General features: G+C 40.4%; 6 protein-coding genes and 1 long non-coding RNA gene across 12 annotated transcripts in view; 5 read left to right on the forward strand and 2 right to left on the reverse strand.

Moving 5' to 3' along the window:
* Positions 1 to 513: 513 nt before the first annotated feature.
* LOC146510385 (tubulin-specific chaperone cofactor E-like protein) lies at positions 514 to 17,624 on the forward strand. 3 transcript variants are annotated; one of them, XM_085175206.1, is made up of 9 exons: positions 514 to 632; positions 1,670 to 1,739; positions 5,092 to 5,237; positions 5,393 to 5,532; positions 6,952 to 7,133; positions 8,920 to 9,176; positions 9,295 to 9,421; positions 9,517 to 9,633; positions 14,541 to 17,624. In XM_085175206.1, the coding sequence occupies exons 3-9, from the start codon at positions 5,102 to 5,104 to the stop codon at positions 14,881 to 14,883; spliced, it is 1,302 nt and encodes a 433-aa protein (XP_085031332.1). In that variant the 5' UTR covers positions 514 to 632; positions 1,670 to 1,739; positions 5,092 to 5,101; the 3' UTR covers positions 14,884 to 17,624. The 3 variants fall into 3 exon arrangements, with proteins under 3 accessions (XP_085031332.1, XP_085031334.1, XP_085031333.1); XM_085175208.1 differs by having other exon boundaries at positions 582 to 632; positions 1,673 to 1,739; XM_085175207.1 differs by lacking the exon at positions 514 to 632 and adding an exon at positions 673 to 722.
* Positions 17,625 to 27,010: 9,386 nt separating this feature from the next.
* Positions 27,011 to 62,233, forward strand: tecta (tectorin alpha). The gene is made up of 23 exons (XM_085173702.1): positions 27,011 to 27,124; positions 27,212 to 27,351; positions 27,451 to 27,738; positions 29,247 to 29,384; positions 29,494 to 29,659; positions 29,769 to 30,181; positions 30,304 to 30,874; positions 30,970 to 31,580; positions 33,732 to 34,302; positions 36,367 to 36,995; positions 37,587 to 38,244; positions 39,490 to 39,689; positions 39,929 to 40,309; positions 44,472 to 44,758; positions 45,049 to 45,329; positions 45,631 to 45,741; positions 45,882 to 46,084; positions 50,550 to 50,713; positions 50,803 to 51,051; positions 52,248 to 52,410; positions 52,497 to 52,581; positions 52,701 to 52,820; positions 53,856 to 62,233. The coding sequence occupies exons 1-23, from the start codon at positions 27,037 to 27,039 to the stop codon at positions 53,957 to 53,959; spliced, it is 6,621 nt and encodes a 2,206-aa protein (XP_085029828.1). The 5' UTR covers positions 27,011 to 27,036; the 3' UTR covers positions 53,960 to 62,233.
* Positions 31,398 to 33,787, reverse strand: LOC146510387 (uncharacterized). Its single transcript, XR_014876294.1, has 3 exons — positions 32,633 to 33,787; positions 32,013 to 32,070; positions 31,398 to 31,500 (listed from the first exon to the last, which is right to left on the reverse strand). It is a non-coding gene; the product is annotated as an uncharacterized LOC146510387 (long non-coding RNA).
* A 4,115-nt stretch (positions 62,234 to 66,348) lies between the features above and the next one.
* On the forward strand, positions 66,349 to 77,048 carry usp2b (ubiquitin specific peptidase 2b). The gene is made up of 12 exons (XM_085175194.1): positions 66,349 to 66,699; positions 70,967 to 71,014; positions 71,108 to 71,231; positions 71,323 to 71,434; positions 71,515 to 71,625; positions 71,922 to 71,986; positions 72,088 to 72,191; positions 72,358 to 72,438; positions 72,539 to 72,617; positions 72,905 to 73,012; positions 73,103 to 73,223; positions 73,476 to 77,048. The coding sequence occupies exons 1-12, from the start codon at positions 66,514 to 66,516 to the stop codon at positions 73,579 to 73,581; spliced, it is 1,245 nt and encodes a 414-aa protein (XP_085031320.1). The 5' UTR covers positions 66,349 to 66,513; the 3' UTR covers positions 73,582 to 77,048.
* A 3,331-nt stretch (positions 77,049 to 80,379) lies between these two features.
* LOC146510389 (uncharacterized) lies at positions 80,380 to 86,987 on the reverse strand. 2 transcript variants are annotated; one of them, XM_085175196.1, is made up of 4 exons: positions 85,934 to 86,987; positions 85,316 to 85,419; positions 84,218 to 84,457; positions 80,380 to 83,817 (listed from the first exon to the last, which is right to left on the reverse strand). In XM_085175196.1, exons 2-4 carry the CDS (start codon positions 85,359 to 85,361, stop codon positions 83,774 to 83,776), a joined length of 330 nt encoding a protein of 109 aa, XP_085031322.1. In that variant the 5' UTR covers positions 85,362 to 85,419; positions 85,934 to 86,987; the 3' UTR covers positions 80,380 to 83,773. The 2 variants fall into 2 exon arrangements, with proteins under 2 accessions (XP_085031322.1, XP_085031321.1); XM_085175195.1 differs by having other exon boundaries at positions 86,680 to 86,986.
* Positions 86,988 to 95,033: 8,046 nt separating this feature from the next.
* tlcd3a (TLC domain containing 3A) lies at positions 95,034 to 136,779 on the forward strand. 2 transcript variants are annotated; one of them, XR_014876347.1, is made up of 6 exons: positions 95,034 to 95,396; positions 107,244 to 107,330; positions 112,483 to 112,702; positions 121,581 to 121,676; positions 128,348 to 130,333; positions 130,384 to 136,779. XR_014876347.1 is itself a non-coding variant. In XM_085173925.1 (5 exons), the coding sequence occupies exons 1-5, from the start codon at positions 95,266 to 95,268 to the stop codon at positions 128,660 to 128,662; spliced, it is 849 nt and encodes a 282-aa protein (XP_085030051.1). In that variant the 5' UTR covers positions 95,034 to 95,265; the 3' UTR covers positions 128,663 to 136,779. The 2 variants fall into 2 exon arrangements, 1 of the variants encoding a protein (XP_085030051.1); XM_085173925.1 differs by having other exon boundaries at positions 128,348 to 136,779.
* Positions 136,780 to 137,245: 466 nt separating this feature from the next.
* The window catches only part of LOC146510391 (uncharacterized), an 18,140-nt gene continuing 11,616 nt past the window's right edge, over positions 137,246 to 143,769 (forward strand). The window contains exons 1-2 of one of the 2 annotated variants that reach the window (XM_085173923.1): positions 137,246 to 138,287; positions 138,394 to 139,195. In XM_085173923.1, coding sequence (XP_085030049.1) covers positions 138,713 to 139,195 — 483 coding nt within the window. In that variant the 5' untranslated portion in view covers positions 137,246 to 138,287; positions 138,394 to 138,712. The remainder of the gene's footprint in view (positions 138,288 to 138,393; positions 139,196 to 143,769) is intronic. The other variant, XM_085173922.1, reaches the window with a different exon arrangement.

A 143,769-nucleotide genomic window follows, 5' to 3' on the forward strand; every position in this document is an offset into this window, starting at 1 on the left:
ATTTTCGCCCACCCTTCTTTGCAGAATTGTTTTAATTCAGCTACACTGGAGATTTTTCAAGCTTCAAATGTTAAATGTCATCTCAATGCATCTTAAAAGGATTTAAGTGCAGACTTTGATTAGGCCAGGTTCGTCGGTGTTTCAACTTTTTCCATTTGTGAATAATGGCTCTCACAGTGTCTTGATGCATGCTGAGTCATCCAGATAAGTAAATCCCCAAAAGTTGATTCTGTTCATCTAGATGAACAGAATCAACTTTTGGGGCTCTCAAAGTGGTTCACTGGCTGTAGCCTATAGGCTTTCTTGATTCAACAAGGTCGGGCTATAACCAACCGTGGGAGTAATTGAACTCAGCTTTTAAAAAACTACATTTCAAAAATTGTCCGTTAAAGTAACCAGCTACAAAAAAATCGTAAAAAAAGACTCGCTAAAAATAAATAATAATAATAATAATAATAATAAGTTAATACTTAGCATGTATTCTTAGCTCCTTTCCGTTTTAAAGAAAAGACGAGAGGAAAAAAACAGACATTTAAACTACGTAACTTCCGGTAGAGTGGGCGTGGTTTAAGCTGTCAACTAACCGAAGAACAACAAAAACAACCCGACCGCAGAGGGGGGTTCTGCCAAAGGTGAGTTCTGCACTCTCAAAAATGTACCGTATCAGGTGCCAAATGGAGCACGCGCAGTGACCTGTGTGGCTAAGTTTGGAGGCCCAGATAGTGAGTTTGTTCCAACACTCAAAGAAATGTTTTTACAGATTTGAATTTACAGCCAACGTGTTGCACGCTTAGGTAGGCAGTAGTGTCGTTGGCTCGTGCTGTGCTAAAATGTTCAATCACACCAGGTTGCACTGTTACAATCTCAGCTTCCAGTTTATTATCCTTAAGCTAGCGACATCATACAGCTAGGCCTCCGTCTGAGCAGTCAGCCCCCCACCCTAGAAACGACGCTCGTTATCTGACTGTAACACCGTTTCCCCGGACCCTGTTAAAAATATATCTGTTTAAAATAGCTTCGCGTATCAGCAACTGTGTGCAAGGTTTACAGTAAGACTTTTGACCTTCTTATGACTCTTTGTGGGTTGACGTTCAATTCGGGTAGCATTAATCCATTTCGTTGTTTGTTATTTTCTGAAAAACGTCATCTTTATTGACAGTTTGGTAGCATTGCAGGTTGAACTTCACCGCTATGAGCAGTAGCGAGCAGCTGATAATGTTTAACTTTTTATATATTACAAAATCTAACTTCCTGCCCATTGTGTACGCCGAATTGAGCAAATGGTGCTGAAGAAACATTTGAAACAAAAAGATTCCAGAAAAAAGTAACAAATTATAACAGGGGTTTAAAAGTGTGTGTTTAAACTGTACAAAACAATGACCTTAGGTTAGTCATGACATATGTCCATTAGAAGTTTTTCATTTCAGTGAATGGCTTCAGGGCTTTGCTGCTCCCCAGTTATACCACATAAACAGTTGTTTTCGTCTCAAGCACCCAACTGTCAGCTTACCTTTCCTTTCTTTGTCACATAAATGCAAGTTTCACCACCTTTGATGTGGTGTCAACTCTGTCTTTCTTTGCATTTTTTTTTCACATATTCTGGTTTTTTTATGGCTGCAAGCTTAAAAATAAGTTTTCCCTGCTTATGTTTCTCGTCATTTTCTCACAGCAGGGACCGAGGCATGTGATCTGATGTGGTGTTGAAAACAATCTTTCCTTTGGTCTCTGCTACATCAGAGGTAAGAATCAGGTGGGATCTGTGTAATGAGAAACGATCTATGACAGAAACATCAGACAGAGTCCGGATGAAACACTCAGTCTTTTGACAAACACACTTCAGGTGGGCTCAGTTTAAGATGATCAGACTCCGTTTGTCTGAAACTGATAGGGCTGATCGGGGTTAAAGTAAGGCTGTTGAGTGCAAGGTGGACAGGCAGGGTCGAGAATGTATGTTATTGTGATGTATGATTACCAGTTATTGAGCCTGCCTGGAGGGGTTTTTTGTCTATGGATTTTAAACCAATCCACACATTGAAAAAGCTACATTTTCTCTGGATTGAGTTAAACAGTTACTCATCAGATTAATCATTTTACAGCAAAAATGGCAACAGAAATTGTAATCATAGCAGAAAATGGGTTTTAGTAGGAACAGGTGGCTTCGCTGACAGCTGTGCACCTGCTCTCCTCAGTGCTGCTATGCCTCTCACGTTTCAGCTGTCTGTGACTTGTAGGTTATTCTGTGATGTTCGTGGGTTATTTTTAGACCTTTTTTTTATCTTTTAACACGTGCACAGAAAAATGTAAAACATAGACAAGAAGTGTCAGCCAGCAGGAGGAGCAGGACTAAAGTTTGAGGTGGTTAAAGTGGAAGTCAGTGGTAGCACATTTGTGTCCCTTTGTTTAGCACTTTGAATGAAGGACAACCCAACACTATGGGGAAAATGCCATGCACAGGCACTGGTTGGCCTTAACGGGATTTGGAGCAATCACAAGTGATTAATCAATGTTCATACCCCGAGTAATCCTGTCTTCTGAAACTTTCAGTTTATACTTATGTGTTAAATCTACACCATAGGTATGTCATAATTATATACCCTTATGAAACTCTGTTGTAACTACATTTCGGCGTGGTGTCAGCCACTTGTCTACAGGCTCTGCAAAGATTCAAGAAATCTAATTTGAGCTTTCGAATCACATGCAATTACAAAGTAGAACTGATTTGTTTATTCAATATGAACAGCAATTAGTGATTGATCTGTGAACTTGTCAGTAAAGTGCTTACTGAGGTGGGACAATGACTGTGGAACCACTGCTATCGCCCCCTGGTGACCATTTAAAAGACAACAGGCTTAAAGCACGTCCACCAAGCATAGGCAATTTTCCCCAAGGGTCCACATGAGAAACTGGGAGTGCTGTGGAAGGCGGCACCAATTAGCTGAACTCAGTATTTCATTTCATTTCTTTCTGAACTTATCGGTGAAACCTTGCACAACATTTTCAGATTCTCATGTGAACTTGTGGAGAAAATGAATTGCCCACCACTGCACATGGCCTTCCTGTTAGCTACAGGCCACTAATACCTATAGGTAAGGGGTGGGGAACTCCCACAACTGATTTAAATAGCTAAATTACCTCCTGAATATGTCTTGAAGTTCTCCAGAGGCCTGGCAATGAACTAATCATTGGATTCGGGTGTGCTGACCCAGGGTGATATCTAAAACTTGCAGGACACCGGCCCTTGAGGCTGTTATAGGTGATAGAAAGGTGATTTTTTTTTTTGTGTACAAAATACTTGAAACCCTAAAATGCTTCAGGGAAGCTGCCACTATAGTTCTAATAGTTTTGTTGGTGGAACTAGTTCACCTGGTTCCACTGTTGTCATGTTTCTAAAAATTCTCACTCAATTTGTTTTGCATATGTGGGCTTTGAATGACAAATGTCCAGAGTAGAGGGCGCTTTCTGCTTCTCCAGCTTCTTTCACAAATGCAGTTTCAGATGTCAGCTTAGACCTTTCCTGTAGGTAAATTATTTAATCCACATGGTCACTCTGAGCTGTGTATAAGGAGCATTTTCATAGTGCCGAAGATTTTTTGGACAGTCACTGTGAGAGATGAGCTGTGCTGTGCTTTGAGTACATTGCACCAAAAGTATGTTTGTTTGTGGAGAATGTCAGCATAGGTGAAAACAGAAGCAGATGCTAACAAATGAAAAGCTTATCCCAATGGCTTTCTTTATTTATACAGGACTTTTATCAACAGCTACAAAATCTGCAAAAAAAAAAGTAATAAAAAGAAAAATGAAATAGAAACAAATTGAGGGGAAAAAAGAAGAAAATCTGGAAAAGTAGACTCTTGGAGGTGACTGTGCCCATAAAACACTGTGTGAGATTAGAACTTTAGAATTAGATCACCACGCCTGCTTTTTTTTTTTTTTTTTTTTACAATTTTGACACTTAAAGACCTGAAACTTCAGTAGGGTCACATATGTTTTGGGAGGAAACTTGATTTTCATACACATTGTTGATAAACAGTGTAAAATATCTCCAGCTTTATCCTTTAACCCTTTAAAGCCGGTCGGAATGGGCATGCTCCGTTTTGCATAACTATTTTTAAATCCCTGTAGAACTGGAACCACGTAAGCTAGCGCAATTTCTTTTTTGCATATGAAACCGGAGGAGTTGTACTTACATCTTATGCCATCAGCTTGTCCTAGGTCGCGGTTTCCTTCTACATATAGCTTTGCAAAAATTGCATAAAAAGCGCTTGCAGCAACAAAAACATAATATCCCAGAAACACGCTTTCCCGATCCGATCAGCTGTTCGTAACACTTCCCACATTGAAACAGACACCAGCGCGAACGATCGCATGTCCGCCATTTCCTGCCTGAAACCGGAAGTGACGTCATTTTCGCGGAAAATGTAGTTTTTTTTTATTTGTAGGCCTTAAAAGCCTATACTGGTGTTTTTATAAGTCATGTTTGACGTTATGTTGTTCTGAATAGTTTCTGGGATGCTTAGAACTCAAATTGCACTGCTTAAAATAGTTTATTTTGATGCACATGCTGTTTTCTTTGCAAATTTGCATCATAGGATTGTTTTTCGTTTTTCCTGCAGTATATAAAAATTGGTGTATCTCAAAAATAAAACTATGAAGACACTCAAAATAAATTTCCTGTTGTTGTAAACTATTTTTTGCAAGTTTTTTGTATTTAAAGTTTTGAGGGATAAACTTCTTAAATTTCTCCAAGTAGAAATATATGTTAAAAAAAAAAAAAAAAAAGATTTTCAATTTTTTTGTAGTTTATTGCACTTTTTTGCAATTTATGTAGTTACTATGGACTTAATGCATACATATTATTAAAATATGGGCTATAACAGTTGTATTGATGTATAGCAACTTGAAATGCTCCCAAAAATGGCACTACAGCATGTAAAAATATAAAGTAAGCTCTGGCGGACTTGATTCTATGGTAGGTCTTAAAGGGTTAAAAGACATATGTAACAGCACTGAACTGTCCTGATGTAATTGTCATATTTTCACAGCATATCTTAAAAGCGTCTTTTTTTTCCCTTTGGTCTGATACCTGTTCAGGACTTGAACCATGGAGTCCTCTGATGAAGATGAGGTGCGCACCTTTGTTCAAGTCCTCAGTGAGAAGTATAACCCTGAGAATTTCCCCTATGGCCAAGGCGTAGGAGTGGTTGTTCTGCCCAGGCCCCCAGGATCCCCTGTCAAAGGTGAGAGATGATAGAGCGAGCTATTTCAGGGCTGTGATGATGCCACGTGAGCAGTGTATCACTTGTGATAAGTTCAGCCCGGCATATCTGCCTCTTTATTTGGAGTGTTGAGCTCTGAATGAGGGTCTGAACTGACTCGAGTTTCCTGTTTGCAGATCGCCTCTTCTTGCCCAGCGCACTGGTTCTGAACGACAGTGGAATCAGTAAAGCCGGCGACAGGCAAGACATCGCTGCTTCCTGCGCCCACGTGGTAGAGCTCGACCTGTCCCACAATCAGCTGAATGACTGGGGAGAGGTGGGTGTCTTGGAGTTTTATTTTAACTTAATAAGGTTTTTCATAAAAGCAGAGCCATTTGGCTTTTGTTCAAGACAATTTAGTTGGAGTGCTGTCTGTATGCTACCATGTCAGCAGTTAAAAGGGCCTAAATGGACACTAGTACATGCTAGTCACAGGTTCATAAGATTAAGGTCTTTGTTTTGATGGTTATTTTGGTGTATTAAAAAAACGAATACAACACATACAGATAAAAACAAAAATAGAAGTTAATCTCTCTTTATTGATAGTAAAGATGCAAGCCTGGGATGTCAAACTCCTTTTACATTGTGGGCCACAAACAACCCACTTTGGTCTTGAGCGGGCTGAACCAGTAAAACTTCCCTTTCTGTCAGTAATAAGACGTTTAACCACACTTTATTACTTTGGCATTGCATGAATGGCCGTGGGGGAGGTGTTTATCAGGAGGAAAAGCTATACTTAATACAGTTGAAAGTCCAAAAATGTATGCCCTCCTTCTCATTTTCCAAAGCCAGTTGGCCAGTTTGGAGTCTTTGCCGGGTCGATTGTGCCTCTATCTCTAAGCTAAGTTGTACACAAGTACAGGATGTCATTTGAGAGTTGTTATTTTTGTGTTTGTAAGTTAACTGGAAAGCATGTAGATTTTTAGATGGTTATTCACTGATTCCATCTAGCCTCCATTCATCATCATTCTTTTCTTTTTGTTTGTTTGCATATGTACTGTTAATAATTAAGTTCTTAAGGTTGGGTTGTGCTGCATTGTCATTTAGCCGTGACTACGAAACAAAGGCCCCTTAAAAAAGTTGCACAGCCCTTGTTATCCCCCTCTCACAGTGCTGTTTGTTATTCAGCCGAGTGATACCGTGATGAGGGCTGTAGGCACAGTTCCCGTCTGCTGTGCCAGCTGGAACACCTGGTACCTCTCAGGTTAACTGGAGTACTCATTTATTAATAAGCAGGGTTGGATACATTTTTTTTGTATGAACCAATAAATACATACACCACATATTCATTTAATATAATAATCTCTCCTTCTGTCATTCACATGGGTTTAGCATTAAGTATTTTATTTGCCATCTAGAAGCCAAAGGTGCTAGCTCACCAGATGCTACTGATGTGGATTAATTATCAGCTTTTTAAACAGAATGAAGGAAAGTGTGAACACGGTACAGAAACACTTTAAAAATATGCCTGTTCAAGACTATCTATGGGTTATATTTAAAGATGGATGACTTGGAACTTACCTAGAATTTAAACCGCTGTATCGCATCATACAGCTTATTTATGTGTACTAGAGTTACCTAGCTAATCAACAAGCTCTGAAAATAATGGTTTTCAAAGTAAAAGTGTTTTGAAAAGCTCTGTAACTTGTTTCTTCTTTTTCTTTGTTCTGTGTCCTGATGCTCCTGGTTTTGCCAGATCGGCACCATCGTTTCCAGCATCCCACACCTGGACTTCCTCAATCTGAGCATGAACCCGCTAAGCGGCGTGCAGCTGGAGCCGAACATGGCAGAGGTTTTTTCCAGGGTCCGACGACTGGTCCTCATTAACACACAAGTCAGCTGGGACACTGTTCACACACTCACGCAGCACACACCAGAGTAAGTGACAAAGCATGGAACTACTACTTGCTTCCATGGGAGGTATGAGAATAAGTAGCAGCCAGTTGCTAATGGGACACATTTAACTGATCATAAGCAAATGTGAGCACCTCTGAAAAAGCAGACATTTTGGTAGCTTACTGCTAAGGGGATGTCTGAGCAAAATCACTCCAGACTGAGCAATACTCAGAGAAACTGATAAAAGCCCAAGAGCTACATCTCAGACTCTACAGCCCTCAATTAGTGTGTAAAATTGGAAAGTTTGTGACAACACCATTTTTTTTTTAAACTGAACTTGTTAGTAAGGGTTTCTTGGCTTCTTCACTCTAAAACAAACATGGCAGGAATGTTTAGATTTGCTGAAGTTGACAAAACTACAACAGAATGACTGAAAAAGAAAACAATGAAGATGTTTCAAAGGAGTCAAAGTCCAGAACTCAACCAAGCTGTGTTGGGAGATGTGTATTAAAGAATGCCCACAGACCTCAATGTTGTAAAGAAGAGTGCACCAGTAGTCCTCCAGTGATGTGAGCGATGACTCTTAAAAACAATTACCTCACATAATTGTTGCTAATGTGGCTCTACAAGCTACTAAGTCATACTGAATCACTTAGTTTTTTGTGCCACTCTGACCACTCAAAACATTAGCGAGCAGATTAGTGATGCGTTCCTTCTTTATCTTGAGCACACAGATGTACTCAGACTCAACAGGAATTCCAGGAAGTCATGCCCCACCTTGCCATGTTTAGGGAGGTTGGGTTGACGCATGAGGAGTAATGGTTGGTTGGTTTAGCCACAAAAGAAGAAATCTTTTCAATTTTCGTCAACAAGCCAGGGCTGTGCCAGATCCAGTCAGCAGGAGCCTTGTTATCATGGCTCTGAATAGGTAGATGTCTTCAACGTCCTCCAATGTGAGTGTTGCCAGGCTCGTTCCACTGAAAGACTGTCGTGTATCCAGCAGCAACGATCAGGCTCCCCCGCGCCCAGGTTTCTCATCGAGAGGGTGTCAATAGTGTTTAAAATAATTCAGTCCAATTTTATTTATATAAATCCAAATCACAACAACAACAGTCACCTCAAGGCGCTTTAGATTTTAGAGACCAGTTGATCAAATCCATAATTCCTTGATGTTGTGTTTTTAGAGAAACAGACAGAAGAGAGTCTCTGAGAGTTAGACGGGACTAGACAAAGACAAGAGAAGCCAAGCAGGAAGATAAGGGAGGGAGAGGAGACAGGAGAAGATGCGGCCGCCTCCGCTGAGAGCAAAGGGAGAGAAATATATATAGAAATCTTATAAAATAAAATTCTTTAGTTTTCAGAATCAGGTTTTGGTTATATTGTAACTTTAGGACCTGGTCCTTCAGAAGCCTTTTACTCCTTCTATCCTCATAAATGGAGCCAAGGCACCATAAATATGAGGCATTAAGAGAAAAAAAATCGTGACTGCACTAGTTTCTAAACCCTGATTACTTCCCTGCACACACATTTTTACTTTATGTTGATTCCTCTCATACAAATCCATTTGCTTTACTATTTAACAGCATTTAATTAAAACCACATCACTTGGCAGCTTAGAGAAATAATTTGCCATGTACTCAGGGCTTTTTAGTGTCTTTAGCTGTAAACAGGGTAGAGAACTCAGGACATATGGTGACAATTGGAAACACGATAACAGCTGCCTTATTCTTTTGAAGAATCAAAAGCACCTTAATGCATATTACACAGATTGTACAAAGAATCTTTGATGTCCTCAAAAATGCCAGTTTCCTTGCACCTCATCTTCCAGGCTGGAGGAGCTCTTCCTGTGTCTGAACGGCTACAACAGCGTGTCAGAATCTCAGACGCCATGCCCGTCGCTACGCCTGCTGCAGATTACAGATAACCAGCTGCAGGACTGGGCAGAAGTGAGGAAGTTTGGGCTGCTGTACCCCAATTTGAGCACACTGGTGCTGGCCAATAACAGCGTGGACTCTGTGGGAGACACCAAGGAGACACTGGAGCACCTCTTCCCCAACCTGCGTAGCATCAACCTCAACAATTCAGGTCGGAGTCCTAAAAGTCTTTTAATCTGTGTGTATTCAGTGCAAGGTGTGAACAAATAGCCCTATAACTCATTATGTTTATTATTATTAGTATTATTGTTGTTGTTGTTGTTATTCAGGTCTTAGTAAATGGATCGACATTGAAAGGCTGAATTTCTTTCCCAAACTGGTGGAGGTCAAAGCAAAGGGAATCCCTTTACTGCAGTCTTACAGCACCGAGGAGAGACGTAGCCTCCTTTTAGCACAGTAAGTCTGAAGCTGTGTGCTCGTTTGTTCAGTAACTTCATCATCGAAATACTCATTGAGCACTTTTAACACCCGACTGCTGCACCTGCCCTCAGGCTGCCCTCCGTAATGGTGCTGAACGGGGGTGCCGTGTCTAATGGTGAGAGAGAGGATGCTGAGAGGTTCTTCATCAGATACTACCAGGACTGTCCAGAGCAAGAGCGTCCCGAGAGGTGGAGCATCATCCACACATACATTTTTCATTGCACACATAATCATAGTGAATAAGTTTACTCATGGATAATAATAATAATTCAAAGCTGCGGCTGACTGCTGACACTGTAGTATATGCAGTGGTGCTGATGGCCAGCTAAGCTGCGTGGGTAGAAGTTGGCGTTAGGCAACTGTGTGAATTTATCGTTAAATAAAATTAGCCATTAGCTTTATTTCTTCTTTTTTACTTTTTGAGTGATTTTTTGGGATCATTTACGTTTGTTAACTTAGTGATCTGCATCCTAAAACTAGGTAGAAAATTAACATGTAACTAAATTTCAAAGGCACACACTCTCCAGGTGGAAAGGATCATTTGTAGCCAGTGTTTTGAGAAACAGTCCTACTTTGGCAAATCGTCCTACCCATATTATAATTTGACGGCGACTTGTGACTAATACAAACCCTAACCATAACCATAAGAAATATTCACAATGGGTTAAAAAAAATGATGTAAATTTGGGGTTTGTATTAGGCGTATGCGCAGAAACAACGGGTGGGATGGTTCGTGAGGTAGGATAGATTCCCAGAACGCCGGTTCTCATTTCGTGGCCATATTTCAGCAACAGGTTTTGTACAAAAAAAGTCTAAAACTCAGAGATATTCAGTTAAACAATCTTCTTCTTTCAGATGTTTCCTTTAGGGGTCATCACCATCTAACCCTATCCCTAGCGTCCTCCTCTGCATGTGCTTCTTCACTATATCGATGAACTTTCTGTGAGGTCTTCCTCTCTTCCTCCTCCCTGGCAGCTCAATATTTAGCATCATTTGTCCAATGTATCCACTCTCTCTTCTCTCCCAAACTATCTGAGCCTCGCCTCTCTAACTTTATCTCCAAATTGCTGAACTTGAGCTGTCCCTCAGACATCCTCGTTTTTAATCATTTCCATTTTCATCACTGCCAGTGAAAACCTGAGCATCTTCAGCTCGGCCTCCTGTCTTTTTGTCAGTGCTACTGTCTCCAAGCCATACATTATAGCAGCTCTTAAAACCATCTTAAAATCCTGTCCCTTTCACTCCTGTCACAAATCATCCCTGACACTCGCCTCCACCTTACTCCACCCTGATTGCACTTTGTTTTTCACATCTCTTGTGCACTGTCTTGCTTTAGATGGTTGAGCCTGGTTCTGCCAGAGGTTTTTTTCCTGTTAAAAGGGAGTTTTTCCTCCCCACTGTCGCCAAAGTGCTTGCTCATAGTGTGTAATATGATTGTTGGGGTTTTCTCTGTGTTATTATAGGAACTTTACCTTACGATTTTAAGCTTTTAGTTGACTGTTGTTGTAATTTGGTGCTATATAAATAAAACTGAACTGAATTGAATGTAGCTGAGTTTAAACCATTGGGAAGAAGAATCAGTGTTGGTCAGATTTTACTGAAGTTTTTATCAAAGTCACATTTATCGATTTGTGGGCAGTAACCCTTGAGCGGTGATGGATCGTGAGCCTGATGAGCTACTACAGCACTGACATCCTTTGGCTTGAGAAAATAGCTAACATGATAAATTAAAAAATATATTGTGTAGCATTATGTTGATCAATAAATTGTTGTTGTTGGGGTTTTTTTTCAGCTCTAAAATTTACATCAGATTGTTTTCATCAACTTTATTACAACATTCAAATGAGACATTTAGAGTAAAATTCATATTGAAAGTCTTCACTAAATACCTTAAATATGGAGCACAAGGTGCCAGCACTGGCTTTCAATTAGAAAGCTAAGCGGCATTTACGTTTGCATTATATTCATATGGGAACACCTGCTAACTCATAATATTAGCAACTAATCTCCATCCCTGTCCTCAGTTTGGGTCCAGCACACTATATGTTTTTTTTGCGGGGGGAGGTTGGAAGCCTTCCTCGGGGGGGGGCTCGCAGGGGTGAAATAATTCACCAACTGCATTCCACTTAACCTCAGCAGAATGTTGGGGAGGGATTTCTGGAGGAAGGTGTAGTCCCTGACTGGGGGAAACTAACCTTTGGGAGACAATGCCACCACTCTCTCCCTGCTCAATGAGTCCTTTGTGCTGGGAATTCTCTGATTGGGAAAACTGATACACCAGGTAGCAGGTTGTTTTTTTTATGTATACACCTACTCTGTCAACCTGAAGCCTTAATTTGAGAAATTTGATTTGTTTTCTGATGTCACATGAGCTGTCACAGCTCTCCTGGCTATAAATTATTTTATTAACTGTGGCAGAACTTGTTTGTCCATCAGGAGCAGTTAATAGTTATTTTATTTCTATGTGAAACACATTCATCGCCATCTAAAAACTTCATTTTCTTTGTGTTCAGCTTCATCACTCTGATTTTATTTTCTTCCATCAAGCGTTGCGTTTGCGGTGTTGGTTTGGGAGGGGTTCGGTGTAGGTCCAGGGTCGGGTATAACCGTGACTGTGCATGTGCATGCGGGTGTTATCGGGGTGTCAGACACACTCAGTAGGCAGTGAGCGCACAGCTATCCCCTTTCCTTTCGGATGAGGCTGCGGCCTCGCTACCCCGAGAGATCAGAGCTCTGCAGGTGGGTCACAGCCTCTCAAGTGAACACATCTGACACAGCCTGGCTTTGAGTAACTATAAACGTGTTCTCAAACCATAAACTGGACTAACTGAGATGGATACACCCCAACAATTCCTTGAAAAAAATGGGAAAGGGAAGAAAACAGCAGTGGACAGGAAGGATTAGTGGCGAGAAAGAGTAGAGGCAAGGGTTAAAAAAGAAACCAGAGAGTCGGCGTATCCGGTGAAGTTAGTGGGTCTAAACAGAGCCACAGTCTCAGGGAAAGACATGGGAAAATTTACATTTTAACTTTTTGAGGTGCTCATACGTTCAAGTAAATAACTGGAGAAATGGGAGAATGAGTCGATGAAATGCCAAAACAGGAGAGCTCAGCTACATGGTGTCTCTTGGCTTCACAGTCTTGTAATTTCCTCCGCAGGAATCAAAGAATGCCAAAATGACAGTTGGAATGTCGGCTTCTTATCACCTGCAGCATTGTTTGCCCCATTATACCATGCTTACCACCTTAAATGAAGCCTCTTTGGTAAATGGCTTCTCTTAGAATGGCACTTTGTGCACTGTGGCCTTAGTGGAGAATTCCCAGGGTGGACTGCAAGTTTGGCCAGAAAATCCCAGGGCCAGGGCAGCGGCTTTGTGGAGGAGTTTTGGGGAGGGAAGTGAAATTGCTTTGATTGGCCCAGCTGTTACAGTAGCTTTGAAAGCACAGGCCTTTTCTCCTGGATTTTATTTAATCGTTCCTGGGGCCTTATCTTGAACACGCATTCCCCTGAGATGGCTGAGAGCTTTCTCACGGCAAGCAAGTGGCAGACAACTCGGTGTTTCTCTGCCTCTTAAACACTCATAGCTTGTTTCCATAACCCTGTGTTTAAAGTCTTTTTAAAAAAATCTGAAACATCTTAAATATACTTGCTGTTTCTATTTCACACCTGTACTTCATCTAAGAAGGAAAAAAAGAGGATGTATAACCTGTGAGTCTGAAAAGTGAAGCCAGTGTTGAACAGCCTTTTACCTGCATTCTTCATAACAGCCAGCAAAGGGCGCAAAGAGAAGTCTTGTCCCATACAAGTCTATAAGAAGATTGCCCTGCTTTTAACTTGATTCATGACCTCATGAAGCATTTTCACAATGACTTTATCATCTCTGTCTTTAGTTTTAAGTGTTATTTTGTACAGCTTGTTGTTAAATTTCTAGATTTTGATTCCATTTAGAGTAAATCAGTGCTAAAACACAGTGTGATTGTGACTGATCATCGTTTTCCATCAGAGGGCAGGGTGGAGCTGTAGACCAAGCTGCTCTTTTAATGTCGAAATGAAGCCTTTGAAACAGGAGTCTACATCCTATCATTGGTACAGGGTGTATGTTATTTACCATAGCAACAATGAGGGGGGGAGAAGGCAAAGAGACACTGTGGTCTACCTTTAAAACGCCATTATGTGTTATCATGATTATTTTTTATTATTTTCCATATATTCGTAGAATAACATGCAGACATGTCTGACAAACTCATTTTTCAGTAAGTTTTGGCAAATATTCAAAAATTATATGTATATAATGAGCTAGTTAGCGGTTAGCATACCCTGGAAAATCCTCCTTTCTGAAACTTAGAATGGGTGCATTTATAAAGGGGTCTTAATGTTTTATTCAGAAAGACCTGAACTGAGTGGATGAATTTGGCAGGAAAGTGTTTCTAGAGGCCAAGCCTGAGGGCTGTTTTCCCATAGACTCGTATAGTACCAGTCTGTTTGCAGTCATAGATATCACTATTGATATCACTAATCAAATTCTGGTCTTTTTTATTTAATTTATAGTCAGAACATAATCTGACCTCCATCCAACCCCAACTACCAGGTGTGCGCTGCTAGTTTGAGCTAAATGCCTCCTCGTAGTCGGATGTGCTTTGCATCCTAGGATGCGGCAGAAGACCATACACATGCAGAGAGCTAAAACTGTAGCAGCTAGCTGTGGAATAAACCAAGGGTCCAGAAGACAGCATGTCCCTTCATTGGCCAAATGCCTGCTCTGCCATGGTTTGTGGTGATGCATTTTTGGTTGACTTGGAGTTTTCTCTCTGTAAAAAGAAACAAAGCCATGAGTAAAAGCCACAAGTTTACAAATTCATCAGCTGATTAAGACTAAAGAAACTAGAGGTGTTAAAACACCCTGAGATACTTTGCAAGGGCCTCACTTTTCAGAGACTGCAATCACTGCCATGTCTGAGAAACACCATACTTTGTGTGGTGGATTTCAAGTGTATGTCTTGTAGGAGTTTGTGTGTCTTTGCTGTATGCTGTATCTGATGTCATTCAGTTGAGCTGATAACAAATAAAAAAATAACACGAGCTCTGCTTTGTTGCAGGTACCGTATCCTCGTGTCCAAATATGGCCACCTGGCTCCACTGGCTGAGGTAGACCTGAGACCCCGCCTCACCATGGTGGTTGTTCGCTGGGGTGACAGGGTGGAGACAGTCAGCCTCCGTCTGGAGCAAACAGTGGGTGACCTAAAAAAACACCTTAAGGGTCTGCTGCAGCTGCCCAATGGGATGAGGCTCTTCTACATCGACCGAGAGATGTGTTCAATATTTGGACCCGAGGAGCTGAAGTGCGGCACCCGGGCCCTGCATTCCTACGGCATTCGAGACGGGGACGAGATCCTGGTAGTGCCCAGAGACAAAAGCCGCTGCAGCTCCTCGGGTCTTTGAGTCGGGGGGTTCTCCACTTTTGGATGACTTGGATTGGAGGAATTGTAGAAATGATAAATTACTGGATATTAAGCTTTTGACTTGAACCCTTTTTTTAGATATCAAAAACAGGGTGGGTGTTTTTGATGGTAAAGAGGTTTGCTGTCCAAAATCTTGATCACATTTATGCAATAGTACATTTGCACATAGTTGTTTGATATTTACAAAGACTTGAATGCAAGTCGCACATTTCTGTGCTTCACGTGGCTTGAGTTACAAGTGCAGTTTACATCTTATTGATGAAGCATAAAGATCAAAAAGTTCTAGGACTGCTCCCTTAATGGCCAAAAAACCATACCTGACTCGAATTTTGGCTGTCCTCCCCTTCAGGGTCTTCCACATGTGCACCTCTGGATAAATATCAGTGTTGTTATAACCACTTCCACTTGTTCCTTTGTTTGCTGGATATCTTTTGCAGTCAAAACAGCAGTCATTCAGCTTGAATTAAATTTTTTGGAAAACAATGGAAATTGCAGGAAGGCAGAGCTGGTAGACTTAAGATCCATGTGCCATGCATATGTCATATGCGTTACAATCCAGGTCCTTCCCCTTGAATATTGTCCATCAAGACATTATAGTAGATCTCATGGTCTTTAATAGTGGACTGGCTGACCTTGGAGGATGCCAAGAACGTGTGGGCATCCTCCTCTCTGCTATTTTTACCTGATGTTGAACTTTTAGGCTTGAAAACTGGACTGTTTGTTGAAAAACTGTTTGTTTAAGCAAGTCCAAGGAAAGGCAAGTGCAGGTGGTAAGAGCGGGCACATCCAAAGAAAGCCACCACGCTAACGTGATCGGGATAGGCACAAGAACACAACCTCGAAGGGGAGTTCAGCCAAATTTATATCTGGTGTGTTTTTAGATTTTTTGGGGCTGCAGAACATTAAGATCATACTTCCCTTCATACAACTGTTTTTAATTATTTTTTTTTAAATTGCTTCCCTTATTATGAATTAAATGCATAAATTGCACACCAATTTCAAAACTAAAATCACCTTATAATTAAAGCATTTGAAGGGTTAAAACAGACCTTTTTGATATTTCTGCACCAAACTGAGAACAAATTAATGATTGCAACTAATCAGGCTGGCATGGTCTTGATTTTTTTGTAGTGCCAAGGTTTTGTAAATTAGGTACCATCCATATTTGCACTGCATTAAAAAAAAAAGACGTTTTATTTACATTTTCATGATGATGACAGCCTCAAAGCGCTTTTCTAACCATTATTTAAGCGGAGAAGATTTTGTTTTGTTTTGATTTCCTGCAGGAAGAGTGTGTAGATAAGCAGCACATGTAATTCCCTACTTCTTCTTGGTGCCCAGCTTAGACTTTTACCACGCGATTGTAGTGAAATATCCCGGAATAACCTGCAAGCTGATGCATAAATGCCATGTGTTGGGTGTAACGTGCACGCGCGCACACACACTTGGATACCTCTCAGTCGAGACGCCCTGGCAGAAAGACGAGACATGTCTGAGGTGAGCTCGGGTCTGGGACAGAGAAAAGAAGGAGTGTTGATGCTCAAGTTACCGCAGGTCTTCTGGCTGTCCTGCGCATGAATGGAGCGGCAAGAGCAGCTGAGAAGCGCTGAGGCTCACTCTGTATGGTAACCACACACCAGCTGCTGTGTCACGGACACTTCCGCTGGATTTAAGTTGGAACAGGTTCACCAAACAGCTTCTTGGCCCTCACCGGTCCACCCGAGTCTCTCTCCTTTACATTTCCATCTCACAGACACCCAAACTTGTAGTTTGCGCTGTTTCGCAGGTCCTGGTGTTGTGAGCTTTCAGCAGGAATTTTTCAACCTATCTTATCGCCTGAACATTTATTTTACTTTAGCTGACGAGACTTTGGCTGTTGGTGTCTGCTGTGTTTTACCAGCTGGAGCATTACAGATGTAGTCACTTAAACTATGTGTCATAACAATAATGGTGCATTTTTTTCACGTGTTCGTTGGTAGCAAGTGAAGTTATTTGGAGTTAAGTCATTGTTGCTGTGGTTCTTTCTCTAATTTAGGCTCTAATTAGAGCTCCCAGGTCAAAATGCTTCTCTTGAGCGTCCGCAAATAAAGTGTTTTGTTGTGCTTATGCAAGCATGTGAACATGTGCTGGGGTGCACTTGTCCTGCGGCAGGCTCACAGTGCCATCTGGACTTACAGATTTTCTTTGTGTAGTAGATGACTGGAGATCTCTTTGTTTTATTGACTTTTATTAATCTGTATTATGATGAGTGGGCTGTTGAGAAGTGCTGGGATAAGTATGAGGGGTTTGTTTTGTTTTTTTGGATCATTGTGAGGTTGGTTTGCACAGTCTCATATGTCTTTGTTTCTTTCAGCATTTCATCATATGCAAGATGTGTCATTTCAGGGAAACAATGTTGTTTTATGGGCATTTGTAATTTTGACATTTCTAAAATATTAACTGCGCCTGTCACCTTTATATCTATCCTTCAGTAATACCAAAACAGAGTTTATTTACAGATTTTAAAAAGTTTAAAAAAAGGAGATGATCTAAAGTTCACTTTGCCTTGTGCTGGTTAGAGTGTGTGGTGTTTAATTTATATTTCATTTGCTCTCTGTATTGCTTTTCTTCCGTGCACTTTTAATTCTCGTTTGCATTACTGCAATCTTTCTATACCTGTACTGTATAATGGTGCTTTAACTTCTCTTAAATAAAAAAATAAATACTGATTGTTCCAGCTAATTGCAGTGTTATTTTTTTCATAATAATTCTGCAATAATAGTCAATGCCTATAGTGTGTGGGGAGATTTTTTGTGTTTAGTTTTTTGTTTTTATCTAATTCGGGACATTAAATGACCCCACACAACTGTTCATTATCCAGTTCATATGGACACTATAGCAAACATACACAAATCAGCTGTAGGAAACATTTCTAGCATGAAAAAATACCACAATGAGGTCATGAATGAGTTCATCTGTCACTTTAAGACCCATACAGGGAGGCCTCAGTTGATTGGTGGATTCAAACCTTCTTGCTGTGGGTTGATGTGACAGAGTTTCTTTTTTTGTTTTGTCATTTATTTGACAATTCAGTCTGTTTTTCCCAGAATGTCCCCATTTTATTTGGCTTTTTTTGTATTTAAATATACATTTTTTTTAAATGTAGAACATGTCTTTATGAAGTTATCAGTTTTTCATTATGAATTTGACTTTTGGGAGCAACTGGCCTCTTTTTATTATTATTATTAATTTGCCTTTTTTTTATCATGTTTTCCTGTCTAGTGAGTTTAGTTTTTTCTTCTTTAATTTGCCCCTTTTTATATTTTTTGTCATAAATTTGCCCGTTTTGATCTTGAATACTGCTATTTTTTTCTCATGAACTTGGTGGTTTTTTTGTCGTATGTTTGCAAACCTGCACAGCCACTTTATTCTTTTCACTTTCAGTGTCCCAAAACGTTGTGGTCTGTTACATCTGGACAGCAGACAAATTGTTTGGGTAAGTCTTCTTGTGATGTGTGCTAGCTGTGTGAGCTAATGCTCAAGTCTGTCTTTTAATACCCACTGCCATTTAACTGCCGCTGGTAAGACTATTTGATGAGCCTATATTGCTATTCATTATCTCAAAAAGTACAAATGGACTTGTCATTCCAACTGTTGCAAAAAGCTACTGGTTAGTATAAAAACTAACCAGTAAGCCAAATAATAAGCCAAATAAAATGGGGACATTCTAGGAAAAACAGACTTAATTGTCAAATAAATGACAAAACAAAAAAAGAAAATCTGTTACATCAACCCACAGCAAGAAGGTTTGAATCCACCAATCAACTGAGGTCTTCCTGTATGGGTCTTAAAGTGACAGATGAACTCATTCATGACCTCATTGTGGTATTTTTTCATGCTAGAAATGTTTGAAAAAACTATCAGATATTCAGATTAGTTTAATAATATGAACCGGCCTCTTTACATGTTGACATTTCACCGTCCTGATTGAAAGACAAGGCATGGAGTGGGCACACTGCTCGTGTTACAAGCTAAAGGGACACGAGATCAGCGTGCACAGCTCTGTTTCTTAAAGCTTGGCCCTGGAGAAGATCGGAGGAATCCTGCAGACCTTCTCTTTATCGCTGGAGTGTTTCAGTCGAGCTGCAAAAAGTCCATTCCATACGTGTCAGGCGGTGTTGTATTTCTGGGGCATTCCCTCTTAATTTCCTCCTCGTCTTTTTCCAACACCATGGCACTAATCCTGTGTAGGATATCTCTGCCAACCTCCTCAGCACATTGTCAGCATGAAGAACAACTTGTCAATGGCTGGGATCCAAGGAGGCATTTGGTCCTGTAGTTAGAAAGCTGTATTTTCTTTTTATTCCCTTCGAGATTATTTTTTCTTATACTTTTTGTCTGCATTTCTCAACTCATTGGCTGTACTGACCTTTGGCAGCCATGTTTATTATCACATTTCTTGGTGTCTTAAGATCTTCATAGGGTCACAACTTCAAATGTCTTGACAATAATTACATGGCAATACCTCACATGAACATAATTAGGGATGAATCCCAGCAACTTGGGTTGTCCCGATGACGTTTCCAGTGTCACCCTAAGGCTAGTATCTCCACGACAACATCATGCTTTGAGCTGCCTTCGTCAAGCCACGGGGTTATTGCTTATAAGAGAAAAGTCTTGATATTAACAGGATAGACTGCAATTATATTTAGTTTAGTTAGCTTAATTTTTACAAGTATTCATCCTACTGATGGAAACCCTTGAATTGACTGGCTTCTAGCCATACGCTATGAAAGATGGTTGTTTGGTTAGTGTATTTATGCTCTTTCAAACCATTTTCATACACGACAGATGGAAGGATTTGTCTGAGAAACCATGGGATACTGCATGCTAACATCATAAGTTAGCATACTTTCAATCACATGGTAAAGTATACCCTGCAGAACAAGCAAGCAAGCAACTGGACATCGTATCGTATGCAGGATGTCCAGTTGAGGCTCCTAGTGTAGCCTCACTGCTCCATCGTCAGCATGTATGTGAGCGTTTAGGATCCATGGGGTGTTTTGTTCTGTTCTGTCCTGCTTGAGGAACCTAAAACAGCTTACATCAAAAATTGACTCTATACGTTTAGATTGATCTAAATCGATCCTGATGCACAATTGTTACAACATCAACATTGTTATTAAAACCTTGTCACTTGAACCGCTGCTTTCAACGCTATTCTTCTCATAACGTAGCATTACATACACCCTCCACCCCCACATGCACTTATAAATGTAAGAATATTTAAATATTTATGGCCTTTTAAAATTTTTGTTATCTCTATTTTTTATCTTGGTAATTTTAAAACTTCTATTACCTTAGGCTAAGTGAATTGTTTAATCTCGTCAAACAAATTTTATTGTAATGGGGTTCTAAATGGGAATCAACCAATCAACCCATTGGATATTGAATTCCTGGATAGGATTGAACAGGGATTCTGTAAACCAACACAAAGCAATAGTTAGCAAGTTTTCAATTAGTGTTGCATGAACAAATGTCATCTGCAATTTAACTTTGCAGATGCACCATCCTGAGAATATGAACGTACTTGAAGTTGGAAGATTGTTGCAGTGCATCCATCCCACAAAGCACTTTGTTGTGTAAACAGGACCTGGCTGTGCAGTTGGTACTCTGATCTACCCTTGATCTGCCCCATTGCATTATGAAGTGGGGCTAAGGGCAGGAAGGCTAAACAGGGCCTATTGTTTGGTAGGATGAAGGAGTCATTGGGGTAAGAAGGTTTGGGTTACTGGAAGGAGGTCCACCATTGTGAATGGAAAGAAGGGAGAGGAGGGCAGGGCAGAGCCAACTGCTGGGCATAAGGGGTTGAATTAAAGTGGCCCGCACCAAGGATTAGGTGACTGCTAAACAGAGCTCAGTGGGTATCCAGTCCAGGACCTTTTTATGTGAAGGTCAGGCTTGATGGATTCTCCAAAAACTTGTGATGCTAGATACTTTGACCTGTTCCCACACAATGCCCTCCTGATGATAGAAACCTTTGACCTTCCTTATGTCTCATAACCAACTTTAAGCAAGGAAAAAATTTATTTTATGCATGTTGGGGATCCTTAGTTGAATTTCTAACCTGGTACTGGGGAACTCTCCAAGAGATTTGATAGGAGCTGCCAAGTGCTTGTCCGCCAACAAACACTTAAAGGAATAGATTAACAGCCCTTGAGTTTGAACAATGACGAGTCATTCTCAAAGAGGCATGATTGTTGAGTGTGCTGTTGATGGAAAACTCCAAATTATATGCTGACATGAGTAAAAATAGTTCTTCAGATCCACCCAGCTTTCTTTTAAGTAGTTTCAACCAGTGGCATTTAACCTCTCACCATCTGTAAGCACTAGTGTTACCAAAAGGATGCATGGATGATGTTACAACAGCTTCAGTGTCCAACATTTAAGAAAGTTTCTATATCACTAGGAAATCTGTAGGTAAGGTTGAAAGATGCTTTGATTTTATATATAATACAAATGGTTTAAAACATTTTAATGATGTTAGTGTGTACATACACTGTAAAGGTACTTTCATTTCCCCATTCCTTTTATTTTGACTGGTCAGTAACAGTTTTAATCCCTAAGTGAAATAAATTGATAAAGCTCCAGTCGTACAGACCTGGAGGCAAGTTAACCAAAACTGGTTGCTAATGAAAAATATGTATTATTTAACACAGAATACCCACTTGCAACTGCTTTGGTGGCTTTCATATTGTTGCAGTTGACCATAGTTTGCATATAACATGCCAACTTGTCTGCAAACACTTGCCATCTACTCTCCAAGTGGTGGGGGTCTGGGTGGGGGTTTCTCAAAAATTAACTGCACTTTTACTTTGTCTTCATCTCTGATTTCACCACCACTCAGAGAAATTTTGCGAAGAAGTTGGTGGTCTTACTATAGCTTCCAAGTTACTCACATGCTTCACAGTGTAAAACTGTGAATACAGGTTTTTTGTATTAAGCATGCCTCAGTGTGCCAGTACATTCTCATTTTAATCATTTTCTATGTCTTTAGATTAAGTTAAGATGCATGCTCTCCTTCTCTCTACCCTCTTGCTTAGTGCTGTTGCCTCTATCTATTGTATCTATCAAATCATTAACTCTCTGCACTCCATCAGCACTAACCTCAATGTTTAACTGCTTCTGCAGCTTTGATTTATTATGTATTAGTTGAGTTGGGTTCAACCTGCAGTTTCGTTGTGTTTTTTTTTTTAGTTGATTTGATTTGAGTTGAGTCATTCAGTTAAATTTTATGGCTTGGGCTAAGGTGTGTTTCCAGTCTTCACATCTGTAATTTGTGCTCAGATTAATGAATGCAATTATTTTTTGAATAATTAAACTTTCTTTGAAGAGCAGGGGGTTTGCCCATGTTGGCATCTTTATGGTACGGGTTCCTCTAACTTTTTTGAGGACTTTCTGGTTCAGGGTCTGAAATCAGGACCTGTCACAAAACAGCAAAAAACTCACAGATCATGTGTGATATAAAAAAAAATGACCCATTCTGTCAAATTACATTTAGAAAATCTAAACAATTTAAACTGTATTCTGGTCTCAGATCTATGGAAGCCCGTTTCCGCCACTAAAGCAAAAAAAAAAAAAAGGATCCATAACTCGAAATTTTGAGTTATTTTCTCAAAATTTCGAGTTATGGATCCTTTTTTTTTTTTTCACTTATTTTCTCCAAATTTTGACTTATTTTCTCAAAATTTCGACTTATTAACTCGAAATTTCGACTTACTTTTCTCAACATTTGGAGTTAATAACTCAAAATTTCGAGTTAGTGCTGCCAATCAGTAATGTACGTGAATGACATCATTTCCTTGTTACCCGGAAGCTGAAGCCCTCAGGTACAAATGCTACAGCTAAGCTACCGGTATTACATCCAGTCATGAATGCACAGATTGCTGAGTATTTTCAGCGTGGTTTCAAAAATGATGAAATCCTTGTGTTATTAGCTGAATCACATGGCGTTACTATCAGCAAACGTACTTGCGAAAGCACCAATTTGTTGCAATCCGGTTTTGAGTGTGCGTTACTCTGCGCCATATGCTTCCAGGTAACAGGAAAGTGACCTCATTCACGTAGATTACTGATTGGCAGACCTAACTCGAAATTTCGAGTTTTTAACTTGAAATTTGGAGAAAAGTAACTCAAAATTTCAAGTTATGTTTCTCCAAATTTCAAGTTATGTTTCTCCAAATTTCAAGTTACGTTTCTCGAAATTTTGAGTTAATAAGTTGAAATTTCGAGTTAATAAGTCGGAATTTCAAGAAAATAACCTAAAATTTTGAGTTATGGATACTTGGGTTTTTTTTGTTTTTTTTAGTGGCAGAAATGGGCTTCCGTACAGACCTGTATGCTCGCAGTTGGCCCAAATATAATACCCTAATGTGCTCTATGGCACACTTGGCCCCTTTAACAAGCATAATTACATTGAGGCCGTGTGACACGACCACCCTCGTATACAAAGGAAAAAGGGAAAAACAAGCGTTATCTGTAGTGCAAGCACAAGAAATCGGGCCATCTAGGTCTTTCCAATTTCTCCATCTACGACATTTCCCAAAACACAAACCCTTGGTCAGGAAGCTCCCTCAGCCCACTAGGTCACCTGTAACTGCTGACTTTTTTTTGTCCCTCTTTGTATGACATTCTCTTTCACAGCTCGCTTAAGAGTATGTGACCATTTACACAACAAGACGTGGGAGGTATAAAAGAAGCCTCCGCAGAGAGTCTCAGTGCTGCTTAATGGGAGCCCGGGGCCTGCCCTCAGTCCTGAAGCCTTTCACACATCTTGCTCCCTGCCTCTCCAGTTACTTCCACTGTCCTCCGGCAACAAAGACCCAACTGACTGCCCTCTCCTTCCCAGACCCTATCAGCATGGATCCACCTGAGATTTCCCCTCAGTATCTCTCCAGCATCTATGGAAATGAAGTGTCTTGTATAACCCTGTAAATGAGGCTGTACCTAATTAAAAAAGGGGGCTACAGAGTACCCAAAGTGACTGATGTTAATTCTGTAATTCTAGCTACCGCCGAGCTAAAGAGCTAGGTCTCAGACTGTGTGTGTGCTTCTGGTTTTGGTCCATAAACGCCCCCAGAGTGAGACTGTACTCCTTTGGTGAGTCTGTGTGCTCGGGTGCTCTGAGATTTAACTGTACTGAGTGAACTCTGGTAAGGCTCTAACCACAAACGAGTCCTGATCCAAAGACGACCTTCTTTTACACTTTCAGCACAAAAAACAGTCAAAACGAGAGAAACATTTTAAACTGCTGCTTCAGGTGGTGAAGGACACATTATCATTCAACCCACCCTCCAAAAACCCCCCATAAAAGCCACAGTGTTTCCCACCAAATCGTCCACCACAGACACATTTTATCATCAATTGGCACTTTGCTGCTGTTGATGACCGATCCTGCCCAAAGAGGCTTGCATTCATCCCATGAGAGCCTCTCTTTGTACACAACATTCCTCTTCTGTGGTATTTAAAACATGTCTCCAGACAGTAATTCTCTTTTGTTTTTCCACCTCTGACTTCCCCTCTCACCTTCTTGCTCTTCTTACTCTGTTTCCAGTTTCTCCCTCTCTCTCCCCCGGATTCCTCCGCTGGCCCTCCTCTCAAGTCCCCTCTCCTCCGCACCCACCCCCTGTCCCCAAACACTGATCTCAGATTAACGTGAACACTATCCCAGGTAAAGTTTGCACCTGCTTCTTTAGGCAAAGCTCCTTCCACTGATTCTCACTGATTCCCAGTTTAGGTGAGAACAAAAAAAACTCTAGCTCGCTGTTGGTTCTGCCGGTAATTCCTGCGGAGCTGGACGCGGACAAGAAGCGCTCTTCCATCAGGACATCCAGCTGCTCTTCATCACTTCGACTGCCTCTCTTTACTTCCTCCATCACTCCCTGGATGGGATACTGCTCTGTGGAGATTGCCACTAGACTAGTAAGGTGCTAGATGTTCATCTCCTGAAGGCAGGTGAGTCCATCATTTTTGTCCTTCACTCTATTTCAGTATTTTCTGAATTTATAACCTGACTGTGGTTATAACAACAAAGCTGTACTGTTTTAAATCAGCATGTTTTCATGCTGCAAATACAGACTATACCTGTATGTCACAGGAGTTATTTGGGGGGGTGAGTGCAAAAAAATAACACTTTCTATCTAAAATTGTTGGGATCATGTGTTTTCTTCTGGTGTTGATTCCAGTATTGGATTCACGTTAAAGGGTTGCAAACTTCATGAGTAAAAATGCCTGTTTTTCCCTTTATTTCCCCCCCTAAAACAACCTTAAACTCTCAAATGTAATTCTTGATTTTGACATTGCTTTATTTTCCACTTTTGGAACTGAGTACAAAAAAGCCCCTAAAAAACTGTGAGTTACATTTTGTTCACTGTTTGATCTTGACAATCATATCTATCTAAAAATCTTTATATTAATCCTCATTGAGTGAATTAACTTCTAATGTTTCTTTAATGCAACATGATTGGTCTCTTTTTGAGTGTGACCCCAGAGATAAAGAGATAAACACTCTTTAGTGTCGTGTTCGGGCTTTATCTTAATTGCCACCTCAAAAGCCACTAAAAGGACTTAATGCCAGTCAGTTGGTGAGTCACAAGAGTGAAAAGAGCAATTGTGGTTAATCTTTCTGTTAACAATGTATGATGAGAGGCTGATGACATTACAGCAGACCTCTCTCAGCAGTGCCCACTAACCTTGGCACACCTGAATACGATTTAATGTCCGCCTGAGCAGAATTCACACATTAGAGAGATTTGGGAGACGTCTCGAATTGGCCTTGCATTCGTTGTGTATCGGTTACGTGCAGAAGGTGCTGGGGCGGATTCACATAAAGATTCCCAGATCATACTAAGGTCTATTTATTGCATTAAAAATGAAAAATAACAGTTTTCTTAATTTTTGGTCGATAGCGCAGAGATGCTCCAGATTTACTTTCGTGCCATGTTGGTCGACTAGCTTTTCATAGCTTTCATTCATTCACGTATAATGAAATAAAACCATATCTTTTCATTTTAAATTATATGGTTTATAAATATTTGTATAAATGCTTCAATAAATGCACCTATATATGTCAAAACTGCTAGCCTGCAGCTACAGTGAACACTGTTTTATAAACTGAACTACCCGATGAAATATGCAAACTTTTAAACTATTTACTAGTGCCCAAACCAAGTTACTTGGAGTGGTATTAACCTCGTTTATCCATGAAGTCATTTAAATCCTATGTTTAAAACGAAACAGACACATCACTGTTAACAGTAAATTACCAAAGGGCTTACAGGGATTAGATTGTTCTTTATTAGGTGGTCATTAGAAGTAAGTAGAAGGTAAAAAGTTTTTAATGAAGCATGAAAGCTGTGCAGTTGTACCGAACGCTGGCTGGGCTATTGAAGTCTATTGAAGCCTGTGATATCTAGAGGGAACCAATTTTAGCTGTACCACTATCTAATTGATTGCTGAAATATACAGTCAGTACCTTCTTTTTGGAGTTTCATTCTAGTTTATTTAACAATTAAGATTAAATGCTATACAATGATTGTAGACTGCCAACTTGGCTGTACATCTGATTTTGCCAACAGGAAACTTGCCAAACCAGGCCCCTAAGGGCTACTCCAAGGACCTTAGCAATTCAAACCTGCTCACTTAAAGCCATTAGTGCCCCAGCGTTTATGCTCCTCTCCCTTCAGCCAACAAGACATGGATAGGTCCCAAACAGAAGTGGTAATGAGGTCCTAAGCAGCCTCGCGGCTTCAGACAGAGAGACTGTGGAGCAGAGCCGACCGGTCCTGTCAGCTGCCGGGAACTCAGGCACAGAGAGGCCTGTGGTCCACTGTTGAGGCTCACATGGGACTTTAAGGCAAATGTGATCCTGACACATTGTTCTGGCATGCATAATAGGGCCTTTTCAGGGCTCCTCATGGGAGCCCTGGGAGCCTGATTTTAAAGAAGTAACGTGACGTTGGTTCGTTGGTTCTACCTCTTCACTTCTTTTGTCTCACAGCCTTGCTTATGGGAAGTTGTCCTATGACTCATGACTTCCTGCGTTTCCATTAGCTTTAAGGAAAATGCAGCACAGATTAAGTAACACCACTTTAAAATGTGTCTCTGCTTTTTTGACAGAATGGTCAGGCCAGGCTGTCCAGTCATTCTGCTCCATATCTTCAGCATCTTTGCACACACAAGAGGTATAAGACATGCAAATATTGAGCTAGCATACCATTCTCTTCCTCAACTCTTACAATTTGATGAGCTCTTGTACATTATTTTTCAAGGTAACACTCAGGATACGCTGTATCCATATGGACCTGGCCATAGGGATCTAGAGACTCCAAAGATGGACGATGGAAGTTCTCCTGAAATTACTTTGCTCATCCCCTTTATTTTCTTCAATATCCCTTACCGCTCTATCTATGTAAGCCCTGAACTCCACAGTCCTTAAATCAATTTCTTTAAAGCTAACTAATGCTGCACCATGAAACTGAAATAAAAATCCTCTTCTTTCCTCTCACAGGTCAACAACAATGGTGTAATCTCCTTCAACGTGCAGGTTAGCCAGTTCACACCAGAGGGTTTTCCCCTGAGTGACAGCAGGTCATTTATTGCTCCACTCTGGGCAGATGTGCACAATGGCATCCGCGGAGACGTGTACTACCGGGAGACCACCGAGCCAGAAATTCTCGAAAGGGCAACACAAGATGTCCGGAAGTATTTCAAAAACATGCCCACCTTCACTGCCACATGGGTCTTTATTGCAACATGGCACCAAGTCACTTTCTATGGAGGAAGCCAGACAACTCCGGTAAAGTTTTAACTCTGGCATAGTTTGAATTCTGGTCATTCACTTCCACCAGTATGTGGATAGGAACTGGCTGATCAAAAGGGAAAAATATGCCCCACGTGCATCTGCTTCATCTTCATCTGCTGTATTTCTCATGTGTACACAGACTTTGGTACTGTATATAAATGTGTGAGCCTCAATAATTGCCACCTGGTTGCCATATATGATTCAAACACACTCATTATAAGAACTAACATGCCATTCAGACATAATGCTATACACGTGTGTTTGAGGATATTTTATGGTCCCTATGCAATTTTCTTTACCATCCCAAAGAAAATGAGGAAGATAAAATAATGTAAATACGTTAGGTTAAGTGTTATTTGTAGCTATATTGTATTTTTTTGTTAGATGCATGTAGTTTACTTAGCTTAGCTTGCTATATTTTACTTTAGACTTCTCAAATCTAGCCAACATCTCTTTCTGGACAAGTAAACAGTTATTTTGCAATTTAAATGTAATTAATGTGTTTTGGGTGGTTTAGCTGCAGAGTGAATTACTAATTCGAAAGCTTACAATTCATCCCCAGCTCACCAAACATGTCTGTAGGATCCATAGCAACGGCCATGAAGTGGCAGACCACGTAAAGTTACAGAGCAGTGTCACAAACTGTGTAACAATCGCCAACGCTCTGATGACTCAGTAAATGCAGAGCTTCAAATCGCCATTAACATCAGCACAAAAACTGTCACTGGGAACTTCATTCAGTGGATGAGCAGCTCCTGTTTGTGTGTTGGTGATCCACTACTTTAGTCCATATAGTATATGTGCAAAAGGGGCTCATGCAATAAAACCTGCACCACTCAATAATGTTTTTAACCAGCCAACATTGCCTTTTTCTATCACATGAATGGGTTTTTGTATAGATAACACATTAATACAAATTGAATTATGAGGCAGGAGCAAAAGTTAAACAAAACCTTTTCAGGTTTATTTATTAATAGTTTATCAGTTTAACTACAAAGCAACTCACTACATTCTTCTATTTGTGTGGCAGAAAGCTATCCATGATTAACCCACCAAGTTGAAAATCTACTCGTTTTTGGCAGTTAGTGGGTAGTTATTTCAGACCCTGTGTGTGTCTGTGTGTATGTGAAGCAAAACGACTGCTGTGTGTATGAATGGTTGAAAGTAGCTTGTTGTGTCAAGCTATGTTAATGGTTAATAAGGTTAGATAAGTGCCATATGAGAGATCACTTTTTAGAGAAACGCATAAGAAAATATCCAGGAAGTTTTCAACTGTTTCAGTTTGTAACAAGGTGGGCAATTCTCATCACTGTACAGAGCAACATAATTTTAAAATGACGCTAAATCAGGAACAGGTTTTTTGTATTGAAGTTTCCTGTCTATTTTGTGGATGTTAATTACATGGAAAAAAAAAAAGATTTTCATCCATTATACATTTGTTTAGTGTACATTCACTTTTCTTCTTTCTTAAAATCTTTTTAATCTTGTTGTTTGATTTAAAGGTGAACACGTTCCAAACTGTACTCATCTCAGATGGCGTGGCATCCTTCAGTATGTTCAACTACGGCGAAATCACATGGAGCACAGGAACAGCCAGTGGTGGAGATCCATTAACAGGATTGGGCGGTACAACAGCTCAGGTATTCTCACTGTGCCTCCTAATTTCATAAGGACAATAAGGCTTTTCGTATACAGAAATGATCCTCTGGACATTCAATCTGATATGCCTCACAACTCTCCCCTTTTCAGTCAGGTTTTAATGGTGGAGATATTGGCCATTTCTTCAACCTGCCGGGATCGCGGTCAAATGATGTAGTGAACATTGAACAAACAACTAATGTAAATATTCCTGGGCGCTGGTTCTTCCGTGTAGACACTGAGCTGATTAATCCTGCCAATGGCTGCAGCTACAATGGCAAGTCAAACATCAAACACTGATAATGTGCATGCAGGCTGACTCTTTGCAAAGAATTCTTCACTAAAATGAGTCCGTGAAATGCTACTTTGTTCTACATCCTTTCCAGGCCGTTACTACAGACGGGGAGAGATCTTTTGGCTGTCTGACAGATGCTCACAGCGGTGTCGCTGCCTCGACATCAATAATGAGGTGCAGTGTCAAGAGGCTCCGTGTGGGCAGCTTGAAACCTGTGAGCAGCTGGAAGGAGCCTTTTACTGCCAGCCCACTCGCACCAGCACTTGCGTGGTATTCGGAGACCCCCACTATCACACCTTCGATGGCTTCCTCTATCACTTCCAGGGGACCTGCTCCTACCTGCTGGCTCGGCCCTGCTGGGAGGTAGCAGGGCTGCCCTTCTTCAGTGTGGAGGCCAAAAACGAGAACCGTGGAGCTGCCTCTGTTTCCTGGCTTAGAGACGTCACAGTGGAGGTGTATGGTCACCGAGTTACGCTGCCAAAAGGAAGTTTTGGAACAGTCCAGGTGAGAATCTATGGATACAGAAGGTAAGCACATAGCTGCTTTCCTCCTGGATACATTGTCCAGATATTGGTTAATGATTTCTATCTGTTCCCTTACCAAAACATCCTTTTTTCTCTCTTTAGGTGGATGGCTTGGTGAAGACTTTACCAGTCCAACTCCAGCTTGGTGCTGTCAGGGTGTACCAATCTGGGGTTGCCATTGCTTTAGAAACTGATTTTGGACTCTTGGTAACTTACGATGGCCAACATTACGCATCCATCTCCCTACCCAGCTCCTACTTCAACAACACTTGTGGCCTTTGCGGCAACTATAATGATGACCCTGCCGATGATCCTGTACTACCTGATGGCACTCTGGCAGAAAGCGTAGTGGAGCTGGGAGGCAGCTGGAGAGCAGAGGACACAGACTGGAGGTGTACAGATGGATGTGCACAGAACTGCAGCATGTGTGACCCTCTTGTAGAAGCTTTCTACTTTCGGCCTGACTACTGTGGGTTAATTAACAAAACTGATGGACCATTCAGGGACTGCAGAGCTGTTGTGGATCCTACAGCCTTTGTGTACAGCTGCGTTTATGATATGTGCAGCAACAAGGATAACATCACTACTCTATGCCAGGCCATCCAGGCCTATGCTCTGGCTTGTCAGGCCCTTGGTGTCACAATACGACCTTGGAGATCTCGCACCTTCTGTGGTGAGATTCAGTTTGCTTAATGCTAAATTTGACATGAAAGCACTTATCTGCCATATGAAATCAGAATTAATTTCTTCTCCGTTATTGTTTCTTAGATTGGTCTTGTCCAGACTTCAGCCAGTATCAAGTGTGCACAAGCGCCTGTCCAGCTTCCTGCTCAGACCTCACCGCTCCCTTGTACTGTGCTCATCCTTGCACTGAGGGCTGCCAGTGTGACCCAGGCTATGTTCTCAGTGGCAGCCGCTGTGTACAGCGTGAAGACTGTGGCTGTGAGCATAATGGCCTCTATTACCCTCTTAATGCGACTTTCTGGGTAGGTCCCAGCGGTGAAGAAGGAGAATGTACCCTCCGGTGTACCTGTGGGCCTGCTGGGGAAGTTTCTTGTTTCAATGAGTCCTGTAAGGAGGGTGAGGTGTGTAAGGCAGAGGTTGGCCTGCTGGGTTGCTACCCTCGAAGAGAAGGGGTTTGCTCAGTCACCCAAAACTCAGTGACATCCTCCTTCGATGGCACCTTCCTGTCGTTCCCAGATGACAGCTCTTATTACTTACTGAAGCTGTGCGCTCCAGTGCCAGCCAATGGCTCGATGGTGGAGGTGAAGCTAGGTCGGCGGTTGGTCAACAAAGGGCCTGCTTGGAAAAGACCTGTGGTAGTTACACTAGCTAACTTGGAGGCACAGATGGGAGGGTTGGATTTTGATACAGTCAAGGTTAGTATTTCTTCATGAAAAGTAAAAATCTTGTAGGGTTTTTTTTTTTTTGACAACTAGGAAAATAGCAGAGTGGAGACTTCTGCACTGCCGCAAGTATATGAACAGATTTGCTTTTATTGAAACTGAAAACGCTGGAATTGTGATTTAGGTAGAGGTCTAAGCTGAAAAAAACTAATTCAAACCCAAGCATAAGCAGTAGCAATAGAAATAAACAGCAAAAATAAATGCATTAATTATTTTTATCAGCCAGCAATGGTCATCCGGTAAACAAATGAACACAACCACAGTGGGACTACAAGCCAGTCAAGCCTACATCTACTATGAGTCCCATATCTGGAAAAATAGGAAACGTAGCAACAGAAAGAGGGTCCTGGAATAAAATCTGTACCAAATCAAAAATGCGGATCACAAAGAATGCCATTTTCTTACCAGATTGGCCAGGTCCAGTGCTCCAGTTGCCAGCAGAGTGGTGGTGGAAACTGTGCTACTGTTGGCCAAAGACAAAGGAAAAAGATTTGTGGATATAATGAAGGAGGATATATATGCATGAGGTTGTTTTGACAGATTAATAAACTAGAGATGAGGTGAGATGGCAGCAGATAATCCACTGCAAAGACCCCTAAAAGGAGCAGCTAAAAGAGGAAGAAGTCGTAGTGTTAACAAATGGGTTGTTAAAAGAGGTTGTATGTGGCTAACAGTTAAAGCTGTTTGGAAAATGAATAAGTTGTCTGAAGTGCTTGGGAAATGGTTGCATTAGCAATGTAAACTATTAGCTAACACTATGAATGAACAAATTAATTGCTAAAATGGCTATCTGCAAATTAAAAAAACAACGCACCAATATTTTAACTAAAGGAATACTAGCTAGCTAGCTAGCTAGCTAGCTAAAATGAACTGGAAGTTGTTAGGTAAAAGAAATAGATAAAAGGCCTCCATTATCTTACGACTGAGAAAACTTTGTTTTAGCATATTATATTAATGCTTACAGAACAATAAAATTGTTGAAGAATTCTTTAAATAACAGAAATAGGAAAAAAAGATGCTCTTACTATCTGTGCACAGAGGTTTTCTGGAAATTCTGATCCAGGGAGCTGATTGGTCACCAGGCAGTGAATTCATATCTTCTGATTTTCTGATCTCTAATCTCAAACATAATCTGCCCCCAAGTAGGTTATGTCTTCAACTTTAGTCACAAAATCTTGCTTCATAGTACACATCTCTGCTGTCTGTGTTGCTCAAAAATGTTAGTTTATTAGCCTATTCAAACCTAAAAATGGAAAAATGTATCTAACTTTAGCATCTGTTGACACAATAGTTATATATTTATTTTTAAAACTGTAATGCCAAAAAGACAATTGAACTTAAATCAGAAAGGTTCCAGTGATAAAGACCTCCATACTCATAAAACACAATAATCACAACTGCAAATACTGACCTTGATTTCAAAGGAAAAAAATTAAAAACTTAACAAGAGGGTTTTTTTTTTTTAAATAAATGGACCAGACTTACTAACAGTTAAATTTAAAACAAAAATGCCTGACAGCTTTATGAAGCGCAAAACATCTGAACTCATAACAAATGACTTAACAGTGAAACTGTGACTGTTTGTCACAGTTGTAAAAACTAGTTTAGAATTTACCGTTATGTCAAGAATAAAGTTGCTGTTGTGCCACATTAATAAACAAGAGAGCAGCTCTCTTTCTTTGGAGGTGTAATCGTTGGACGCTATGAAACTGCAGAAATTTAATAAACTCAAACAGCCAGAAGCAAAGAACACAACTATGTTTGCAGTCCACAATCTCTCTCCAGTCATTAGAGAGCCTCATTAAAAGAAAAAAAAATGTTTGAGCTGAACAAGGCTGATGTTAAGACTTAAAAATGATCTCAGCATATCATCATTTTTGTTTGCTTTTAATCACCTGTAATAGGCTTGAGATTTGTTTGAGGCAATATGAGAGTGTGACCATAAAAGCATGTCTCAGACATTAGAAGTCTGAAAACTGCCATCTGATTTTGGCATTTATTAAACTAACTAGCTCACATAAATGCACTTTGGAACATGAACGGTTTTTTAATGAAGGCCTTCTTGAGTCCAATGAAAATGAGGCTTGGAACCACCTGAATATATTTCACTTTTTTATTTTGCAGGTGAATGGTGAACTAGTGTTGCTCCCATACGTCCATCCAATGGAGACAATGATGATCTACAGAGCGCCGGGCAATGCAACAGTGGTGGAGTCCCGTGGTCTGCTTCGTGTCCACTACACACATCAAGGATTCCTCAATATCTCCCTTTCAACCCTCTTCTACAATGTTACTTGTGGTCTTTGTGGTGTTTTCAATAGCAATGCAACCGATGACCTTCGCCTACCCAATGGACGCCAGGCAGAGTCAATCGAACAGTTCACAGACGGCTGGCGCTCCATTGCTGATGATATTACCTGCAACGGTGACTGCGACGACCTGTATCGCATGTGCACAGACTTACGTCTTTATCAGAGCCCTTGGATGTGCGGCAATATCAACGACCCCGGGAATAGTTCCTTTCTTGCGTGTCACTCAGTGGTTAACCCCTCGCCATTCTTCAGGAACTGTTTGTATAACATGTGCGTGAGGGAAGGGAACCGCTCAGCCCTGTGTTCTTCGCTGCAGGCTTACGCCACCGCCTGTCAGGATGCTCAAGTAGGACTTGCTTCATGGAGGAGCACCACCAACTGTCGTGAGTAACCGTTTTGGCTATTACATCTATATAAAAGATGGACCATTACGTCAACCATTGGCTAGTGAGGGCCTGTTGTCAGGTCTCAAACTGAGCATTTTCCCTGGCGAGCTTGTTGTTTTGAAAGGCCATGTTACAAACAGCGGGAAATGACTGTAAAATCAAGGCTTCCCCTAAACTATACACTGCATCATCTTCCATTTTTAGGCTAACAGGGACCATAAACTTAGTCCAGATGACTTCATAGCAGCAGCTGAGGCCATAAACATATAAAAGTGATTACTTAAGGCACAAATGAAGGGCACTGAAGGAAATTTTTCTATAGATTTTCACACAGCTGGATTTCTTGTTGAAATCAGAGCAGTCACCTTTTGCTGGTCATTAGAAAGATCAGCAAGTTGTCGATTATCAAACTTTTCTCTGTAGATCCAAAACAGAGATGCATAGACGGACTAAATCTAATAATTAAGTAATTAAAGTTTATTTATAAAGGCTTTTCACAGACAAGCAGTCAAAAGATGTAATCAAAATAAATAAACACTGGGATGAAGCATAATAGAAAAGCAATAGCAATACAAAATCAAGTTAAGATCGCTTTTTAAAGAAGTCCACAGAGTCAGCTAATTGCAGTTGGGCTGGGAGACTGTTCCAAAGTCTTGGTGTCACAGATTGCAAGGTCTTTAATGCTATGGTCTTTAGTGTCTATAGTAAAAATCTGGTATAAATAACCTGCAGTGTGTCCAGACTATTTACCCCCAAACACATAAAAATGAATTCTAAAGTCTTCTAGGACTTTGCCAAAACTCCGCAAGAAATAGGCATTACTAGCTAGCGGCCAAGCTTCTTATTAATCCATAATAGATCAGGGAATCTGAAGAATATCTCAGCTGCCATAGGACATGGAGCAGGGTACACCCTGGACAGGTCACCAGTCCTTCGCAGGACTGAGAGAGAGAGACAGCTATGCACACTTACTTTGAAACCTAGGGCCAATTTACAATCACCAATTAACCCAATGTGCACGTGTTTGTGAGAGACAGCCAGTAAATTCAACACGGAAAAGCTCCAAGCTGCATTAGAAACCAGGACCCTTTTTTGCTGTGAAACGACAGTGCTAACTACTGCACCACTGTTCCACCCGTTTGTTGTTTAAAAAACGAATTTAAAAAGTTAAATTCATATTTTTTTAAACAACAAAGGCTGATCATGACTTTAAAAAAGTATTAAAAAAGAGAAAAAGGCTAAAAACCAAAAATAAACACAGTAAAAACATAGTCTTGCTGATGGGCTCTGAGTTATCAGAGCACAACAATGTATAATGTGTCTTGAAAACACATTTAACCCTCCTGTTTATTGTAAGTTATTATTGAGTTTTACCTCCAGCACTGTTGAAAACTTTGTTCCAGTAACAATAATAATAATGCGACTGGGTATTTTCATATATTTTGCATGAGAATTCTAAAAGTGGATTGTCCCAAAAGGAAAAACTCCCTTTTAACAGGAAGAAACCTCCAGCAGAACCAGACTCGGAGAGGGGCGGCAATCTGGTTGGGGTGAGGGATGGGAGGCAGAATAAAATATACGCTGTGGAGAGCCAGAGATTATTAATAACTAATGATTAAATGCAGAGTGGTGTATAAACACGAAGAGAGCGAAACGAAGTGCGTGAAGATGAAAAACACTCAGTGCATCATGGGAAGCGTCCATGAGCCGCGGTCTACTGCAGTATAACTAAGCAAGGGTTGAGGGACACCTGATTCAGCTCAAACTATAAGTTTTCTTTAAAAAAATCCCAACAATAACTTAACCTAATATTTAAATATTTAATTTCCTCTGTAGCAATGGTCTCTAGATTCTTTCTATCATCTCACTTGTTTGGAGCTGTTGTTTTATCTTGTCAGAAGGAAAGTAAAACTGGAACCAGTTACAGTGATTTTGTATTGTGACTGTGATACACAGTGTATTTTGTACTACACATACAGAGGATAACATAAAAACACATGTAAGATATTTGACTGAACGTTGGCTTAAGTCTTGCTCTCCCCGACCTTCACTCTTCTTCAGCTCTTCCCTGTCCAGAGAACAGTCACTTTGATGAGTGCACCAGCGCCTGCCCTTTGACCTGTGCCAACTTGGACGAACCCGAAGAGCCGTGCCCCCTGCCTTGTCAGGAGGGGTGTCAGTGCGAAGACGGCTTTGCGCTGCGGGATGGCCTGTGCGTGGCGCGCAGAGATTGTGGCTGCATCTACCACAGGCGTCAGCTGGCCACCAACCAGACTTTCTGGACAGACTGGGAGTGCCAGGAGCGCTGCTACTGCAATGGCTCTGACAACGCCGTATACTGTCAGCTCGCGCCGTGTCACCCTGAGGAGTACTGCCAGGAGAATGACGGCCTGTATTTCTGCCAGCCGCGCTCTGAGGCTTTGTGTGTGGCAGCTGGCTATGGACATTTTTTGCCATTTGGCGGAGTGCCGTTCGAGCTGCAGAGCTCTTGCACTCTCAGGATGGTCACCACCAGATGTGGGAGGGGGAACATGGCGCACGTACCCATCACCAGAACTTTTCCTCCATTTAAACTGGCGGTTCGTAACGAGGACAGAGACACGAGCCAAGCAATTTGGGTGAGGGGCTTTGTGCTGGAGGTTTACGAGTATGAAATTGAAGCATCTCGAAGCTACAGAAACACTGTCACGGTAAGCATTAGGTTGATATACGAGAATGTCTGTGCAATGAGGTAATCTTCAACAGACTTTATTTTTTTGCATGCCCTGTGAAGGTCGAAGTTATTGCATTTGTGAGGACATGTTATTTCTAATCAAGCCGATAGAATAACCAGGCAGAGGGTGAATTCCTCTTTGATTGGCTTAAGGTGGATCTAATTTCAATGGGCATCTTTTATCGGGCTGGATTTGGCTCAGACGAAACCTCGACCCTGAGCGACATTTGGACCAGGTTCACAAAGCGACTAAAAGATCTGAGGAGCAACATAGATGACACATCCACCCACACACTCGCTCACACACCCTTCTTTCTTTAATTTTCTCCGTTTCGCTCTCGCTCTGACAATTATACTGAGAGGAATTCACAGACACTCTTTCAGTCAGTCTTAATAGTAGCTGTTCACCACCTGGGCTTCCCCACATACTTGGAAAATATACAAGTCATTTAGATTAGAGACTTGAACTTCTGTTTCTAGAAGTTGCTCCTGTATGAATAATTTTATGTTAGTTGGGATTTTATATTAAATCTTTAACCAGTTTTACATGATTTCTCTCTTCACTCAGGTGAATAAGGAGCGACTGTACCTTCCCCTGAAGCTGGGCCCAGGAAAGGTCAACATCTTCACCTTTGGCATGCACCTCATTTTGGAGACAGACTTTGGCCTGAAGGTGGCCTTTGACTGGAACACTCTCCTGCTCTTGACTTTACCCCGCGACCTCTACAACTCCACCTGTGGCCTTTGCCAGGGCGTGCCTCTGTCCCCACCCACTCTTTCCACTACCGACTGGGGCATGACCTGGGCGGAGAGGGACACCTTCTGCCAGGTGGGCTGCGGTGATTCCTGCCCGCGCTGTGGCCTCGGAGAGAAAAGCTCCCTAAACGACACCCCTCTCATGGTGGCTGATGCCAACATGAACGCTGGGAGCGACGATGAAGCAAATGGAGTCAGCACTGGCATACGTTTCCACATCGGTGACGGGCTCTATGTGTTTGTGGAGCCCGAGGCAGTGAGGCTGTGTGGGTTACTTGTTGACCGGGGAGGCGTGTTTGCACGGTGTCACAGCAAGGTGGCGCCAGCGTTCTTTTATCAAAGCTGCCTCCAGGACACCTGCTTGGATCAGGGAGCTCAGGATACGATCTGTAACTGGCTGCAGATCTATGCCAGCACCTGTCAGACCCAGGGGGTGCATGTCACCGACTGGAGGAGCGACACACCGTGTGGTGAGGAGATGTTTTTGTAGAGTTTTTCCCAATGTGTTATCACAAGATGTATTCTCCTTCTTAAAGTCACAGGCACCTTTTTAAGTTTCAGGTTTGTGTGCACCATTACTGGAGAGAATCTATCATTAAAATTAAGGCCAGTTTAAATGAATAATATTTACACGGACGTAGCTAGAAACCAGTGCCCTATGAGCAGCACTTGGAGACAGTGGGGATAAAAAAAAATGAGAGAAAAAATTTAATAATAGCATATGAATGTGTGATGGCTGTAAGCTGGGAAGTAGAGGTGAAGTGCATCATGGGAGTTCCTCCAGCCAGCCTGAGTCTGAGAATCTGGGAACCTACAGGCTATTATGCTGACTTAGCTGGTATAACCACCAGATAAAATCCAAATAAAAAAGGTAAAACTTTGTCAGCAGATAATAGATATCTGATGCATTTCAGCATGTACCATCCCTGTTTTGCTCCCCACATAGATTGTTTATCTGCATGCAAGGGAAGCTTGCAAATGGACACCAGAAAACTTGTAGCACCAAAACCTTTTTTTCTTGCCTGCAGAGATTAATTGCAGAAGAAGTAAGGAATGGTTTACACTCACCTGATCCAATCCTAACTATTAAGTTAAGTTTAAAGAGAGTTTCTGCTCCATGAATCCAGACTTGGAGCTGGTTCCAGAAGCCTGGTAGCTGAAGCATCTGCCTCTAGGAAAAATAGACTGTGTGTTGTGAAGAAGCGACAGCGTGTCATCATTAATGGCTGTTTTAATCAAAGAAAGTAGCTCATCTGAAAAATATCAGAGAGATATGTAGATAATTACCAGAAATGCACCCACCCACCTTATGCAGGTTTAAGATAAAATCATTAAAACCACAAATTGTAATTTTTAAGTTGTGTTTGTATATATATTCTATAAGGAAATGAGCTACATCATCATAATTATTGCATTTAAAACTGCATTTATATGGAATAGGTCCTTATTTTGGATGTTTTCTCTAAGCAGGGATTAACCAGGTTTGAAGTCCACCTCAACTTTCTTACACTCCGAAATAATAAATAATATAATAATATGGATAAAATATATTTTACCCAAAGGGCCAAACAACTGCTGCACATCTGCATGAGCTCTTGACATGGCCACCTGTTTCTTACCCCTAAACACTAAAGATTTATTAACACCACAAACATTTTCAGAGTGGAGTTAGTGCCACTGTTAGCTAATATCTTTGCCAACCTGCCTGCTCCCAGTCCAGAGCTGTCCACCTAACAGCCATTACTCCAGTTGCATGTCAGTTTGCCCGCCCCAGTGTGCACCAGCCCGCGGCCAGAGGGACTGCAGCCAGGACTGCGTGGAGGGCTGCCAGTGCGACCAGGGCTACGTGCTCAACGGCAAGAGCTGCATCCTTTCTCAGAACTGTGGCTGCTATACCGATGGCACATACTATGAGGTCAGTCTCCCACCAAGCTGTGTGTGCATGAATATATTATAAATGTTTAAATGTCTGGGTTATTTTGTGCAGTAGAAATATAGAAAGTATATAGAAAACATTAAACTAGACCTTTCTGGATCTATCAGTAAGTGCAACCATTAAGCTCTTAAAGTCCAAAATAAGTTGGAAGTTGCATGTAACCTTGGTTAAAACACTATTTGCAAATATAAAATCTTAAGAGTTTTTCTTTATTTTAGCCCAAGCAGCTTTTTTGGAACGCCGACTGCACCAAACGCTGCCAGTGCATCGGACGAAACCTGATTCAGTGCAATCCAAGGCGATGCAAGGCAGAGGAGGAGTGCACCCTCCGGTACGGGGTTCGGGGCTGCTTTGCCCGCCGCTCCCAGCACTGCGTGGCATCAGGCGGCGGAGTGTTCAGGACATTCGACGGGGCATCGCTGCGACTGCCGGCCTCGTGCTCCTTCGTCCTGTCCACAAACTGTCACAAGCTGCCCGACCTCTCTTTCCAGCTCATTGCCAACTTTGATAAATGGAGCACGCCCAACCTCACCACCATCTCGCATGTCTACCTGTATATAAATGAGGAGAATATACTCATCTCTGGCAGCACTGTCAAGGTAAGAGGCTAGGTGAAGTAACGCTAAAGATAAGCATAAAGAGAGGCCACACACTGTGTAGCTGTCTAACTCTGTGACTTTGACACGTGCACGTTTATCCCAGGATTACTTGAATCATGTTTCTTATGGTTTCTCTTCTTAAATGTAACAAGTTGTTTGAGTGAAACAATATTGAAGATAAGTTGTATTGGAAATGAGTATAATGGATATATTCTGCAAAGAATGTGAAATATACCAGGTAGGAGAAAAAGAGGGAAGAGAAGATTTGTGGATGCAGTGAAGGAGGACATGCATGTTGGTGTGACAGTGGAGGATGCAAGGGATAGGGTGAGATGATCAGCTGTGCCGACTTCCTAAAGGAAGTAGCCAAAAAGAAGAAAATCATTTACTTTAGTTTTTAGTAAACTTCCTCTGTAGCTTAGTGTCCTGGGTTGTTGGTTGTTGCTAGGCAGCCAGGTTCTGAGGAAAAAATAACCAGTTTTTGCAACTTTGCCCTAAGAAAGCTACTTTCAGCTACGTGCTTATTCATAAGCAGTCGTCACAGATCCAAAGGGGATTTGTTTATCTCTCCAGGATCGAACTGGGGATCGTTTACTTGTTAACTGAACGAGTAAATAACTACACGATGGAGCCACTTTGCACTGACTGTTGCTGTTGGACAAGTTTGTTTTACTTTTTTCCATATTTGACATTAATTTCTGTATCTTTTCTTTTTTTCATCAGTGTCGTGATCTGAGAAGATGATTTTAAAGCATTATCGGTCATTACCTGTGTTTCTGAATCATTGTATAACATTAAATATATAAAATCATGGGATGCCACTTTATTCAAACTGGTGTTTCAACCAGTTAAATGTTAAATGTTATTTATGTTTTGTTTTTTTCTTCTCTGTGGTCACATTTAGAGATCAAACTCTCCCACCCTTTCTGTGCACCTTTGGTGCCGACCAAATCAGCATGCCTAGATTACCTTCGTTACCAAGACGACACTGTGACCAAAAAAAGAAAAATATGATTATGGGATAATTGTACATGTTGAAACATAGTCAAAGATAGTTGTAACAGGTTATTAACTTTACACAGAAATATGCAGCCAACAACTTGGCCACATTATGGAGTGGCTGTAGCTCAGGCGGTAGAGCAGGTCAAGGTTGGTGGTTCGATTCCTGGCTTCCTCTAGTCTGCATGCCAAATATCGTTGGGCAAGATATTAACCCCATGTTGTGTATGAATGTTACATAGGCACTAACAAAAGTTCTTGTGTGATTGGGTGAATGAATTAGTTGTATAAAGCACTTTGAGTGCTCAGATAGAGTAGAAAAGCACTCTATAAGAACCAGTCCATTTACCATTAGAGACCATAAAGTGACTAAAACCATCACACTATGAAATGGACACTCTATATACCGAGGTTATTTTTTTTGCTTTTCATTTGCACCACTGCTTCTTCCTCTTTTAATCCTGCTTTAATAGAAAAATTGCCTCCCTCAGGAGATTTCTCCTTTTTGTTTATGTGATCGAGTTACTTTGTACTGGCCATATGGCTGCGGTCAAAGGCGCTTTAATCAACCTCAACAAACAGATTGGATTCAAGTCTCTCTTTCTTTCCCAAATACTTGAAAAAGTTCCTGCAGCCCAATTTACCAATTACCTTGGCACTAATAGCCTATTATATCTCCTCCAGCTCTGGACTTAGGCCATGTCAGTCAGCTGTAAGTGCAGTCACAGAGGTAGCTAATGACTGATTGCTTTAAACTGCAGCTCCCACTGAGTCTTAATCCTGCCTGATTTGAGTGCGCCAACATTAACATTCATTAATTTTATCGACTGCCTTAAGAAGCATGTTGGCGTTAGTTCTAATGCCCCGAAGAGGCTCAGTCACAATCTTTGCTTCGGACTGTCTCTGTTCTTTTGTTTTATCCTAACAGCCAATCTTTGTATAAGAATGAAATCAGCTTATACCAATGACAGCCCAATTTTGTTTCCCACTCATAGGTGATCATGTTTAAGCTTCAATGTCAGTAACATGGCAATGTATTTATGTTAATATAACATATATAATGAGAAAAACATGGGGAATGTACATCTTTGATTGTCTTGCAGAGGTTTTAAAACGCTGCCACATGGTGTTACCACTACTCATGCTATTATATACTCATTTTCACACATGCAGCCCTAAACTACAGGAAACAAAGTTTTCTTAAACTACCTGGGCTATATCTTTTAACTTCTTACTCAGATATTCTATCTTAAGGTTTGCAAGCCCCATACTTAAAAAAACAAAACAAAACATGCTTAACATGAGCTGTTAGTTGTAAAGCTAATATTATATAAATGATTTAGAAATTATCAAAAAATGCATTACTTGCATTTGGCTTCTTAGAGATGCTGTCTTTAGGACATAATGGATATCAGTTAGTGCTGACAATACATTTTACCCAGCATTACCCCTCCTAAATCCCCAAATGTAAGCAGAAAAGGCATCTAAGTAGGAGTGCCTCCTGGATTTAAAATGGTTTAGTTTGAGGTGCTCTGTAGTTCAACAGTCCTTCAATATGTTTAATTTTTAACTGTATAAACAGAAATATTTCAGTCTTTACTATCACACTTTTAGACCAGCTAGTTCAGAAATAACAAGGAGTTTGAACTCTTTGTAGTCTAAGTGACCACAAACATGGGTGACACTGCTTTGCTTTAATCTTCCAACCCACTTTCGATCAAATGGAACAGTTGTCCCTTTATTTCTGTCCTTTCAAAATAAATTGATAAAAATATGTACCAGAGAGGCAACAACAAGACAACCCCCGAGAAAGGAAATGGTTTCACAGGCGTTGGTCACAGACCACAGCTTTCTGCTTATCCTTCCTGATCTTTTCTCTAGTTTTGCTTTTAGCTGGTGTCCTTTTTCCCTGCTGGTAGCATGAGATAGCACGTGTTTCGCATTTAGTTGTACGCCGCTGCAAGAAGGTTGTTGTTGTGTCTCCAAACATGATCTCGAGGGTGTGGAGGAGATACCAGGAGATGGGTTGTTACACAAGCTAGACAAGGCCACAGGAGTACATCCACCCAGAAGCAGGGCTGGCATTTGCTCCGTTGTGCAATGAGGAGCGTGACAGTGGAAGTATCTAACAAAATAACCTCCAGCATGTTTCTGGCACTTGTTCCATGAGGGTGGCCTGACACTCTAGTGGCACCTTTGCTAATGGAAGTTACAAATATAACTATAGTTCTGGGAATTCACAGATAACTGCCAATGGCAGGGACCTACGTAGATGGGTCTCCTCGTGATCTGCGCAGGTCTGGAAATAAAATCGCGTGCATGATGAGGCGTGTATACTATAAATACTACGTGGTAGCTTACATCTGGTCTCTGGGAATCTTCTCACACTGAGACGTTTTTAGCCGTCAGCAGGTCTGACAGTCATCCTGGAATTCAGAGAATCATAGTTACCTTTGTAACTTCTGCTCTGATTCATTCCCCCCTGTCTGCCAGTGGGAGTAAACAATGCAGATGACTTGTACCAGTACTGTCACAAGGAACAACTTCCAGGTCAGCCAGCAGCAGAACAGCTGAAGCTAATGTGGGCTCTGAGGCCACATTAAGCTAGAAGAACCTAGCAAATGTGAAAGACGCTGCCCAGGATGCCACTGTTCACCAAGTAAAACACCACTCATTGCCACCCAGTGTGGCCACACCACTGATACAGTGGCAACTAACACCAGAATGGACCAGTGTATTTGCTGCTATATGCACCTGTTTTACTGAGTTCCTCCTGTTCTTCCCATTATAACATATAGAGAGCTGCTCTAATCATCTGTATGGATGCCTTCCATACTGCACTGGAACCATGAAATTATTCATTAAATTTGACAACAAATGTATTAAATAGTGAAACAATTAAATGTGTCATTAAATATATACAATAGGAATTAAAAAAAAATTTTTAAAGTTTAAATGAAATAAATTAAATGTATGTATTTCGTTAATTAGTTAATTCCAATTTAAATTTATTAACACATTTTATTAATTATTTAATGATGTATTTATTTAACACATTTTAGCACTCTAGGCCCTCCGTAGCCTTAATGCTGGTTACTTAAATAAAAATTTCTTGTGTCCCAAGTCAAAAATCTACATGTGTCTGCCTCTCCTGTCCTCACAGGTTAATGGCACACCAGTATCCGTACCATTTGTAACAGGGCTGATGACGCGCCTGTCCACATCTGAGGGTTTCATTGTCATCGACACACCCCAGGACATCCAGGTTCGCTACAACCACTTTAACACCCTGAGCATCACAATGGGCCAGCGGCTCCAGAACAAGGTGTGCGGCCTTTGTGGGAATTTCAATGGGGACCCCAATGATGACTACATCACCTCAAGGGGCAAGCCGGCTGTCAGCGCCCTGGAGCTGGCACAGAGCTGGAAGACCAACGGCATGCAGAACAGGTAGATGAGGCTCACAGATGGGGAGGAATTTACGTTCTTGTAAAAACCTTTGGCTGTTATCCCCAAAATATAAAAGGAAAAGTTAAGGTTACTTAATCCATAAGCCATGCGTCTGCAAGCATGTGCATGTCTTAAACCCTGGATATTAACTGGCTGTTGCTCGAACATATCACTTGTGCAAATCATTTATACAGATAATAGCAAACGGAGCAATTCTAACAGGGCATTTGCTCCTTCTTTGCTCGTGTCCTAATACCTTTGACAGTTGGATTTTGGTCTTTCTCCTCTAGTTGTGATGAGACCCAGTACGTGGCTTTGGCTCAGTCCTGCGACAACTCGGCCATCCTGGCTCTGCAGAGTGAAGATGCCTGTCAGAAGCTCACCCAGCTCAAAGGCTTCTTCCAGCCATGCCACGGCCTGCTGGATCCCCGTCCTTTCTACCAGTCCTGCTACCTGGATGGCTGCTACAATCATCGCAAGGCTCAGGTCTGTGGATCACTGGCCGCCTATGCAGAAGCCTGCCGGTCCATGGGCACCCTCACGACCAAGTGGATCACCCAAGAGAACTGCTGTAAGGGCACCGTGAACTTCTCTCAGACTCAATGCCCACGGTGGAAATAAACACAACTTTACACAAATATAAACCAGCGCTAATGCTGAATTTACCAGACGTATTTATTGATTCACACATTATGAGCTTAGTTTGCTAAGATTTCCAGATTGCCTTCCATCAAGACCACTGTGTTACTACAGTGAGACGTGAAATGTAAATTTGTTTGACTGCTTTGTCAGTATTAGATACATGCATGTTCTTAAAAACTTTGTGCCTTCATCTGTGTGACAGTTAACATTGTGTGTGGACCTGTCTTTAGCAGAATGGATCTATGACCCCTGTGCAGGAGAGATCTGCACAAACTTCACCTGTGAGCTGGAGAATGGAGGCGATCTGTGTGGCTGTCCGGAGTTACCCACCAACACTGAAGGTGAGTGCTTCATCCAGCTGCAATCACTCAGTTTTAAATATCTGACACTCTGTGTTACTTGATTCGCCATACATTTTAAAAGCTATTAAAAAATATTTTTTTAATTTAATCATGACTATGGTGATGTTGATGTTTGTTAGGCGAGGATGACATCATCCAAGCGGAGGTGACCTGTAAGCATGCTCAGATGCAGGTTTCCATCTCCAAGTGTAAGCTCTTCCAGCTGGGCTTTGAACGGGAAGATGTCCGGATCAACGACGAGCACTGCGCTGGCATTGAGGGAGAGGACTTCATCTTCTTCCACATTAACAACACTAAGGGACACTGCGGTTCAATTGTACAGGTCAGTTTGCATTCGTTTGTGTTCCAGCGTGTTGGTCATCACTTTCAAAATGTGATAAAGCTCCTCGCATCTCAGTTTGGATACTTTTAGACACTAAAATGTTGTCGTCAACACGATCTACCAGGGGTCTCAAACTCCAGTCCTCGAGGGCCGGTGTCCTGAAACTTTTCCATGTGTCACTGTTACAACACACCTGAATGCAATTAGTAGTTCATTAGCAAGACACTATAGAACTTGACTGCATGCTGAGGTGGCAATTCAGCCATTTGATTCATGTTACAGCAGCTCATGAGTGAATGAAAATGGTGCAATAAAACTTTACTTTACTAAAACTGTACTTTTAGAAGTAAATTTTTCCAAACACTTACTGTATTTTCCGGACTATAAGGCGCACTTAAAATCCTTTAATTTTCTCAAATTAAAGGATTATAAGTGCGCCTTATAATCCGGTGCACCGTATGTATGAATTCTGGTTGTGCTTACCAGTGTTGGGACTAACGCGTTATTAAGTAACGCGTTACAGTAACTACGTTATTATTGTGGTAACGAGCACGGTAACTAGTTATTATGCCAAAATCAGGAACGCGTTAGTCGTTACTGGGATTTAGATAGGGTCGTTACTCGTTACTTCGTGTGGCGGCTATCGCGGAGCTTCCACAGATTCTGTAACATTAGCAAGTGGTGGAGGCCAGCGGGTGGATGAGGGAAAGGGGACGCAGAAGGAAAAGAGACCTGAGGCGGCCGCCGGTCCAAGTGTGAACTGAACTACAGGTAAGAAGTTATGACCTGCAGTCTATCTGGGTCAGATATAAACCAAGTTTAGGTGGAGTTTATTTTCGTTATTCTGACTTTTTCCGTACTGCGTACTAGCTAGCATGACGGAGTTTCTATACAGCTGGGTGGGTGCTATGAAGTTAATGTTGAACTTTATTTTGTTCATAAGTTATTAGAGTTGCCAACCGTCCCGTCTGGTATTCAGAGAAAATATTACGCGTTTCTTATTGAGGTGAAAAAGAACAGTTTGTCCCGTAATTCAGCTACAATGAAAAAGACACAAAGCTGGAGTTATTCTGTGTCTTTGCTGCACAGCTGCCTCTTCTTCTTTCATTCTCCCCCCTCCCTCCCCCGTTTCTACTTCAATCATGAAAACTGATCAACGATCAGCTGATCGGCTCTCTTGTTTGTTTATCGCCCACTTTGCGCCAGAAAGAGGAAACCAGCCGATGTCACGTTAAACAACAGCAGCACGTTTAAGCTTGATCAGCTGTTGTTAGAATTTATTTAATATTAATTTCTAGTATCAGCTGATTTTTGCTGGAGCCACAGCTGCAAAAAAGCTGCTGGTCATGATGTCGGTTTGGTTATCTGGTGAGAGGGAAACATGAAGATGAAACCAGGAGATGTCCTTACTGAATCATCAGAGCTGAACAGGTGATGGAGAAACAGGTTTACCTTTTAGGTGACATGAATGAGTTGAAGGGAAGTTATGAACTGTTTCTGAGAGACAGATAACCCCAGGATCCTTGTCTAAGTAGCTGACAGCTGGTAACTGTGCAGGTGCGGATCTAGCAAAGTTTTGCCAGGGGGGCCAAGTAGGGCATTAACAGGGAGAGGTGGGCACAAAGAAATACTTTTCTTTCTTATTCTCATTTAAAATGTCTAGCTTTTAAAAAGTAATTATCTGAATCTTACAACAAACGATTGATAGATTGATGCATATATACCATCAAAAGAGTGAACATCACTGTCACAACAGCGTTTGTTTTCATTCAAAGGCTTTGTTGCGGCTCCTCCAACCTATGGCCGCGGCAGGCTAAACATGAGGACACAGATGACGCGCAACAATGAACACATAAAATACACTTCTGTACCTTTTGCTCCTTTTATTCCACATGCAACTGTCCCATATACAAATCAGTGCCTGGGATTAACTTATTAAACAAATGCACAGATATAATACATCAAAATAATTCAAGCTGCGCTCAAGCTGCGCTCAAGTTGCGGTCAACAGAAAGTTCTGCCTCATGCTCACCCTACCTTTCTGCTCATCAACAACAGGTGCTGTGAACAGGTGAGTGCAACCACATTTATTATCTACCACACCCATGAGACATGCCCCACACCCGTGCACCAATACAGTGAGTCCATTTAAACCAACCCACATAATCAAAAAAGGAACAACTCATATGGCTCCTACAGGCTTTATGATTTTTCCTATAATGGTGGGCCGGTCTCTAGTCAAAATGCCCGGGCCGATTTTTTGTCCCAGTCCAGCCCTGTATGCAGCTCATCTGCAGTCTAGTGTTACCTAAATCTTCCTATTTAGAAGGCAGAATTTCCGAGTTCTGAGTACAATCAAAGCACCACGACTGCAGTTTTCATGTTGGATGTAAAAGGTGCACATGACGCTGTGACGTAGGCTAGAATCATGGCAGCAGTCAATGACGGTCCAGGCGTGGGATTTCTCTCGTGGAAATATGCACATTATCTTTTCCTTTCTATTGGTAGGTGGCACAGTGCACTTGTGGCAAATAAGCAAGCTAGAAGACTGGCAAAGTTATGGAAGCAACACATTAACAAGAGAATTCTGAGTAAAACCAGTTACTTTCCCTAGTAACTAGTTACTTTGAAAGTAACGAGTAACTTGAAGTAACTGAGTTACTTTTGATAGAAGTAACTAGTAATGTAACTAAGTTACTATTTTAAAGTAACTTACCCAACACTGGTGCTTACTGATCTTGAACCGATTTTATGTGGTACACGGCGCTCAAAAATCTGTCAAAAAATGTTTTACTATGACTTTGGTAAGCTACGAAGCTGCACCGCTTGATGGTGTCGGAGCATTACAGCTACCGTAGTCAGGAGCCTCGCGGAGTAATCTGGGTCCAAAACTCCATCCGCTTCAGGTCCAAAGTCAAACGAACACTGCAGCATCACTGAGAGTTAAAAACTGTCTAAATTCTTTCATCTTTAATAAAATGATAAGAGCTGCTGCTTTACCAGGTGTAACAATTAAGTTTAATGTCCAGACATCCATGAAAACAGAATGTATTAAATTTAACAGAGTTAGAAGTTAGCAGGAAGTTAGCTCGCTAGTTTCCACCTAAACATAATATAGCATGTTCTGACTGCGAGATTTCTAAAAAAAAAAATGCAAATGTACAGCTCTGCTATCACTTCCAACTTAAATGAAGACAGAAAACTAAACAGCAGTGACTTTTGTGGGGTTGCTACATGGTGGCTAGCGACACAGCTATGTTAGCATAATATAAACACAGTGAAGCTAGAGGATGAATGCTAACTTTTTCCACTCGCTAAAAGTTAATGGGAGAGTTCCCAATGGTTAGGGACAAATGCAATCACATGGCAGGATGCTGTAAACAGACCAAACTTCAGTCAGGAGAACAACTGAGATAATCCATCCACAATACGAGGTTAGTCATTAATATATTGCAACAACACGGGAATAGAGCAGCTGCAAGAGAATTCAGCTATAGTGAATCAATGGTACGGAAGTGGAGACAGGAAGAAGAATGAGTTGAGTAAAGTTTGATTATCTGACTGTTTAGTTTCACTTAATGCGCCTCATAATCCGGTGCGCCTTATGGTCAGAAAAATACGGTACTTAAATTTAGTTGATTAGGGTTAGGGGTTGACATTTCAGCATGCAGTTAAGTTCTATATTCTTGCTAATGACCTACTAATTTTATTCAGGTGTGTTGCACCAGGGACACATGGAAAAGTTTCAGGACACTGACCCTCGAGGACTGGAGTTTGAGACCCCTGGTCTACACTATCTTGGAAGCGACACTTGCAGCATTTTAACTGAAACTGCCACAACACGTGCCAATGAATAATTTTGCCACTGCTCGCTGGCTGGCTAGGTGGCACTGGCACAGACAACCTGCCCCCTTCCTATTGGCTGAAAATTGTTTGGTAGACCCGCCCCTTCGATTGTCTACCCCTGCTCATCAGTGTAAAAGATCTTATGCACTCCAAATTTGATGTCCACTTGTGAGAAGATTGGCAACTCATGAATGTGTTCCTCATGTGAATAATCTTTTTCACTTTAAAGTGATCAACAGGGTCTTATGACTTCCTCAGATTTATGTTGCTTCTTTATATTTATTGCTGATGTCTTTCCTCCATCGCATTAACACACCTGAATGTTGCAAACCAGAAAACTGTACAAAATTTCTGCTTTTATAGACGTGCGTTAGCAGCTCCTGGCTCTTAAATCCTCATAATTCTGGCTAATTCCGGCTAATGTTTTTGATGAATAAATTATTATTTAATAATTTAATTGTTATTATTATTAAATGATTAGTTTTTATGATGTCTTCTGTCTGTATGCTGTTTTACATTTTTTTGTATGGGTGAAATCAAAAGCAGCAGCTAGGATAATTTGTTCCTTTAATGTAGAAATTTGAAATTATGAGTCACCTACGCTTTATTTCTCTTACAGTCCAACGGCACACACATCATGTATAAAAACACTGTGTGGATAGAAAGTGTGAACAACACTGGGAACATCATCACCAGAGACAAGACCATCAACGTGGAGTTTTCCTGCGCCTATGAGCTGGACCTGAAGATCTCACTGGAGACTGTCCTCAAACCCATGCTCAGGTCAGGCAGCAGAACACAAATATGCACCAACAAGTGCGGCACAACGGCTGACCGCTTGGATAGTCATTTCTTTTTCCTTTTTTCTCCAGCGTCATTAACCTGACCCTACCGACTCAGGAAGGAAACTTCATTACCAAGATGGCTCTGTATAAAAACTCCTCGTACCGCCATCCATACAGAGAGGGGGAGGTGGTGCTCAGCACTCGAGACATCCTGTACGTAGGCGTCTTTGTGGAAGGAGCGGATGAAAACCAGCTCATCCTTATAGTGAATATGTGCTGGGCCACGCCGTCGCGCTACAGCAGTGATCGACTCCGCTACATCATCATTGAGAGAGGGTGAGGTTTATTTAGTCCTGGACCAAAAATGCTCAAAAGAGAGGTGGGAAAAAAAAGATTTTATTTCATGTCTTAAACTCAACAGTTTTTCTTTGGCCTTCTTTTTCTCTTTATGTAATCCAAGATGAAGTTGAGGTGTGATTGGTGTAAACTATGTAGCTCTTTATGAAGCATATGGGTTCACTACAGTCTGCTGCTTTACAGTCTGATCCACACATTTTGAGAAAAAGAACATGAAGTTATAGATACAGTCACTGTGCATGCCCTTTGCATGCCCTCACTGTGCCGGCAGTGTCTCCGGGTACTTCCTCAACAGGCCACGCCACGGCATGTTAGTTAAATTGGTTTTTCTAAATTTACGTGAGGTAGATAACGTGCTTGAGATGTTTAGAATAAAGCACTATGAATGTCATGGCCCAAAGGTTTTGCATTATTTTTCAATTCCTTCTTTATTGTTGTAACTTTTGGGTTCCTGTTTAATCTATTACTGTTTTATTATTGTATTAGTAAGTGTTGTTTCTAGTGATATTATTATAATTATTATTATACAATTGTTAAGTCTTTGATCCCTACTTTTACTATATAGTAATTCTAGTCCATAGTCCTGTCCAAGTCTTCTAAACTCGGTGATTAGTATTTGTCTTTTGTTCACGTCCTGCTTCATTTTTAAGGCTGAGTGTCTGTTTATGCCCTGCATTACTTTTACTTCCTTCCCCTCTTTTTTGTATTAATAACTTTGTCTTTCTTTCCCCTTGAATTAGTTCATCCAGGTTTAGCATGTCCTCTAAACCCTCCCTGCGTCAGTTATGGTTGTTGTTCCTTTCCTACTTTAGTTTTGCATCTTTCCTGTATGACTTTTCACCTGTTTCCAAGAAACACTACTTCCATGACTATTTATACACACTCAAGAGTTATCTCCTTAGTCATGTATGTGTATAAATAGTCCTGCGCTCTACTTTGTCTTCATTGTGTCATCTATCTGGTCCTGCGGGTACTTCTTAGTTATGCACGCATGCTCGGGTCTTTCTCATGCCTTTGCATTTGTGATCAGTGTTTGGACTCCCTTTTAAGACTTTGTTTAGTTTAGATGTTGACATTATCCATATTAAAAGCTCACCTTTTGTTGACCGTTCTGCCTCCCAAGTCCCACAACCACCTTCTTGACTACAGCACATTTAATATCTTGCATATTCTAGGTGCCCAAACATTAAGGACAATACCATTGGCATGGCAGAGAACGGCGTATCACTCACCTGCCGCTTTCACGTCACCGTCTTCAAGTTCATCGGGGATTACGATGAAGTCCACCTGCACTGTGACGTTTCTCTGTGCGACTCAGAGACGAACGCCTGCAAAGTGGTGAGTAAATCGAGAAGAGCAATAAAAATCAGAAAGCGTCCCGCTGTGTGTTTGGGTGTTGACGTATCAATGAACTGTGTGTGCAGAACTGTCCACATAAGAGAAGAATGTACTCAGAGGACAGTGACCATAAAGAGCACATACTGTCTGTTGGACCCATAAGAAGAAGAGGTGAGCATAGTTTTAGATAGAAAATAGCTTATTGGGTAAAGTACACACTTTAGAGTTTATTGTTTAAGTAATCTATGGAAAAACAAAAAGCCGTAGGTTAGCGTTTGATGTGTTTTCAGAGTCTGACTGGTGTGAGGAGAACAATGGAGGCTGTGAGCAAATCTGCACCAGTAAGGCCGCTGGGCCCATCTGCAGCTGTGTGACTGGGATGCTGCAAAGAGATGGGAAGAGCTGCCGGGGTAAGGACAACAAAAACACACATATGCATTCTACAAATACCTAATTTTAAGGTTTTTTTCCCGCCTTATTGAATCATAGCATGACCTAAACCGCGGCAATATCAGCCCCAGAAAAACAGAAACTACACATGAGGGTCACCAAGCAGGTTTTGCATGTTTCTCAATAGTTTACAGTTTCCATCATGTTTCACACAATTGGAGTGATTGAAGCAAAGCTAATAAAGTTTAAGTCTTGTAGATACAGCCACTAGACACCTTGTAAGTACCAGATTAGACTCCTTTATGCCTTCAGAACTGCTTTTATCCATGATGTCAATCTCCACCTCAATGTGCTCCACTGGACTGAGATCTGGCGAATGTGGAGGCCCTTTGAATACAGAGAACTCACGTGCCGTGTCCCTTTATAACCACAGTGCCCGTGGTCAAAAAGGAACGGCATGGTCAGCAGCAAACGGTGCCAAGAATATGTCCCTTCTTCTCTGAATTCTGGCATCATCAAGGTTTTTCCAGCTAGAGAAATGCCACTCACTGGAAATTGTATCTTTTTCAGACTGTTTCTCTGTAAACTCTAGAACTGCTTGTGTGGGAAAATCCCAGCTTATCAGCAGTCTCTGAATAATCAGACCAGTCTGGCACCAACAACCATACCCTGTTCAGTCACTTCAGTCACCTTTTATCCCCATTCTGATGCTCACTTTAAACTTCAGCAGGTTGTTTGATTCATGTCTGCATGGCTAATAATGAGTTCCTGCCGTGTGATTAAATAATTAGACATTTGCATTAATGAGCAGTTGAACGGTGCAACTAAAAAAGCGGGCACGTTTCTGTGCATTAAATCATAAAATTTAGGGCGTTTAACTTAATTATTAGTTAATAGATTGGTTCATATGAATTCCATATATTTATAACTCTTGTAGCTTTTGCATGTTGCACACAAACTAAACTGGTAATTTGTAAAAACCAGTAGCATTAAGACAGTATTTCCACCACATGCACATTTCACAAATGTTGTCACACTCCCTTCTTTTTTTCCAGCCGTGAGCTCAAGCAGTGACATCACACCTGCGATTCCTCTGCTGAGCGTCAGCGCTGCGATCTCCGTGCTCCTGGCTCACCTTCACACTCTTCTCCTCTCCTAACGCTCTGTGAGCTAAGAGAAGGCAATAAATGACAAAGATCAAACACACAAAAAGACTTGAATATGCACAAAGTATCATCATTGATTAGCCAGTAGATCAGCTGTGTTTCAGCCAGAAAGTCAAGACAGAATATACTGTACACAGACTAATTTTTGTCTCCACGTTTCATTGATAAAAGGTAAGTCAGTTTTCTAGATACATGGACAGTCAGTCAGTTTCACTGCTTTATTGTGTTTTTCTTCATCCCCATCTGCTCCCTTATTTACATTTATCAGGACTCCCACTGTTTATCACTCACCTAAAGCCACTATGTGTAGATGTTTTCATGTGATTATAACATATTTTTACAAATTTCTCTATAGGAAATTAACATATTATGCATGCTACCACCAGATGGTGCCAAAGAAAGTAATTTTCCAATCCTAGACATACAAACTTGAAGGTACAACAGCTAAAATCACACAGTGATGTTTATGGAAAGACAATGGCTAAATTAAAAAGAAACAGTAATATAACTGATTAGTTAAAAAAGGCATAATTGTAAATCATCAGGGAATGTGAAATGTGATCCCACCTGTTTGTATTTATACCTGATATTATTCTACAGTCACACTAAGGAAAGCAGTGGCTGGAGATCATGACTGTGTGCAATGAACTTGCGAATTTTTTGCCATTGAAATTGTTGCTTCAAAGACAGGATCGGGTCTATGACCTCTTAGTCAGATGCCATCTTTAAAATGACCTTAGCGTAACAATAAGACGACGTCAGTCTGCTATCGTTCAATTGAATGCACTCAAACTGGCAACTGCATTCAGTCTGTTTGTGATAATATAGTGATTATGAATCAATCTGCTGCAAATCACATTCAAATCAAACTTATATTAATCAGAAATTCCCACTAACTACACTCCACCATAAACGGTGACGTAGCTGCCGCTTATAACCAGAATACAACTAGTTGATTACAGCGTGCTAGCAATTTGTCTGTGTTTGCAAACTTTTACCAATCTGTCTGAGAGTGATCGGTTGCTTGGAGACAGGTTGCCTCCCACCAGGCAATGTTTGCAACTACCTTGCAATAGAAAAAAAAACTATATGTTTGCACTAAGTACTTGCAAGTAAAAAGTAAAAAAAGCAACAAAACACAGCAGTAATCAGGCAACCATCAGTTTTGACTGTTTTTACTCCAGTGTGAACTATTCATAAATCCCATTCTGTCCAAACTGTGATCAGATCTTAATGAGTAGGTGGGGTGCAACAACTAGAAACCCTCATGATTGTGATTTAATTGATTTACAGAGCCATCAAAATGTAAACATCAAACTATTTTATTATTAATTTATGAATAAATGACATTTAAATAACTGTAAATTTCCTGTTTCTCAGTGGAGAGGTTTATTAAAGTTACCTTTTATATTTTAAACTTATAATCAGATGAAACAAAAAAGTAAAATAGAAACTTTTAATTTGAATATATATATTTTTAATTAAATTACATTTTAAAACCAAGCAGTTAATAGTTATTGTGCTGACTTGACGTCATTCAGGGGTCACGAGGTCACATATTCATGACATTTGGATCGAAATGGGAAAGAAGCTTGTTTATAAGTACCATAAACTATAAATAAAAGATGGGCATGGCAAAGTCCAGTCTTTGAAACCTTGAACTGAGGATTTGCTGCCTTGGTGTGGTGAGACTGGGTGTGAGGACTGAAGGGTGCAGCTGACCGAAAAACCAAATGTGCTTTATGTTCGTGGGCTCGCTAATCCCGTGTTGGGCCTGACCTAAAGCATACCCTGGTCTGACAACCATGCAGAAACAGTAGCCCCTTCCTGACGCTTAAGCTTAAACTCCCTGGGCTTCACTTTTATACTCAGCCTGAGGTTGGCGCTATTCTGCTACTCATGTGATCGTGTACTTTCATTTAGTATTTTGAGAGTCTCCCCAAAAGTATGATGCTGTTTTATGGACTTTACAGCTCAGGTGTGACTTTTTGATGAGAAGCTTAAGAGAGGAAGAAGAGCTGATGTTACTGTATGTAACATTTAAACATGCTGTTTCTTAAAAAAAATGGCAAAACTGTACAGATTTCATTAAGAAACTGGCAACTGAGCATCTGCAGATCTGTGTCAGAGTGCAAACCTTTACCCAGAAACGAGCGATCAAACTTTATCTTATATAATTGCTTCCTAACTGTACGGTTTATTGCTCTGAACCAATAAAACCTACAGCAGGTTATGGTTGAAAAGGAGGTTAGGGATTATCTAAGAAGAAAACTGTGTGAAAGGGTGATGCATTGTGAAGTGAAGTATTTATGTGTGAAGTATCTGTTTAAAATGTTAATCAGCCACAACATTAAAACCACCCGCCTGATGTTGTGCACAGATCTGACTCGCTGCACCTCAGGGGGCGCCCTCTAGTGCCTGGCAATGGGACTTTGACTCCTTTGGCGTCTGTATGCTTTCGAGTGGGGCCACTACCGTGGATTAGAACCGCAGTCTGTCCTAAACCTTAAAAAGTTGCTTTGTTGCCTAAATTTAACCAAACTGCAATTGACGGTTAATTTTTTCTTAAAGAAACCCAAAGTTTCCCATCAAAAAATTGCATTTTAACTAGTTGATCAATATTTTTCACTTCACCTGCGTGAGTGGTTTTGATGATGTTGCTTTACTGGTGTAATTTTTTACCTTTTTATGTTAGTACCCAGGATGAGGGGGACAGGGGATGAGTTTAGCTGTGCCATTAAAAACCCAATTTTTGTGTCATTTCTGAACTAATTAGTTTCGGTCTCCTCGTGCCTTTCAGTGTACTTTCTAACACTCATTGCATGAATTCAGTTTGAGGAGTGGAGCAGGTGTCGGATGGTTTATCTGCAGCTCACAGTCAGCTGCTTTTAAAGGTTTAAATGTCAATAAACGTCAACCACACATCTTACAGATCCTTCAAAGTTCTTCCGAACTCTGACACTTTGGTGCAGTTACACAAAATAAAAAGCAAACAGAGTAGTTGTTGCCTTTTGTGTACAAATGTACAGTCCTGGTCAGTTTGGTGGTTTGTGTCATCGCTGACCTTTTTAAATAATCGGTATCTTTTTTGTGTGTGTTGTTTAAAACTAAGTGACTAAAAAGGTGTTTTATTCTTTGAGAGCAGCACCACCCTGCTATAAATAAATGAAGACGTTCTCAAAGTCAGTGTGAGTCACGCATTATTTCATCCAGAACATGCAGCCCTGCGAGAGAGGTCGGGGTTGCGAAGCAGAGCTCTTCATTTGCTGGTCAGAGGCGACACTTACTCATAAACACAGCATTAAAATGTCACTTGTCACCTGAAGAAAAAAAATTGAAAGGCTACATCTTTGGTTGTGTTTCACTGTAAAGTTATTCCTGACGCTGAGTAAACATCCACTCCAAGCTGCTGTCTCCTAGCAACAAGCTCCAGCTACAATTAAGTGATGTGTCATCCAGTCCTCACTCATGACTGTGCCAATGTCAGGATCTGTTTAAATTCTTTCCACAGTGCAGGGAGTCGCTCCTTTGAAGGATTTCTGTTCGCTGTCGTCATCCGCCGACTGTCAGTGACATCTCACTGCAGCTGACTGTTAATGAGGATGTAGGCGGATGGAGGAAGGTGAGGCTGCAGCGGTCAAACGAGTTGGGCAGAAAAGACAGTAACAAACCATCAACTAATCCGTTTAATTTGCCTTAAGAGTATAAAAAAAGAGAGCGATGAGCTACTGGGCCTGTTTCAGGTAGGGTCTGGTTCATATCGACCCCTTTAAATGAAATTTCACCTGTATGCTGAGAACAGGTGACCTGTGAGGGGAAACTTATTTAAACACACAAGCAAAGCACAGGCTTAGAAATTTATAGCCAATTTACAAAGTAACACTCTTAGGCATTAGACACAGGCTAAACCACCTGCCTTCCCTCCATTGTTGCCTCTGCGCTTCCCCTTCAAACCTTCTGTTTGTGAGTTTAGTAATATAAACAGGGATTATTTTGAACTGCAAATCAGACAAAGCTACTCTGACAGAACCAAAGAAAAAAAACACGCGGCTGAAAATTAGAATACCAGGTCCACTTTAAGGTTGTTTTGGAGCAACGGTAACCCACATAATTTCCTTAGGGATTAATAAAGTATTCTGATTCTGATTTTGGTGTGCTAACAAGCTAGCATGCAGCTGCAAAGTTCTGCTGTCACCTCGTGAGTCCAGTGGCTCCTGCAGCACGCTGTGCCTCTCTGGTAGGAAGGCAGCTTAAAGAGTACAGCCAGAGGACACAGTTTTTGGCATTTCAGTTATGAATTTCAACACAAAATGGTTTAACTGAAGACTGAAGCAGTTGCAGTTCCTCATAAAGTCCAAGTACCAACTGAGCTGAGAGGAAAGTGAAGTACTGCCAGCAACACATGAGGAGCTGCCAAATGCTTCACACTCACCCCGCACTTGTTAACACACAAGTGCTTTGATGTAAGAGTACACATTAAGGAAACGCTTTGCACAAGGAGACACAATTTCACACTGAAAAGAGACGGAAACTGCAGTTAACAGCTGATTTAGGACTCTAGACGATCCTCTTTTTCTTTACTAGCAACAATCTTTAAGTGCCCACAGAGGCATTTTGACCTGGCAAATATTCAAAGCAAATATTTTCTCGCAAGAATAATTTGGTAAACTTGCTGCTTTTAATTTTGCTTTTAGTTGAAGCAGAAGGGAAGCTGGGAAATGCCTGAGATAAAAGGTTAAGCTGGCCTGCTCTGCCACACACAGGTCAGTGGGGGCACTGATTATGTAAATATCATACAAAGGTGCTCTGTTTATATGTTGCTAGTGAAAACAAAGTTGAAGCGCGAGGCCTAGTTTCCCTCCCATACAAAGTCTATTCTGTGTCCATGGTTATGTAAGTTTGTAGGAGTGTGTATTTCTGGGTGTGAACATGTGCTCGTGAATCACACTTCCAGATAAAATTGTTACCTATTGTCATTAAATATATTCTGCACTTAAAGCCTTCTTTTAATTACCAGAGGCACGCACATATTCTGCCCTCTGATTTATCCAGGGGCCTCCAGCTCCCTGCAACCCTACTTAACCATTTAGGAGTTTAAAAACTGGATGGATGGGTAAAACTGGAGAGGGTAGTAGTGTCCAGAGAGCCCTGAATTGTCCTTCAGGAATGTTCAGTGTATTTGCTACCTCAGCAGATAAGCAGATTCTTATCTGTACAGTGAGCTTTACCTCGCTGTGGGTTACAAAACCGGCCGTGCGACAGTGTGCAGAGCTCCGTCAGCTGGATTTGCATTCCATCTAAATAAAAGGCAAACACTTATTATGCAATTAATGGTCCATTTAACTCTTTACCCATTGAAAGCCAACGAGCAGTAACTAATCCTTGCTTCTCTTTTCTGAACAGAGCACTTTCTGCCATATCGCAGGCCTGTTTATAGACTGGGTGTGCATTAGAAGTTATTGAGCGTGGTCTCTGCCTATGCAGCTACTCTTGGAAAAACCTGAAAACGATTCTACTGGTCTTCAAACCACGTCTTTATTGATATATACCGAGGTGTCAAAACTCGCCATGACAGTTTTGACACCTATCATGGCGAGGTGTCAAAACTTGCCATGAAGGGTACTGGGAGGGTTGTGAAATGTTGTCTTTACGGTGGAAAGAGTTAAGCGGTCAGGTTCCTCCTTTCTTTTCTTGAGTAATTCTTGCAGCAGCTCTTCGTCAGTGCATTTCCTGTCTGCAGTACGAATGTGGGACAGACCTGTGAAAGAAGTGCCAGCCATGATCACAAGAACCTGGTAGTTTTAATGTGTAATCCTAACAGACTCATTTGTGTACTTAAATCTAACTGAGTAACACATTTTGAATTAATCTGTGACCAGTATAGCTTCTTAGCTAGAAGTGTTGGCTAGTGTGGTCTTCTGCTGCTGCAGCCCATCTGCTTCAAGGTTTGATGTTTTCTGGATCCAGAGATGCTCTTCTGCATCTTGGCTATAATGAGTGGTTATTTAAATTACCATTGCCTTCCTGTCAGCCTGATGCAGTCTGGTTATTTTACACTGCTTGCTCCAGAGAACGGCTGCTCACCTGATATTTTCTCTTTTTTTTGTCAACGCTCTGGAAACGCTAAAGATGATTAGGTGGAAAAATCACTGTAAATCAGCTGTAAATCATCTGAAATATTTCGACAATCAGCAACCACGGCACGTTCAAAGACACTCTAATCACCTTTGTCCCGATTCACAGTTTGAACTTCGTCTTGATCATGCCCGCATGAGTTGCTGCCATGTGACCATAAGGCGTTTGAACTAAGAGGCTGAAGAACAGCTGCACCTCAGAAAGTGATCGGCGGGTGTAAAAGTATTGCATTTCTACTCACGCTGTCCTCCACAGTCACCAACCACAACAGGCCAAAGAATATCAGCGTGCATCTGTTCCTCATTTCATAACGCTGCTGGTATTTCATTGTTCTTTATTTGCTGCTCTTTGTGAAAGAAGCCAAGTGAGTGACTCAGTGTAAACTTTATGTAATTGCATAGTTTATAAGAATGGATTCCCTGGGTTTGTTCAGGCACGAGTATTTCCACAGGCACAAAGGCCTCGCCTGGGCGTGGAGCAGCAAAGTGGAAGTGTTTGCACGAGAGGATTAATGCCATCTTTAAAACAGGGTGTGATTTTGTTGCAATTGTTTCTTGTATAATTGTTTGGGGCAGAGCTGGCAGGGTGAATTTCCCTCACAGCGCCGACCTTAAACGCGCATTTGTTTTTTGAGTTAATTCATTTTTATGGCATGCATGTGCTCTGGCTGGTTGCATAACACAGCTTTCAGGCATGATTATTATTTAGAGGTCTTATCCCAGTGCTCGGTTCTTATCTGAATTTTATCAAGTGTAATTTCCCCCTGTTATTAATTCACCTTTGTTCAAACTGAGATACTTGAACGCTTCAATGCTGATGAGATTGTAACCTATAGGATACAATATATCTTTACAACCCCATATTTGTTTTTACAATACAAAAAAAATTATATCAAATGTTTAAACTGAGACGTTTCACTATGTCATGAAAGTATTCGCTTATTTTGAATTTTATGGCAGCAACGTCTCACAAAACTCAGGATGGCGTCAACAAAAGGCTGAAAGAGAAAGCAAGAAACAGCTGGAGGAACATTTTGAAACTGGTCAGGTTAACTGGCTGCAGATCAGTAACATGACTGGATATAAAAAGAGGATCTTAAAGAGGCAGAGTTTCTCAGAAGTGAAGACGGGCAGAGGATCACCAATCAGCAAAATAAATAAATGAAAACTCTACAAATTGCGAAACAACTTCAGAGTGATGGTCCTCAATGTGAAAATGTGAAGACTTCGAGTATTTCATCATCTACAGTCTATAAAATTATCAAGAGATTCAGAACATCTGGAGAAATCTAAGAGACAAAGCTGAAAATTTGTGTTCTGCATTAAAAACCACTTCCAGAAATCATCGTCTGTGAACACTGTGTCATTCACAGAGGTTAAAGCTCTCATGCAAAGAAAACGTCGCATGTGAAGATGATCCAGAAATGCTGCAGTCTTCTTAAAAGAGACTGAGCTGAAGTGGAAAACTGTTCTGTGCTCAGACGAGTCCAAGTTTTCTTTGTGGAGAACTTGAACACCACTCTCCCCGGACTAAAGAGGAGAGGGACCATCTGGTTTGCTATTAATCAACAGTCCGCTTGCTAAATACAATTTCCACCCATCTGTTGAAGCAACCTGGCAACACACAACCTGATTCAAAGAGTGTGTGCAGCTAATCTCACTGCAGACACCAGCTAGATGCTGAATGAATTAGCTGCTATCTTAGCGGCTGTTTGACTATTTAGGGTCTCGGTGCTTCAAAGTAAGTAGTGAACATTTAATAACAGATAGTGAACAAATAACAGCAAGTTGAGCCATTTTTGTAATTTTGGAGTTCTGAAATCGGCACAGCTGCGAACATTTTCAACATTTTCACTGATTCGAGCTTCCAGAATTATTAAAATAATCAAAATGTCTGATGCATCGTTCCAACTGGCTCTCTTCCACACCATGTTTGTTTATCCTGTCACTCTCCCATCACTGGTGGTAGAAGATGGCTGTCCCTCCCAGAGCCTGGTTCTGCCAGAGGTTTCTTCCTGTAAAAAAGGAAGTTTTTCCTTCCTGCTGTCATCAAATGCTTGTTTATACAGGGTCGTCTGATTGTTTAGGTTTAAATAATTATTAAATATTAAATAAATATATATGAATTGAACTGCAGGCAACAACCTATAAACATTTCCATCAAATTTATCTGAGGTGGACAAACAGCACTGGTCTCTATGTAATAAGCTGTGAGGGGCCGTCTACAAAGTGCAACACAGGAAAAACTAAGATACTTCAAAAATAAACATTTAAAAGCTCATCAAAATGATTTCACACATTTGTTTTCCTTTTGGTCAGCTCTCAGTGACACCAACTGCTCTAGTGACCAGCTGGTGACCACCTTGGCAACCACTGGTCGCTGTAGATAATTGTGTATTCCCAACCAGTTGGTGACTGGTTGTTGGGAGTCACTGGGTATTTTAATGTTGGTTTCATTTTCAGTTCTGGAGCCCGGTTGACCTCACAGCTTCGGTTTTATTTTTCAGGTATGTTTATTTACATGTAAAATATCTGAACACTTATCGTAAGGACTCAAGTAAACCCATTCCTTCGTATCGGGTTCACAGGTTGGCTTTGGACCAAACATCTGCAACACTTTCATCATCCTCACCTGAAGTCTGTGGTCATTTTCAAAATACAGATTGTGACGATGGGAAACGTAACACATGCTGTTCCAGGTGACTCACTGTGACTCGGTGGGTTGGGCGAGCGAACAGTTTCTCTCTGAGTGTGCTGCTACAGAGAGTTCAAAAGGTTAGACAAGAGGAAAAAGGTCAAGCTTAATCAGCAGAAAAACTACAAAAAAAACCCTTTTTCTTATTTTTTCTTTTATACCGGCTGCATCAGTGCAGTAGCACACAAGACAGTGAACAATTACTGAAAATCTCACAGATTATCATCCTAAATTCACCCTCTCATCGAAAGCTACTAAGCCAGTTCTCCCTGATAAACCTGCAGCTTTACCCAGTGAAATGTGTGTCATGTTTAACATGCAGTAACAATTATCCATGGCCGGAATGTCAAGAAGCTTCATTCTTCCTGTGCGTATGGAGAGTTTAATTATAGGGTTGATTAAAAAGAATTCTCGTACTCTGTCTTTTAGCTGGGCTTGCTTTGCTATTGTTTCAGGTGTTGCCTCACTTACCTACTTAGTGCACATTCATTTTTTCCACAGTGTGGTAGTTTGACGGGGATCGGGCTGCATGTTTGAATGTTATGTAAGTGGTCAGATTCTCATTAAATGTGGAGCTAATACTCATAAACTCCAGAGGACACTAATGATGGACTTCCCTCAACCTCTCTTCTATCTCTTCTGTCCACATTTTCGATTATGTCATTTTCAAAATGACATCATTTGTGCAACTAAAAGCGTGGTTTCACCTTTTCCTCATGCAGTGCTACATATAGATATAAAATCTGATTCACCAGCTAAGCATTGCGCTACGTGACTATGAGGCCACCGGACTTTGCTCCAGGATTTTAATAGTCCTGCCGTTAGAGCCAGTAGATGAAATCATAGAAGCTAACATGGACCTGTTAAAGTTTACAAGCCTCTTATCAAACTCAAAGCTGTTTTATATAGTTTCTATAAACCAAAATCATCGAGATAAAGCACGACTGTTTCTTTTCTATAGCAGTGCAGCAAACTATTCCTTGCTGTGTGGTGTTGAAAACGTCTTATTAAAAAGCAGTAAGCAGAAATACTTTCATCTCTGCCTCCTCGTTTATGCCGTTGTTGATGAATATCCTTCATTAAAACACACAATACAAGAGATCAGCTGCTCTTTGAGCTGTGTCTGAATTATCAGAGCTGATAGGCTGAAAGAAATTGTGATCAAGCTCAAACATTACCTTTGTCCACGTGGCCATAAAATGTAAAGCTCCTTCTTATATATTGTGTACTTAGTATAAAAGACATTCACCTCTTAAAACAACAGAAGGTTACAATATGACTTTTATTGTATTTACTTACATACAGTGCATTACTTATTGTAACAAAGTAACTTATTAGAGAAAAAGTGTTCAGGTTGTTTACTTACATTAGAGTCAACTGAACAGTTTAACTATTATAATTAATATTGTATGTTTTGGACCTTTAATTCAATTCAATTCAATTCAATTGAATTTTATTGATCCTGAAGGTTGGCCCCGGAAGAAATTGGGTGAAGGCTGCCGACCTTACGCCAGTGCCATCTTACCCTTCCAACCATACATACATTACACAAACATCACATGGGGAAGACGGGTCAGAGAGGTATAAAAATGGAAAAAGCACAACATGAGGAAAGACGAGGAGAAAAAAGAACTCCCCCCAGAATGAGCTCCTTACGTATGGATGATAGGCAGTGTTGGGGAGTAACGGAATACATGTACCACCGTTACATATTTAAAATACAAAATATGAGTAACTGTATTCCGTTACAGTTACCGCTTAAAAAGGTGGTATTTAGAATACAGTTACTTTGTTGAAATAAATGGATTACACGGCGGTACTTTCCTGTTTCATACTGTGGCGGGTCAGGCCTGTTTGGGTTTTGTTTGACAGCTACGTTCTGTTGTTCCAGGTGGCAGCATTACGGTTGCCATGGTTACAGGGTGACGCACTCTCTCTGCGTGTTTCCTTTTTGTTGTTGTTGTGCTAAGCTAATAGGGAGAATGCTACAGGTATAGCTCTAAAGAATGTAGCATCATAGGCAGTGTAGTCCGTGCTGCAGGGAGAATGGACTGCCATACCATTATGTGTCTGTGAGTGAGGGAGGGAGAAAAAGGAAAAGTACGAGCTGTCATCGAGCAAAAACGGGAGCTGGAAGCATGTAAATATAATAATAACCACTGCAGCCAAGAAGAGTGCCTGACGAGCCCAGTTGTAAGTAAGCTATTAAGACTCGACTATACATATATACATGTTCGTGTTTTCCTCCAAAAACAATAAGTTCCGTTGGAGCAGTCTTACAATGCCTCTCTCTATCTCTCGCTAGCAAAGTTGACCCAGACAACAAAGTATAGCTAGTTTTCAGCTACGAGCCTGACACAGAACCCACCGTATTAGCCAGAGGTGCCTTTACTACGGTTCGGAGCCGCGGATCTTCAGTAACAGTAATAAATCACAGCAATAGTACATTCATGTAGTTGTAAACAGCATGATAATATATTAAGTAATCCAAAGTATTCAGAATACGTTACTCTCATTGAGTAACGTAACGGAATATGTTACAGAATACATTTTGGGGCATGTATTCTGTAGTGGAATACATTTTAAAAGTAACCTTCCCAACACTGATGATAGGTTAGTAACTAAAACCCATAAATACATAAAAACAAGACAACATGAAGAAAAACAAGTTAGGGAATTAGGGGTTAGGGAATTATCTTGCATAAATAGGCTGTTGATTTTCTTTACTCATTTCAGTAATTATCAGCAAAATAGTTGCATGTTTAATAATCATGGAATTTACCCAGATTTATTTATTTATTTAGACAGAGATCTCGACCCCCTCAGTGTTCAGCACAAAGTTACGCCCATGATGGGACAAACTAAGTAGAGAGTAAATAGGGTGTTTGTCTCCCAAACACAAACTGGGAGCTGTTTCCACAGGACTGGAGCCTGAAACTCAAGTAACCGCAAGCAAGATGCCAATATGCAAGAAATATGCGCTCTTTTTCTAGTCCCTGTAACTGAAGGCTTTTTTTTTAGAGTGACTTCATAACATGATGCGTTGGCATGGCCAGCATTATTGGCGATTTTCACAATTCAGCATTAAACAACATTTCTTGTAAAAGATTTTATTATTTGCACTTCAAGTCACACATTACTCACATAAAATATTTATATATAGGTATGAAGTGTTAGTAGGCAGTATGCAGTAGGCCTGCGCAGAGTTGCAGGTTCTTTTTTAAGAAGTGTCATTAAAAGTAAAACTTCAATTAAGCGTCACTTTAAGAATAATGTAAAATAGCTTACTAATAGTAAGCTATTATAGTAAGTTACTATAATGCCATACAGCATTAGTATTTAGTGCTCTAAAACTGGTGCAGTTTTGCTATTGAAACTCTGACATACATACTGATTACCTGAAACAGGTTTTTGAATAAGTGATTTAATCGAAGGTCACAGCTGCTTACCTGTCGATGCGCAAAGTAGAGGTAATCAAATTTCCCACAGCACGTAAAGGCAGCACCAGTCATTTCGGAGTGGGAGGGGACGCACGCAGTAAAAACTCCAGCTCACGCGCTCTCATACTCACAACACAGGAGATCTGCGTGCAGGTGAGATACAGAAGAGACATACTGACTTTGTGCACGCACAGCGGTATCCCACGCGCGTCAACTCAGCATCCATTTACCTACACTTGACTTCGTCTGCGTGTGCGCGATTTGGAGCTGCTATTTGGATGACGCTACAATCTTTCTATCGGACAACGAACATGCCGTCTCTGCGACACTCTTACACCGTGACGGTGCCGGAGGACCCGGCCGCTCTCCCATGTGACAGACCGGAGATGAGGCGCAGGAGCCACCCGCTGTCCCGGTCCGTGCTGGTGTCCACATTCATGGGTCTGATCATCAACCAGGCCAAGGTGAGTCCAGCACCCCCTGGATCTGTCTCATCTGTGTCAAAGCATTCTCCTTCTGCATGATTTTATTTTGGTGCCTCTCTGAATTTAATGGACTTTCTGAAAATATATAAAGAACTAAAGTTTTTATGCCTTTGTATATAGTCCTAAACTGATTTTCCAGGGGTGTCACCACGATATATGGTCGTGAAGGGGCCTAGGCCCTGACGAGGCTAACGTTTCAGTATATTACTGCACAGATATTGCGATGAAATTATTAGCAATGATGCATAAAGAGTAAAAATATGATGATAAATGAGGAGAAATGGGACTACAAGAGCAAAATAGACAGCAGATACTTGAGGATCACGCAAACTAGATGAATTTGTGAGTGAGGCATAAGGTACACTGACTTAAAGGAGTCCGTTTTAACAGCTCTTGAGCCTTTAGTCATTAAACTTGTAAACCCTGTGAAGTGCCAGAGGATTTGAGGTGGAGGTCTCAGTTTGACCTTTAGCCAGTCATTGGTGTCGAAATGGAGAAGTACTGGGCTGAAAGCGCACACGCACACACAAGCGGGCAGGTGAAGAGGGGGTTAAGGGCTGCTAACCCCTGCATCATTTACTATTCAAGCTGGTTGTGTAATAGGAAGAAAAGCTGTTGATAAGGAATGTCCACTTATCATTTACGCAGGACATTTTGTTCACATGTAGAGCTGCACATGTGGGTCCATGTGGGTCTGCGGTGTTTGCCTGAGGTCACAATCCAGTCCTCGCTGATGGGGGATATTATTGGTTTACTCAGAAAGTGCGTGTGTCGGTGTTTACACTGTCAATAAGTCTCTAATTAAGTCACTTTTGAAGGCTTATTTTAATATTTTGGCTTTCAGTGAAATCCCCACCCCTGCCGAACAGATGCCCAAGAAAACCTGGTCAAGACTTTCTTGGGTTGTTTTGTTTGTTTGTGATGATGGCATCAGGCATATTTAGTTTATTTAAAAAAAGCAGAAGATCTGTATATTTTGCAGGACATTTTCTGAATATCTGAAAAGGTGGAAAGAAATCTACAGCTGATTAGTTTATCCGCTGACTGTAGCAGAAACGCCAGCAGCAGTGAATGCCACTCAAAGTCAGAATTTCTTGGGTTTTCTTTCTTTCTTTTTTTTTGTTCCACTTTAAACATATCAGCATGCTTTAGCTGACTTTAGCCTTCAACTCAAAGTCAAAGTACAGCCAGAGGGAGCTGTTAGCAGGAGCTTATCTGCAGCATCAGGGTGCAGCTTTTCACAGCTGCCTTCAAACATCTGAAACTGGCTGTTCATTAAAAAATAATAATCGGATAACTTATAAATTCCTGTGTTCCTGCTCATTATTTCCTAAGCACAGTCTAGGGAAAGTAATAGTACTTCTACTTGAGTATTCTGGACTTTTCCCAGCTTTGCTTTTCATGAAGCAAAGATTTATGTTTATAATGTTTCCAAGGGAGTGGCGTAAGCTGGCACCAAGCGTATGCAGGAGGGCTGCCTGCTTCATCACATGTTATATGGCCTTGTGCAGGCATGCAGAGCTGCTTCAGGGCACATTCTTGCGCTTTCTCTCTCTGTCTCTCTGTTTTTCTTTGAAGTCACAAAGACCAGCGTGGCGAGCTCCGGTTCACCTGAACGCATCGCTTCCACCGATTTTTGGACGGGTCGTTTAAATCAAAAGGCGCCCGCTGAGTGTGCCAAGCCCCGCCGGCTGGTGCTCACCGGAGCAGATGGGGGGCCCACACCATATGGTCACCTTCGAATAGTGCACAGAGGAAGAGAAACACAAAGATTTTAGACAAAGGGGAATTAATCGCTTGTTTAGTCATACTTCTATTTTGAGGGATGGAAACAGTGATCACGAGGCACCAAAGCTCTCAGCTAGAAGTACTTATAATCACAGCGGCACATAAGAGGGAGGAAAGGCGGGAACAATTACATTACTTTGTTCAAATATATTAGATTTGTTAATGTTCAGCATTACTAACTAGTAATCAGATACACTCATCCTGCTCGGCTCAGGTTTCCAAGGTTAAGCACTGCAACGCAGATATAATCCGGTTGTCACGGAAGAATTCCACCGGACGCTATAAAGACAACGTGGATTTTTTCTTGCACATGTTTGTTTCCAAGAACTAAAAACTGCACAACTCAACTGGCCAAAATCCCTCTCTTTCTGCTCGGTTCAGCCAGTTTCTTCCTGTTAAAAGCAAGTTTTTCCTTCCTGCTGTTGCCAAGTGCTTTCTAATAGGGGGTCATGTGAGTGTTGGGGTTTTCTCTGTGGTATTTTAGGCTTTTTACCTTACGATATACAATATAAAGCACCTCGAGGGGCAGTTGTTGTGATTTGATGCTATATAAACAATATTGAATTGAACTGCCCATCAGGAGATTTAAAGGGAGCGCTCTGATTATATAACCACTTACATCCAGATGTAATCCAGAACCCAGAATGCCTGCAACCTGTGCTGCTTTAATATGGATTAAAAATGTACTATTAGAGGATTAATACTTAATGGGCTGCAGAAATGAAATACATAAATGTAACTAGTGTACTATAGTTGCAACTAGTTTGCTTGTTCTTTGTGGAGACACAAGCTAACCCCAGCATGTCATTTCATTTAAAAAAGAAAGAAACCATCAGGCTTTAAGTTCATTTTGGGTCTGATACAAGCTACAAACTAGATTTAAGTGTCAGTCTTTGGCTCGTCCAGGACATGGTTAATACTTAAAATGTGAAATAAATGGATTCCATGCTCTTCAATTAATGTTATCATTGTTTCTTCTGACATGCATGATAGCTGTTAACAGGTTTGTGACCTGTAGCCCGTCCTGCATGAGGGAACATTATAATAAGAGTGTAACATGATGTCGAAGAGCAGCTCGGCACTGTCACGCATCGACACCTTTGCTGACAGAAGCAGCGTGCGGAAGTACCGTCATCGGGGCGCTGACGGAAACATAGACGGCACAAAGTTTTACGCACACGCTGACTGTGAACCGAGCGGCAACATCGGCTCTGACTCATTATCTTTGTTTAATTATGTTGCAGATATTCAAGGGGTTTTTTTGTTAAACGTCTTTTCCACCCTCATACTTTGTGGGGGATAAAAGCTGTCTCGCTCTGTAAAAGGATCCTGTCAGCTCATGCACAGCAGACTTTTTTTTCTTTTTGACACCTGCATCACTCCCAGGCCACAGATGATTTACTCCAACCTACGGCGGCACGAGTTATGTCCAAAACTAAACCAGCTGATCCGTGACTTCAGGCAGTGATGTGAAACTTTACACAAACATCTGAAAGCCACGCTGCGCCCCTGAAGACCCACAGGGGGACTTTTTGTCACCGGTCAGCGTCACATGCTCACGTTATGTCACCGTTGGCGTGTGCTGGTGGGCTCACCACAGTCACGGGTGCGGGGAGGCGTCACAGCGAACCGTGGTATCTAATCTAAGCACATGGAACCCTAGCAGAAAGCCGCAGCAGACCCGTGCCAGCAATGTGACCGTCATAACGCGCACATTGCACGAATGCCATCCTGTCTTTTAAGACTCGTTCACTCTTAAGGAATCTGTGGTGTGATCACACTGATGCATGCGGATCTGTCGGCTTCTTCGGCCTTTGTTTTTGTTTTGTTTTTTTAGCATGAACCTAGAGCCTCACAAAGTGTTAAACAGACATAAGGCAGAAATCAAGTTTGCATTCATTACAATAAAGTGTATTTTGAGTAGGCAGCACTTGTTTTTTTTTCTTGTAAAAATGGTGACACTTAACCACGGAGCCGAGAAAATAGAGACTTAAAAGTGGCAACAACTGTGTTTTAATCCAAACCATGATCTATTTCAAAACTTAACAGATTAGCCTTTTTATGAGGATAAATAAAATAAAATAAAAACAATACAATATGTTTAGGACTCAAAGTCAAGCTGACTCTCCCTAATCCTGGTTCTTCCTGTTAAAATGGAGATTTTCCTTTCTACTGTCGCCAGTGCCTTGAGAGAACAGTTGCTGTTTAACACGTTATAGATGCAATTTATAGAATTTTGACCTGTTGGAAAAAACACTATAATTTTGCATATTCCATTCGATTCCATTTTTGTTGTGCATGGTCAGACTTTCACTGGTTTACTGTCCTTCTCACTACCAAGCGCTGGTGAATAAATGTAGCAGTGCCTCCGATCAGTTGCTCTGTCATTTGAAAAACACTTTTACTGTCATGTAAATCTTTAATGTTGACATCTCTTTTCTTTTTTTTCTGTGAACAGAACAAGAGTCTTCAGGGCCTGGTGGGTTTGAAGAACCTGGGTAACACTGTAAGTGTCACGTTTTGTCCTTTAAGTGCAAATAACTCGGTTTAGTCTTCACTTTAATAATTACCGGGCCTCTCTGTTTGATGTGATTTGCAGTGCTTCATGAACTCCATCCTCCAGTGTCTGAGTAACACTTTAGAGCTGAGAGATTACTGTCTGAGAAACGGCCACATCACAGACCTCAACAACAACTACAGGTCAAACACTGCTCTCATCGAAGGTACGATGAGTTATTTTTGCAGATCTTAAGTCGAGTTAATTCCCTACCAAGTTGAGATAGTGGTCTGATTTCTGCAATTTGTCTACCTCAGAGTTTGCAAAGCTGACTCAGAGCCTGTGGACCTCTGCAAACAATGAGCCCATCAGTCCCTCTGAATTCAGGAACCAGGTCCAGAGGTGTGCTCCAAAATTCGTTGGCTGCAAGTGAGTTTTCCGCCTTCTTTTAAAGTCAACCTGAAGCCGTGCACGTCAGTAAAATCAAGTAAAAATGTCTCCCTCTACAGCCAACAGGATGCTCAGGAATTTCTCCGCTTCTTGTTGGACGGTCTCCATAATGAAGTCAACCGTGTGACGGTCCGCCCTAAAGTGTCCGTCCTGGACTTTGACCACCTCGCGTAAGTGTGGCCTCACACTCAAAGCCTGTCTGGGTGGCTGCTGTATCCCTGATTGGGCTGCAGTGGTCAACATAGCGAGCTTTCATCTATAATTATCGTGTAATTGACATTTTGTGGCCATTGGAGGAGAAACAAACCCCAAAATTGGTGAATTAATATTAACAATGAGTTTACTTATCAATATCTGAGTTGCAAAGGATCTTAAAGAGGCTTTAATTGAAGTTTTTATCACTGGTTTGCAGGTGAACATAACATCGGTTTGACTTTACTGGTTTTTTTTGGGGTTTTTTTTACAGGGATGACGAAAAAGGCAGAAGGATGTGGAACATGTACTTGGCGAGAGAGGACAGCAAAGTAGTGGGTGAGTGATTTCTTTATTTTTTAACCCATAGCTACTTAATAATCTTAAATAAGCCTTAAAAGAATATAAATGTTTAACGTGGTCCTCCATCCTGCTCACAGATCTATTTGTGGGGCAGCTGAAAAGCTCTCTGACTTGCACAGCTTGTGGTTTCCGCTCCACTGTGTTTGATCCATTTTGGGACCTCTCGATACCTATTGCACAGGTAAAATGCCTGCTGTGGTCTTGGATTATCGCATTGCATAAGCCACGGATTTAAAATTATATCCACGTTTTAAATGTAATTTCTGTAGAGGTTACCGATCTTAATCATAAGCGTTAGGCAAGTCTTCACGCAGTGCTTGATTTCTAACACTTGTCTGCCTCCACAGAAGAGTTCAGGCGAAGTGACTCTCAAAGACTGCTTGAGACTCTTTACAAAGGAAGATGTGTTGGATGGAGAGGAGAGACCGGTAAGAGGCAATGCATAAATAACCCAAGTCTCACTTTCCTCTGTAAAGATGATGCAATGTATCGATTACACTGCCTACACCGTGTTCGTCTCTTTCTTAGACGTGCACCAAATGCAAAGCCAGAAGAAAATGCACCAAGAGGTTCAGCATCCAGAAGTTCCCTCAGGTCCTCGTACTTCGTATCCTTTCCTCACATCTTTGCATTTTAATATTTCCAGAAAGCAGAGAGATTTCAATGATGCCATGTGCGATAAAGATATTGAGCAGAGTGAATCAGTGTTCAAATAACGTGTCTTTAGTGGTTTAGCCATGGAGACTGGCTACTCACACCCTGGTAATCTCCAGTCACTAGGAAAAAATGTCCATTCCCTGGAAGTTGCTGCCTGTTGCCAGTCGGTTGTAGCTTGCATGATCGATGCAAGCTATCTTTGAACCAGTTTTGATCCTTGACCCAGTGTTCCCTCAGACCTTAAACGATTCTCAGACTCCAACGTCCGAGCCAGCAAGCTCTCCACTTACGTCAACTTCCCTCTTAAAGATCTGGACCTGCGGGAGTTTGCCTCGGAACCCAGCGGTATGTATTTTCCAGAGGAGAGAAGGACAATCAATCTATTTTAGCTTTGCCGCTGTGTTGACTGACAGCTGTGTTGTCTCTTCTCTGCAGAGCGCCCTGTGTATAACCTCTATGCAGTGTCCAACCACAGTGGAAACGCTTTGGGTGGCCACTACACAGCCTACTGCAAAAACCCAGCTCTGGGAGAGTGGTACAGCTACAATGACTCCAGGTATCAGCTCTCGCATCATCGTGTTACTTAGCGTATCATCTTATCAGACTGGCAGAAAGGGTTAAAGTCTAATTAAGCTGTATATACCTGCTGTCAGATGAACGTGACCTAATCTTAATTGCATCAAGCTGACCTCATTACAGCTTTACAGCAAAGTGTGCATGTTTGCAGCCTGGTTCATAATGTGCAAATATTTAACTTTGTGCTAAGCTGCCCTCGCTTCAGTGTTTCCCGTGTGCTCTCTCTGTGCAGGGTGAGCCCGATGTCCTCCAGCCAGGTTCGCAGCAGCAATGCTTACGTCCTCTTCTACGAGCTGGCCACCCCTTCACACAGCAAATATCAGACGTGTCGGCTTTAGGTGCCATCGAGGAGCGATAAGCTGTGCTAAACTTGGACTGATAACAGGGAAGGAAAAACAAAGTAGTCAGACACTGCCTGCTGGGAGATTGCTCCACCTAGTGGAGAGAGTCCTACCAATGCAAGCTGTGAAAAAGGAGCGTCGAGACGCCAAACGGTGGATGAGAAGGCATATTTACACTGAAGGATTGAAAGCTTCGCTCACTGGCTGGGTTGAAGTGAAACAACAGTCGGAGGAAATGTAAAAAGTGCGAAACTTGCAATACGCTGCTTGCAATATGCAAGCATGTTTTTTTCCTTATTTCACTCAAAAAGGACATTTTGAAGCTTCTCTTTTGTCACTTGAGTGCATTTTTTTTCTCTTTTGAATATAGATTATTAGTGTTAAGAATTTATTGTTATTACAGAGACTTGAGAAGCACGCCTCACACACCAAACGCAAGATATAATTTATTCTATTTAATATGATGTCAGAGCTTGAGCGTGCATTATGTGTATATATAATTTAACAAAGCTTTATGGTTTCCCTCTCTGCCAGTGCAGAGGGAACATCCTATTATATTTTTGTACAGTATTTATCAACAGCGCAGCGAATGTAACTGTACTGTGGGAAAAGTCACACCAAGCACATACCAAAGCAGCTTCTTCCAGGAAATGTGACTGACTTAAAGCCTAAGACAGTCCAGCGTCTGTAAATGATTAAAATCCATCACTAACTTGCCCTGCATGTGTGATTTTTATTAATTAACCCTTTATTTTCACACTTCACAGCAGAAATCCTGTGTCACGTGCAGCAGACGCTTGCTGATCCAGTCAAATAAATTAGAATCAGCTGAATACACAGAAGACCCCGTAGAAAGTCACCAGCAGTGTGTGCTGATTAAGACTTTCTGCAGAACGGTGTACGGTGGCCCTGAGAGGCCAAGCGGACTGCAACATAAGAAAACACCAGCAATAAGAAAAACACTGCAAAAGCACACAAAACACAACGGAAATAGGAAAAAACAGTTTTCCACAAGCACAAGGGAAGTGTTTCTGGGGAGACAATAACCTGACGGACCAGTTGCAGAAACCAAAATATGCTAAGAATTGCGCTGGGAGACACTTCAAAGAAGTGGAGGATCTATCGGTTTTGTGAGGAAAGAAAAGATGAAAGGTAAGTGTGTCCGTCATCAGTATTATATGAATCATGATAAAACACACCTAGCATGTTTTGGGTTCCTGCAACTGGTCCGTCGGGTTATTGTCTCCCCAGAAACACTTCCCTTGTGCTTTTGGAAATCTTTTTTCCTATTTCTGTTTTCTTTTTTCTATTTCGATTGTGTTTTGTGTGCTTTTGCAGCGTTTTTCTTATTGCTGGTGTTGTCTTAAGTTTCTTAAGTTGCAGTCCGTTTGGCCTTTCGGGGCCACCGTAGGCAGTGCCTTTGTGTACATCGTACGAGACAATTGGCTCTTTAGGCCTTACAGCGACCCTGAAGTCAAATTAATGCAATAAATCCATCCAGACTAGTGATGTTCCAACTCCTGTTAATCAACACTTTCCCTTCCAGAGTATTATTTTGGACTCACCAGTCACTTATGATCCACTAATCATCAACTACACCTTCATTCCTTCCAAAGAGGTTTACATATTTGCTCCGCAAGCAAAAAGCTGCTGGTTCGCGTCCAGCCAGAGACCTAAATTCTCTCAGGGTTACATCAGGAAGGGCATCTGGCTTAAAAATCTGCCAAAACAAAACATGCAGGGCTGCCTGCTCAGTTGACAAAAGATTAGCTGACAGTAGCACTCAGGTGCTGATGATCAAATGCTCTTTATTAACTGATCAGCAGGTGAGCACTTCTATAAAAGCAGAGGTTTTGCCAGTTTTCCTGGTAACCAGGTGCGTGGTAGACCGTGCACTCCTGTGCACTGCTCATGTTGAATGTTAAAGTTCATAACAGCACAATTAGAAAAAACAAACAAGTGTGTCCTGATGATGTCATCACGTCCCAGAGAGGCAGCAGTGCTGAATAAAAATATATTTCAAATAACCCGGAAGGCACTAGATCTTACTAATATATTGCAAAGCCGCCCATTGGGCTGATCTAAACTGTGCCTATCTTTTATAGATAACAGCTGTAGAAATGCTGCATTCCCCTGATTATAATGACAGATGGCACTTACACTGTGATGCTCAAAGCTCGCCAAAACATACATTTTATCAAATCATGACCCAGTCACTTAAAGAAATCCTCAAACCTTGATGAAAGTGTTTTGATGTAAGAGTGGACAACCTTTGAATTTTCTCTTTCACCAGCTGGGTCATGATTTCTGGAAATAAATCTTATTACCTTTGAGCACCACAAGGTAAGAGGCATTTACCTCCACTGTAATCAAAAGAAGGGGTTTATTTCTGCAGCTGAGTTCCAAAACTCAGGTAAATCTTACTAAAACAATCAAACAGAGGACAGGCCAGAGGAAAATAAGTAAGATTTTCCCTTTAATGTCCCCTTTTTTGCCCGCTTCAGATGCCAAACATGGCAGAAAAATTACTTCAATGCATTTTTTTAAACAATAAAAAAAGAATCAAACTGCATTTCATTTAAACAAACACAGTAAAAACGAGTCTGCAAAGTATTGTTTCTTTAATCTCCCTAAAATAGTCATATAAAAGAATCATATTCATTTGCCTTAAGTCTTCTTCATGTTTTTAACCTTTCTTGTACTACTCACACCTCAAAAAAAAAAAACCTGAAACTGACGAAGATTGGAGATATTGATGTTTTTCAGAGTTAATCGTGACACAGTTTCCTACCATTAATTTCTTAGATATATAAATGATGCTTAATGGTGCAGCTCTAAGTTGTATTGCTTGTAGGACAGATTAGATTGTCTGTGAAGGCTCTCAGTCATCCAGGTCATCGTAGTCTAAAGAGCTTGGAAAGAAAAGCGTCTGTTTAAAGACGTTTCACCTCTCATCCGAGAAGCTTCTTCAGCTCTAAGGTCAAACGGCGGAGAGTCCCAGATTAGATTAGATCAGATTAGATTATGTAAGGAATTGCAGCTTCATAAAGCAAGATGACCTACGTTTCTGAGTGTGCTAGTAGTGTAAAAACACAACATCCTTCTATTTACCACCAACTTTATAAGATATTAAGTAATATTAGTAATTTACCCCAAAAAAATCCTCTGTGCTAAATATCAATTAGAGGCTTAAAACTGCAGGGTGAATGACCATTTTCACCCACATTAAAGCCACATTCATCATGTAGGTCTTCCCCCACTAGAGGGAGCTCTGCGCAGTTGTGCAACATTCATTGATCACTAGAAAGAAGTTTATCCAGGAACCTCTGAAGCAACTCTCAAATCTTCAGCGGATACTTACTCTCTCTCTCTCTCTCTCTCTCACTCTGTGTGTGTGTGTGTGTGTGTGTGTGTGTGTGTGTGTGTGTGTGTGTGTGTGTGTGTGTGTGTGTGTGTGTGTGTGTGTGTGATTAGGTTTCAGGGGCTGGGACAGATGATCTGTTTGTGACTGGGCCAGTTTGTGAGGAGCAAAGATAAAGTTATCAGAGCAGGCCTAAGTGTTATCACCACTGCAACACAAACTGAGTTTTCGCACACACGGTCAGAGGGATCAGTGCCTGGTTAGCCTTGAAGACAAGAGCTGTGTATTTATCAGCTTGTTATAAATTTGATGTGGTATATTTAATGAAAATAGATGTGATGCAGATTTATTCATTCACTGATCATTATGATCATTAAGCCTTTTCAACTTTGTCCTGCTGTTTGTTTCAGGTAGTGCTTTGAGCTAGTTTGGGCTTTTATGAAAGGGTGAAAGTGCTTCACTGTTAAGGACAGGGATACTCCTGATTTGTAGTGCAAGAGAAAAAATGAGCTTCATGGTGAAATGAGAGTAAATGTTTCATGCTGATTGTTTTTGATCAAACCCTTGATGATGATTCCTGTCTATGTGATTAAACTGAAGCCTTTTTAAAGACTTTAAAAATTAAAAGTGGTGTTTGATATGGGTCTAAAACATCTGGGTAAAGTCTAAACTAACAATATTGAAGAACGGTGATACATAACCTGTTAATAAAAATAGATTTATCTGATGTGTAAATGTTAATTAATGATGAAGAATCTATGAGCAGACTAGTTTGGGTTGTATCTAAAATGCATGTTGAGGCTTTAAATAAGGTGCGCCAAACTCTTCTTACATTGTGGGCAATATTCAGTCCCCTTTGAGCTTAAGTATGGTAGACCCATATGCAACTACTGCCCTATTAAAAACTTCAAATGGACATCGGATCCCTGATATTTCTTATGAATTTTCAAGAAGACCCCTCAGTTTTTCTACATTATAATGAAAAGCTTCTGCAGTAAATCGAAGAAAATTGTCGGAACACTCCTAAAAGTGTAAAATTACTCATGAAAAAAGTACCGGCATCTCTTTACTGTGATTTTATCAAATAATTAAAAACAAAAATGTTTGTTAATTGTCAGAAAATGTTCTATTTTTAACCCACTGTGAAAACAACACAGAAGTACACTCATGACCATGTAAAACTGTTTAGTTGCTCATTATCGCAAATATCTAATCAACTGTGCAAGCCACGCCATGCATTTAGGAATAAAGACATGGTCACGATGGCCCGAAGTTCAAATTGAGCAATGGTGAAGAAAGTTGATTTTTGAAAAAAAATATACAAAATATCCAGTGAGCAGCAGTTCTCAGTTCTCGTAAATGTCTTGTTATTACCAGAGAAGAAGCAGCAGAAGACCACACCAGGTGCCACAACTGTCAGGAATCTGAGGATACAATTCACACAAGTTCACCAAAATTAGACAATAAAAATTAAGAAAAGTGTTGGGTCCATCGTCAGTTTGACGTTCTGTTACGTTCCCACGAAGAGGTCTAGAGGTGTGAGTGTGGAGGCGGGTAACAAATGTGGGGGCTCATCTGGGATATGAATGAAAGGAACAGAGATTAGGATTTGGTGTGTTGTTTGCAGGTCGCTTGTTTATTTCTACTGTATCTGGTACAATCTCCCCAGTTATCAATATCGATATCACGGCAAAACGTCTAATAGACACACTGATCTCTCCAAAGAGTGAAATGGACACACATGCAGATGCTGTAGTATCAGCAGGGGGAGATAATATAGAGTATTTAAAGTCAAGAAGTCAACAGTGACCAAGGAAGGTATGAAGTGCATTCCAGGGTCCTTCGATGCCAGAAACGGTTAAGTTAGGGGGCTAATACATATTTACATGTAAATGTGTTATTAATGTCTCTTTAAAGGCTGTCCTTTGATCCTTCGATCATTTTAATGTCGGCTTGAAATAAAAGATCTCCCTCTGCTGGTACTGTAGAGTACTGCTAGCCTGATATTAGCAAGTTGAAAAAACAGGATCTTTTCTGTTACTATTTTAATGGAATAATAACAAGAAAAACATCTCTATTTCTGTCATTTACTGTGTATCTATTACTACTATGGATCATGTCTTTGTAGAACTGCAGAAAACACTGTTTAAAGTCCATAATTTATTCCCTCCTTATTTGCAGTTTTCACATTTTCCAAAGCCAACCAGTGCACCAAACTGGACCCTTTCACAGGCCAGTTTGGCTGCGCCAGGCCATATGTTTGACAACCCTGGTTTAGATGGAGGATCAAAACAAGAAAAATAAATAATTATAAATCAACCCTTACAGATCTACTTGATGATATGCCAGTGACATCTGTGGGGATGATGATTTTCTTTGGTTGTTTGGTTATTTATAAAATTTGAGAGGCTGCTTGTCAGAAAAACGAGCCCATAATATAACACAACATTACATAAGCCCATAGTCAGTAAAAAATGTCCTTTCCACTTTCATACACACACAAGCAGGACACTCCCCTCCCCCATTCACACGCAGTTCCTTTGGCGCCCATGCTCACCATATGGGCTGATCACACAGCTCAGGGTATTAACAGCTATTTGCCTGCATGGAGAGAAGTGTTGTTCTAGATGTTGTTACCAAGCACTCCCAGTGTTGACACCTCCGTAGCAAATGACCATACCATAAAATGATGAAGCTGTCACCTGGGCTAAAGTCCACTTTACAATGCAGACCTCACACTGTGGGAGTTTGGCCCACCGGTCACCTCAACTTATATCAAGACCATTGCTTTAGATTAAGCAGCTTTCGTCAGTGTCTACTTTGGGGTTAGCTTATAAGTAATGTTTATAATGACCTTATTGTAAGTAATTCTTTAACAATAAATAACCCTTTGAATGTTGAATATTAACTTCACATTAAGTGTTCAAAGTGGTAGTGGGAGCACTATCTGACCCCAGTGCTAGTTAAAGTTCTACAAACTTTATGTTGAAACGTGGAACGATCTCCAGTTTGGTTTTTACCAGAACATATAGCTGAATATAAGCTGTGATATGGACGATCTGCACTTGGTGCGCAGATGTAAAATGAGTAAATCTAGCAGAGAGGATGATCATGTTGACTTTTTAAAGCTGAAACTGTATCACTACAGTCCATGACTCTGAGGCTGAGTCAAGATCTCAATAAAAATACTGAGCAGCTGTAAATGATGACTCTCCCTTTGTTGCATTAAACATTTAGCAGTTGGTGAATAACATAACTGTGTTTTTACTTTGTACTCTCGTCCTCTCTGTCTTTTGAGACTAGCTAAAGGCAACTATTCTTGCTTGAATAGTACCTCACTGTCCTGAAAGTTCGTGCTGAATTTGGAAAAAGCAGATTTGCAGTTCCCTCCTCTTGGAATCTGCTGCAAAATCTTAAATCTTAGGGCACCGAGAGGAATACTAGAAACAGTTAAATATTGCTGGGCTTTCTTTTGTTAGCTGGCCTAAAAACCCCAGCCTGAGATAATGGGCATAGCGATGGTAGTCGTTATTAACATTCCCTTTTAATCTGTTTCAGGTAGTGTACGTACTTGTGTGGTTTTTTTATGTGACTCTTCTTCCTCGCAAAATGATCCCTATGAGTGACACCCAATCCAATTCAGAGACATTATCAGATAATGGTAGTGATAAAATATCTATAAGGAATATAAAAATACGATTGTAAACTAGAACACACAAAAAAACTGCAGGGGTAATGCTCCACAAAATCATTAATCTGGCACATAGAGCAGTAAAATAAACATTCTAATTGAAATTACTTTTATTGCCGAATGAGCACTCAGTGCTGCTGCTTATTTTTGAAGTGATGTACGGTTCACATTAGAGCTCTAAAACTTTACACTGGATACACCGAAACATTAAAAGTTACAGTCCAACAGCCTATTCAGCTTTATTTTGATGTTATAATGACCGCACCTTTGGCCACATCCTCGTCCAGTTTGTGCTGTTGTAACTTTACAGCTTGGCATCATTTGTGAAGTTAGTAAGGTAGGGTTAATAACTTGCACACATGAAATATAGTCACCCTGCAGAGGATGTGGGTCACACTTAAAACCTGCTGTAAAATGATGAACTGGTGAAAAGTGTCTCCTCCAGATGATTTTAAACTAAAACTCTGAACATAACCTGCTCCAGTTTTGTTTTCAGCAGAAGTTATCATGGTGACTTTAAGCCTGATATAACTCACCAACTTATTTATCTCTTGTACACCACTAAATTAAACCAAATAAATTCAAGGTGATTTTAATTGACCTGGTGGTAGTAACTTAACTTTTGCCTTCCCTGTTTGTTAGCCTCAGACAGACAGTGATGTCATTCCTGTATTTTACTGGGCTATTTCACATGAGGATTGGTGTGTCTATTTGTGCGTGCGTTTGTATTCCTAGTGTGCGCAACCATCATAGTTTGTACTGCTATCTATCTTATCCAGGACAGTATCCTGGTTAAATAAATGTTAAGTAAATAAAATAAAATCTGCTGAGTTAGTTTTTATGTTCTCAGTTGACTGTAGGGAACTAGCAAAAAATTCAAATATGTTAAAAACCTGTTTTATTCAAAAAGTCTTTTTTTTAAAAATTAGTGTTTGTGTAGATTAAATAAACAGAATATTTTACTTAATTTAGTGCTGTCAGCATTAAAATGACGTTAACGGTTAACTGGGACTGCACGGCGCTAACGCGTTAACGAGCTAACCGCACTAACGCCATGCAGCCCCACGCACGGGGCGATCCGCATTAACTCGCTAACTGAGATTTGCCGCGTTAATGTGGTCATGCCTTAACTTCATTTTAACGAGATTAACGCTGACAGAACCAATTTAATTGCATAATTTTCTAGGCTGTATTTCACCCGTTTCCAGCCTTTTTGCTAATGTTTATCTGAGAAAGTACTGGTATTAACAGTACCCACTGACTATCTTCCTTACCATAACCTAGGGTGACCGTATTTTGATTTCCAAAAAAGAGGACACTTGGCCCAGTAATGAAGAACTTTAATGATACTGTTTGCTTAAAGAAAATGTTAACATATTTAAACGATGCCTTCTCTGTGCAGTTAATGAATGTTGAAATAAAAAATGTCATGTAGGCTTTTTCAAGTCAACAAGTGCAAAAAATTAACTTAAAAACCCCTCAAATTAAATAATGGTGCAGAAATAAGGCCTCATCTTATTTCTTATCCCAGTACTTATTTTTTTACCAGTACTGGGACTTTACGAGGAAATTTCTTTTGTAGTTGATCTGAAATGCTTCACTTGCGCTTTGGCATCTTTTAAACATCATCAGCACAGCAGCGCGCCGTCTGTCCCGTCTGTGAGCGCAGAACAACCACTCACGAAGCAGCAGCTCAGGATGACGTCACACATATGGGTAGGCCTATAGAAAAACCCGGACATTTTCATCGATCTCAAAAACCCTCCCAGACAGCCCGGACAGAACGTGAAAAGTGGACATGTCCAGGGAAAAGAGGACATTTGGTCACCCTACCATAACCATAAGTATGGCATCAACTGTTTTACACCAAAGTTTTGGGCACATAATTGTCATAGTTGGCATTTTGGATTTACTTCAAGTACAGTTTGATTACTTTTAGTTTTCTTTTCTTCTTGTAGATTTTCACAAAAAAGTTCTACATTTGCTGGTCGCTAGCTAACGCTAGCTAGCTAGCTAACGCTAGAACGATATATATTTCATGTCAGTTTCATTGTTTTTTGTGTTTGACTGTATTTGTTATTTGTCAAAGATTAAATTCTTTTTCATCAAGCTAGCATGAGCTGGGCAAGTGTCTCAAAGACAAAACTGCATAAAACCAAACAATGCAAGACCCAAATTATTGAGGAAACACTAGGTGTTTGAAAGCTTGCAAAAAACTTAGCTAGTCCCAAACAAAACATTATTTTCTCAATCTGTTTTCACTGATAGACTGTTGTTCTCAATCCTAACCATCATTGTACCATAAACTGAAGCACCAAGCCTAAGATGGGTGGAAAAGTCATAAACTCATAAATTAAGCAAATAACTCAGCTACTAAAGGAAGTATGTGTATAAATCAATAACCTAGATGGCTCAAGCAACTCTTTTATTTGACAGCTATAGAAAGCAGATTATATTTTTATATTTATTTATTTATTTACAACATAGTGATTGCAAAGCTTTTCACTAGGAAATTACAGTATTTGAGCAAAATGCCAAATTAATCTTAAGAAAATGTTATCAATAAAATTAAATTATTTAGCTTAAAGGAAATATCGGTATTCACTTAGAAAAGATTTTTTACCTTTATAAATGAACACAGTAGCTTATGTATTCTTGTTTCTATACAAAAAAAATCATATTTTTTTATAGTTAAACAGTCTACCCTTTATACTGAAACAAAAAATCAAATGTGAAGGACATTAGGAAGATTAACTCATAAAATTAAATACATTTAACCCACTAGATGAGTAGTATCTGTCAATAAGATACACATATCAAATAAAATATAAATACATTTCATACTATTATGTAAATGTTTTGATCAGCTAAGGATTATTTTCTGGCCATCAGTCAAGCAATCAAAATAGCAAAGTGGTGAAACAGACGTTATTATGTCTTCCTCTTGGCCCATGAGATTATAATCTTGAATATACATATACTATACATATATCAGTTTATTCCTTCTTGAGCCATTCAGACATTTAAGCCTTACTCTATCCACTCAGCATGGTCAGGATTAAGTCTGATCTCAGGATAGGACAAGTTTCATCTGACGATCTACATCCACTTCGATCCTTATTGTGCAACAGCTGGTCTTAGATCTTCCCTGTGTACTTCAGTATACCAAAGATACCACCACCTGCAATAAAAATGGATTAACTGTTATTCATTTATTAATGTCTCGCAATAACAAATATGAGTCCAAGACTAGTCGAGAAATTACTGATTAAATACTCAAAATTGTGAAACACTGTAACAAAAATCTCAATTATTATTTTCTATCATGCCATTTATCTTAGAGAACCAATTTCTTTCCTAAGAATATTGTAATCCTTTACAACTATCACTAATACATTTTCATAATTTTCACAACTTATTTCCTTCTATATTTGCATATTTTCTTGCCAATAGGCTCCTGTATCTGTAAATTATATTCCCGGTTGCGATGGCTCATCCCCAATACCATCCTGGTTAATGAATAACAGATGATATGTGATTGAGGAAGCAGAAATGATGGCAAATTCGTGTGTAGTACTGACCGACTGCTCCCACACCGGCAATGGAGCCGATGGTGATGCCCGCTATAGCGCCCGGTGAAAGCCCTGAATTGGATTCCTCAACGATCTCAGTTGTAGGAACTGATTCAGTAGAATTAGTTATAATGGTGGAGATAATGGTGGTGTTGAATGCGCCGTCTGTGGTCATGGTGGAGTTAGTTGTGGCAGTGGTTTCTGGCGCGATGCTAGTTGATGACGTGTTCTGTCCTCCACACAGAAATACTGACAGGAAGATCAAAAAGGGTTAAAGGGCAAGATCATACAAAGGTTTCTCAAAAGGTTAACAAACCTCTGTTCCTGTGATGCTCACAGAAACTAGTCACAACTTCTGACTTAAAACATGTTTTTTTTTTTTAAACAAAACCTTTTCTACAATTTATTAAAAATGTTTCCAGATTAAAGATTTCAGTTTTCAGCCGTTGACATTTATTATCCAATATCAAGATAATGGAGTTCAGTACTTATTTGCAGCTTTGCATTCTTAGTGGGAGAATGTCATAGATAATAAACTCATACAAACTCAATAAACTAATAAACCTTTGCTCTAATGACGCTATTGAACCCCCCACCCCACCCCCCGAAGGCCTAACCCTTTCAACATTTCCTACTCTGTCTACATGGCCTCCCATCAACCTCCCCTTTGATTACGGGGAATTGCTTTAACTTTGGTCCACCACCATTAAAATTCGCTACGATGGTATGCTACGACTATGATTAGATTCTATGCTAACACCATGAAACAGATCATCCTTCACACAAAAAAATGAAAGGTCAGTCTAGGTATATATGTGGCCCAAATTAACCATAAAAACTTTTTCAACTTTAAAAAAAAATCATAAATTATGAATTAAACAAAGTTATTTGATGTATATATGCTGAATATTTCAGTCAGTTTCCATTTGAGGGCAAAGTGGCCAGAGATGTTTTTAAGATAATCTTGTTGTGATGCTTTGTGTGTGAATAACAGTTAATTAATAATCTTTAGTTATTCTCTTCACATTCTCTTTAAAAAAAAGATTTTGTCTTCCCTTTTCTAAAAGGATCATTTTTAAAGGTTTATGTATTGTAATTTGTTTTTACCTGTGGCAAGAAGGCAAAAAGCCTGTAGAACAAGACTCAGCTTCATTGTGCTTTGAAAACGGGAAATAAATTGACGTAGTCAAAGAGACTCCTCAGGTCAAAAGCTGCATGAAAAACACAAAAGCACAAACATGACGGTGAGTTAATTTCTCTAAAATCTCTCACTTGCAGACAGAAAATATATTATAGCAGCTTTGGTGTTTTCATATCTGAACATATTTTTGATTTGTAGCAACTTAAATGCATCTTAAACTCATCTTAAAGTTTATCACCTCATTTTAGGCCGACCTGAATTTATCATGTGAGACAGATAAGAGTAACTTCAATCAAACTCAATCATCAGTAATGTGTCGGTATAATGTATTATAGAAGGCAAAAATAATAAAAATATCTTTTTAAATAAATGCCAGTTGAGCCTAAATGTATTTACATTTTATGGCTCGATATCACCAAGGCATCACTGATTTGTAAATACAGTTATAAAAAACACAAAAACTCTCAAGCGAGTATTTGTGGTCACATCAAAGGTAATAAGAGTATTTACCCCGATGCCACAGCAGTCTATGAATGAATCCAAAAGATTTAAGAAAACCTCAAGAGAACAACTGACTTACTCACCTGAGAGGGTGTCACTGATGCCTTGCTTCCCTTCTGCCTCGCATCTGATATATTCAGACAGCTACTTTTATGACACCTGTTATCACCCACCCAGTCATTTCCAGCCCTCCCACATATAATAGCATGTTACCAGAGGTCAGTCTGGAGGATAGTGTTGCAACATGTACAGGATTATCAATACTTTCCAAGGAGATGTAATTGGTGTGCGCTTAGTGTATGGACCTGCATAAGGAAGTACTTCTTCATGTGTGATAGTAAAGCTAAGGTGCTAGGAGTGTGGGCAGGCAAAGCAGTATAGGCCAGTTTATGACGTTATAGTCCTGTCTGTGTTTTTAACTTCACCTGAGTGTCTTAAACCGTCAGAAAAATGAATAATATGTGATATGAATGCAGCCAAGCCCTTTATAGAAAGTAGTTGTGAGGATGTCAGATAAGCTATAATGTAATAAAGCAAGTGGTAACATCAAAAACAGGCTATCTTTAAGAGAAGGGAAGGTCATCTGAAAGGCACCTGTTGTGGCCGAATTCCTTTTTTTCTCTCACAGGCAAGAATGGAATTACATAATCATGTTACAAATTAATCTGGTATTGATAGTTTCCATACAATTTTCCTATTAGTACTCGATAATCATTAACTTTTCCCAAGATTTCGCCTCGTGTTGTATCTGCTTTACTATGTATTTTTGAGGAAAACTTGCAAAAAAAAGAGGGAGCCATAGCAACCGTTTCTACAGAGTTACACTTACCTGAAAATGTTCAGCACGTCACATACGAGGTCTTTACGTTGTTTTTACTTGCTTCTTCTCACCTTATCTTTGAGGCACCTGCTAGCAATGGTGGATGGAAAGACTAAATACAGAGGCTACAGAGCCGGGTAAATCATGGTCACTGCCTCCTGTTTGCTCAGCTTGGCGAGCTGTCCAGCTGACTGTTTCTGAAAACACACCGTCACTATAGCACAGCAGCATGTCCTTAACACAATTTGGCGTGAAAGAGTCAAAGCTGCCAGTGTTTTTTCCCCCCCACAGTGACTAGCAACTGTACAACAAATGCAAAACAAATGCAGCGATGGGTGAGTTTCACTTTTTCTGAGCCGGTGAAAAAGGCCCACTGTTGATGAGAGCAATATGTCAAGTGTACTCTTGAGATTTTTGATATTCTTGACTTTCCAGTTTTCTTGGAGAGTTTTGAAAAGTTAAGCAAGCAAATTGGGGATCAGAATGAGCTAGAAATGCAATTTAAGTGACTTTCAATGTAGCATGGCTACTGAAAACTTTAGGCTTTGTAGTAAACGGTCTAAAAAGGAGGAAATATGCAGTGAGAGTCAGTTCTTCTTGTTGGTGTTGTATGCAGAAGAGCATCTCTGAAGGCACAATGCAGATGGGGAGATGTGATGGCCCACTATGCCCTGCTTTCCTTCTCATCTGCAGGTACCGGTGATACTGGCAACACCTGGGCCCAGTGTGTCAGAGCAAGATATATGTTTTTTAAATGGGGGAAAAGGAAAGAGGAAAAAAGGAAATCTAGTTTTAAATGCTGCTCAGCTACATGAGCCAAGAGCTTCCTCAGCAGATCTGTGCTCTCTTCTCAGTTGTATGTCATCTGCTATTATTGGATTGGGTTTAAGCAGCGCAAGCGTGCTAGCAAGACAAACCATTAAGTGCTTTAATGCACCGCAAGTAGAATTTATAAATGGTTTCTGCATCTCACTGTGAGCCACAGAAGTGATTTGCTGCAGGGATAACCTGGGTTTGACTTTTGCCGAGGCCTCTTGTTTTTGTTCTTTAACAAAACAGTCGAGGAAGAAGAGAGAAAAGAAAAAAGAAAAAAGAAATTGGTGTGTGTTTCCAGAATGATATTCACACATGAGGCTTCTTTGTATTTTCAAGTCTTTAAAGTGAGCAGTGGATATTCATTTCAGCTCATTGTTGACTGAAAGTTTGGACGCTCAAAAGCCCAAAGGGGTGAACAAGTAGGTGGACAAGAAACTCTAACAGGCTCCGTGATCCATATCACCCAAGAGCCAAGAAACTAAACAAACAAATAAATGAAATGACCAGAAAAGTAATTTCTTTCATTTTTTGTTTGAGTGTAAACACGATTCATCCAAATATCAGTGCAGAACTTCACAAACAAATGTAACAAATGGGCTTGTTCAGCAAATGAAAGAAGAAAAAAGTGCAGAGAGGTTAAACTGACCTGTATTTGAAAGAAGCCACCAACTAAGAATTATTTTGTTAAACAAAAACAGGATGAAACTGATTGGCATCGAAGTGATTGGGAATGTTTAGCAAGATAATATGCATATTGAGGATTCAAATGGAGGCTGTAGCAACTTTGGCTGCCTTACTTCAAATCTAATATTTGACGCTTTAAAGCATTTTGAGAATCAGTTCTTATATAGCACTTTTTTACTCAACCTAAACGCCAGAAGAACATGCCTCATTTACCTGAACACTTTTTTCTACGCTCAAGTGCTTTCTAACATTCCTGCAGTTAGTATCTTGCCCAAGGACATTTGGCATGCAGACTGGAGCAACCAGGGATCAAACCACCAACCTTCCAATTAGAAGACTTCCTGCTCTGCCTCCTGATGCACAGCCACCCCCGGTGAGGTAAAGGTATCTATATAATGATTTAAACTATCAGGACTACCGAGTCTGTACGCTGATGACAGCAGCCGCTCGAAAAGACTGAATAACATAAAAGCTGTGTAAACAAAAGTGCTACTTCAGTTCAAACCCGATGACCTCTGACTCGAGGAGAATGTGTAATAAAAATATAACTTTGTCATTGAAAAATAATGCGACATGATGAAATAAGTCACTAGAATAAAGGTGTTAAATTGTACTGTCTATAAACTCGCCAAGCAAAAGCAATTATTTAAAAAAGCAAATGTCTGAGAATGGATCCTTGTGGAACCCCTGAGCGAAAATTAGTTTCCATTAAACATGAAAGCTATGATGTGGGATGTGTGAATATTAACCCCATCTTCTACTCAGTTTCATTATTATGCAGTTTCGTTCTTAGTTACGTTTTTCAGGAAATGTAATTCCAGCCTGGATTATGATTGTTGGATCTTTTCCAGGTAACAATGTAAACATACAGAAGATAATTTGTTCTTGGACCACATCCAAGTTATACATCAGTGAAGGATGAAGGATGGCTGTGCAGGACTTTGTACTGTTAGGTGAAGAGAAAGTTGCTTTTCATAGAGACATATTGTAGTCTTAACTACATTTTTTGTATAGCTATCAAGTAAATTCCTATAACTCTTCGGATCATCACATCACAATTATGTCAGAGTGGTGAAACCGTCTACATTAATATCTATAGTAATTATGAAGGAGGCAAAGGGTATATTTTTATGGGGCAAAAGAAAAAATGAAAGTAATTTTTATCACACTTATTATGTTAAAGGCTAACAGGTTGGGGTCATATAAAATGAGCTCAGTGATCAGATTAGGTTTCTTCAAGGACTTTACACTTTGGATTTCTTCCGACCAACCAATCACACAGAGTTATTTTCAGGCTGATAAATGAAGCAGTTACCAATAAGAATTTTTCCAGATACTACAGCATGGGGGATCAAAATCTGATGGTACTTTTCTGTGTTCATAATTCCATCAATTTTTACAAGATCTCCAACACCAGTGACTGAAACGCAGCCCCAAACCGTGACAGAGCCTCCACTGTGTTTTACAGATGACTGTAGACGCTCACTGTTGTAAGGAGGAAATCAATCATGTTATCACTGGTTTTCAGTCCAGCTCGTGTAATTTGGCATACATCAGCATTTCCCTGTTTAACTTCCTTAAGAATGGCATCTCAACAGTAGGGCTGCCACAATTTTTTTTGATAGTCGACTAGTCACCAATTATTTTTGCGATTAGTTGACTATGATCATGCATCCAGTGGACGTGAAACGTACAGCTTATTGCACCAGCATGCATCTGCTCTTATATAACTATCATTACCTTACAGCTTGAAGTGTTAAGGTATGTGCTAACTAAAAATAAAGGCATTATGATAGTTTATTAAACTTTTAATGAAATTTGCAGATTGTCTCGGTGGAGACAAGCTCAACAGTCTGCTCTTTGCTCCCTCAAATATAACAGGACAATGGAGTAAATTCTCTACCAGCTCACATTTCTGTTTAATCAGTTTTCTGTTGGATGTTTATTCAGCTGTGTGAAAACTATAACTTTAATCTCAGGAATTACTCAGGAACAAATAAAACACTGAAAAAAGCCAGACAATAACATTTTTAAGTTATCTAAGTAAGCTGCCCCCAACCCCGCAAGAGTTGAGGCTCAGGTGTGAAATTTATGGTTTTCGGGATTTTAATCATTAACTCTGTTTCCCTGGGTCTTTTCCTGTTTTGTAGTTGTGTGTCTCATTTTGAAAGAAATATTTACATGTTACCATAGCGACCAGAGAGCATTAAGGGGCATAGAGGAGGATGTTACTCTCGATGTTGTTGGCGCATTTCAGGAGGACGCTGCTAAAAAAGTTACACAGTTACACAGTGAATTTGCATTTATTATTTATTTACAAAATACCACCGTTTTTGTCTTGGTCGTATCATTTTATTTTGTATTTTGTTTGGGTGAGCTGTCTGTCAGACAAATTCTTCACCCACTTGTCCACATCCTCTGTGTCGCATCCTTGTCTCTTCTGGTCACTGAGGACACGCTCCGTATTTTGCGGTGGTTTCCGACGTACAACAAGCAAGTCAAACTTCCTTTGTTGCCTGGTCTTAGACTTGTACATCTGTCACCATCTTACAATGCTGTGATTGCAGCCATTCCCCAACTCTCTGTGAATGGTACTCATAGCCATTGATCAGTGGTCTTTGATCTGTGGGTTTTGGTCAGTGGTTGTTGATCAATGGTCATGAGAATTTGCATAATTAAGATTAAGGAACTGACCTCCCAGCCCATTGTTCTTTCAGTGGGCTGGTTTCAGTCATTATGCAAATGTACTGTTTATAAGATTGGGGAAACCTGTAGTCAGCTGAGACTGAAGAAGTCACTTGGATGAGTGACGAAACGTTTCTCCCACAAAACGCTACGTCCAGATGAACAGAATCAACTTTTGGAGACATTAGATTTTATCTTTGTTGAGTGGAATTTATTTTGTAGGACACAGACAATAGGACACAGCACGGTAAAGTTTCAACAGTTTTTAGATTTTTTTTGCCTCCCAGATTTTCTCTTCTCTTGTTTTCTAGAGAAAAGGCTACAATAGAGTATTAGGGCCACATTAAGAAAAAGAATATTAATTTTGAGATTAAAGTTGAAATTTCATGATTATACTCAAAATACTATTACAGTACTGTAATGTGTAGATGACTTAGTGAAATGAGTTGATCCGCTGTCTTATCGTGTCTTGTGATACAGCCTACATCCTCATTGCTGCACGAGGGTGTAACCAATCGCCAGCCACTTTATTTTGCACAAGCCAGGCCAAGAGAAATCCGTTCCCTGTTACCTAAGCTGATACTGAAGTACGGTTTAACTAAGTCATCTACAAATATTGTCAAGACTTTTTTTTCTTAAACTAATATTTCTAATTTTATCTCGAAATTTCAACTGTATTCTCAAAATGATCAATAATATATTGTACGTAGCCCTATTACCCCTTCGTGGAATTCCGATAGCGTTTATGGCTCCTTTCATGACGGATGTGTTTTACACATTACACTCCCTTCAAAGATCTTTAACGTCTCTGACAAAGGTCATGCCTGTTTCTGAAACAATCAAACACTCATCCGACAGCCACACGCACACTTTAGACTTTACACTTTCGATTTCGTCACTTTTTATTCATCGTTACACATTTTCAGAGGAAATGAAACACATCTCATAATGGTCACATTTACAATAAGGAATCACGGGCGTGTTGTCATGGTGGAGCTTTTTAAAGATGCGACTTGTAGGTTTTAGAAACTCGGATCTGACATTTTTCTGTTTATCTGATACTTCATAGCAAGTCTGCTATTTTACTGATTACTTGTATATAACTTATAACTTACTTGTATATAATACTTAACTGTCTGTATATAACTGTCAGATAGTGATTATTTTTTATTATTAATCTATCATCTCAAGCACTGTTGCTTTGGCATCTTGTTTGTGAGTTCCTCTGTCCCTCCTAACGCCATCACATTTTAATTTTAGGGTTTAATTGGATTAATCTGAATTCTATAGCCCGATCAATACCGGCTGGTGTGTGGATCATGTGGAAAAATATAGTTAATCATGTGAAAAGAATTTCACAGGTACCTGTGCAGGATTGTAAAAGCACGGTCTTACTGCTCCAAATGGAGTTAAGAGATCAAGGTGCTGCTAAACAAATGCACATGATTTAATGATCGTTAGCTAATGAGACTACCCACATAAAAGGTTTGGGCAGTTTGACGGTAACAATCCTTCCAGGAGTGGATGTCCCAGCAAATTCATCCCAAAGTCAGACCGTGTAATTCTCTAAGAAACTGCTAAAAACCAAAGAGCTACACCTCAGACCCTAGTGGCCTCAGTTACCATGTTAAATGTTATAATTCATGACAGTACGATTAGAACAAGACTGAGCAAGCATGGCTTGTTTAAAAGCCAGGGGAAAGCCTTTTCTCTCTTAAAAGAAGATGGCAGCAAGATAATCACACCTCTCCTGGAACAATGTCACCTGTGCAGACCAAAGTGGAGAGGTTTGGCTGTAATCACAATCAAACACAGCATATCCACTGTGATTATGATCACCACAGCATAAACACGGTGGTGGAGGGAGCCGCAGGATCTGGGCACCTTGTAGTCATTGAATCGACCTCTGTGCACCAAAGTATTCTAGAGTCAGATGTGAGGCCGTCTGTCTGACAGCTAAAGATTGCTTAAAACTGGTTCATGCAACAGGACAATGATCCCGAACAGGAAAAAGAAAGGAGTCAAGGTGATGCATTGACCCAGTCAAAGTATTGCATAAACAAATACTTGCAAACCTCAGTGAACTGAAGCCACCCAAATTTCCCCACAACTATGTGAGAGAAAAAGTCATGCAGAAAACAATATATTCAAGAATTTGATAATCTAAAAGTGGTTCTGCAGGGTATTGATTTGATTGATATGTTTATTGATTAGCATTCAAATATCTCAGTGAAGACAGAACAAAGATTTACCACAAAGCAAGAAAGCATGAGACAAGGCTAATCAAAAGGTATTGGCTGAAGCATTTGCTTATTACGCCAACCCTTTTAACAAAAGATCTTTTAGCATGCAGCTCCTGTACACAGGGCTCGAAGCAAATAATAAAATTCAATTCAATTCAATTTCATTTATATAGCGCCAAATCACAACAAATGTCGACTCAAGGCGCTTCATAGATACAGAGAGAAAAGCCCAACAATCATATGACCCCCTATGAGCAAGCACTTTGGCGACAGTGGGAAGGAAAAACTCCCTTTTAACAGGAAGAAACCTCCGGCAGAACCCGGCTCAGGGAGGGGCGGCCATCTGCTGCGACCGGTTGGGGTGAGAGAAGGCAAACAAGGCAAAAATCTGTTTGCCTTGTTTGCCTTGTTTGTATTGAATTATGGCCCGCACTTTTTTTTTCTTGCAAATAAAATGGTTACATTTTTAACAGTTCAATCCACTTCGTGGAATGTCCAAGGATGGTGAATTTGGGTGTGGCAAATATGGAAATTAGTATTTTATAGGGGGAGGGGGGGGGGGGGGTTATATTATGTGTCTATGACAGTGATAAGGAAAGCAGCTACCATCTGATATTTGTATTCAGATAAGCTGTATGACCCTTTACCTTGTGCTCAAACTGAATTCCTTTTTTTCCTTTTGAGATATCCTAAGCTGCCCTCATTCCCGGACCCTCCATGCTAGTATTCAGATATGCAATAAACAATGCTCTGTTTCTCTATTTATTACACATTTCTTTACCATGTTGACCTGAAGCCAACATTAGCACCCACTATTAGGAATCAATGATAAAACCTGCTCAACTAAATAGGTTTTAACAAAGAAAAAGGCACTTTAATAGAGGATATTAGGATATTAATAGAGCTCATTGTCAAAATAAAAGCAAAAAATACATAGAAAAAAACACATACAGGAAAACCTTACTGTTCTGTGCTCAGTAACACAGAAAAGCACATCTTTAAATCGCTTTTTCACAGGACAGAATAACAAATTTAAAAAGAAAAAGCGCCACCACTGTTTGCACTGTTTAGTTAAACACACAGAAATAAAGCATTAGATAAAAATCTCAATGCCAGACACTCTACAAGCAGCTATCAGACACTACCTGACAGAGCTCAGCGAAGTCAGGTTAACTGACTTTAAAGAGAGTGTTTACTTGACAGCTGATAGCAGTATCTGAGACTGATGACCTCAGATGAGAGGTGGACAGAGACAGAGTCACCGGTGTTAATTCATTGGCAGAAGGTTTTCTCTCTATCTCTCTTTCTAAGCCCCATGGCTCTTTAAACTCTTTTAATATGCTGTTGAAGGATTTTCATCATTTACATAACCCCTTATTTCCAATGGCAGAAGGCTGCTTTCAGCAGCAACAAATTACTGACGAGCTGCTGAGCACAGAGGACAATTTAAATGCCACACATGGCTTTACTCAGTCGCTCAGCCGAGGGCGAATACTACACACGTCTCTTACTTATCTGATAATTTAGCTCTATCTGCTGACAAGTGCTCCATAACACATCCGTCACACAAACTTGGTGATGATATAACACTTGCACTGCCCCCAAGTGGAGAAACAAAAAATTGAATGCCTGCTTACGCAACTACTGATTATGTTGTATGACTACTTTCGCTAAAGGAGGTAGTTCGTCTATGTGCTATAACACATACACAACAGCTGCAAAGGCATTAATATCTATATTTAAGTTAAGCTGAAAACACAAGCCGCAATTTTAATAAAACACTGTTAAATTCCATGTTGTTAAATTTACCGTAAATGCTGCGAAAAGAATGGCCTTCAAAATAAAAGCCTAGTGGGGTTTGTGTCGCGATATTACCGCTTCCGCTAGGGGAAACACGCAGGTCAAGCCTTTTATTTTGAAAGTCTCAACGGGTAGTTGACATCTGTTTGCCGTTAGCTCAACACTGGTGCTGCTGCTGCTGCTGAGCCTTGGCGGAGTATGTGTGAGTGTGTGAGTATGTGCGAGTGTGTGTGCTGATGGTGGACTGTTCCCGGTGAAAGACGCCGAACCCGGCCGCGTGAAAAATGCCTCACAGCCGCGTGTAAACGGTCGAAGCTCGCGGAGGGGAGCGAGAGAGTCAGGTGTCCGGGCGGCTAGAGAGAAAAATATGAGCAGGATGTTGCAAGTTTTAGCGTGTGGCGCCGTAGTTTTCCCCGGTCTCTTCTTCGCCTTCAGGAAGATCCTACCGTGTGTGTTCAAACACTGGAGCGATGCCGACGTGGTACTGGTCAGCGAGAGGTAACCCAGCTTAAACTCACCACTTTATACAACACAAACTCACTAACTAGCGCCCGGTGCTAGCTTACTCCCCGCTCTGTAGCTACGGACATTTTCCCTCATCCCGTTAGCTCCTTGGTGTGCTGTATTTTTTCATATATGACGGAAACTTATTTATGTTGAGTAGCCAGTGTAGTCATTTTAAGCGAAATATATTTTTCTATTTATTTCTACGTTTTTGTTGTGCTTTTTTTCCTGCAAATTGGGCTCAATAATCACGAAGAGTATTTGTAACGGTGATTTGCAGATACAGCAAATCCAAACTATGGGTCCCCTGTAGGAAAATACCACAGCAGGCTTTAAAAAGAGTCTTTGTAAGCATGATGCGCCAAGTGCTTTGTTATTTGTTTGCATGATTGCGAAATCGATGATATAATGTGCTTAAAAAGGTGCACTAACATGCATTCAATTGTGGTCCGAAGTTTACATGTACTTATCATGGCATGATTGTCATGGGGCTTTTAACGATTTTTTTGAATAGTTCTTTTTCCAACGTGGAATGGTTTTACAGCATACATCTTTAAGGACTTTAAAAAACAAGAATTGGTTGCACAGCTTTGAATCTATTTTGGGTTTTCTCCAATCCACACACACACAAAAGTATCCATACAGGTTTAAATATTATATACATACATTTACTTACACCTTTTAATAAGTGAAGATTTACAGTGTTAAATTGACAAGATCATGGTCTATTAACTTGTTAATGATCACTATTCACTACAGCTAACAGTTTCCCTTTGCAAAGGAAAAAAAAGATTCGTTTGACAGTACTTATTGGACTGACCAATACTCAGAATAGTGAGAAAGTCCAAACTATCACCCTCAGCTGATAGGAAATTGGCTAGGATGTTCAGGGACAACCCAGGAACCACCAAGGCTCAAGGCTGCCGTGAACTGGAAACTTCTGGAACAGCAGTGTCATATACTGAAATGAGTTTTATGCTGTTAAGTGACAGGGTGCTGAGCAAAAATGAAGCCCCTGCCGCAGAATCGACACCTTCAAGCTTGACTAAAGTTTGCAGCTACTCACATGGACAAGCCAAATGTCATCCATCCAGTCTTTTTGGCATATTTGTATTAGAGTCACTGGCAAGTGAAATGGCTTCTGGAGAAAAACTTTATGGTCAAATGAAATAAAGATTGAGCTATTCAGCTACAATGACAGCAACTATGTTTAGGAGTAATGCACCATTATGCTTGCTCTGTTCTGTGTGTCACTTACCAGATTTGACATCACATCATGTGGCGCTATGGCTGGTCATGCACATCTTGATTTTTTTTAACATGGTGCGTTGTACTGTGGGTGCCACAGCTGGGTTAAAGACAAGAGTCTGCAATCGTGCTGGTTTTTACTGCCATATTAATGTTCCAGTACAGAAGCTCAGAGGCGTACAAATATACAGAGGGAGATGGTGGAACAGTTTGAGAGTCAACACTTGAGTTTGTGGAAAAAACACTCAACAATGTACTTCTTCTCCTATATCAGTTCTCATGTGATGCGCTATCGTCTGAGTCGCGACACCTAGTGTTCAGGAGAATACTGCATCAGCACGTATAAAAACAAGTGAGTGTGAGACGATGTTGTGGTGGCAAGTATAGGGCTTTGGAGTTGACTTCACGCTGCAATGTATTGTGGGAGCGCGACGCCATTTTCCAGGTCCACAAATCAAAACAAACACAGTGTGTTGGAACAACGATGACAAGAAACATGCTTAAAAGCAGCTCAAAAGAAAACAGACGGTATAGATACCGATTGCCTCCAGAGGCGAAACAGCGGTACTTGAAAAAAATAGAGTGCACCGCAAATGTGGACCTATATGAAATACGGCAGTGGAGTAAAGACCCAGACAACTTACCACCACTGTCCTACCCTGATATCTTCACGTATCTTGTTAACCCTAACCCTCATGTTCGGATTTCAGAGTGCCCCATGTGTAGCGTTGGTACCCAGTCTGGATTTGTTTGATCCATTTCATAGGCAGGCTTCCCTACAGTTGTGCGAAATAATTAGCGAATCGTTACATAGCACGTATGTCTGCACAGTCACTCAATTCTATGTTTGTTTGCAATTTCTATAACCTCCGAGAGCCCCAACAATAATATTATTAAGCTATAAAGAGTGATATGTACATATATAGAACTTACTGGAGTGAAAATGTCTGGAGCACACCAACAGATATCTGGAGATGGAAGTGAACTGGATAACAGCTCGTCTCACGGTTGCTATCCAGGCTAGACGCCTTCGTTTTGTAAGGTCCGCCATATAAACTCCCTCATGTTGCTTCCAGGTTGGGAAAGAATAAAAAGGCAAACCCTTTTTAAGCTTATTCCAGCAATCGAACATTGCAGCCGACCACACAGCAAGTACGAACCCTGGCTGTTGTGTGTGCCTTCGGTCCTTTTTCGCTTGCACTTTGTTTGGACCCGGAAAATGGCGCATCAGGCCAAAATCCTGTCCACGCCCACCCCTGTGACATCACGCTCCAAAGCCCTGTACTGGGGCCTTAAAGGTGACGCATTCCAGCCTAGGAACACTAACATCTGTCAATCACGGTAGCGGTGGTAGCATCATGCTTTGGGGCTGTTTTCCTGCCAGTGGTACTGGTTCATGTAATAGTAATGACGGAGGTTTATCTACAAATTCTTCAATGTCACCTCAAACCAACTGCTAGACAGTTGAAACTTGGACACAGTTGGGTTTTCCAATAGGACAATGATCCCAAACACGTATCAAAAATGGTTTGAGATAGATAAAGCAGGTGAACATGAAGCTGCTAGAATAGCCTTCCCAAAGATAAACCTCAGCCCTAATGAAAATCTGTGGACTATGCCTAAAAGCCGGGTCAGTGCCAGGAAACCAATCAATTTAAATCAACTCCCAATTCTTCCAAAAAGAGGGATCAAATATTTAGCCAGAATTATACCAGAATCTTGTTGATGCCTACCAAAAACATCTGGTTGATGTGCACCTTCCTAAGGTGACATTTAACCATGTGGGGATATATGTATACTTTTGACCATGTGTGGATTAGAGAAAATCCTAAATTAATTCAGACTTGTGCACCCAGCTTTTGTTTTTTAAAGTCCTTAAAGATGTATGCTGTGCAGTCATTGCACCCTGGAAAAAGAAGCGTTCAAGGAAATCATTAAAAGCTCAAATTTATCATGAATTTCATCCCCATAATGATTGCATGTAAGCTTTTGACCAGAGCGTATATAAAATGGTCCGAACTACAGTGTGACTGTAATATCCACTGATAGATGAGATGAGTTTCTTTTTGCTCAATACAGAAAGCTGTCCACTATGCAGCAATTAGAAAAAATGTTTCTCCATACATAATACATCTCTCTGAAGAAAGTAATTTGTTACACTATTTGTTACATTACTTTTGCCTTACAAAGGATTTATGCTTCTGTCTCAAATCACTGGCGTAGATACGCAAACCCATGGAAACCCTACGACATAACCTACACTATGCACCTCGCTGGAGATGTAACTACATGTAGCTTGGCAGCCCACAACTAGCGCTGTCAAGTCCTCCTAAGCATTTGTCTACTTCTTTTGCTGCAGTTTGCTAATTTATCAGTGAAAGAATAATTATTTTTACCTCAATGTAAGGAATAATAATCATAGATGTCAAAATGATTGTATCTTGTCCTATTTAAGTCCTAAAAACAGTCAGTGATCACGATCGGCCTCTCTCGGTTTTTATTACCGCTATTCATTTTAAAGCTCCGTTTTTAAAACCATACGTAGTAACTACAGCCCAGCTCATGCAGCAGTAAATTAATGACTAACCTCGTATTGTGGATCGATTATCTCAGTTGTTCTCCTGACTGAAGTTTGGTCTGTTTACAACATCCTGCCATGCGATTTCTTTTGTCCCTAACCATCTGGAACCCTTAACTTAACTTTTATTGAGTGGAAAAACGTTAGCGTTCATCCTCTAGCTTCACTGTGTTTATGTTATGCTAACATTGCTGTGTTGCTAGCGATCATGTACCACATCATTATATACCAGCTAGCCCAACTTCAGTAACCCTACAAACGTCACTGCTGTTTACTTCCCTGACTTCATTTATATTGGAAGTGTTAGCAGGGCTGTACGTCTTAATTTTTTTCAGAAATCTCTGTCATGGTATATTATATTGAGATGGAAACTAGCGAGCTTAACTCCCTGCTAACTTCTAACTCTGTTAAATTTAATAAATTCTGTTTTCATGGATGCCTGGTAACTTAATTTTTACACCTGGTAAAGCAGCCATCATTTTATTACAGATTGAAGCATTTAGACAGTTTTTCAACTCTCAGTGATGCCGCATTGTTCGTTTGACTTTGGGACCTGCAGCAGAGTTTGGGCCCAAACATGACTAATAACATCAGACTTTAAGACCGGATAGTGCTATTTTATGCAGCATATGCAACAGAATAGGTTAGAGCAGTGGTCCCGAAACCCCGGGCCACAGACTGTTACCATAGCGACCAGAGAGCATTAAGGGGCAGAGTGGAGAATGTTACACTCAATTTTGTTGGCGCATTTCAGGAGGACGCCACTAAAAAAGTTAGTGAATTTGCAATTATTATTATATTTACAAAATACAACAGTTTTTGTCTTGGTCGTATCATTTTATTTTGTTGTATTTATCTGCGACACCTTAAAGCAAAAAAAGTTGAGGACCACTGTGTTAGACAGTATTCATAGACTGTTTATAAATACTAGATTTAGCTTCTGGGTCTAAAAAGTGACTTTAGTTTTTACCTCTATTTAATTTAATTAAAATGCTTTTTCACTTCTTTTTGGTTTAGTTTTTATAATAACTCTGGTTTAAAATGCTTAGCTTGAGTCTTCAAAAACATTTCAGTTGCCACATCCATCTTTCATATACAGTCTAGCTTTTAAATGGCATCTAGTTTCTTAAAAACAATAGCGCAGTTTTTTCAAATTAAAAAATAAAAAATTGGGGTAGTAGAAAACAATCCTTAATTACATCAGTTTCCCATTCATTACACCTTAGAATAATGCTTATCTACTGATATCCGCCAACCACAACTATGCAGCGTCAGTTCAGTTCTAGTACTTTCACTCCAATAAGTAGTCACAGAGAAATCCCAGGAAGTTACATTTTTTATTAGAGTTGAACAAGCCACATGAATGAACGATAAAATCATTACATTAGAAATGTTTTTAACTTTGGATCTCATTAGTATTAATTATAAATGTGTTTGGGGGGGGGGGGGGGGGGGCATCAGTGTGACTTGCTCACATTTGCCCAGTTCAGTTCAGCGCTCATTTGTAAGCTGTCACTCTAGCTAATCCTCTTCTGAGCTCTGGTCAGGGCCGACTGCTGAGTTAGCTATGCACTGAAATACACCGAAGCCTACTGCCGAATAACGCTTCTGCTAATTTACAAATGCTCAGCTATCGGAAAACATCGTTCTTACAAGCCACAGTGCCTGCAGGCTGTCACACTGCTCGCCCTCAACCACTAAACTGGCCTTTAATGTCTACATCTTCTGCCTGTACCATGTTTTGTATCACAGGCTTCCAAGTAGCATAAATTGGACACCTGAAGGATTTGTGTGTGTTAACACAAAACAGTTAGCTTTATTTTAACTGTAAATACAAGTTAATGGAATAAGTGTGGAAGATATGATCATCTCGGCATCGGGGTGATTTTAGAGCTCAGCAGGGACTCCAGTTCCTTCTGTTGTTTACCTCCAGCCTCTCGCTTTCCCTCTCATTTCTGTTAGCTGATTTAACACATGCGGGGCTGAACTTTTCGTGACATTACTGGACAAAGAGATGTATCAAACATTTGCTGACTATGACCTACAATCAGACATGAGCTTTAATATGCCACTTTTCCCATATGTCCTGTGCGAAAAGGTGCAGGTAAAACTCCTGTTGTGTGCTGCAAGGCACATGCCCATGGGGTGTATATACACATGGACATGTTCCCGTAGGATGTAACTTTTTTCTCTAGTTGAAGCACTTTAACTCACCTAAGTCTCAGTCACACCAGAGAAAAAATGGCAAATAATAAAACCTCAAGACTAGAAAAAAAATCAGTGGTTGCCTGGTTATTGAATTGAAATTTTGCTCTCAGCAACTGATTGCAGCACCATCAACCTCTCGGTGGCAACTTTTGGTTACACAGGTTGCCTGTTTCCGCACAACTGGGGTCTTACCTGTCCAGACTGGAGTCACTCTTGAATAGATTTGTGAAGGTTTGCAAATGTATGAATTCAGACAGATAGGCAGCACATTACAGTTGGAGTCAGTCTGCGCCAATCAACACAACCCATATGCACCCCCATTTATTTCTCCAAGGGAGGATACAATATAATTAAGCACACAAACTTGAGTTACTAAGGCTTGTGGCAAGCTGTTTACTGGAATTTAATGCCAAACAACAAGTCTTATTTTGCCCCTGCAATATGTGTGATAGTTGTCACTAGGAGTTTATTTGGAAAGAGAGGGGGAGATGTTATCAGAACAAGTGCATACCTGTAACGTCTAGGTTTGGCACAGTGCTTAAATGTTTGCATATCAAGTGGCTGACCAAAATGACCGTCAAGCCACCAGGAAATGTGCTGCTCTCCTGGCTCAAACTCAAGATTTTCCATATACGCAGCCAGTGACATTCCAGCATCCATTTATACAATCAAGGGGTTCTGATGGAAGAGTGGGAGAGTTCCTTCTCGCCATGAAATGCACTTTACCCTGTTTGCTTTTTTTGGTTCTGCTGTCACTTTCTTTTGCTCTGCTGCAGTGCCCATGGACCTACACATTACGTAGCCCATTTACTAGAGGAACAAAAACACCACTTCTTGCTGTCAGACGCTGTGGGTGTGTGTGTGTGTGTGAGAGAGAGAGAGCGAGAGACTGAACATGAAAGAGCAAGTAGTCCATGTGTAACAAAACAGTCAGTGCGAAGACCTGGTAACACTGAAAGGGAAGCTGAGGTTGTTCGCTGGCCTGACACAGTAGGGAAGAAAAGACAACATTACCGAACAAGGCAACAAAGCATTCTTCCCCCTTTTCCCCACTGCACGCTCCTCACCCCTTCGAACTCAACTTTTCAGCTGCAGGGGGGAGAGAGGGGGTTATTGGCGGACACACAATGAATTGGCTGTATGAACTGAGTCTTGTGACAGAGTATGAGACCATACAGCCTTAGAAGGCAGTAAAGCCGGTGTGAGGGGATTGAGTTTGTGGTGGAAAGAGAGAAGAAGGCCTGTTAAGTTTTCCTAGCTCAGACCTGTGGTTTCTGTACTTGCGTGTCACATGGCTATTGTTCACTTGCTGATGCCGGTATCATGGCCGTGGTCCCACGCCGTAAACCTTGGTTTGAGCTGACTGCAGGTTCAAGCAGGAAACCACAAATACTCTCTTTGTTTCTCAGCACTGCCATTTGTGAGTGCACTGTTTAAAAAAAAAATGAAAGAAAGCAGTCTTTTGACCTTCTAAAACTAGCCTGAGTATGTCTGGGTGCAAACTGTAATCACTTACTCACTCAGACTAAGAGAGTTTGGTGCTTTGTGGCTGTATGTGTAATACCTTGGTGGATCTATGGGAACTCACTATCAATTCACGTTAAAAGGTGTGCTATCATCATAATCATGACCCCCAAAAAATGCACGAATGGCATTTTTTGCTTCCCTTTTCAACTTCATCCACTTAAAAAATGACTTGGCTTCTGAAAAGTCAAGTACTCTTTTTAGAGGCAACCAGAGATGATACCTGTGGATGCAGAAAAGTCCTGTAGAAGTCTATGGATAAAAAGGCCCTTGCCTTTGACCTCTGTTAACACTTTTCTGATGATGCGACTCATTCTGAGGAACTGTTTCTGATCCTATACATTACTAAGTCGACTAGCATAAGGTTGCTATTGCACAAATGTTCAAATGGGAGTAGAAGGTTCTGTGGATGGCTTACTGGCAAAGAGCTAATTAATAAACCAAGACTCAGCCAGTTCATTTCAGTACTAACAAATCTTATCTACCCAAAGCATCAGGTTTAGAAATTAGTAGTAAACTAATGGAACAGTGTAAGTGCAGGTTTCAGTGTTTCTCTCCAGAAATAGCAAAGTGTTTTTGAGAGGAAAAGGAGAATTGATATATTTCTGATATAAGGGCGAACTCTTCTGTTTGAAGTTGCTGGGGAGCTGTCTGGATAAATCTGACAGCTCTGGTGAGATTCAGGATTCATCCAGCAACATATTAATAACTAGCCTTATGTTATTACTCAGCTCATCTCAGACTTTCTGTTGGCCCATTATGAAAGCATTAGCAGGGACTTTTTATAGAGTAACAACAGTTTGTCCCTCATCTTACAGTTTATATTAATCTAAGATTAATTCTGTAGCTGGACACAATGCAGAAGATATTTTTGTCAACTACTCCACCTTAAACCATTCGAGTATTATTGTCAGTAACTGCTTTTTTCCCCTCAGAAATACTTTGGACAGAACCAGTATATCATCTTAAGATGTCAACTTGTTAGCCTTAAACTACTAACTTCTTAATCAGATAGACTTTGTAAATCCCATTTTTCATGCATGCCTTTATGTTAAACTTTATTGTAACACCCGGGAGAACAGCCATGGCCTGATGGTTTTAGTGTTTGTTTGCCTTTGGAAACTGAAGGAGTTTATGAGAAACCAATAAGCTTGGTTAAACAGTCAGCGGACTTATATCTTAAAGGATAAATAATTAAATTAGTCAATAAATCTTAGTAAACTCTATAACACTGCATTAGTAAAGGCTAGATCTTTGCCATACCTCAATATAATTACTGTTAATATATGTACATGTGATTAATTTTTGCTGGAAAATTTAACATGAAAAGTCCATAGCCAAGAATTTGTGCAGTGTTAAGTACCCCAGTTCTCAAGAAATATGTAATCAGTTTTCCTTGGTAGTTCGCTCAGGCCTCTCATCTATTATTTACAAGGGCTAAGTAATTATCCCACTTGTAGCTTCAGAAGATATTCAATTTAAGGAGGTCCAGTTAGAGACGATTTCAACAACTGGGTGTCAAATAAAAGTGCAGTTCAACAGTATTTCAGTGTTATTAATTTTCGCAATGATGTGAAGGATACTTTAATAATATTAAAACCATAAATAAAATAATAATAATAATAATAAAATTATAGTAAAATGTTCTTTTTCCTTAACTACATTTCACATGCACATAGGGGTGTGCTATAGAAACGATATAAATTTGGCCAACGATAGAGATTTTGACTATACCGCTCTATTGCGATAGCGCATGTTGATGATGTCATCAAGCTGCGCCTGTTTTGGTCGAAAGCATCGCAGCGGCTACAACCATTATCATCTGCAAATTATGCCGGGCGACAGTCATAGATTTGATCAGCTGGAAAACTCAGAACATGGGTTATGTAACTGTAAGAAGTTACAGTTCATGTGTTTCCTGTGTACATACGTCTGTTGGGTGGTGGGGGGGAAACATAGGCAGACAAAACACACATAGCCTGGTAGTATGTGTTTGTCTCCTGATGAGTAGGTGGAGATGTAAAACAGGTCCATCGGGAAAATCAGTCAACAATGCGCTGTGTTAGATGGGCGGCTGTCTGTCGTGGCCGCAGTGACTGCTGGGGAATAAAGGACATGTTTTGTCATTTCAAAGCAGCTTAGTGTCAGTGCTGCCAAGTTGGAGAGCATCCAGGGAACGAGCTTCTCTGAGCAAAAGTCATTCATAGTTTGAAAAAAAAAAACCCACACACAAAAATTTAATTGGTGAAATAATCCAGCTTTCTGTTTAAATTGGACAAAATAAATCTGTTGAACCAAGAGAAAAAAATCCATTTCTCTGTGATTGTTCACTCATCAAGGTCACATCACAGCCACTATTATTAATAATGTTGTAATGAAGTTGCTATAAACGTAAGCAAATAATTATAAAACATAAGTCAGATCTCAGTGTAGGAGTTAACTGTTTCATAGGTGCGAGGCCGGTGACTGTTGTGCATGCCTTTCTCCACTCCAAGTGACACTTCAAATAAAGATGTACCAAGTTCTCCTATGTCACAGGTCTGTTTATAGATGAGGAAAGTTGAAGCCAAGTACTGCTAATCCCATCACGGTACACTGATCTTAAGCGGCTCACCTGAAGCAGCACTTGTGTAAAACTGACCTGTATTTGTTGGGCTAGACCTATTAATCACATTGAAAACACACATAATTTGACTTGGATTGAAGTAATTTGTTAAATTTTCTTGTAACATGCAGTTTTACCAGCTCAGATCTGAGTGAATTTTATTTGACCCAATAATTTCCCACATGGCTTCACAAAAAACTAAGCCAACACCTGCCTTTTTATTTTGAGTTTATTCATAATTGTAGCAAAGATCAAACTTTAAAACTACACGATGATAATAATAGGGAGTGTAGTAACACAAATATTAACTTTTGTATTACATTGGTGTAATCTTCTAAGCAAAGTGCTTATAGAAACAAGTCTTGGCACTAGGCAGTCATCTTGGCAGCACCTCTGGGCAGTTCTTTAGGTAATTAGTGTTGAGCCCCGGGAGAGACATAACTTCATTTTCAGTGGTAACCAATTAAATCTCAAAACCATTTCACAAGTATGCTGAAATTTCCCCAGAATAAGTTTTTGAAACTTTTTATCCATGTAGGTTTTACTTAATGACACTGCTGCTTTGTAGCTTCATTAGTGGCTCAATCCAGACGGCTGATGCAATCAAGCTCTGTAGCCAACAGGACTGAACAGTTGCTATAGTAATACACCTTATCCAATAGTTGGTGAAGAAATTCCATAAGCATACTTCCATGTGTCTTTGCTATGATAACATATAGATATGTCTGCTGCCACACATGTGACTGTCACCTGTTGATTGGCTGTTTAAGATCAGAACTATCACCATATCTGCTGTTATGAAACTCTGTTATTAGACATATCAGGCAGTATCTTTGGCATTGTGTCTGTACAAGGGTTTTGTTTGAAAAACTATGGCTGTGTCTGACTTTCTGACCTCCTTGCCTGCTCTGCAGCTTGACTTGGCTTTAAGTGTCATGAATGCCCTACTGAAACACCGCCGTGTGAAGTTGCAAGCATTGGCTTGGCTTGAGTGGGTGTGATGATCTCTGGCTTTGATGCAGGCCTGGTGTATTTCTGGGGTCAAGGAGGGTCCACTAAGTAAGCAGTTCACAGCAAGTTGGGGTTACAGGGTTACACAGGAAACTGGAGCCTGGAAGGTCCGCCAGCAACTAACCGTCAGCTAGAAAGCCATGGTCGACAAGTTTCCTGTGTGTACACAATTGTTCTGGTGGTCCTTCTTCTGGGCAAGGGATGAAACCTCACCAAAAATGTAATAAAAATATTTTGGCTAGCACCAACAGGATGATGCATAACCTCCGTAATGTAGTCATGCATAAACTATATGCAGACCTCACTTGTGCTTCATCACCCCCAAAGGCCTCTGGTGACTCACAAAAACTCCTGGGCTCAGCTGTGTGTTAATATATTGGCTATTAGTGCTAAAAACAAAGTGCAGCTGAACTGATGGCTATGTTGATCATAAACCAAGAAATTAAAGTTTTGGACTAACAGGGCCAGTAGAACAACATTAAGATACTTCAAAGAAGTTTTGTTTTCCTTCTGGGGTGCTGGCCATATTGAGATTGGACAGATTTCTAAAGACACAATCGGGACAATAAATATCTGAACATATATTACTTTTATCAGCTTCACTGAAGTTTCTATTACATGTTACAGCCATCCAGTGCATAAGTGACAATGTTCTCCCTTTTTGCAGGCTGGTGTCCTCTATCCATGCTGCCATGGCAACCACAGCAGGAGCCGTTGTCGTGTCATCATGCTGCGGCAATGTCATTAATGACAGGTGAGACTTCATGTAAATAACCCCTTTAGTGAAACATTGCTTATCACTGGTAACACACGAACGCAGCAGCTATGCTTCCTGGGCCTCCCTTTGGTGGGATCTGTTATTCCAAAGACTCGGGCCTCAATTTTGATTCACTGACTCAAACATAAATGTTAGTCACAGACTGTTAACAGTGAACAAAGTTGCTTAATCTGTTTTAGAAGCTGCACAATCTCGGCGTGCTTGTGAGGTGAAAATGCGAATAATCACTCGGCCCTAACACAGTTTGCTGAAGTCTTTGACATAACATTCGTGCTGTTAATTCTTCACGTTCTTCACACACACAAACAGTCTAAAGTGTGAACTTGCATACTCCACAATTAAAATAAATTGATCGACACACTCCTCCTCGCTTTATTCAGAGACCTGTTTGTCTCCTCTTCTCCCGCGGTTACTGTTCCTTGTCCTTTCAATTCTAGATTGTTCTAGTATTTTTCCTTTTGGCCCACTTAACTTATAGTTGCTTTTAAGTTTTTGTTTTTTTTAGCAGCCGTTTTTGGTTAATCTGTTTGGTGCCTGCTCACTTGACTGCTAGCCATACAACATGCTATCATTAACATAACCTTAGCTGCTGAGATTTCTTCTTCCTGTTTTTACGTCACAGATATAAAGTCCATTATTTGGGTGTTTTAGTGGGAAACTGCATGCTTGTCATCCAGGAAACTGAAGCAGCATTGCTGTCCTGGAGGTTAAGCAGAAATGTTGAGAGGACTCTTTGTTGCATCCCATCTGAGTGATAGCTCTTACCTTTAACGGCTCTGCTCATTCAGCAAAGCGTCTGAAGACTAAATGCGCTAATCTGTGATGTCGGAGGGGTTGTTGCACCAGAGCCTCATCAGCACATATTTAAATGGTTTTACTTTATTGGGAATTGGTTATAAATCAGAAGATCTGGTACCTACATTGCTATTATAGCATGAAACACTCCCCCTGCTGCTGAATATGATGCAAGCAGTCATGCAACGTTAAAGATTTTCAGACTAACTTCCTTTGTGATTGATAGGTCAGTATCTTTCCTTGGGCAGCAGTCTGCCCGTTTCTCTTATTGAACCAGCTGCTTTCATGCTGCCTCCACATCAGCCAGCTGGCAATGAGTTACTGTTAGCGTTAGCACTGGCCACTCTGTGCAGCTGAGGAAAGTGTGACGCTAGGTTAATGCCAGCCTATTAATCCTTCACTGAGTCAGCGACCAGACCCTGGCAGTCCCAGTTTCAGACTGCTAATCTCTTGCGCCCCCCCACTCCAAATCACCCACAGAGCTTAATTCCTCCACAACGCTGCTCAGTTCTGCTGTCCTGTGACATGCGCTCAACCCGGGGGCTTATGCTCCAGAGTTAGACCCACAAATACTCTAATTCTCCATCGCAACCTGTCCCTTCTTTTAGCCTTTAGTGGTTAAGTTGCAGAAATGGTGGTGTTCACTGTATAAACAGCACAATAGGACCACTAAAGTAGCTCAAACTCACCTGATTGGCCAGACTCTAACATTAGCTCCAAATAAAGTGGTTAATATGATCTGGCAAACACTGTATATCTAATTGCTTGTGCTTTTTCACTCATTTAACAATATTTTCTATACTTTATATTTGAGAAACAAACAAAATTAGGAATGTACTGAGCTATAGGGCTGCCGTGAAAGCCATTTCTTTGTTGTAATCTATAATAAACAAAGCTTTGTTTAGTGGTGGCAAATGAGAATGCCAGTGCTTTTCTTGTTGTTATTTCTCAAACAGTGTGAGCAGTCCTGCATACCCCCACCAAGGCTGGAAATGAGCACCACTCTAAAAATGAGTAAAGACACAAAATGTCTAATTATGCCCTATCTTGGAATGGTAAAGATTCCTTCCAAAAATTCCTGGATCCAGGCCTGAATTCAGATCAGCTCACTAAGTTTATCATTTCTAAGCTCCGTCAAACCAGAGCCATTGTAGAAGTTTCCATGTGTCCATACCTGTTTAAATAATCCTGCTAATAAACAGGTAGGCAAACAGAGCATAAGAACAAAAATAACATAAGCAGCTGAGGACGGTGAAATTCTTATTTATCTTCTATTATTATGCGAGTTACACCAATGAGAACCTAGACAGCAAGAGACCAGGCAGTTCTGTTTCATGTATGTCTGGGAGACTAGTGCTTTCTTTTCTGTTATTTAATACAGAAAGTATATACATTACATTACAGAATCAGCTCAAGTAGCCTTCCTTCCTCCCTAAGCTGTTTGTTGTGCCTTACTGTTCTTAATCTCCATCCACTGACCTTAAAAGCTAGAGAAGCCAGTGAGAGGTCAGGGGTCAGTAGCTCAGCTTTACCCTGCAGCTTCACTCCTTTCTGTCCACATAATTAACCATCACAGTAATCAGTGCTCATTAGGCTACTGGAGCTATCCAAGCTGTTGATTTTACTGTACTTACACTAGCTTGTCTTAAAGCTTTCCGATGCTTTGCACGGAACAGAGGGTGGTTAAAAAAAGTGCAGGTTTTTATTTAAATCTACTGAAAGTAAATGTCTTGTTGTTGTTGTTTTTTTTGACGTGTTTTTTCTAGGACTAAATGCTGTGATAGTGCCTAGGCCTCCTTCTGTTCTATATTCACTGCCCACTGTAAAGGTAAAACCCAGCATTAGCAAGGTGTACCTAATAGAGCAGAAACGTTCCTCAAAGATGTTGGTCCATATTGAAATCATAACATCACACAGTTGCTGCAGATTTGTCAGATGCACTTCCAGGATGTGACTCTCCCATTCCACCACATCCTAAAAGTGCTCTATTGGATTCAGATCTGGAAATTGTGGGGGCCATTTGATTACAATGAACTCAATGGCATGTTCAAGACACCAGTTTGAGATCATTTGAGCTTTGTGACACAGCATCTGATTTTGCTGGAAGCAGCTGGATTTCCTGGATTTTGCTGGAAAATTAGTGTGCTGTGGTTGTAAATGGATGGGACATGGTCAGCAGCAATACTCAGCTGGGCTGTGGTGTTAAAACAGTGCACAATTGGTACTAAGGGGCCCAAAGTCTTCCAAGTAAATATCCCCCGCACCATTGCACCAACAACTACACCACAAAGTCAGTTAAATCACCTTTCGTTCCTACTCCATTTGGATCTTAGCAGCTCCCCTTAACCAAATTCCTAATGCCTCTTTTTCACTGGCACCTACACGGCCTTACTAGGATTTTCCTTTAGGTAGTAGTATCTGTTACTGGGCACTTTTTTTTGGTACCTACTCGACTGGGATTCCAAGCTCCCTGAGTTAACGCCGCATTACTATAACAACCCCACCCACATTGAGGTGGAACTCAATTGTAATTACTGAAACTGAGCTGAGTCGAATCCGGTCTTTAAGTCTGACGTCATTAGCCGTTTCCGGGTCCAAACTCCACTTCAGGTCCCAAAGTCAAATGAACACTGTGGCATCACTGAAAGTTAAAAACGGTCTAAATTCTTTCATCTTTAATAAAATGATCAGTGTGGCTGCTCAACTGGGTAATTACATTTAACATCCAGGCATCCATGAAATCAGAATTTATGAAATTTAATGGAGTTAGAAGTTAGCAGGAAGTTAGCTTGCTAGTTTCCACCCAAACATAATATACTACGTTCTGACTTAGGGATTTCTGAAAAAATTAAAATATACAGCTGTGCTATCACTTCCAACATAAATGAAGACAGGAAACTAAACAGCAGTGACATTTGTCGGGCTGCTACGTGGTGGCTAGCTACATAGCTATGGTTAGCATAATGCAGTATAAACACACTTGAGGATGAACTCTGACTTTATTCCACTTGATAAAAGTTAATGCGAGGGTTCCCGAAGGTTAGTGACAAAAGCAATCGCATGGCAAGATGCTGTAAACGGACCAAACTTCAGTCAGGAGAACAACTGAGATAATCCATCTATAATACGAGGTTAGTCATTTATATACTGCTGCATGGGCTGGGCTGTACTTACATTGTAAGGTTTTAAAACTTGAGCTTTAAAATGAACAGTGATAATAAAAACCAAGAGAGGCCGACAGTGATCACTGCCCTTTTTAGGGGCTTGTTGAGATTAAATAGGACAAGATACAAAGCATTAAAACATGTTAAAAACACAACAGCCTTAATAAACACAGAGTAGTTTGGTCCCAGAAACAGGGTTCATATGTCATCACTTAAATATCGGACAGAGTCAAGTTAAATTGGTGTGAGTGGAAAAGAGCCATAAATGTGCTGAACTGCGGCCATGATATTTGTGTAAATGAGCAGCTAAATCGGTGCTCTTAACAAAGTGACCTGTGAATGTAAGACTGGTAAATGATTAATATGGTTTTATAGTTCTGGTAAAGATTTTTTCATGATTTTTATTTAAATAAATCAAACATACATGGGTCATTCCATAAAAAACATTTAAAGTCTTCCACCTGACTCCCTCAGGATCAGGCAAGTTTTTTTTTTTGTTGAATTTTTTAAAGCCAAGCAAAGTTTTACTTTTATATTCTGAATATTTTCCACATTACAGACTCTCAGAGTGCAAGGGCACGAGTCTGTATTTGACTTTTTTTTTTTTTTTTTTTAAATATACCTCAGTTTCTATAGCTCCTTAAGCAAACTGTGCAGTCATATAACATTTTCAGGTCTGAAAAACACACTTAAGCTTTAAACTTTAAAATCTAGCCATATCAGTTTAATACCCGTTACAAACAAAAGTAAAATCAATGTACTTGTTTTTTTTTTTATTTCACTAGCCTGTGTCATGTAAAATTATAGTTTCAGTGGCAAAACTTCCTCAGTTTTGTGTCTATGTTGTAGAGAAATGGAGACACAGTGATACCCTGAATGTTTAATCTGTTTTCAGATCATTCACTGGAGAAAATGTCAAAAAGTTCACTCTGTGTAAACTTTCAGGGATCATATCACCATGTAAAATAGGCAATTGGTCAAAACGAGTTGCATCTCATGAAAGGTCTGTTTTGTTTTTTACCCGCATTGTGATAGCAGGCTCAACTTCTTAATAATGAGTATTCAATTATTTGAACATCATGGTCATCCATTTTCGATAGAGGCATTCCTGTGGGTGATTCTGCTGTTAGTTGTAGACACTGATAACAATTTTATTTTGTCTTCCTCAGGCACTGGCTGGCCACCTACTTTGTCATCTGGTACGGTGTCCCCTACATGACGTACGACATCTTTGCCATGTACCTCAGTCACTACTACCGCTTCCACATCAAAGGGCACGAGGACTACAAGCAGCATTCACTGAGGACCATAAACTCCTTTGTCCGTAAGGAGTTCCTGCTGGTCCTGCATCACATCGCTCTGCTCACCATCCTGCTGCCTGTCACACTGGTGAGAAGGGCTGATGGGGAAAAATTAGGGAGGGGCTGAGATGGCATTTAGTACCACAGATAAATAATTAAGATAACTAATACATCCAAGTACTATTAGTGATAGACTGCTATATTTGTATATGTGATAATTTAAGGAATATACAATTAGCTTAGGAATATATATAATTAGCTCATTTCCAACACAATGCTACCTCAAAGAGAAACCAAACTTATAAGACACACCTGGATCCATATCTGTGGAAAATAGCCCCTCATTCTCATCTGTTATCACTTCTTCTTTTGCTTGTAGACCCATTTGATAGCATATCACAGCATCTGAACCTAGCATGGGGTCTGTAGTTTTTGTGTTTTGCAGAAAGCCCCACTTGTATGTAGCTTGCCTCTATCAACAAAGCGCCTCACTGCCTCTGGTTCAGATTGAACGTTTGATAGGCCATGTATCTGTCAGAATGGTTGTGTGTTCTTTTTTTTTTTTTTTACAAGAGCCTCTTTAGCTTCCTCATCACCATGTTAAGTCACCGCAATGGTTAGTGACACCGTGGGCATTTATATTTGGCGCTTGAGGTGTGCTGCACGAGCTTGCGACTTTTCCAGAGCACACTACTCAGAAAAACCTCCACATTGGTGCTGTGATTGTGAAGGTGTTCCTTTTCAGACAGTGACAGTGGCTAGCATAACCAGGTCAGTAGCATTGTGCAGTGGACTTTTGACATCCCTGGTCCAGCTGAAGCCATAAAACTATTAGCTTTTCCATAAATTACACTGATAGTTCTTTAAGTGCTGGGCATCTGCACTGGTGTCTTCTTCACCCTGAGTCAGGGCCTCTGCTGTGTGCTAATATAGTAAGTTCAAATTTCACTCATTAACTTCTGTGCAGGTGCACTAATAATGAATGTTTGACACAACATCCTGATCCACCTGAAATGTGCGCCAGTTTGCACCTCAATTGCAAACTGAAGCGCAAACCACCTGGGAGGGAAACACGAGAAGGGCATGAAAGAACTCACCGTTTAGCAGACTGACCTTTCAAAGTAAGAGCGAGGACATTGTTCAGTAGTAAAGTCTCAGAGGGATTAAACAAGTACTAATAAAAGGTGCAAAAAATGAGTGGTCAGAGATACGTTGCCTGTGGGTGGACTTTTTAAAGAAAAAATGGCATTTAACATATAATGGCTTTATTCTTTTCCTGGTATTTTCCATAATAGAACATTTAATTCCTTATTGATGTAGGGAAATGGGCCATATTCAGTGATTTGAGGAATCCAGCTCTAAATTATTAATAAATCACAGAACTCATGTTATGTTTCTGTGAATTTAATGATGTTAAATGTGTTGTACTTTCAGTCAGGCATTAGTTTATTTCCGTGTAGCACTAGATTCATCTTAAAGGGGGTTAGTATTCTCTTTCAGTCTTCTTTAATAAGTGTTCACTGCCAGTAATACTTTATTACTGAGTACTCTAATGTTGTGCGGTGGTTTCAAATCAATTCTTGCCTTAAGCTGCATTATCTCCTAATGATTACTTAAGTGGTGGCAAAAAATAGATTTCATTCTGCATGTCCTTTTTTTTTTCAAACCTCAGTTGAAATAAATGGACAATAAATGGACTTCTGCTTGGAATTAAGAGGAAAAATGCACTTTATAATTAAAAAAAATTGCTTTGGAAAGTGGTTTGCAGTTATATCAAAGACGTGCGTCATCATGCTAATCCACCTCCACATAACATCTGTTATCTCACCGCTTTGTTAATGTACAGTAAACACTAGCTCGGAACTGCAGCACATGCTTTTAAGGCTGTTTGTTGCTTATGGAGTCAAGCAGACGTATAAACAAATTTTCAACACAACATTTTCATACTTAACCAAACATCTGTGTCTTTTTGAATTCCCCGTAGTGGCGTCTGAAAGCATCATTATCAGTAAAGCTGTGATGCAGAGTGCTTTACTTCCTCTTTAGAAGGACCAAGGAAACCACAGAAACAATGATGGTGTCAGTTCTGTTACAAATAGGTGGCTTAAACTAATTAAGAGTCCTTTCACAGGCCGTACTTAGTCAGTACTGAACAGCTTTTTATGTGACACAACAAAATGGAAATAATTGTAAAGAGTTACTGAAGCTGTTCCTAGATGCCTTTTGGGGAGTAAAAGATGTTGGTAATGTTGAAGTTAAAGTTAAGTATAGTGGTGACTGTTGTGAGTGAATAGGATGTAAACACAAATCTCCAAAGCTAAGTCTGGGTGAGATATAGTCTGGTGAAAGGGTGGAGTGCCAAGTTATAAGTTAACACAAGCAAATATTGTTAGCCGGCTGCACCCATAAACTAATTTGTATTGCTATATTATACTGTGTGCAACTTCTTACATCTTACAGTTGGATAACTACCACCCATGTCACCACAACAAAAACTAAAACTAAAGACCTTTGCACACCGGGCATGTAAAATCTGTGAAAAAGTTTTTGAGACTCCCCTAATCTTAATACATTTTTGTGACATTTTTCTAATCCACATCTGACCAATCGGACTGCATTTGGGAACAAGTCCGCTGTAGCTCAAAACCTGCACCAGTAGTGACTATACAATGAGATGGAAATGGTAGAATAATGCTGTTTTACCTCAGACACACAGCTAGATGCTGCTCCGGGTCAATCGACTCTATGAAATGAGTTCTCTCCCTACTCACATGTGTTCTCACCTCTGCCAACAAGAGCTCAAACTGCTCCACTGACATCCTTCACCTTAAAACACAATAAAAAGCATAAATAAGTAAGAAATACAAAACTAAATCAACTCTATATTCATGGGCATTCTTTTCTAAACTCTACTTGAATAAACTCTTTGATCCATTCAGAGGATGCAGACCAGTTTCAAGGTAGAACAAGTGCTTTTCCAGTGGGAATATGTAGCTGGGAAAGAAAGAACACCCAGCTAGTGATTATTGATTATTCTTTTATTCTTTGAACAAATGCAAGCAATGTATTATTTGTCCTTTGCATCCTTGAATTGTGAGCGTTTCAAAGTGGGGATGTGGAATAGGAACGAATGGTCTATTTTCTGTTGAAATATGAGTGTAAGGAGAACAATGGCAGCCAGGCAAAAATCTCTGTACCATTAAAAATACCCAAGGCCTGTAAGAAATATATAAACTGAATATATAGTGAATTATGGGTTATTGGAGGAAGCTGGCAGCTGACCAGAGGCTTTCAATGCAGTTGTGACCGGCAAACTTCTGAACTTTTAAACTTGAGTCCACTTTTCAACAGCCTGAATTGGTCAAAAGATAAGATAAGATAATATGAGATAAGATGAGACGTTATTGAGCCCACGGCAGGAAAATTTGTGATCACTATACAAGTAGTCTTCGGGAATACGTCCTGGCTTCCTGAAGGATTGTTTGGATGTTTCTGCCTTTTTCTCCATTGTCTGTCAACATGATCCCACAATGCTGCAGTAATTTTGAGGTCTGGGCTCTGGGGGAACCAATCCATGACGGGTAGTGTTCCACTGCGTGTTTGTCTATTTGCTTTTACTCCATTTGCAGTGTGTTGTCAGACTGAGAAATGAAGCAGCTGCCACTGTTTTGTAATTTACAGGTAGTGCTGCATGGTGCATCAGATTTTGCTAGTACTTTTCCTTTTTCATAAATCCGTCCATTTTGAGAAAATCCTCAACACCACTGGCTCAAATGCAACCACAAACCATGATAGAACCTCCTATTTTACAGATAGCTGTAGACACTAACGTCTCTCCTGACGTCCTCCAACAATTTGAACCAAAAATTTCACATTTAGATCCATCACTCCACAAGACCTGTTGTCATGGCTGCAGTTTTTTCCGCCTTACACTTCTTCTTTTTAGCTCTTTGGGAATCACCTTGATGCTTTAAAAATGCTTTTTATATCTGTGAAACTGTTTAATCGCATTTTTTTCAAACTATAAAACTAATTAGTTCTTTGCTTAGTTGACTGCTATGTGTGGACATATCACTGATTCAGTCCTTGAATTAGGTGCCTTTTTTGTGATCAAATGATTTGGATGTCAGTGTTCAATGGGGTGATAAACAAAATAAAAAATAAACGCATTGCTCTGTTACTCGGTCTTTTATAAGGACTGAGTGGGGAAAAAAGCAGCCAATGTCCAAAGAAAAGAGCTATTCTTTAAGACCACTTTAAAAATGACAAGATAGCCTGACTACTACAAAATATAATGAAATGATGAATGAGATTCAACCCCACTCTGTCACTGGAAGTTTAAAGATTATTTGCAAAGTATAAGGAAACATTCCTGTTATTTCTGACCATTTAATAAACAAAAATATGAATTTTGCTGGAGTAAATGTCAAGGATTGTTTTTTTGTTTTCTTTTTCTGTATAAACATTTGAATTATGTTGCACAGGCTCTTTCTCCAGACTCCAGAGTTTACAGATCATGTAACATAGCCACTCTCTTTTCCAAGTAGTATCCCAGGTTAGTAGGCCAGGTGCAGTGGAAACCCAAGCCTTTGTTTACAGTGGTTACATGAGATCACATTACCTTACATTATTCAGCTCCAGCTGCAGTCATCCTCCCGCTTCTCTAAACTCTCCTCACCTCCCTTTTTGTTTCTCCGGTTCTCTCACTCATCAGCACCACGCTACTTGGGCCTGCACATGTAATACGTGAGCTGGTAGAGTTTTCTCAGCAGGCTGTTGAGTGCAGGAGGAAGAACAGCATTTCATTTAGGTGTACCAGTTTAAGCGTCTAGTTTTTGTGCGTTAGGGCTACTGGCCTGGCATTGTTAGCCTGTGCTGTTCTTGTTTTGACAGGTTATGACATGTCATGCATGAAAGCTATTGCATCAGCAAAAATGGCAGTGTGATAATATCGGTGTGTAAAGACTTTACTAGGGTGGCCATGGAGGTATATTAAGGTTTTCCTGAGTGTATTTCACAATTAGTAGTTTTTTCATCTGTTTAACATAATAATGCCATCTGCATTTTATTTACTAATGAGCAGTTTCCTTGCTTCTGTTCCGAAGGGACAACCACCTCTAACCAGCTAGCCCTGGCCCTTCCTGTCTAGTTTCTTTATCAACAGGCAGACAGATGGTGGTGGTAGTTCCTCTTCTTCTCTGGATATTCGCTGTGAGCTTCACTAGTGTAAAGTGTGTCCAATTTATTATGGAAAGCCTGTTGTGAACCTTAGTGCTTGGTACATGTTTGGTTGTTACAGAGCTCTCCCATAAGGTTCTGCCCAGAATCTAGTGAGTGATAAGGTCTCAGGTACCACTTCTACAAGCAGCCTGCTTTGTGCCGTCCTCCAGATAAGAACACTATTGTCAAGCAGCCCGATGGTACTCGGGAGTCATGGAGACAAAGAAATTTGTGTCAAACTTTTTGAACTCTAAAATAGTGGAGATGAAAATGGATAGACTAAAAAAAATCTTCAATGCTTTGCAGCTACATGCTAGTCACTGTTAACCAGAAAATTCTGTTTGTTGTTACTGGAAACTAAACTCTTTCTCTTCTTATTCACACTATAACCAGAGTTTGCCTCTTATTTGTATTTAATTTTATTTAATTTAATAACGGTACAGTACTCTGTTTTTGGTAACCATTGTCCTTGATGTAAATATGTAAAAATTGTGTACGTTTCTGTTCTGTGTCTTGTGTACTGTTTGTTTGTATTTGTGTCTTTCTTGCTGCTGTTACACCCAAATTTCCCCTTGTGGGACAATGAAAGGATTATTCTATTCTATTCTATTCTATTCTATTCTATTCTATTGTACTGCACTTCCTGTAAACATTTGTAGAACCAGGAAACTTATCAGGTTACAGACAAGCTAACTCGCTGTAACGTAAAGATTTACCTCCTACTTCTGAAACAGCTGGACTCAGTTTCTTAGACGTTCTCATCAAAATTAACAGTATAGGAAGCCTACGTTCAGATGCAATTTTGGTTTGAATCCAGTCCATCCCTGATTTATGTACTGAGATCAGGACAACTGTTTAAATGTCTCTATTACATTTCGGAATAAGGATGTGAGTACCAAGAAGCACTTCTAGACTGTCGTAGTTTGCCCTTCATTATACTGTAGCCCTACATTTAAGCACGTAGGTTGATGTTGATGATGGTGCATTGTGTTGCAGGTGTGGTCATACAGCTTCTCTTGTTTCAAGTGCATTCACACACTCAGGCGCTTGTATGTTGTATGAAATTGTAGCAAGCACAATTATATCCTTTATAGTCAGTAGCTGTGTGAAAACTAGAGGTGGTGGATTTAGCAAGATGACGTTTTCAAAATGTTATCTACCAGTTAACTCCATACAAAGTGCAGTAAATATGAGTTTTGTCATCCTTGGCAGGAAGATTGTTCCAGGCATGTCTGAGAACTTTCACAAAGAAAGTCTCACTATCTCACTGTCTTTGTAACGCTAGAATCGAAGTCAATGGATCAGATTTGACTAGTGATTCTATACATGCAAATTTTGTCTCTCTTGGCATTAATAATGAAGTTATTTTAAATAATGCTGCCCGGATGAGGGCCTGAAGGTTTTACTGAGATGGTTGACACATGGAAAGATTTTGTTCTAGAAGGACTTTGCCCCGAACTAATGGTGTAATTTTGAAATCAGCACTATGGGAGCCAGACCACCTGTTGGAGGGCTTTTTGTCTTATTTCTGGTTGAATACAGTTCCTCATTTGTGACTAGTTGGAGTAATACTGTGTAACCTATAAGAATCTACACATCAAAAGGATATAGCACTTGATGCAAAAAAGGTGTTTTTTAGCATTACAGGCCTGGTGTTTGAGGGGGAAATACAGGCACAGTAATGTTGAAAGTGACGTGTTGCATAAAGTTAACACACTTCTGTCCACAGAATCTGGGGTGGGAGGAGGTAGCCAGGTAGTTTGTTAGGTGTGGTGTAAGGTTCCCCTCTGTGGTCTCTGTCATTGTTTTGTGGCCAGATGGCAAAGCCACGTCTGGAGCTGCTCATGCTTTATTTATTAACGGCACACAGAAAGCTGGGCTACCAGAGAGTGCTTGTCTTTTGTCTGGAGTCTCTTTATCCATCTAAACTGACTCATCTACTCTAGGGTGGCAGCCCCAACCACACGGGACTGTGCTGGTGGACAGTATTTGAAAGCTTTGTTCATTTGTTATGTACAGAACATTACTTCCTCCCCTCCCTTTTTGGCCATCTTGAAATTGTGGTAGAGTAACATGAACCACTGGGGTTGTGGGACTGTACTAAAAAAATGGAGGAGGGTGTGATAATATTATCAGTTAAAAGGGTTTTCCTTTAGCCTCTTTAGTATGTAAGCTTTGAATTTTAACCTTAGACATTTTAACCGGTTCAAAGTCACTTGCTGGGCTGGCTGCACTCTCTTTGTTAATGAAAGCCCTAAATAAGGAAGGGGGAAAGTAAACTGATGACTACCGTGCCAGCCAGCATTGTTCTGCAGGTGTAAAAAAAAATTAAAAATAAAACTTCATGACTGTTCTGGATATTCTTCAGCTACCTCTCTAGAAAGTACCATCGCGCCACCATCTCAAACCACACTACCGTGGTAGTCTTTGCTTGCCTTGGACATGTAGTTTGTTATATAATATTACTTGATAAATAATTTTAAAAAAGTGTGGTTTTACCTTCTCTCACTAATGGGTCTAAATGTTTAGGAAACACTTAAATCACATGCTGCACCTCATAGTGGGACAAGCTGTTATTATTAACAACCAAACCCAATATCTGTTATTGTAGGATCTTTACTGTACAGTATAAGGTGACTTGTTTTGATTTAGTGCTATATAAATTCAACTGAATTGAACAAGGGTCTTCCCATAAGTCCCATTAGACCTGTTGCTGCACCTGCACCGTCATTCTACAGTCTAGTTTTAGTTTTATTATTGTTTTTCAGGGATCATGCACAGAAACATTCACCAGGCTATAAAACAGAAGTATATATCCAAAATATAAGATAAAAGTCAAGTGATATAATCAAATACACATACACAACCTAAAACCTCTCAACCTTACCTACACCCACAAAAAACATGCACATTGTAAAACCTTGCTATGTTAAAGCATGCTCCCATTTAATACTATGGAAGGAGTTCAGGATTATCATGATATTATTATGTTGTAATTATGCAGCTTTCCAGTAGCTACAGAAGTTCAGGCACCTATGATAAACCTGGGTTTGAATTCAAACTCATTTTTGGCACATGCTGACTTTTAGCACTTTACACACAACAGCCCAAATCACAAAGTGCTTTTGCACCATGAACTATGAGGAATTAGGTGAAGAAATAATGAATCCAGTCAGTTTTGTCTTCCTGGAGCTTTTGGTTGTTTATCTAACAGCAGCACTTGAAGGCTAGGGTGATTACAGTGAGCCATTTGGGGATTTAGGTCTGTCTCAGGTGCGCCAAGCCTTTAAAGAGCTGCTGCTGAGCGATAACTAAAGAAAGATTGTTTAAATCTGGTCAGAGCCTTCCTGCTATAACAGATCCACGCTGATCTAGCGTCCTTCCTTAACGCACTGAAAAATACTAAAAACACTAAATAAAGAGAATATAAAATGAAAAATGTATAAAAATATTATAGAAAGATACAGAAGCAGCCGCTAAGACTATTTTTAATAAAATATCAGAGGAAAAATTATTACTTATAAACAAATATTTTATGGTAATTAAGAGGAACATGAGGGTGGCTAAAAGCAGCTCCAGTCCAGCTGTATGAGTCAGTGTAAACAAATGATTAAAGTCTGATATTTTCCTTGTCTTTTCAAGCATTTTTCCGCTGAGACTGTTCGAGAAGGTGTGTGTGTGTGTGTGTGTGTTTTCCATGCTTGCGCTTGTTTGCTCAGTCTGTGTGTGCTCTGTCTGCTCCTCAGTTCTTCAGAAAGGACCAGGGGGATTTCTTCATCGGCTGCTTGTTTCTAACAGAGCTCAGCACGCCCTTCGTGTCCCTGGGGAAGATACTTATTCAGGTGAGATGGCACATGCACATGAGCATTCACCTGAAACAAACTCTGAAGTCCTTTTAGTGGTAAATACGTATGTCTGTAGATATCATAGAGATGCAGATCTTTTGCTGTGTAGTAGCAGAGCAAACGAAGTTGTAAAATTATTTGCCAAACTTCTACTTCTGAGCAGGTTAGCAGCTGCAAATAGGCTCGGGCCTGCCCAGCTTTGCATTGCTGCAAGGAGTGCATTAATCCAGGGGCCAAATACAGCGCAGTTTTAAATAAAGTGAGCCAGACCAGTGAAGCTATTACTTTTTTTTTTTTGTAAAGACACCCTGGGATGTCTTAAGAGAAATAAGTATAATTTTTAAGTACACATCTCAGTTTTTCTATGTTATAGAGAAATATTGCTGTAGAAATTTAAGAAACCCACAAGCACAGCTGATTGGGCTCATATTGTAAGAAATAAAGTACTATATCATTTAAATAACAGAAATTCTGAGTAAAAAAGAGAACAGTGAAAAAGAAACTTTTCTGTTATGAAATTAAATACGAAGAACTTTTTTTTTTTTTTCTGTCTTCCTTGGTTGCTTTTGCATAAGGCACAGGCCACAGATGATGTCTTTGTATGTAAAAATACAGTTAAAGGTCAGACTTTATGCCCTCCTTCTTTGACATATGGCAATAATTTGACAACTATCAAGTGGTAAAACAAACACCAGTTTACTGGTTAGTATAAACCTTTAAAACTGGTTGCTAACACATAGACTAACATTAATATCTTTGGAGACGTGTGACTATTTGGCACTAAACTCCCCTTGACAAAAACCCCAAACTCTTCAATGGGAAAATCCATCCTCTGACAACAAAAAGAAGAACGCTTTAAATTTGCTGTGCAGTCTGAAGTAATGTCAAAATTCACACACAAAACTCACCAGTTAAAAAAAAACAAACAAAAAAACATGAATGAACTCCATTGTTCACAGTAATTTAGAGAAGTAGACCAAAAGCAAGGTTTGTTGTTTGTCTTCTATTGTCTGGTTCACACTGGTCTAAAGACCAGTCAGGGACCCTCTCGATGCTCGTAATCACCAGACACTTTGGTCATAGTTTGCATGAAGTATGCTAACTTGTCTGCAAACACTTGCCAACCTCCTGTCCTAAGTGCCCGCACCTTTTGAAATGTGTTTATTTTGAAGGCCAGCAATCTGTTTCCAGTTTGCATTGAACTTTTTCAAGTTGCCCTATAGCTCGGTGGTTAGTTCACAAGTGTTTGTAGGCAAGTTATGGCTATATATATCATGCTTACTATGGGTCACCGTGAGAGTCTAATTTGACCTCGCAACAGCCAGCAACCACTTGTGGAACATAAATTTCCGTCAGCAAGTGGAGGTTATATTTTATTTTATTTTTTATTGCAGTTTTTTAATTGTGATTCGTGTTCAATATTATTATAATTGTTTTTCTTCTGAATATAACCAAGCAGAAAGACTTTTGTGTGTAGTGGAATTTGTTTGAAGAGAATGTTTCACAGGTCACTCTGATATCTTCCCAGAATGTTTTAATCATTGTACCAAACACAGTCAACAGTGCTGAACAAAAATATGCATATTTAATAAGTATAAGGAGGAGAAAAGTGGAAGAATTCAAACACAGACAGTGGGCTATCGGATTCAGGCTTCACCCCTACACCAGTGTAGGGGTAAACTAAATGAATAAAAACAAATGAAAACATGGTTTAGCTAATAATTAGCTGCAGTTGAAGACAAAGGTCAGTGGTGATGGAGGAGACAGGCAGTCTGTCCCCGCTGGCCACTCATAGCCGAATGAGTAAGGTTAATAATCAAAAGAAATAATGACCAGAAGGCACACAGTTGTAACATGCCACTCTTGAGTGAGTGATTTGTACTTGTGTACTTTTGCAAAGCGCAATTATGTGGGGAAACCTTTTTTTTTTTTTTTTTACTCAACTCATTCTTCTTGCTTCCTCCACTTCCGTAACATTGATTCATTAATGGTGAATTCTCTCGCAGCTGCTCTATTCCCATGTTGTTGCAGTATATTAATGACTAACCTCGTATTGTGAATGGATTATCTCAGTTGTTCTCCTCACTGAAGTTTGGTCCGTTTACAACATCCTGCCATGTGATAGCATTTGTCCCTAACCATCAGAAACCCCCTGTTAACTTTTATCGAGTGGAAAAACGTTAGCATTCATCCTCCAGCTTCACTGTGTTTATGTTATGCTAACATAGCTATGTTGCTAGCGATCACGTAGCACAACATTATATACCAGATAGTCCAACTTCAGTAACCCTACAAACGTCACTGCTGTTTAGTTTTCTGTCTTCATTTATGTTGGAAGTGATAGCAGAGCTGTACATGTTAATTTTTTCAGAAATCTCTCAGTCAGAACATGCTATATCATGTCTAGGTGGAAACTAGCGAGCTAACTTCCTGCTAACTTCTAACTCTGTTAAATTTAAGAAATTCTGTTTTCATGGATGCCTGGATGTTAAACTTAATTGTTACACCTGGTAAAGCAGCAAAACTAATCATTTTATCACAGATGAAAGAATTTAGACAGTTTTTAACTCTCAGTGATGCCGCAGTGTTCGTTTGACTTTGGGGCCTGAAGCGGACGGAGTTTTGGACCCAGATTACTCCGTGAGGCTTCTGACTACGGTAGCCGTAATGCTCCGACACCATCAAGAGGTGCAGCTTCGTAGCTTACCAAAGTCGTACGAAAACATTTTCTGATAGATTTTTGAGCGCCGTGTACAACATAAAATCGGTTCGAGGTCTGTAAGCACAACCAGAATTCATACATAAGGCGCATCAGATTATAAGGCACACTGTCAATTTGTGAGAAAATTAAAGGATTTTAAGTGCGCCTTATAGTATGGAAAATACAGTACTTTATTTATCCCAAATGTGAGAGTTTTTTTTGTTATGGTTCTTTAAAATGAAATGCAATGTGACAAAACATGTTTTAATAATGTAAAAACTCATCAAATGAAAACAAAATAAAGTAAAATAAGTGTCCATTGAAAAATAAATATTAAATAATAATACAACATGGAGCAATCAAATATTTCAAAAAATCAGCAAAACAAGTGGCTTAAAAACAGAATAGCAAATATTAGATGACATTGGATCCCTAATTCAGTGTGTATAACAACCTCAAACCATACACAGGAAAGGTTCCCCAACATTTTCAGATTGCTGTTATTCTGAAGAAATCTCTGTGTGCAACAGACAAAGTCACAAGTCAGCATTGGGTACCTGTGATCTTCAGGCTTTCAGGCAGAAATGAATTAAATGATTTTATTTTTAATTTAAACAGCATCCAGCTGTCCATGAATTAGCGTTGTTTTTCAGATAAATATTTATTCATCGCTGTATTTTTTTATACACTTACAGACACACATAAATGTACGGTATATACAGTATGATGTGAACTTAAGCAAAACAGCCTTAGCTCTCTTAACCAAAACAAAGCCATTCATCTTTTCTCCGAGCTGTTCCTGCACAGGTGATCTGCAGAGCACTGCAGCAGCAAAAACCCAAGTATCTCCATTTCATTTGGGATGTTGCTTGTCACTGTTCTATCAATAATTAAGCTGCATGGCTCACCAAAAAAACCCACATCAGTCAGCAGCATTCAGGCACCGCTCGCTCTCCCTGCCCCTGAATTGATCCGTTTCAGCTAATGTTCATTAGTTTCGCCATGCAAAGAGCTCTATAGCCTACACTTTAGTAAAAGAGCTCAGTGTCTTACAAACCATCCTTTCTAAGAATAGAAGAGCCTTACTGTGTAGCTCAGTGAAACCAGTGGACCGTGGACTCTCAGGTCTTTGCTGACATCTGGTGTCGGTGGGCAAAAAGAGCAGAGCAATTCTTTACTGCTGACCACTTTTAGACATAGTCAGCACTAAAAGAAACCGCACCAGACAGTTTTACTGCTCTCATCAGCAGTGCTGACTGCTGTTGTGTGGAAAAGGGAACATCCAGTCTTTCAAATTAAAGATGAGAAGATCCCAGATCATATGATTTTTGTTGTTGGATGTTATGACCCTGTTTTCCTGTCTTTCCTATCCCTTTGACTGAGAAAAATAATTACGGGATTTGGGTTGTTTTTTGTTTTGTTTTTTGACAAAATGCAGTAGCCTTCTCAACTACAAGCTAAACTTTAAATTAACTTTAAGCAAGCAGCAAAAATGGAAAAATTTACAATAATAAAGTTTGCCTTATTTTATTTGCTTACTTCAATAATGGATGAAATGTATCAAAAGAATCAAGCAGCAGAATAATAAATTAAAACTACTAAGTAGATACTGTGGCTTAATTAAAAGTATAGTATATAATGTCTATAAAGCAAGCTCAGTCATTAGCATGGCTGAAGAGTGATAGGTTTGTAGCTTAAACCTATTTGCTGGAACGTTCAAGATAATTTAATTACACAGCAAAGCAAGACACGAGTAGGCAAAGTTCTTTATGTTTCTCGTGCACGGGAGAGAACTGGACAAACGCCGTTCCTTCGCTCGACCCTAGTTGCTCTCATCTGCTCCCCCGTAACACTGCTCTTTTATTGAGGTTACATGAATATGCATAGGTTCATTAACATACGACGTCTACATACAAACAAAGAGTACCTTGCCTGTGTGTGTGTGTGTGTGTGGGGTGGGGTCAGAGTGTGACCCCATAAACAACTTCCCTAACCCTGCTGGTTTGGAAATCCAACAGTTCATCTAAACAAAAGGCACTTAGACTAAAACTAACATAGCTACGTTTATCCTACCATAAAACAATAAGAGAAGGTAGACCTCTCCCATGCTCCCAGGATGTGGGTGTGAATGCCAGAGCACTCTGGAATGCACACCAAGCCTTTGCAGACTATTAAGGATCACACATCCTATCACTACACAATCGATTATACACCTCTAAGCATATATGGTTAAATATTTCTAAGCATAAATGACAATAAACAATACAAATCGAACAAAGAGTTTTTAAGTTCTCTGCTTTCAGGTCCTCTGCCAGACAGTTAACACCGTTTCAGTGTATTAGGGCACAAAAGTGAAGCATGAAATCCCACAAATAATTAATATGCATCACACCAAAATGCTGTTAATGTTACTGAGTAAAAAGTGTTGCATTGTTCACCTACAGTAACCTACTTGTGCACAGTTTGAAGCAACTTTTCTGGAGTCTCTCCCAGCTGTCCAAGGGCGAGAGGCAGGGTACTTCCTGGACATGTCTCCAGCCTAACAGAGACAGACAGCCATTCACACCTAAAGCCAGTTTAGAATTAAAGATGTCCCGATACAACTTTTTCCTTTTTGGATTCAGGTATCTGCCAGAGTTAAAGTAATCCTCACTGTGAGGCTCAAGGTAAATGGTACTTTGCAAACTTATAAAAATGAAATTCGCCAAGAATATAAATTCACTGAGCTATTAATTCCTTTGGGCTTCTGGAGACTCCTGGGCGTCACACTGGTGAGGTGTTTGGGGCGTGTCCTACCAGGAGGAGGCCCCGGGGCAAACACAGTACACCGTGGAGAGATTACATGTGTCATCTGGTTTGGGAAGGCCTCGGTGTCCCCAGCTCTACATGCACAGACTGACACATAAATGAAAACCTTCACAAATATATAAACAAACACAAACCTCTGCTGAGCAGCTTGCTGGGCAGTGTTTACTTTTAAGGGAATAGCATTTTTATCACTTTAATTTTTGAATCAAACTGTTGACCTTTAAGGAGAGGTCAGAGGTCAAATAGGACATTTTAAACTCGATACACTACTTTCTAAATGTTGACAGTGCACACCACACTTGTATGAATTAAGTTATAAGGCTTTTTGGCCATTTTTGATCAATAAATCATGAAGTTAACCTTGAAGACCTTTGCAGATGTAAGCCATATTTTAATAGACTGTAGGGGTGTAGAGTGGGGTCATGTTAACAAAGATTTATCAGAATCCATTCAAAGCTACCATGTTTACAGGCAGAATATCGAACATCCACCTGAAACCTAACCTCCTTGGGGGTTATAGCCACTGATATAGTCAGAGTTAAGTAGCTCCAAGCTGCTGTTGCTTTGCTGTTAGCTTCCTCCATGTTACGTTAGCACTCCCGCTGCTGCTGATGTGTGATGATAATAATAATGGATTGGACTTATATAGCGCTTTTCAAGGCACCCAAAGCGCTTTACAATGCCACTATTCATTCACTCTCACATTCACACACTGGTGGAGGCAAGCTACAGTTGTAGCCACAGCTGCCCTGGGGCAGACTGACAGAAGCGAGGCTGCCATATTGCTGCCAGTGTCTTGCCCAAGGACACAACAACCAGGACGAACCGGCAACCTTCCGGTTACAGATGCGCTTCCCAACCCCCTGAGCCACGGCCGCCCGTGATGTCATAAAGCAGATGAAATGAATGTATCGGGTGTGGATCAGCTCGTTGTCACTAAGCTTTGTGAGTCAGGATGAGACCGCCACATCAGATCAGTGCGTCCCCAGTTAGAAATGCCTGTTAATCTGACATGCATGTCTTTGGACTGTGGGAGGAAGTTGGGGTAATCTCTAATAGATCTCAAAAACAGTTGTAGTTTGGAAAATATGTTTTCGTTGTGCTCTCTGAACGCATCTCTTCATCTGCAATTCCCTTTTTTCTCTTTTCTCTCCTCCAGCTCAGCCTCCAGGACTCCTGGCTGCACAAGCTCAATGGCGGGATGGTCCTCTTCACCTTCTTCATGTGCCGCATCGCCCTCTTCCCGTTCATGTACTGGATGTACGGCCGTCACTACGGCATCCCTCTCTACAGCGTGCCCTTCCACCTGCCGCTGTCTGCCAACCTGGGCAACTCGTGCATCTTGGCGCCGCAGGTCTACTGGTTCGTCCTGCTGTGCCGAAAGGGCTACCGTCTTTACCAGCGTAGCCGCAGCCCGGCCTCGTCTCCCACGGCCGACACCGCCGCCGTCACTGACAGTTCAAAAGATGATTGATACGCGGACCACGACCGCTTGCTCTAGCCACACACTCAGCTACTAACGCTCAGCCCAACCATCGTACTGTAGTACACCAGGACTGCCTGCTCTCGTTCCACAACTCCCGGGCATTTTCCGCACACTTCAACCAACTCCTCTGCCTACGTGGACCTCTCCACCTCCAATCTAACTCTACTACTGAAGTTTAGTGATTTTAATTTTTTTGGGATGTGACTCTGGCCTGGATCTCGCTGAAGTGCTTCACTGTGTCTGAATACATTTACAGCACTGGAAAAAGAAGAAGAAAAAAAAGATTGTTTGCTGCACTGCGAGTGAAATGTGGAGCAAACGTACCAGAAACTAAAGAGGAGATATGATCCTTACTCCTACTGTTTACAGCTGCTGATTGGAAAGTTCTGTTACAGTGTATGTTTGTGGGTGTTATGGCTGGTTTTCATTTAAGAGTAACATGTCAGATAGCTGGATTTCTTTTCAGATCATTTTATTTGTCACGCTGGTGACAAGGATTGGGGCCTGTGGTGGGCGGCATGGAAGTTCAGGCAGTATTAGCAGAGATAGGAAATGAGGAATACGCGTCACCAAGCAGCTACATCTTTACCTGGTTAATGTGATAGCCTCTGACTTTTCACCAGTTTCTCATAGTGCACGCCATTACCTACACTCGTGTTTCCACCCTTCATTTTCAGGTTTATAGTTTTCCATTATCTGTAGGGAACTATTTTTGACACCATGATTGATTAAGAAATGGCCCTCTCTCACACAGGGTTTTTTTTTTATTTTTTAAAGAAAACAGTAATATTGTAATGTCTTGCCCTGAGATAATTTTTTCTCAGGTGTGAAGTTCAGCTCCTCAGCAGATAAAATTAAAAAAATCATACCTGGTTTAAATTTGGTCGAGGTCATCTTCTCATAGAGTTTTTCCTAAATTTAAGTTCTGGCCACTTTGACTTGTTCCTCCTCGATGTGTGGTGGCTCTCCTGCAATGGATCCAAACTGTAACTGCTTAACTTTTGTTTTGTATTCTCAGTTAAAATGGGGAGCATCGACGCCAGCACTAAAGTACCACACTGTCTTTAAATGGCCACCAGGAGACGACTTTTCTGGCTGCAGAAAGACTTGGAGGGAGGGATTAGCCCTCACCTCACTTTCTCTTCGACCACGATGCTTTCCTGACGACTTTATGGGCTCAAGCGCTAGTTTCAGGGTCAAATTTTATAGTCAATCTAAGGGCCTGAAAGAAGGATTATCCAGGATGTGATCACTTGCTCCACCGCTCTCTCGTCACATCTGGTTTTAAAATACCAAGATTGCGACAGCAGGAGCTCTCAGCTTGTAGCTTGATAATTTTGTGACGTGAGGGGTGGCTGTGGGGGGTGAAAAGGGGTAGACGTGAGAGGAAGTAAAGCTAATGCAGGACAGTAAAGACACCAGATCATCAAAGTAAAACAGGAAATAACCAAATGAGAGGTAAACAAGAACTTTTAAAAAAAAATGGGTTTAAACTAAGGATCCTTTTGGGACATATTTGGTCGTCCACAAAAATTATTGTTATTTCTCCCTTGTTGCTACACGTCCTGCTCTTCTCACCAGTTATGATTCTTGACACAAAAGTTGGATCAATTCAAAAGAAAACCTTACGTTTGTTCACCTTGAGGTTGACGGTACGGTGTGAGTGGACAGGAAAGGACTTCCAGTGAGTGATTTTAAAAAAAAAAGAGAAAAGAAACAGGCCCCAACCGAGGTGAACGGTAAGATTGGACCAGTGAACTTTATGCCAGGTATGATTTTTTTTGGGGGGGGGGGGCTTCTGTTCAATGCTTCTGTTTTTTGCCTCTAAACGTCGCTCAGTCCAGTCTGATGGGGTGATGTGGAAGGTACCATGAGGCCCGATGAAGGTCAAGCAGCTCCCAGCTGAACTCAGGGGCAAGGTCAGAGTGATAAATGGAGGGGTGTGGCTCATTGGGCCAAACAAACCACAAACAATCAAATAAATACTTCAGATTATTTATATGCACTTGTGTATCAGGGGTTGCACTCATCACATAGGGGTTTTTAGAGTTACATTAACTATCACTTAAATTAAATATATATCCTGACTAGAATAGAGAGGATCATTTTATTGTGCAAAATTCCAGTTATTATGAAAGAAATGAAACTTCTTACGAATTAATCAAATCAGAAAACAAAGAATTCTGCGTATTATGCATTAAATGTCCTTTTTTTTGTTTCCTGTAAATTCAGTCTATGCAAAACAAATGTTGGTGCATGTATAACTGAACTAACATCAGGTCATATCAAGCTCATCCATCCCTCATATGATGTGCTCTTTGCACAGTTTTCTAGGAATCTGTGTTTATCTCTGCTCTACATTTCAGTCTTATTACTGAGTCTTAGTTGTTTTAATTTTTTTATTTATTTATAATTGCGTAATGATTAAAAATAACTTTATATTCATTGTTAGTTTGTTTTAGTGCACATGGACACATTAGAGCTGAATCAAAACTCACTAAAAATCCATTTAAATGGAACGTGGCGCAGCTTACAGCTAACAGGCATGAAGCAAACCGCCTTATGTTAATCCAGAGTTTTTGTGTCTTTGCTTTAAAATCTAAATTGTTGTCTCCCTCTTTTTGGCAGCTTCCGCCAAGCTGTTGTATAAATGATAAAGTATAATGTAACAGTAGTACAAGCTGGAGCACAGAAAGCTTCTGAACTCTCTTTTGCCCACATTATTGATGGGATCAAAGTGACTGCTCGTGTTAGAAACACATTCTGCATGACAGCTCAAATATTTTCCCTCTGTGAGTCTGATCATCACAACTTGTTGTGAAGGGGGGAGCTAAAGAAGAAGCCTGTTAGCTGAGCAGCAGTGTGGGGAAGAGGAGGCGAGCCGGGCAGCTGAATGATGGGCTTGTTTGTCGAGGTCGGCTGGAGTGCGTCAGGGTGCTTTTGTTACTGCAAACATTCCTCGCTCTTTGTGTTGCTTTTCTGCATCTTTCAGCTGAATTTCTCCCACTTTCTCTTTTGATGATTCTAATAGTATTAAAAGAATTACGATATCAGTTTATCAGCTGTTATTTTTTTTACATACATGTAGAGGGTTTAAACATTCTCCAAATCCCAAAAAAATCAGATCAATCCCCAGTTAAGGCAGTGAGTCTGGGCTACCTTAACTCTATGCAAGTAAAACTGCGCTTCTCAGCATGTATTTACACACAAGGTGTTTATATTCATACTAAAGACAGAACTACAGTTCAGAACTGTGGATGTTTTTATCCCAGATTCAGGTTTCAGAACTTTACAACTCTCACGCACAAAAAAATGGAGTGCATCTAGTGTCTTACACTGCAAGGAGGTGTTAATGATAGGAGGTTGTTGTTTCAGCACCCTACGCTGAAGAAGACGCGTCTCAGTGGACTATCTTCTTCCCCACTTAAATGTCCTCAGTGTCTGGTCTGCTTCTGGGATGACCTCTGAGATTGAGATTAATAAACTGGGTTTGAGTCTAACAGCTGGTTTAAAGTCTCCACTTTCACTGCAGTTATAATCAATAAGTTCCACTCTACTTAAAGTTACTGTCCCACTGTTTCTGCTCCTTTCATTTATTTGAACTCAGCCCCATCTCTTGGTTTGCTGTGAAGCTAGCAGAGCAGAATGAGCCCTCACCTCCTCTCTGCCGCCCTCTGCTGTCAGGCCCATCCATTGCTTGTCCACTCTGAAGGCTGTGCAGTTGACATTAAATATCTCAAGTTTTCAGCCAGCGTGACCTCAAAATGTAGCGGAAAAAACTGACAGGTACATTTGTTTTCTTGTGTTTGGAGGAGGGGACAGAACAGAAAGAATTTTGCTGTGGGAAAGTGTGTGCTTTTTTGGTTTGTTTGGGGGTTTTGTGTGATACCCTAAAGTTGAGCCTGTCTTCATAGCTTGCATAAATGCCATCTTGTTGACTTTTTCCTAAGAGGACTTTTAGAAGATTGTTCTGAAGCTTTTTTTTGGCCTGGATTTGGCCTCTCTGCTAACAGGATGTTGAAGTTTAGTGGCTTCACTAATAAAATTCAGTCTTAGTTTTGAAAGCGTGGGAAAGATGTTTTAAAATGTTAAAAAATTAAAATATATAAACATTCCAGTATCCTTATATAAAATTGACCCCAATTTCAAAACCTCAAATCCTTTATTAACCGTTTTTCATCCCCTATTGGCTCATTTATTTTTGTTTTTTCATAGCCAGGCGACAACAAGCCACATTACTTTCATTGCTTGAGAGCGTCACTGCCACATGAAATCATGAGTAGTATAAATGCATATCTTTCTACATCTATCACTCAGTGGGCTCTGATTATAGAAGACCATAAATTCATCCTCTTTGCTCAGGGTTTGATGAACTTGTTAGGAAACCGTGTGTGTAATGTCGAGGTTTACTGTAAGATGACGAAGCTATGAGACTGATTCTGAAGAGGATCACAGTGTGCTGTTTATTTCTACGTGATGTTTTTCAAAGCATCAGTTTTCCTTTCGGATTTTTCTCGTATTTATGCCTCCTGACATGGCTTGTGATAGTTCAGCTTCTAAGGGTTGGTAAACCAAAGACTGATTGCAGTAACTATAGTCAGATTCTTTTCAGTCTTGTCTTAATGGCTTAAAGTTACCCACATGTCACCCCAACTAAAAACCTAACTAACCTCCCATTTTGTCGTCCTCTCTATAAGCTCACCAACACTGGGATGTATTGGAGGAAAGCCTACAAGTTTGGGATCAGTTTGTTAATTAAGGGAAAAGCTCATTTTTAGCTCCATAGTTTTATTCATGGGCTCCACCAGAGTAGCTTTGCATGATTCACGGTTCAAAATCATCCTTGTTCTGTAACATTCAAGGGTAAATTTAAAAAAATGTCTGAACGACATTTAACATGAGCACCATTGTTATGACAGAGAATCAGGAAAAGCACAATTGACCCCCCCATTAGTCATAAATTATTAATGATGTTTAATAGATGCCTCCCACCAGGTGCAATCTGCTTGAAATCAAAGTGGTTATCACTGAGTTAAGGGTATTGCATGCCTAACCTCTGGGCAAAATTCAGTGCAATCACCAGGCATCGCTGTACTAATCCTACTTCAGTGTAACTGCAAGGTTTTATCATTTTAATCTCCTTGATAATTACATAAGCAAGACGTTTCTGTTCATCAAACTAGACACTGATGTACTTGTCCTCTTGCTTTCCCACAACTTTTGCACTGTTTCTGTTCTGTTCAAGGCAGCTGTTTTCAGCTTTCCTGTTTTATACAAACTGTGAATCAATTGACTTAGAATACTCTTGAGGTGTTTCAGAAGAAAGCTATTTCTCTTTTTCTGTTTTGCGACTGCAGCCTAAAGATTCTCAACAAAGGTACTTTGTTTCAAAAACAAAAGCATTTTGAAGTGACACTAGACCTTTTGGGAGCAATGTGCTTTATCTTTTTAGCACAGTGGCTGAAAAGTCATTGCTAATGTTATGTTTGGACACATTAATACAAAAATCATATGAACTTCTTATATGTAAGGTTGTATTTTAACCTTGGAACACCTGTTCTATGGTTAAACTGGGAATATGGTCATTTAATCCACCTTTGAACAACACTGGATCCATTGGACCAGGCTAATGCTAGCATAGGCTAACGCTCGTCTAAGCTAGTGGTAGCATAGGCTAATACCAGTATAGTGCGTTCTATTGTCTTGGAAGTCTGAGCTGGGAGTGATGTCATTTCCAGTAGTAAAGTCATAACAGCAAGACAAAAAAATGATTTGTGTTGCTCCTTGGTAAGGTAGAATCATACTTCAATAGCAATACAGGGAAATGTACCACTGCTGTACTTGCATGCATACAGTTTGAGCAGTGCTCTGCATATGATTTATTTAGTGGCAACGCACATTAAAAGTTTTATAGTTTTATCACTTTTTACATTCCCCTGGATAAAGTTAGCCCTGTTGGGGCTGCTCAGACTTTCCAAGTTGATAATGTGATGTCAGGGTGCTGTGGCCAGCTGAAAATTCTGACTTCTAATTTTAAAGTACAATGGAATGCACTATAAGCTGGTCGCAGCAGATGGTAAGCATGATTTCAAGCTAATATAGACAAACACTGCTATAAAATATGTAAGCTAGGGGTAGCATAGCTTAACACTAGCATAGGCTAATGCTTTTTTAAAGTAATGCTAGCATAAACCACTATAAGCTAGTGATAGCATAGGCAAATACTGGCATAGGCTAATGTTCTTATGCTAGCATAAGCCAGTGCTGATAAAAGCTAACAAAGTCCTACATAATGCTGAGTAATAGCTGCCTTTTTCTTTTTTTTTTTAAATGTTGTTGTTTGAGACAGAATACTCCATGTTAATCATTTAACATACACAACAGTGCTATAATATTGAGTGGCTGTAGACTGTGAGTGATTGAAGCTTCAAGTTAACCCTTAAATGTCTTTTCGCAAACTGTTAAGTTTCCATGCTAATAATTTAGCTTTGGCTACTAATTTGTTATTTAAAGAGAGAATTTAGCGGCCAATTTCTATGTTACTATCATCTTCATGTTATTTAAAGGTCAAAGTTGTGGATTCTTGAAATACAAATGGGGACAGTGGGGTCTCTTCAGGTCTTGTGACAGAGGATGTGGTAGTTTGCTGCTTTCTTTAGTCTCACATATCCATATATCAGGTTTAAACCTTCTCTTTCTGACTGGAGCTGGAGGAGGTTTAAAATAAACTGTTGGTTTAAAAGCTACGATGGGTTTTTAAATTCTAACCAAATATTCTCAGCAATTTAGATGAAGATTATGTGTGCTGGATTTGGGGGTAAATTTAACATTAGAAAACAATATTTTGCTGTTTCTTCTGATGAGATGTCAATAAAATATATTTAACCATAAAGATACTGAACGGGTTAGAATATTGAGCACTGCAAAAAGGAAAACTGTGTTGCTGGTACTGATTTTCATCTGTGGACAGTGAACCAAACTTGGTCTCCAGTGCCTTGTGAAAAATCTATTTGTGACACCCATAAAAACTCAGTTAAAAAAAAGAGCTAAGATGGCGGGCAGTGTTTACAGGTTGTGGCTGTATTTGTCATGTTTGTTGTTGTCATCCTCAAAAAGAAATTATATTTCAGTTATTTTTGGTCTTCACAGCAATCATTAAGACTTAACTAATAGAAGCAAGATTTCAGAAGGTATAAAGTTGGCCTATGATGCTCGTTTGTATTTCTATTCTTGTTTTTCTCAAGTTACTTTGCATGACTCAGGGTTCAAAATAATTAGTATATGTTGTATACTTGGCTCTTGAGCAGTGATACTTCCTGCCCCTTTAAATGAACTTTTCCCCTCCCACAATGGGTGGGGCTTCTTTACTTAACATATTAGGGATGTCCACCAATGAGATCATACACAGCCAGGTGTGAAAAAAAACATTTTAAAACCAAATGTTTAAAGCAAAACTGATTCTGTTTTACATAATTATTTCAAACTTTGATCATGTTAAGAGCAAAGAAAATAGATGGCAGAAAATATGGAAGAGCATAATAGGTTCACAATCTGAAACAAACCACCACACGTATATGGACATGTCTTCAGTACACTTTATTTGATCCTGCTGAAATTATGGCATTTATGTAATAAATATTCTAATATTTAGCATTTTATAGTATTTCATTAGTACTTGAACCATTCAAATGTCTCTCATAGGCTTAAGTTTGTTTGCAGTGTTTTCATCGATTTAGCGAGATGTTTCTGTTTTAGAAGTTTGGATTGAAATCTTTCTGTCCATATCACTGGCCCTTCCTGATTGACTTAAATGCAGCACTTTCACAACCTTTAACACTTCCTGCCCTGCATTATTTTTGATAACATTCTAATTTTTCATACATGTATATCAGGATTGATGTATCTGTCCTTTCTTTTTTGTAGTGTGACCGTTCGTTTTTTTGTTTGTTTTTTCGGGGAGGGGGGGTTGAGGAAATTTCGTATCTGAAAATGAGACTGGAGTGTTTTATGAGATAATATGAGGAGTCATGTATTGTTGCAGCTTGTGAATTCAGAGCACCCCTTTAAAATTCAATAAATTTGATTTGGTAGACTGTTTTGAACAAGTCTCTACTTTATTTTTTTTATTTTTTGGCCCATTCTTGGTTATGTTGTTGTAGTGTAACGTTATGGCCACCCAGAGGTGCTGCTGGCTCAAGCTGAGCTACTGGAGTTGCACTGTAGAGGCTACATTAAGGCATTAAGGCTGGACTTCTTTAAAATAAAGCATAATTTATATGCTTCTTTACATGTGGGGGCTATGGAGATTAAGTTACATTTAAAGTTATTTACCACTGTTAAGAAATCAAAGATATTTTAACAGAATACCATAAGAAATTGCCTTTTTTTTTTTTATAAGTAATTTTAAATAATTTTGGGACATTTTCTAAAATGAGTTAAATTTGAAGTTTACTGTGACATAAAATCTGCATCTTTGGGTAAAATATGATTTCTTTTTTTCTTTTTTTTTTCGTTGTTGAGTTTGAACTTAAATTAGGCTTTTTTTTTTTTTTTTTTTAATTAAGTTTTTTTTATTTTTAGTTAGAAATTGATCGCACTTGCTGTTTCCGTCACAGATTTTGATTCAGGAGTCTTTTAGTTCTTTTTCGTATTCTGTTTCTGATATCTGAAGGGATGGCAAACAAAAAAATGAAGTTTGGGGTAGTATGAGGTTGTATTTGTACAGGCTGGATCAGCCCATAAATTCCACCAATGAAGACAAATAAAAACAAAAAACAGTCAATTACATACAATATATTAAAAATAATGGTAAAAACACAGTTCAAAGTGCAGTAATGTGCATATTTATTTCTCTTTCTAAAAACAACTGATACTACACAACCAGAAAATGTCATTTACACCAATGAAGCTAGCACTGAAGGACAGTGTGACAGTTATATTGACATTTTTTGCCAACATAGCATAAAAACTCCAGAAAGCTCAAATGTCAGAAAGACAGGTTTAGTCTGAGCAAGTTGTTTACACAGAAAAAGTCACAAAATTCAAAAAGCTATTTTAGCGTAGGCAAAAAAAACCCCTGATGAGTTTCTAGCTGTAAGCTCATCATGCTGTTTAAGGGATATTGCTCATTGTGACTAAACATTTTAAAAAATGTTGCATTTATCTCATATCAGCTACATTACCGGTATACAATATATAAGCATAAATTATAAAATTACTTGTGACTTATTATCCTTTCATTTTTCATTTACTGTAAAGTAACTATGATTTCATAAAGCTTAAAAATGTACCAATGAGGATCCCGATCACCCCCACCAGCACGGCCAACCCCCCCAGAGACAAAACACTTGAACAATTCTGGCCCCTCCTCCTGTTTCATGTTTTCCCGCCCCCTTTATGTCCCAAAATAAACACACAAACCTGTTGCTTCCAATCTGAAGAGGCACATTTTAGCTCATACACCATGCTGGGCAGCAGGGCCAGCGGGAGGGTAAAACGTCCAGGAAAATTCAGTAGTCGATGCCCTGCCACGGAGGAGGGTGGCAGAAAATCATTTGCCACTTCAACTGAATTCCTTTGAAAGGTTAATTTGATCATCTCCTACGCGCACTGAGTAAATGATCTGCCCGTGCAGCACATAATCTCTTTTTCCAAGATGTCATTGTGCACGAGTTTTCCATGACTTATAAATAACAACTCTCTGCTCTTGCTTTGGCCAGATGAGAGGGAAGAGTAAGAGAACACGCATGTTGAGAGAAATCCTCCATGGAGCTTGATGGGACTTCAGTGAGTTGCTGTCAAAGGAGTCTGTCTGCGACCTCCTTTTGAAATGTCCTGTGACTTTACTGGAAAAACTTTAATGGAAAACGTCGGATGTCCTTGAAACACTTTTATAAGGAGTGAGAAGAGAGTGCAGACTTATTTGATTGGTTTAATTTGAGGGGGTAGAGGAGAAGTTGAAGGTTTGCTTTAGAGATTTTTGCTGAGGCCCCGTTTCTGGATTGAAACTAAGGGGCGTTGAGGGTTGCTGAAGAAACCATGGATGAAGCTACAGAGCGGGGTCAGGAGGCAGCGATGAACGAGGCTCTCGTTCACTTCGAGGCCACGCTGGAAGCCGCTGTAAGGGAGGTGCACGTGGACGTTAGTGCTTTCAAGCATCGCATTGAGCAGAGGATTGAGGAAATGTGCATTTCCAATGGACCTTTGGCTGAGGCGGTTACCAGACTCCAGGAGGAGAACCTGCAGCTCAGGGCAAAGCTGGAGGCCCTCAGCCACCTGGTGGAGGGTCTCTCAGGGGTGAAGACTGAGGCGAAAGGGAAGAGCAAGGAGCAAAGACTAGAGAACGGCCATGTACAAATTCAATCCAAGAGCCAGGAGGAGCAGAAGGGTCTGTTTAACTCTGAAAACAACCAGCCGGGTCAGGCCACGTCCTACGAAGCGTCTGGGCTCAGTGGAGGATCGAGCCAAGCTGCTACCCCAGCCCCTCCTCCGTGGAGAGCAAAGAGAAATGCTGAGATTAATGTGAGTATTCAGCCTGTATTTCCACTGAATAAAGAAATACCCAGTAGAATATGTCCAACCCTGTAAGATCAGTAATTAGCAGTGGCAGTGGCCTCAGATGATTAAAAAGAACAACATGAGGGAACCACAGAAGACTTTAGGGGTACGTTTGTGAGTGTGAAGACTTCAAAAACATAAAATCAAAAAGCCTGATGCTTTTTTCTTTAATCTACTTATTGTTTACAAATCCAGATAAACTTTGTCATATAGCGTAGCCAGGATTTCAAGGATAGTCCTCCTTTCTCTCTCCACATAGACCAGGGGTGTCCAAACTTTTTTCACTGAGGGCCACATACATAAAAATATAGGAGGGGCTGGGCCACTTACTAGAAATTAGGTATATAACCTTAACTTTAGTGTATTAAAATTAGAAAAATCACTTACAAGTGGTCGAATATATTATATTGTTGAATATAATTAAAGACAAAACTGCCTTCATCACAGCTTTCCATAAATGGATCTTTATTGATTTATTCAGAAAAAGCTTTGGTAGCTCATTCTCAGAACAGCAGCCTCAGATTTCTTCTTAGACAGAAGATTTACAGCACAGAGAAAAAACAATAAAGGGGAAAATGGGACGGGCACATTTCAAGTTTGTTATTTAAGTTATTAGGCTTAGCAACACACCTATTAACGTTCGTTTGAAACCGTTATCAACATTAACAGACTGAACTGGACTTAATAACAGGAGTGCATATAATTTTAGTAAATTATTCTGGTGAGTATCAGCTGCGCTGGGTGTAAATCGGGACATCCAGCCGCGGTGCTGATCGCCACTCGTGCCAAAAATCTAGACAAATGTCACTTGATCAAGGAGCAAATCTGCGTCAGATGAGATCAGCTGACTTTGCGTGTACGTGGGCAGTGCACAGCGGTGTGTACTCTGTGTGTTAACAAGAAAAGCGCATATAAGAAAGTGGTGTGCAAAAGCAGGGTAGTGACAGAATTGATGCGCATTATTGATATTTGAAGCATGTGTACCTGCACATTAACACACGGGTACTGTGGAATATATTTTTTACTCACCTAAAGTGCTCGTCCACTCCCCGCAAAAAAATAGCAGCTGTGCGGTGTCTGTGGCATCACTCTCATCGTATGTGATGGAGTAAAGATCAAAAGCACAGCTTTATCAGACAGTTGCAGTTTAATGTTGGCTGACAAGTCTTCAACAACTGGATTTCTGGACATGCTGACGTTGTTGACGGGCGCATTATTTCGGTGACTTTAACGAGGCCGTGTTTTATGAGGTCTCCATCTGAAAAAGGCTTGCCATGTCTTGCGATGAGTTGGGCGACCTCATAGCTGCTATTGTAGCCTTTTCCTGGACCTTTTGAGCACGAAAAAATTACTGTTGCTGACCCCGCAGGAGAGCTACCCTTTGCTTTAATTTCTGCTCTCGATCAGCACCAGTGTAGGATGCATAGGCCTGATGTTTGGTTTCATAATGACGTCGTACATTATACTCTTTCATAACTGCCATAATTTCAGTGCAGATCAAACAGACACACGTCCCCTTGAATTCTTTGAAGAAATATTCACTCTCCCACCATGTCTGCATTCACTTTCTACCTTTCGCTTCTTTGGTTCTGCCATGTTTAGTAACTAACTTGGGCTAAATTTCTTCTGTGATTGTCCTTTTTGGTGGAGCAACTGCCTCGATCGACAGTAGCTCCCCCTGGTGTTAAAACTAAGAAGTGCAATACACTCAAGCAAAAGTTGAAGTGCGGGCCATATTCGATTCTATTTATAAAATTACTTGCGGGCCAATTAAAAATGGATCGCGGGCCGCAGTTGGCCCGCGGGCCGGAGTTTGGACACCCCTGACATAGACTGTTTACCTGCATGCTACAGCCTGCATCACCTGTCACCCTGCTGACAGGTGATTAGGTGACTCCAGTCACAAACTAAGACGCTTCTAGAACCAAGAAATGTGTCCCTAGCCTAAAAGTTCTTCACATTCATACAGGTTATAGAGCAGCAACAATTGTAGTATCTCCACCAACAAGGTTGGGTGATGGGTTCTGTTATCTGTTTGTTAGCTGGACAACTCATCTCCATGTGCGTGGAAATTCACCAGAGGTGGAATGTGACCCATTGGGGTTGACCTCCAAATTTTATTTTATTTTTTTCAGGAATATTAACCTTGACACACAAACACACATACATCAAGTTAAAATAAGAAAAACTGGCAAAGACGAACTGGAAAAAAAAACCCAATTTGCTTTTTGTAGTAAAATAACCATCTGAAATGCGATTATATGCCACCTGCTTTCACAAATGACAGCTTTTAGTTTTGGAGGGCATCGACAAACTCAATGACAGGCACGCCTGACCCCATCCAGCATCGCTGTTAAGCAAACTCTCTCCACATGAATGCTCTGAGCTCCTTCCAAAATTCTTTTTGCATTGCTGCAACATCCCTCTTAACTGGATGCTTCTTAACAGAAATCGCATTTCTGTACAATAATTTTATGCAGCCATGACTGCATCATGAAAACTGCTCCTTTCCAGGTGTTAAAAACAAATAACCCTTAAAAGATCAGATGAAGTAAGCCTACCTGATCTCTGTTCACACAGCTGTGACACAGCTGAGGGATCTATAGTAAGCCCTCTACACTATAAAGAGGACAGAGGTCTAGTGGTTATCACTGATCATATACTAAGGTGTCTTTAACGGGGAAAGAGTTCAGTTAATCCTGGTTTATCTTATACAGGGCTTTGGTGTAGCCTTTGAATTGATCCCGTTGAATTAAGCTTTCTGCTGATTGGCTGTCCCTCACAAACAAAAGATTAGAAAAGCTGGAGCCAGAGCTGTGTATTTTGGATGACCATATTAGGACATCCACCATCACTGATATCACAGAGAGCCAAGAGTAGAAAAAAACAGCCTGAAATTGGGTATTTCGAGCGGATTGAAGCCTGAGCTTTTCGCTCACAGGGGTTGCATTTACAGCTCAGTATTTAAAACTTTATTACTATATGTATAAACACATATGACAGAAGTTTAGAAAAAGCATAATAGGTTCATGTTAATAGTTGAGTAATAACAGAGTAATACCATTCAGTTTAATTTAAGCACTAATGAGATTCTGTGTAATCATCATTTTTGAAACTAACCCCACCACAAACACACACTTACCCTCTCCCCCACCCCCCATTCTCAGCCTTCTCATCCTCATGGCCCGCTTTTATAACAGCAGGTCCTCCAAAGGGCAAGTGTATTTTTGGCTTTGCGATTCAAAAGAGAGCTGCAGCTCTTCTGAGCCTCTGCATGCTCTTCAACAACTGCAACTTTCTAGCGCACATAAACACCAGCAAACATGCAAGTAAGAGAATCACGCTGAAGTGATCGCTTGATGCACAATCAAGGGCGAAGCGGATTTAATGAAAAGGGCAGGAATAAGAACGGCACGCTGCACGACACGCTTCCAACGGCGGCCTCGGTGCACGTACGAGGGGGGATTGTTCGATATAACTCACATGCACACTCTGATGACAGGTGTATAAATAAATCCACATCCTCTAACCACTCAGGAATCTTGTTTCCCCGCCAGTCCGAGTCTCAGATCTCCTAATGGAAAGTTGAATTGCGTCTATATCCCTGTCGGATAAACTCTCCCCCAGCACACACCCTGAGGGGGACAACCAGCTGTCCTGCCAAAGTGCTCGCCCTGCCAGCATTTCTGTTTGCTGAGGTCACCTGGTCTTTTCCCAAACATTGATCCCCCACTAGTCTAACATACAGCAGTTCACCCCCCCCCCCCACTGCCCCCCCCCCCCCCAGTTTTTAAATGATCTCAAATGATTCTTTACTCCATCATTTTCAACTTTAACAAAGAGACTGTATATAAAAGATGGAAGTAGCTAACGGTAAATCACTCACTGTGTTCTGTGTTATGGATATGCAGACATTTTTTGGGGGGCTGTTATGTGGAATTTTTTTTCCAGAAGTGGCAGCAGTCAATAACAAAGTGTCAGTGTCAATAAAGGTGGCCACGCCCCTAATGTTAAGCCTCATTATTCAAAGAAAATCCCCCCCAGTAAAGTTAGCTAAAGTTAGCTAAAATTAGCTATAAACATCAAACCCTTCTTTTGCACCAGACTATTTATTTCTGATGTAAAGAGATTGATGGGGTTTCACTTCCTTTTGGAGGCAACCCCAAGTGGCCACTAGAGGACCTGCAGTTTTCAGCCACTTTCAACTTAGTCTTCCTTTTTCAGCCTCAGAGATGGCTTCTTAACTTGCTTGATCTACCATCACTCTTCATATTATCCAGGATAAACAGTTAGTAGGATTGGATAAAGTAAATCCGGCTCCATGGATACTCGGATGAGAGACTGTACTCGAAAACAGTGGCTGTCATGATGCTACCACCACCTGTTCAATAAACAGTGTAGTTATTGTTTATTGCCAGAGCCACGTGCCTTAAGATGTAGTGTCTTTAGTGACCAGCAGGAAATCTCCGCTGTCAACACCAGATGTTCATACTCAACTTCAACTTCTTAAATAATACCTATAAACACCCGGCAGACTG

Source organism: Neolamprologus multifasciatus, chromosome 10, assembly GCF_963576455.1.
Source record: "Neolamprologus multifasciatus chromosome 10, fNeoMul1.2, whole genome shotgun sequence".
Classification (NCBI taxonomy): Eukaryota; Metazoa; Chordata; class Actinopteri; order Cichliformes; family Cichlidae; genus Neolamprologus; species Neolamprologus multifasciatus.

Excerpts from the sequence above, each read along its gene's own strand:
- LOC146510385 (XM_085175206.1), top strand. The coding sequence starts at position 5,102 with ATGGAGTCCTCTGATGAAGATGAGGTGCGCACCTTTGTTCAAGTCCTC. Across the intron at positions 5,533-6,951 it reads AGCTGAATGACTGGGGAGAG|ATCGGCACCATCGTTTCCAG; the intron begins GTGGGTGTCTTG and ends TGGTTTTGCCAG. Across the intron at positions 9,177-9,294 it reads CATCAACCTCAACAATTCAG|GTCTTAGTAAATGGATCGAC; the intron begins GTCGGAGTCCTA and ends GTTGTTATTCAG.
- tecta (XM_085173702.1), top strand. The coding sequence starts at position 27,037 with ATGTGTCTCTGCTTTTTTGACAGAATGGTCAGGCCAGGCTGTCCAGTC. Across the intron at positions 36,996-37,586 it reads GCTACAGAAACACTGTCACG|GTGAATAAGGAGCGACTGTA; the intron begins GTAAGCATTAGG and ends CTCTTCACTCAG. Across the intron at positions 46,085-50,549 it reads ACTGCGGTTCAATTGTACAG|TCCAACGGCACACACATCAT; the intron begins GTCAGTTTGCAT and ends TTTCTCTTACAG.
- usp2b (XM_085175194.1), top strand. The coding sequence starts at position 66,514 with ATGACGCTACAATCTTTCTATCGGACAACGAACATGCCGTCTCTGCGA. Across the intron at positions 71,232-71,322 it reads AAACACTGCTCTCATCGAAG|AGTTTGCAAAGCTGACTCAG; the intron begins GTACGATGAGTT and ends TGTCTACCTCAG. Across the intron at positions 71,435-71,514 it reads CCAAAATTCGTTGGCTGCAA|CCAACAGGATGCTCAGGAAT; the intron begins GTGAGTTTTCCG and ends CTCCCTCTACAG.
- LOC146510389 (XM_085175196.1), bottom strand. The coding sequence starts at position 85,361 with ATGAAGCTGAGTCTTGTTCTACAGGCTTTTTGCCTTCTTGCCACAG. Across the intron at positions 84,458-85,315 it reads TTTTTGCCTTCTTGCCACAG|TATTTCTGTGTGGAGGACAG; the intron begins GTAAAAACAAAT and ends TCTTCCTGTCAG. Across the intron at positions 83,818-84,217 it reads TGCCGGTGTGGGAGCAGTCG|GTGGTGGTATCTTTGGTATA; the intron begins GTCAGTACTACA and ends TTTTTATTGCAG.
- tlcd3a (XM_085173925.1), top strand. The coding sequence starts at position 95,266 with ATGAGCAGGATGTTGCAAGTTTTAGCGTGTGGCGCCGTAGTTTTCCCC. Across the intron at positions 107,331-112,482 it reads GGCAATGTCATTAATGACAG|GCACTGGCTGGCCACCTACT; the intron begins GTGAGACTTCAT and ends TGTCTTCCTCAG. Across the intron at positions 112,703-121,580 it reads TCCTGCTGCCTGTCACACTG|TTCTTCAGAAAGGACCAGGG; the intron begins GTGAGAAGGGCT and ends TCTGCTCCTCAG.